The sequence below is a fragment of the Mustela lutreola genome, chromosome 3 (assembly GCF_030435805.1).
Source record: "Mustela lutreola isolate mMusLut2 chromosome 3, mMusLut2.pri, whole genome shotgun sequence".
Taxonomy (NCBI): Eukaryota; Metazoa; Chordata; class Mammalia; order Carnivora; family Mustelidae; genus Mustela; species Mustela lutreola.
This window is the reverse complement of record NC_081292.1, coordinates 185,453,050-185,577,955: the sequence shown is the minus strand read 5'-3', so window position 1 is coordinate 185,577,955 and position 124,906 is coordinate 185,453,050. Positions and strand designations below refer to the sequence as shown.

The 124,906-nt window shown below is 39.9% G+C and overlaps 1 protein-coding gene across 12 annotated transcripts; it reads right to left on the bottom strand.

Annotated features, from left to right (window-relative positions):
* Positions 1-5,161: 5,161 nt before the first annotated feature.
* On the bottom strand, positions 5,162-71,377 carry FN1 (fibronectin 1). Of its 12 annotated transcripts, none has more exons than XM_059168112.1 (46): positions 70,953-71,377; positions 69,837-69,965; positions 68,792-68,929; positions 67,287-67,418; positions 65,986-66,123; positions 63,680-63,838; positions 61,366-61,557; positions 60,395-60,574; positions 59,613-59,789; positions 58,357-58,509; positions 56,551-56,679; positions 55,393-55,536; positions 50,338-50,459; positions 47,607-47,787; positions 47,264-47,440; positions 46,324-46,452; positions 46,127-46,216; positions 44,923-45,117; positions 43,944-44,216; positions 42,369-42,635; positions 38,147-38,241; positions 36,563-36,731; positions 35,936-36,022; positions 35,499-35,690; positions 33,926-34,198; positions 32,605-32,787; positions 30,465-30,554; positions 28,955-29,224; positions 27,503-27,619; positions 26,683-26,847; positions 25,386-25,541; positions 24,599-24,712; positions 23,504-23,773; positions 22,112-22,299; positions 20,579-20,666; positions 19,529-19,705; positions 18,231-18,320; positions 17,847-18,026; positions 16,590-16,679; positions 15,193-15,662; positions 13,868-14,006; positions 11,522-11,686; positions 9,550-9,675; positions 8,931-9,037; positions 6,271-6,378; positions 5,162-5,906 (listed from the first exon to the last, which is right to left on the bottom strand). In XM_059168112.1, exons 1-46 carry the CDS (start codon positions 71,098-71,100, stop codon positions 5,835-5,837), a joined length of 7,434 nt encoding a protein of 2,477 aa, XP_059024095.1. In that variant the 5' UTR covers positions 71,101-71,377; the 3' UTR covers positions 5,162-5,834. The 12 variants fall into 12 exon arrangements, with proteins under 12 accessions (XP_059024095.1, XP_059024094.1, XP_059024100.1 ...); XM_059168111.1 differs by having other exon boundaries at positions 15,193-15,587; positions 70,953-71,247; XM_059168117.1 differs by having other exon boundaries at positions 15,193-15,299; positions 70,953-71,247.
* Positions 71,378-124,906: the final 53,529 nt, after the last annotated feature.

Below are 124,906 nucleotides of genomic sequence, written 5' to 3'. Positions count from 1 at the left end.
CACTGTACGGTGGCTATGAAGAGTAGAGTGTGTAAGAACACACTTAAATGTGTAAGAGTGTGTAAGAACAGCACCATCCGGGACACAAGAAATACCATGTGTAAAAAACGCTAGGGTCACCTGGCTGACATAGGGGAGGCATCTGAGTCTTGGTTTTGGCTCAGGTTGCGATCTTAAGGGTGTGAGATCGAGCCCCATGTCAGGCTTCATGTTCTGCCAAGAGTCCGCTTGAGATACTCTCTCCCTGTCCCTGCCCATTCTGCTTGTGCTCTCTTTCAAATAAAAAATACATCTTTTAAAAAAGAAATGCTAGTTATTATTCATAATGCCTGTGTATATGGAAGCATGGAAGGTATTGGGGGATGATATTAATGCATGGAAATTGCTTTAAAAATAGTGTATATTTATGGAAGATCTTTTTCAGTTTCTAAATAGGTAGCCAAAAGATTTCTGAGTGCTTTCAACCTTTCAATCTACTTTGTTTCCCTACACCTCACTTCTTACCATTAAACCAAAGGATATTACAGAGACTTTCTGTAAGTAAAGCGACATTTTCTTTTTTAATTGAAATAAGATTCATGTAACATAAAATTGACCATTTTAACAATTTCCAAGTGTACAGGTCAATGATTTTAAGTGCTGTATATTCACAGATTTATATCATCATCACCACTGTCTAATTCTGGAACATTTTCCTCAATCCAAAACAGAGCCCATCCCCAGTAGCAGTCATTCCTTATCCTCTCCCCCGCCCCTAGGAACCATTAATCTACTTTCTTTATTGGTTTGCCTATTCTGGACACTTCATATAAATGGATTCGTATGATATGTGGCCTTTTGTGCCTGACTGCTTTCACTTAACATAGTGTTTTCAAGGTTCATGTTGTAGCGTGTTTCAGAACTTCATTTCCTTTTAACAAATAGTATTCCATTGTATGGCTAGATCACATTTTATTTACCTAGTCATCGGTTAATGAACATTTGGGTTGCTTCCACTTTTTAGCTATTATGGGTAATAGTGTAATGAACGTGTTTGTACAAGTTTTTTTGTTTGTTTGTTTTTTGTTTTTAAGATTTTATTTTATTTATTTGACAGAGATCACAAGTAGGCAGCAGCAGGCAGAGAGAGACGGGGAGGCAGGCTCCCCACCGAGCAGAGAGCCTGACGTGGGGCTCCATCCCAGGACCCTGAGACCATGACCCAAGCCAAAGGCAGGGCCTTACCCCACTGAGCCACCCAGGTACCCCTGTGTACAACTTTCTATGTGAACATATGTTTTCAGTTCTCCAGGAGTGGAATTGCTGGGTCCTATGGTAATTCTGGGGTTAACTTTTTGGAGAACCACCAAACTGTTTTCCATAGCAGCTGGACCATTTGACTTTTCCATGTATGAGGGTTTCAATTTCTCCACAAAAGCGGCATGTTTTTGAGTCAAATACAGCTTTCCAGCGCTTGGCTCAGCATCTTACAACTAATGCTGAATTATACAGATCAGTAGATTTCATTGTAAAGTCCTGTCCAGTGGTTTGCTGGCAGAGGCCATATTTCCTTCTGGAAGAAAATGGCAATTTCCAAAGTACCGTAATGGAAAGAGAGAAAAGAGAAGGCCAAGGGAGAATCCTTGGCCTTCGCTGTGCTTGATGTGAGAGGAGCCTACTTTGGTGGGCAACATGCAGGACGCGGGATTCCAGCATGAATCCCAGTGAGCCCAGGATGCCATGGATCGCCCACGCCGACTGCCTCCCACCGCCTCCAAGCAGTGCAAATTGTGAGTCTCGGGGGCTCCACACCAGAGCTATTTTAGGAGAAATTTGGCTGCTAAGATTGTTGAAACCCACATGTCTCTAAAGAGTAAGTAAAAAGGAATTCAAGGAAATGTAAAACATGCTTTAATATCTCATACCTGACTCTACCGAGGAACGTTAAAAAAGGAATTTCTGTTTTCGGCTTTCTGCTGAAGCACCATTTCTCTGCTCTTTTATTGCAGCATTTTCTTTCCTTCCTTTGTAATTTTTATAGATTTTTGTTTGCAATTCAAATTTCTCTTCTATTTTAATGAAGATACAGAGCGGGACAATGTGGCAATGACAATAACTCTCATTTCAAATATGAGCACCATATACTCTTTAGAAAGAAAGTCTGAAAAACCCAGGGCAGTGCATGGTCAACTTTGGGCTGCTTCTGCTTTATCAGCCTTTATGGTTATCTTTAAATGTTCCCAACGTGAGAGGTCCCAAGAGTGGTCTTCCCCCCCACCCCCTGCCTTTTTGTAAGGGTTGAAATGTATCTCCTGAAAATGGGATTTTTTAATTGTAGCCTGCCACTTTCCCTACCACAGTAATGGGAATTTACTGAATAGGAAGCAATTTCAGCATTTAAATGTGCTGATGGGATGTTTCTTAATCACTTTAATGAGTTTCATGCAACTAGAAATGGAATAGAATTTTCAATGGAAATATAATTAAATAGAAAAGTCATTTCCTATACTTACAATTTCTACCTGATCATTTCTTTATTCACCGCCTTAGAGAAAGTGTGCCTCACAGAATTATAGTGATATTATTATACACACCAATTTGCATCACTCACTTAGGTCATTAGAGCTGAAAACAATATAAATACACAATAAATTTTGTTACAAATCAAATTCAGCAAGGCAAAGTAAAGCTTCAAATCTGCAATTTTTCTTTTTAAAATCTGATATATTTGTTTTACCTGATTTTTTCTTGAATTGGCAATTTCTTGCCTGAATCGAGATTGGTCTTTTAATTACGCCTTTTCAATCTGGACTGTTGCAAAATTTTCAGGGGAAGAAGTATCATGAGTCAGTAAAAACTATAAAGTACTTTGGAAAACCTCTGGGGTTAGAGTTTGGATGATTTTACTGAGAAATAGAAAAAAGAAACTTTTACCACTCTTGCATTTTGATGCCAAAACATGAAAGGCCATTTAAATTTGTTTAATTCGTTATTATTATTTAAATATAGTTACTGGTTCACTATTGAAAGTTTAATTTGTACGATTAATAAACTGCTTTTGAGAATCTAGAAGATATTTTGGAAAAAATGATATTTTAAAATCTAAAATGTGGAGCCTGTGTCTTTATTTCATTTATAAATTGTCAGGAAGGCTTGCTCTTCATTTAATTAATACAGTCCAAGTGGATTTATTTAAGCTCACATTTGGGAAGAGAGTTTCAGGTTTGCAGATAGGCAAGTGGCTTGAAGCACATTCTCAGCCGATAGCTGTTCTTTCCTTATGTTTTATAATACAAAGACTTGTAAGCAAGATGGAGCTGATGTGTAGACCTTCACCCACATGTTACCTGGGCCTCTTCACATATGGAGCCTGCCTTCTCTCAGGCCCCCATCTTCAGTGGTCCCCATTGCCCTGCAGTGTGTAGGGTATTTTTGTTGTTGTTTTTTTTAAAGATCTTATTCATTTGACAAAAGGAGATCAGAAGTAGGCAGAGCAGCAGGAAGAGAGGGAGGGGGAAGCACGCTGAGCAGAGAGCCCGAAGTGGAACTCTATCTCACGACCCTGAGATCATGACCGAAGCCGAAGTCAGAGGCTTAACCCACTGAGCCACCCAGGTGCCCCAGTGTGTAGGTTTATATTGAAGAATCACATTGTCTCTTCAGTGATCAGTGATGACACATGTGAGACAGTCACATCAGCACAATGTGTTTCTTCTGTGATTTATCTTTTTTTTTTTTTTTTTAAACATATATGAGCTGCTGCTGTCTTGGTCATTAGTAGCCTAATAAAGCAGAATGGGAACATAAAGTAGAAATCTGGGGTTTGGGTCTGTGTCTTGCTAAGGAAAACTAATCTGAGCTGCATTCTTTATCAAATTAGACTGCAATATCTCCCAATGACATACTAAATGTCAGGGCATTTTGTAAACTGTAAATAATTCAAATGTAAAATTTCTTTTTTTTTTAAACAAATGAATCCTGAGGAAATCTCTTTCTATAGTTAGTCTAAATATTCACTGGCAGGTATTTACTGAAATATTTTTTCCATTATACAACAATGTCTAAAAGTATTGTATATTATGAATTATTAATTTTTTACTAATTAAAAATCGACTATTCCCAGTGCCATTATTTACTCTTCTAGATGCCAGATTTAATCTCAGAGTTTGTTGTTTCCCCAAAGTCAAATTGAAAAGGAGATGTCCTTTGTAGAGGAGGAGTTTTGCAAACTCCGTTCTGCTGGGGTACCCTGAAAGTGTCAGTGGCAGGTTATCAAGACGAGTGGGGTTCAGGTTCTTTGTAGCACAGCTTTTCCCTAAGACAAAGCTCCTCTAGGATGTGCTATTCAAGTACTTTTTTTTTTTAATTTTTTATTTTTTATAAACATATATTTTTATCCCCAGGGGTACAGGTCTGTGAATCATCAGGTTTACACACTTCACAGCACTCACCAAAGCACATACCCTCCCCAATGTCCATAATCCCACCCCCTTCTCCCAAACCCCCTCCCCCCAGCAACCCTCAGTTTGTTTTGTGAGATTAAGAGTCACTTATGGTTTGTCTCCCTCCCAATCCCATCTTGTTTCATTTATTCTTCTCGTACCCACTTAACCCCCCATATTGCATCACCACTTCCTCATATCAGGGAGATCATATGATAGTTGTCTTTCTCCGATTGACTTATTTCGCTAAGCATAATACTCTCTACTTCCATCCACATTGTCGCAAATGGCAAGATTTCATTTCCTTTGATGGCTGCATAGTACTTTTAACATATCTGCCATCTTTTCTTCTTCCTCCAAAGGTAAGCTCTTTGAGTAGGTGTTTATTCACTGAAAGGAAGAAGGGAGGGAGGGGGGAATGATGTTTGGAAAAAACAACAGAAGTTCCTTTCAATCCCACTCTTGAAGAGCTGGCTAGTGAGTTTAACAAATGTTTCAGTCCACTAAAATCTGGGAAAGCAGAAATATGAAACCAGCTTCATTACTGAAGAGATAAACTATCAAGAATGAATCTGTTTTTGTAGTGACAGACTGGGGAAAATTCTGTACTTAAATCTCCAAGGAGAGAGCTATTCACATTATAGGTTTTCAAGTGTTTGCTGAACTGAAAAGGAACATTCATGGGGATTCTTCTTCTCCCCCAAATTTCTTTATGCAAGAAAGAAGCCATGACCTTCAAGTGGTGGAATGTAAATCTTTTATTAAACGGTTGTCTTTCCACAGTAGTAAAGCTCTGGCACATACAGTATAAAAAATAATCACCAACCATAATTATACCAAATTCCTCTTATCAACTGCATACTAAATGTCTTCAATACAATTTTTTCCGTATAAAAATACTGGGAAAAATTGATAAATAACAGATAAGAGAAAGATATTACTAGACTCATTTGGAAAAGGTGGATACTGTGAATATTTTAAATACCACAGTAACAAGGACATGCCGTTCGTACAACATTGCAGGCCAGTTAAGTGGAAGCAGAAGTGTTTGGGTAACTTTCCTACTTAAAATTCTGAGGATATCATTTCAACGCATTTTTACGCTGGTTGGTGTCTGTGCTTCCCTAGTCATCTCAAACCAAATCACAAGTGAGAATCATTTCATTTAAAATACTGAGCGGTACTGAATACTTCAGAGCAGAACAGGCAATATACTGCCCCCATTTATGAAAAAAGTCTCAAAACACTCCCCGGGGGATGCTTGGAGAAGCTGTGAGTTGAGCTGAAGCTGGAGAAGTTACTCCAGAGCAAAGGGCTTAAGAAAGAAACACTCTAAGATGGGGGTCTGCTAACATCACTCCGGTTTGGATGGACCTTGACAGAGATCCATGCTCATTCCTCTGGGTGGAAATATTACTCTCGGGAATCGTCTCTGTCAGCCTGAACGTCTAAAGGCATGAAGCACTCAATCGGGCAGTTGACATTCTGTGAAAACAGAAAAAGAAAAAAAAAGAAGCATTCTGTTAAAACAGAAGAAAAATTTACCAAAAAATCCTGTGACATGTACGGAACAAAAGTGGAGAGGCTTTTTATGATAAGCCCTTACAGACAGGACAGTATTTCCAGCTTCAAGACCTTAGCAATGTACTGGGCAATAGATATCCTAGAGTTTTGATAAATTTGAACCTAAATTATGTTCCAGGGTATAGTCTTCTGCTCAAGGCATTTAAAAGATTTTTTAACAATAAAGAACATTTGGTTCATTCAGAAGAAAGGTGCCTACAGGTATCCCTACTAGGTATCTAATGGCATTTGGGGGGACAAACACTCAAGGTACAGGTGCACGTACAGTGTTAGTTCTCTGGTGGTATCTTTGCGAGTACTGGTTGTAGTGGCCGGTGGAGCCTTCGTGACCGGGTTCAGCCCCTGGTCTGCGGCAGTTGTCACAGCGCCAGCCCTGAGAGGACACAGGCATGAAGTCAAACGGGGTTTACAATCACCTGAGAGCATCACCATTAGTGCTTGCGTTAAAGAATTTCAGGTCTTACCCATTGGCAACGTATGAGCAGTTAATCATGAAGGAAGCTCTGATGATTTTATGCATTTATAACTTGCAGAATACGCTCTGGTTTATTACTCATACCTTCTGATCACTCCTGTCTATTTATGTTTTTCTTGAAACATCCTCCTTTCTGTTCCCATTCAAACCCCACACATCTGCTAAGGCTCCTTCCAGTTCCAACTTCTGAAATCTGCTTTCTGTACCAGAAGACACAGAGAAGTTTTCCCAGAATCCTAGAGCTTTCTGCAAGGGAGCTGAGATCACAGAGACAAACACCCTTGTTTTATAGGACTCAGCCCCACAGACTGCCCTGCCTGAAGCGAGAGGGAAAGGAACCTAGTGAAGTGCTGGTGGATTTGGGACTGTCACCTGCTAAATGACGCCTGGCCACATTCCTCCTAATGTGGGTAGGAAGGTAGCAAGGCTGTCCCTTCCGACCCACATGGCCACGGCCCGTGAAAATTGTAGCCTTTTGTCTGGCCAGACTTGTGATAAGAAACAGGTTCTTCTTCTGAGATTTTTGCTAGAAATGTGAGGAACCATGTTCTCCTTCATGGTTGTCCTAAGCCTATAGAGGTTAAACATGGAGCAGACAGAAGTCATTTTTCTCACTATCAGCAGAAACTTCTGTTAAACAAAGCCAATATACAGGAACAAAGCGTATAAGAGAGTGAAAGACTCAGAATGCCACTGTTGGAGCAGCCCTGACTCTTCTGTTATGAAACCCTGGACTCTTCACTCTTCAGTTATGTGAGGTGGTTTTTTTGTTTGTTTGTTTGTTTTTGCCTTAATCAACCGGAGTTGAGCTTTCCTGTTATACCTGCAAGAACCTTAAATAATACAATCACTTTCTTTCTTATACTGTCACTTACATATTCCAGACATATTTCTCCATTTTAAAAAGTATTCCTCAGAACACCTCATACAATACAGGTACATACTACTTACAGAGTCACTGAATCTTGCTTTCACATAAAAATGTCACAGTTTCCACTGCTGTCTTAAGTGTTTCATTTAGCACTTTCTTTAGAACAGAATAGGTGTCACAAATGAAAGGTCTCATGTGCATAAATACTGAGGAGATGCTGAAGTGAGACCACATTCTACAAATTCACTTTCCATCACATATTTCTATACCAACCACTTACCAGAAATGTTCCACCTTCAGGGTCTTTACAAGTGTTAATGAGAGACAGAGAGAGGGCCTCCATAGCTTCTCTCCCTCCCCACTTAACCACTAGGGGTGGAAGAGATCAGGGTAGTTTCCATGGGCTGCCCCAAGTCCTCAGGTGGGGGCAGAGCCGGACCCCTGAAGACCCTTTCCTGCTGCAGGACTAATTTTCCTAAAAACCACCTTCCATCATGTTCTTTCTTCTTGGGTACCTACAATTGGCCAGTGCAAAAGGCACTGGCCAGTGTATCTTCCCCTAGGGCGGGGAGTGTGGTCTTCATGTATCAGAATGTGAAGAGCTGTTGGGGAGGGTATGTTTTCATTAAAAATGAAGGAATGTTATGTTCTGTTGCTCTTGAGTTGCATGAGTCATTTATTTTGAAATTTCAAATAACATTAGAGGAAAGCACAGCATTTTTTATTATAGTGAAGGGGGGCACAGATTAGAAACCGTTGAGAACTTCTGGCTTAAATAACGGACTTCCAGGCCCTTCCGTAAATGGCCCCCACTTCTTCTCATCTGATTTGTTACAAGACACCAGGCAGAGGGTTGGCTCACTGGAACCCACATAGGCCAGCTGCTTCCCATCCGGGGTGATAGACTTACTCTGCTCTCTCCGCTTCCTTCTCTTCCCGCAATCTATTTCAAACATCCGAACCTCCCCCGCCAGGGTATGTTTCTCTTTTCCATGGAAACTTTCTTGCGGATTCCAGCCTACCTGGGAACTATTTGTCAGACCCACTAAGAAACTCACCTAATTAGCTTGACTTTCCATGTATGCTAACTTAATGTCGCCAATTATATCCTTAACAGCCAGAACCGTTTCTCATTCCCTCTGTTTGTCCCATATTCCTTAAGCCCAGTGCTAGATCTGTATCAGGAATCTATTATTGGGTTGAGAGAGGGTTTTTCTAGACCCTTTCTTGGATCTTAACAACAATGCCATGTGGGCACCTATCAGTCACTGTGCACCTCAAGGCACCTCAAGGCCTAATGCTACTCAGCATGTAAGCCTTCAGTTGTTGAAGAGTAGCAACAGCCTGAGAATAAGAGGTATAAGAGTGGCTTAGGCTGCCTTGGAAGGGGAGAACTGAGAAGGGGTGTAGGGTAGCCTCTTGTGGGCAGCTCTGTGCCAACAGGAAATGAGGTATTTCAACTTTCATAAGGAGCGTTACCACACTTCGTGTACAGCACACACACAAGAAGCTGACTTCTCAATCACCAGGGTAGGGGGCCCCCTTCGTCTTAGCTCAATTACAGGGAGGCTGGCCTTACCCGCTGGCCTCCGAAGCAGGTGCAGGAGCAAATGGCACCAAGATATTCCTTCTGCCACTGTTCCCCCACATGGTATGTCTTCCCATCATCATAACACGTGGCCTCGTCTGCATGGAGACACAAGTCAGAAGGCTCATGGAAGATTGAGAACAATACGGACTTCACCTTTCTATATAGGGTACGTTCTGATTCTCTCCAAAATGTGCATCCTCACAACCAAAATCCCACAGGTTTATGGGAACCATTGGTGATAGAAGTACTGCTGCATGGATCTTAGGGCAGCACGTCCAAAAACTAAATCTGATAAACTGGGAAAGGATCATATTTTAAAAAGTTGGATCCAAAGACCCATAAAGCTTTCTGGTAATATTTCACTGACGATTATGGTCAAAATACTCAGGTCGGAAAAGAGCTAACGTGTCTTGTAATAACGTTAAATCATGGCTCATTTTGGACGCCTGTCTCCACTTTCCCAAATCAAAAGATTAACAAACCCACTGTTCACTCCTCAAGGAGACCTAAAGTCTCCAATCATCTCTGTGAATGAGAGTTACAGCTCAGTAATAAAAGCGGGAGTGCTTAATAAGGCACTAAAAATGATCTGTGGCAACGGACGTACGAGGATCACACTTGAATTCTCCTTTTCCATTTCCAAGACATGTGCAGCTCATCATCTGGCCATTTTCCCCCTGACGATCCCACTTCTCTCCAATCTTGTAGTTCACACCATTATCATGGCACCATTCTGTGGGGGAGAGAAAACCGGAGGCCAAGAGTTACCAGTGGGTTCTGACTCACAAGACGGTGCTCTGGGAACACAGCCATTTTAAGGGCTGGCTACCTAGAGGGAGTGGCAAGAAAAGTTGAGGATCATGATCTCCATGACAGATCACGTTTCGATTGGATTTTAAAATATTATCTTTATCATTTAACGCTTTCTAGGATATTTTAAGATGCAAGTCATCCCGCCATAACCATGTCACAAGAATAGTCGGGGACCTTCATTTGCATTCTATTAAGGCTTAATATTATTGAAAACCAAAGTAGGATTTAAATAGTCTTTTGGGAATGGATCATAGATGAAAAGTCACTTTTCGGATTTACAGAGAACTTGGATACAAAGTAGTTCTATTAACCGAAAAACAAACCTCCGCTGGCTTCTACATGCCCTAACCTGTTTCTTGTAAATGGAAAGAGTGAAAGAATAGATCTGTGTATCAAAACAAACCAAAAACCACAAAATGATAAATCACTGGTTATTATCCCAACAGAAAAGACCGATTCTGAGGAATATTAAAAGTCACAGTTCTATATCTTTTAACTGCGATCCATAAAAGAGGACTTTTTAATCTCCGAGGTTTTTACTGAAACAGAACACACTTCAGAAGTTTGTGTAACAGGGCAGCTATTCCTTAAACTTTTTTTCCCATTCTTCAACTTTAAACATTATTTGACAATTATGTCATCTAAGCAAAGAAAATGTCAGTTGAGCCAAAGAATCACATAAATCACCTTATAGCTCTGTTCCCACAAATCGTGCCTAAGTACTTACCTCGGTAATAAATATGCAAACTTAAAATAGTTCAGTTTCAGAAATGAAAAACTACCTAACTGATGCCAAATGTTAAAACTTCCAACTCCTAAATGTCATAGGACACATCTGTTCCATCTTTCCATTTTCAGATGGTCAAGTACAGTAGTCTGCATTGAAAAAAATGAGTTGTCTCCATATTTTAGTCTGAATTAAACCATTTCATATTTTAGTGTGAAAGTCTTTAAAAAATCTGTTATGTTGGATTTCCCCAAATATAATGTCAAGAAGTATCTGTAGGAGGCTTGATCATAAGCCAAAATGGGTAACACCTATAAAAATAGACCAATTGTCAGTAATAATCACATCCCCTAAGAACAAAGCATAAATGAAAGTTTTACAAATTCTAATGTTAAATATCAAAGCATAATAAATTATTCCTAGGATAATTTTAAATTGAAAATACCATTAAAAATGTTAAAATCTTTTTATAGTTTGAAAATCAAATATTTTTCTACTGAAGTTGATTCTTAATCATCTGTCGATGATTATCGGTGCTCTCTACATTACTTGGCAGGATTCAAGCTACCTGATGTGTGCATATGTGCGTGCGATAGGACACTGTGGATATATTAAGTTATGTGCATGACTGGTTTGTGTTGAAGGAGAGTGTGAGTATAAATGTTCACCTCTGAGCTCACTCAACATTAAAGATTAAAAGTCACTGGGGATTCCTTTGTGTTTCTGATACTTACTCTTCATTAAACTGGGCTCCAGAGAGTTTGACTTTATTATCTTGACAGAAAATGTTAAAAAATCATTACCGTCACAAATGTATTTTTAATTACTGGTTGTATTGACACAGAACCCTTGAAATGAAGCAAATATTCAACAAGTAAAATTTCCCATCATTCTTTATGATGCAAAATGTTACTTTGAGTCAAGCAGTCTCCCCTCGTTTGCTTCATGTTTGGAAGAGCCTGTGCCTGCCAAACATGCTTCCTTGGCACATTGTGCGAATGCATGGAACCAGAGGAGATGGACAAAGCAAGCTACTCACTAGATGAGTCACATCTGAAATGACCACTGCCAAAACCTAAGCACTGGCACGAGAGCTTAAAGCCGGACTCAGACAACCGCTCCCACTCCTCTCCAACCGCATAGTGGGAAACCGTGTAGGGGTCGAAGCATGAGTCATCTGTAGGTTGGTTTAGGCCTTGGTCAACTACACGAAGAAAAGGAGGAAAAAAAAAAAAAAAAAAGACAGCTTAGTGGTGATTTGGAACCATAAGAAGAAAACTGAATTATTGTTACAATGAGTCTAGTCTAAAACAGAAATCCCAGCAGCATGAAGAACCATTCATCTGTTTTACCAAAGCATCAATGGCTCTGATAAACAATACTTAGATGTTGCCAGGGCACATTTGCCACAAGCACCTGAAAAGGAGCCCCTCTTCCATTTTTGCCATTAGTACTAAAAAAAAAAAAAAAATCATCATTTCTGGCAAAACTAGTCTATAGCATATGGAACATATCTTGAGGCATTTTAGGCTAGTTAAGAACTCGAGTGGGATGCAGAAGCTGGAATGTCTCTCCATCAGTATCTGAGTGACCTTAACCTAGTTATTTTCTATCTCTGTGCCTTAATTCCCTCATCTGAAATATAATATAAAATATAATATAATAAAATATGTCTTGTAAAGATTACATAGATATCATGAATTCAAAGCACTGGTCCATTGTCGGCACTTAAAAAGTGCCCACCAAATAAAGAATAATTATTAGAGAGCATCCTTTGTTTTTAATGCAAGAGACTTAGTCATTTTTATATACCATTGTAATGCAACTTTCACTTTTATTATTCCTTTTTTTGCATCAGAGCTAGATTCTGTACATTAGTATGACAGCAGTAGGACAGCTTTACTTTACCAATAAAATCAACTGTTTCAAATAAGAGAAAACAAGGGATACGAATGACTTAAGAATAATGGAGTCTCTTCGTGTTGCCTAATACACTGGATCTTTATGTTGTGAGAAAGCTTAAAGCAATCTGTGCAAAGCATCCTTCCAATGAGTCTCTAAAAATTATATAAACTAATTTCTGTGACTTTGAATCCCACCATGTATATTTCTTTTTACAGTGCAAAAATCAAAGGCTCAAAACAATAGATATTTGAAAGTGTTTAATAGTTTAAAAGGCATCACCCTGGAAGAAAATAGAGTTTGGGAGAAACGAACAAGTCTGACATGTCTGAAAGCCCAGAGAACGGGGCTGGAATGCAGAATATTGCTGCAGGGGATATGGGGTCAGAAACGAAGTGAAAGGAACCTGTAGTGTTACTAGGGGTTTCAGTAACCCTCCCCAAATAGCCACCAGTTAAAATTCCACCTGGTTTAAGTTATGGAGATGGAATTTAAAAAAAAAAAAATGATGTGGAAAAGTACAAAGACTTTTGTACTCTGAAAATTCCTTTCACATGGCCTTCTACTAGTAAAACCACGCAAGGCAGAAGGCATGCATTACCATGGAAACCTAACACAACAAGCACAAAACGATCCCCACATCAAATAAGCAACTGCTTAAATTCACAGGCATGTATACGTGCAAAATAGCACGGTCACCTGTGACCCTATGTTCAGTAACCGGCCCTAGGAATAAAGCCGGTCACTCGACAGACAGAATATAGCACTCCGTGCTGCTGTGGGATAGAGAACCCTCTGTTGGGAAGACTGAAGATTCGTGGTTTTGATGATTCCCTGTCTCTCGTGATCCTTGGTGAATCTTCAACTGATGCAGGCTGAAAAGTCAGGCGATTTACTACTGCTTTACTTTGCAGGTGCTGCAAAGAGGAGTCAGTGACCCTTTCACTGCTATTTTGGCCTTGGGGTTGTATAATTAGAAAAAAGAAATTGAAATAATATTGGAAGAAGGTCGCTCTTTGAGTGGAAATGGGCGATGTTGGCTGCATTTTGCATGAGGAACGAAAACCAGCAGTCGCTCCTGTCTGCAGATAGGGAATTTCCTTTATAGGTCATTGTTTTGGGGGACTTAAAGGATCGCTCAAGAGGACAGCAACGTGGTGAGCAGAGGGTCTGGCAAAAGAGATCAGGAGATCCGTGCCCGGGGTGACCTCAGACGCTCGCTAGCAGGGAGTCAGAATGTGGGACTAAATCATGCTTCGGGCCCCTTCCAGGTCAATTACCGCATCACTGACTGAGACTACTTTACACAGGAACTAGGGTACTAGGAGCGAAAAATAACTGAATTTAAAGTTGCTCCTTGACTTCATGCCATCACTTCCCGAAGTTCAAAGACAACAGCAACAAAGGAACAGTCGAGAGAAAAGGTGTCTTTGGGGTTAGTCCAGAGGGGAGCCTGCACCTGCGGACCCAGGCTTTCACATACCAGAGTTGCCCACGGTAACAACCTCCTCCCGAACCTTGTGCCTCTTCTGGTCTTTCAGGGCCTCCACTATGATGTTGTACGTGGCCCCTCTGGTGAGGCCTGTCAGGGTGGCACTAGCGGAGGTTCCAGGAACTCGGAACTGCAGTCATCGGCACATCCAAAGTGAGGGAGAAAGCGTTATGGGGGAAATTGATGTGACTTTCCCTACTGTCTTACCAACAGCCTGCACTATGTAAATAAAGCCAAGGGGGACGAAGAAGGAGGGTGGAACGATCCCAAACCAGCCGTGGACAGACACGGAACTCTGGGCGGGGGGGGGGAGGGGCCATCTTTTCAGTTGGCCCAATTTTCCTGCCCCAGATCTGTGTGTTCCACAGTTCTCAGGAGCCCTCAGTAATTCAACAGACAATGCCGTCCATCCCGCTGTGGTTGCAGGTCTGTGCCAGCCCACTGGGATCCCTGAGCCAAGCCCCTTTCCCATAAATTACGGACACTGCGCTACGTGGCGGATATCCTCATCCTCGGCAAGGTGCCCTGTGACCCCAACATGGGGTCCTTAAAGCCTTTGGGCAAATCCCCAAACTCATGTTTTTAAGCTCATAAATCTTTCACAGGGTTTTTTGTTGTTGTTGTTGTTTTTGTTTTTTTAATTCTGATGCTTTCTAAAAAAATAAGAATAAGAATCTTATTCTTATAAATAAGAACCCACTAAAAATTGGTATCAGCAAAACAAATGAAAGAATAAAGGTTTTAAAGAGTCAGTCATTTTTAACAGCTGATGTGGGCACAGTTTCACGTACGTTCCTTTTCCTCAGATATATTGTAGATAATAGGATTCTTCAAGGACAAACTATAGGATGGCATTTCATTTCTTTATTTTTAAAGATTTTATTTTTAAGCAACCTCTATAACCAACGTGAAGCTCGAACTCACAACCGTGAGATCAAGAGCCACGTGCCCTTCCAACTGAACCAGCCAGGAGCCCCAAGGATGGCATCCAAGATCTTCCTGAACAAATGCAAGTTCGGGCAGAATTTCTCTTTTTTTCAGATCTTTTTTCAGATCATTTCTTTGTCCATATTACTAAGGAGCCTCAAATGTGGGCGACTAATAGAAATGATTTTATTCTCTCTACTAAACAAAACCTGATGCTACTCTTTGGTATACCCCCAAAGTACAGCCATATTGAGATTTAAAAAAGAAAAACCAGGGCTTACGTGTACTACCTTTCGACCCTATAATATTTATATTAGAGCTCTGGTCACTTCCGTTACCTCGCTTACTCATTTCTAGGCTGCCCAGAAGTAAAGAGAAAAATCAATTACCTGTAAAGGTTCTTCATCAGTGCCAACCGGATGACATGAAATGATATACTCAGAGCTTTCTTGGAATGGGGTCCAAGAGATGGTTGTCTGAGAGAGAGCTTCTTGTCCTGTAGAGGCATTTGGATTGAGTCCCATACCATGAGGGTAGTAGAGGTGATGGTCAACGTCTCCCCTGGGGACGTGACCAACTTGGATCTCCTCATTTACATTCGGCGGATATGGTCTTGGCCTATGCCTTACAGGGGTGGCCGTTGTGGGCGGAGTGGTGCGCCTAAAACCATGCTCCTCAAAGATCATTTGTTGCCCGACACTGGGCTGCTGACCAGAAGTGCCAGGAAGCTGAATACCGTTTCCAGTGTCATACCCAGGATTGGTGATGAAAGGGGTCTTTTGAACTGTGGAGGGAACATCCAAGATCTCTGGTCCGTGAAGATTTGGGTGTGGAAGGGTTACCAGTTGGGGAAGCTCATCTAGCCAAGAGAGGTTAGAGCCAAAAAAGCAAAGCGTGTTAAGCTCCCAAAAGTAGCAGCAGTAGTCATTACCAATTCAGGCAACAATGACTGTTTATCAATCTGATCAAAGCCCCTAGAACATTAGCAGTTCTTAGATCACAAGACATTTTTTTTTTCCAAAAAAGAAACCTTTAAGATTTTTCTCAAAGGTTTCTTTATAGTTTAGAACGAAAAAAGCGTTAGTATGAATTTATCATACACACAAAGCTTTGAACCACTAAGCCCCATACAAGCTACTTCTGCTCAAATTAAGCTTAATGGAACTGAAATGTGCAGGCTCTTTTCTTCTTTTCTTCATTTGAGACTCATGTTACAAGGACTAGAATCCAGATTAATTATTTCAGCATCTGAAGTATGAGAATTCCAGTTTTTCAGTAATTCAAACAGTAAGAATAGATAAAAATACATCCATGTTTGTTTCTAAACTTCTTCTATTAATATAAATATAGAATTTTCTTCAAATTAAACTGAAATCGGGTGAAAAAAAATTAGATTCTTTAGTTCAAGTTTCAGAAACCAAATAATAAATAAAGATAATGGGAAGGATTAATTCCCCCCCTCCTTTTTTTTAAACATTAACTTCAACAGAAGATATAGAAGAATAGTAAAAATAGCAACCTGGTTTCTACATTTTAATATCTGGCTTAGATTTTTTAAAGGTGAATAAAAGTCTTTATATTGATTGGCTAAGAAAAAAGTAAAACGAACTCGGCCGATTATGTTACATTAGACTATCCAAGAGCGCAACATGTATATGCTAAGCTGATAAGAAAAATTTCCATGAGAGAGGAATCAAAACCTGGAGAACCTTTTCACTGCAAAATTAATCACTTCTAGTTAGTTTTGTTTTGATTATCTTCCTAGTACCCAGAAGGTGCCTTTTACCTGTCTTTTTCCTTCCAATCAGAGGCTCACTCTTCTGGTTGTTCTTGAGGGCAATGACTTGGATGGTGTACTCGATGCCCGGTTCCAGACCTGATGGAAGGACAGATATCACGTTACGTCTGTGGGCTCAGCTAGTCAAATGGGAGTTGATCTTACCAGGAAATGCTACTGAGAAGCAAGCACCCTTTCTCTAGCTGGCCTTTTTGGCCTCCTGAAAGGTAAAATCTACTTCACTTTTCTTCCACAAAACCCAAATAGTCCACACATGATGGCCACTTGGTAAATTAGTAACTTCTCTACCAAATCTGGCACCTGAGAAAGTACTTTTAGTCTAACATTTTGTGGGTTTTCTTTTAACGTGTGGCCTTATCTGTCCTTTTGAACTCAAGAAAATCTATCAGCATCGTATACCACCAGTGGGATATACATTTGGGAGAGATCATTGCAGATTAAACGAATCTACTTAGGGCCTAATAACCAGATGGTCCTCAGTGGCAGGATCAATGAAAAGTTAGACTATAGGTAAGTACTCTGTAGGAAAAAGTGGCCAGTCTTTGTGTGGTCCCTATAGGAAGTAACCAATTCAACTCCTTCCGTAAGTGATTCTATTTTTCTGTCTCCAAATTTTCTAAAAAAAGCAGAGTCTCTCTCTGGTTATCTCTGTGTTCTCTAGGATCTTTCAAGTCTAGATGATATCCTGTACAAAGTCTAGAAATTCAATCTCCTGGACAAAAAATAATACCAAAGGCTTATGATCTTTCCCAATGAAATGGAAAATCCTTCTTTCACATTCCAGGCATGCTCTCCAGTATGAGTGGCTGGGAATCACTTGGCCTCAAGACCCATTCTGTGAACCTGGGTAATGAGAGCGGAGGCAGGTCGCCCTCTGGCAAGGCCCATATGATACCAGATCTTTAGAGAGCTAGTGGGAGGACAGGACCACAATTAGCTAGTTTGTTTTGAAAAAATGTCTTCTTCTAGGACAGGACTTACAGGTATCCGGCAAACACACAGCCAATAAAAAGATTCTATTTATACCATGATGACAGTATTAAAATTACTGTGTTTTCATGAATTCTTGTCTTTTGAGATATACTGAGCTATGTGACTCCTCAACAGAAGATGCTTTTTGAAGTTCTCAGAAATGGGGCCTCTTGTTCTCATGATACAGCATCAAAGACACAGCTGGAAATCTGCTAAGCACTTGGTGTGTCCTAGGGAGTCCCATGGAAAATGGTGACAGCGAAGCAGCAATACCGGTGATAGTAGCCTCTGTGACACCAGGGCGGGGACGAGGGACCACTTCTCTGGGAGGGGACCCAGGCTTCTCATACTTGATGATGTAACCAGTAATCTTGGCGCGGGGCGGCTGCCAGGATACCAGCAAGGAGTTGGGTGTCGTGGCCAGGAAACGCAGGTTGGATGGCGCATCGATGGCTAAAAGAAACCAGGATTAAGTCTCGAAGAAAGGAAATAAGCAGGGATCCCACACTCTTTTCCCACCCTGAGAAACAGAACCTGAGAGATTCTGAGAGTTCTCATATCAGTAAAAATGATTCACTGCCAGCCTCTTTGTTTCTCAAGTTCGTACAACCCATCACATATAAGTCAGTGGCATTTCTTCAGTAAAAAAGTAGTTACCAGTGGAGGCATCGATGACCACGGGGGAGCTCCGGGCGTTGTCATTCAGAGTGTACAAGTAGATCTTGTAGTCAGTGCCGGGTTGTAAACCTATGATTTGTGGAGAAATGCTTTTTATCTGATTTTCATTTACTAGGAAAATTTTTAAACTCATCGGTTAATTCGTGGTTCCTTTCTCATCCCATACACATACAGACCACAGAAGTGGTCCACATTTGAGCAATAAATTAGAGCCTGGCATGGGTGTTAACTGTTAACGAGAAACATTATCACAAAAAGAAATCACTGATGCATACAAAGATACTGGCTAGAGTAACTTTTAAAATTAAAAAATGCTATGTTAAATGTAAAAGAAGAGAAAAAAAGAAGTCGTTGACTTCTTGGTTTTGGCTGACTCTTGGTTTTGGCTCAGGTCATGATCTCACAGGGTTGTGAGATGGAGCCCCCCATCGGGCTCTCAGCTCAGCGTGGAGTATGCTTGGGATTCTCTCTCTCTTCTTCTGCCCCTCCCCCTGTCCCTCTCCCTTTCTCTCTAAAATAAGTAAATAAATCATTAAAAAAAAAAAAAGAGCTAGCCATCTTGGAGAATAAGGGGCAAGCACCTACTTGTGTTTTCCTTTTATTATCATCAGTCACTGTAACTGGAATCAGAATTTTAAATCTTGGGGTGCCTGGGTGGCTCAGTGGTTTAGCCTCTGCCTTCGGCTCAGGTCATAATCTCAGGGTCCTAGGATCGAGCCCCCTTCAGGCTCTCTGCTCAGCAGAGAGTCTGCTATCCCCTCTCTCTCTGCCTGCCTCTCTGCCTGCCTGTGATCTCTGTCTGCCAAATAGTAAATAAAATCTTTTTTTAAAAAAAGAATTTTAAATCTCAAAAAGACCTAAATTGAGCTGGCTATTGAATATTCTCTGACTACAACTTAGATCTTCATTTTATTTTAAAATTTAATTATGTTTTATCATCGAGCTTAACATTAAGAACAGTATGCCAATATTCAGTTTCTTTTGGTTTTAAGCATTATGTTACTTTTTTTTTTGATACGAAGGGTACATCGATAAAAGATTAAATTTAATAAATGGAAATTATGCCATCTCTCTGGCAAACATTAGACAAAATCAGGCATTCACAGAATACAACTATTTCTAATTATAGTATGAAAGTAGGTTTTTAAAAATTATAGCTGCATTATTGTAAAATATTGACAATAAATTCAATCAGTATAAGTAGTAGAGTAACTGATAAGGAATTTATGTTGGGAATAGCCATCAGCAAACATGGTCAGTACAGTGAGTTCCCTGACCTGTGATGGTGTAGCTACGGACGTCTGGCCTGATGGTTCTCTGAACTGGAGTCTGGCCATTTGCTGGGATGGCATCAACTTGGAAGCCAGTGATCGTCTCCGTCTTGGTTCTCCAGCTAATGGTGATGGTGGTCTCGGTAGCATCTGTCACACGGGCCCTTCTTGGAGGGCTGACATCTGCACAAATCACAACCAGAGATCAGTGCCTGGCTGATTCATTGAGGGAAGATTTTAATGTTTTAAAATCTGTCTTTATTATACACCAAACACATCCATTCCTGCGCATTACTAGTAACGTACAGATTTTCTCCTGTGGCATCCAGAAAGAAAGGTTGACAGTAATTAAAAAATATGAAAAGACTCAGCTCACATACTTTAAAATTTTTTTTTGTTAACTAAAACCCTTTACAGATACTACCAGTGGTTCCCAAGCCTGGCTTAGACTATCTACCAATACCCCAATTAATATTAAAATTATTAATTTATTATAACATAAAATAAGTGTAGTAGAGGAGTTACAATGATATGGCAATAATATATATACATATTATTAGTACTCTGGCTTTTTTTTATATGGCTTCATTTATTTCCTTTCAGCATAGGCAATGGCATCCCTATTTTGTAGATGAGAAAACTTAAATATTACCTGTGATTTCTGAAAGAGCATACATAAATTATTGATATAGCACCAAACTGGAATCTGGGCCTAATTTTGTCCAATACTTACTCTACTGTTAAGGTACAGCAGAAGCCAGTGTGTCCTCCCCAAACATCATGAAACCAAACTACACCAAGTAGAGCAAGTAGTAGATAACCTAGGTGTCAGTTCTAGCCCCTGACACTAACATGGTAACATTTGGAAGTGACTCCATTTATGTGGCTGTATACCACTCTCCAGAGGGTCATAAAAGGTGACAATAGTAAGTCAACGAGAGATGGGCAAGCAAATCAGTTTCCAAGCTGGGAATCCTTCGATCAACATGGTGATCTAGAAAATCATTTACCACTTATGGAGAACGTTTGTTGATACTAAAAGGCTTGATTACTCACTCTCCAGAGTAGTGACGACTCCCTGAGCTGGTCTGCTTGTCAAAGTGTCCTTAAGTGCATAGACGCTCACTTCGTATTTGGTGGCCACCTACAAAGAAGGACACAGTAAACTTTAGCAACGGGATCTTTTAAATGCACAGGGTATTTTACTACAGCATTAGAAAGACACAATGGCTATAAAAGAAAAAAATACACCAGCAAAACCCACAGCACTATAAATTCCTACATGAATTTCATTTCAACACTGCAGATGATCAACAGCACATGTAAATTATGTGAATTTAAAAATGTGCTTAGGGGTTAACGCCAAGTATGCTGTAACTTACATACTTACAAAGAATCGATCCAAAATGGGGAAAATGGGTATTAGCCTGTTTTTCTCCTTTATGATTTGGCAGGTGCCGAGCATTTCTTTGTCTGATCATGGAGAAGCAGAGAGAATGCTCTGTTCTATCTCTCAACCCTCTCTCTGTGATTTCTCTTGGAATTGGCCTTATGTTAAGAAGTACATCAATTTCCTAGATTCCTGGCTGGTTTTCCATATGCATGTCTAAAGGATTAAAAATGTTTCAATGGAGGGAGGATCAGGTAGGTTGGGTACAAACTGGAAAATATTCCTTGCCAAGGCAACAGAGCTCAGAAAATGCATAATCAAAAAGAAGCTATGTATTCAGTCTTTGGACATATGAATTGCCTCCTCCACATATGCACATAAAATCTTTCTAAAATAAACAAAATGCATATATAAAGAGATGTACAAAAGCCAACACTATTTATACAAGTCCATCCAGACAGTCATCTGGAAGAGCTAGGTCAATATAGAGAATTCTATTTGGCACAAAATTACAATAAAATTATTTGACGACAGAGGCAAAGAACACTAATTAGATTATTATGGTATTTTTATCTCCACCACCTTAAATTGTGAAAGAGATAACTACAGTTGATCCTTGAACAGATCAAGGGTTAGCAGTCCCGAACCCCTGCACAGCTGAAAATCTGCTTCTAACTTTTGAATCCCCCAAAAGTTAACTAGTAAAAGTTGTACTGTTGACCATAAGCCTTATTGATAAATTGCTGATTACCACATACTTCGTATGCTATTTGTTATTATATAATGTATTCTTATAATAAAATAAGCTGGAGAAGGGAAAATGTTATTAATAAAATCTAAAGAAGGGAAAATACATTTATATTCCTGTACTATTAAAAAAAAATCAGTGTCTAGAAATGAACCCACACAGTTCAAAACCACGTTGTTCAGGGGCACCTGGGTGGCTCAGTGGGTTAGAGCCTCTGCCTTTGGCTCAGGTCATGATCTCAGGGTCCTGGGATCGAGTCCCACATCGGGCTCTCTGCTCAGCAAGGAGCCTGCTTCTCCCCCTGAACCCTGCCTGCTTCTCTGCCTACTTGTGATCTCTGTCTCTCAGGTAAATGGATAAAATCTTTAAAACAAACAAACAAACAAACAAAAAAACCATGTTGTTCAAGGGCCAACTGTACTTTTTTCCAATGAAAGAGGGCACTTCTCACCATGAGTCCTGACACAACCACAGATGAGCTGTCAGGAGCGAGGTTGATCTCCTTCATTGGTCCGGTCTTCTCCTTGGGGGTCACCCGCACTCGATATCCTGTGAGCTGAACATTCGGTGCCGTCCACTGGGCGGTCAGGCTTGTTGGTGTGACCTGAGTGAACTTCAGGTCGGCTGGTGCAGGAATGGCTGTCGGGATGGCCATTGGTTAGAGGTTATCTTAGAGGAATTGGGGAAGAGGGACAGTACAGTGGATTCCAAGAAGCAGAACAGATGTGCTTGGGTTGGGTTGGGTTGGGTTAGATGGGTTCCCTCGGGCAAAGATTCAGTATGAGGAAGTACAAGAAGGGATACAAAATAAAGAAAACATTTGCTGAAAAAATGTGTTTTATATCCACCAATCTCAGAATCACTGGAGGCACTTGGGTAAATGCAAGAAGTCTGAGACACTTGAGGTTTTAGAAGTCATTTTTGTTTTGTTTTTTTGCTTTCCCTTAAAAAATAAAAACAACAACAAAAAAATCAAAATATCTTCTTGACCATTAGGATTGATTTTCCATTTGTATGGAAAGAGGAGCAATAGCTGTTTTCCTCGATAAGCGATCTTTGCATGGAAACCATTTCAGGGGTATTCCACCCCCCAAAAGACAGAAGCATGTTTTTATCCTGTTTATTTGAACCCCACAGCAGACAGTGCTGCTAAATTTGAAGTATTCTCTGTGGTGCAGCGTAAGAAGAAAATTGGCTCACAACAGAAGCAGAAAAGAGAAGCGAAAAGCAATAATACAGATAGCCACCCCCAGGGTTTATGCTGTCACAAGGACACAAATTTAGCATTCCACTCTGCTTCAGAAACAAAGCACAAGCAGATAAAGTATTGTGGAAAGCATTTGCCCTAAACTGCCTCCTATGTGTCTGATTCTCAATCCTTTAAGCAAATCACACACTCAGCGCACGATCTCCACCCAGAGAAGGAAGGTCTTACCTACTGTTCTCAGAATCGTGCCGCTAGGAAATGGCCCAGTTTGGATTCCTTTTTTAGAGTAAGTTCTAGGATGCCAAACTTCTTTCCTTTATGCACAGTGAGCATAACCACAGGGAGTCAGAGTTTAAGGAATAATCCACAATTTTAGGATGTCTCACTCTATGGCCTTATCTATAAGCCAAGCCACTCTAAAAGGTCCTTTATTAAACTATATCTGAATATCACGTAAACTTTACTGTTTATGACGATTCCCTTCTAAAGAGGGTCTGTCCTAATAGAGAGGCTGTTTTGTTTGGGTTTGTTTGACCCCCTTACAGGGACTCCAGAGCCCAAAAGAATGTCTAAGTCACTCAGCGGGGCTTGGAGCCGCAGCGCCCGCGAGCACCCGTGCTGCGGTGGACGGTATACCTGTGGACTGGGTTCCAATCAGGGGCTGGCTCTCCATATCATCGTGCAAGGCAACCACACTGACTGTGTACTCAGAACCCGGCCTGAGGCCTTGCAGCTCTGCAGTGTCCTCTTCACCATCAGGTGCGGGGAAGAGCTCACGGATTCCATCCTCAGGGCTCGAGTAGGTCACCCTGTACCTGGAAACTTGCCCCTGTGGGCTTTCCCAAGCAATTTTGATGGAATCGACATCCACATCAGTGAATGCCAGTCCTTTAGGGCGGTCAATGTCTGTTAGGCAAATTAATGGTAAGAGGTTATGTGAAAAGCAAGTTGTGAAATGAGCATTTTTATAACGTGCAAAGCAGTTCCGCAGATATCATTTTCTCTGATGGATTCAATTCCAATTAACCCACTAGCAAATGGGAAATTACTTGACACTTGATTACGTTTCTTTCGGTTTTAAAAAAGATTTAAGGTTACATCACTTATTAAGACGTAGGTGTGCGTGAGACACACAGGCACCCTGCAAAATAGCCACACAGAGAGGATTTTTTGCCATTAATTTTCCGGTATTCCACCAAGATTCGTTTTTGCAGTGTGATGTTAGTCTCACAGACCTGGATTTTCTATACCTTGGAAGTGGTAAGGTTGATTTTCAATGTTAGATTCAGAGGATTCGAATCCTTCTTTAACTCTTCTCTTCCCCTCCCCCCACTATTTACATTAAATGCTGCTCCAGGCAGTTTTCCAAATGCTCCAAACGCAATAGCTCCGTGAAGCCCACTGCTATCAACTTTACCATCCAGTCATAGAAAAGAAGGTCCAGGCAAAATATTTTGTAGATTTGGCTATAGGCAAACAGGGTTCTGCTGAGGCCATTTGAGCAAATGAAATTCAAAGCACAGCAGCTATGAGAGCTCCCTAACTTCCTTTCCCTTGATGTTCACTGCTTGGCACCAAGAAGGAAAAATGTCTGTAAAGGACTCAGCTCAAGATAACCAACTAACCAAGCGGGCTGTCTCTACGTGTACTTGCAAAAGACACATGGAGGGCGTTCAGAGGCCTAAGAACGAAGCTGACTTTGAAAATGGGGAAGAAGCATGGCTTACGTACTTGTTACTGCAGTTTGAACCAAAGGCGGACTCTCTCCGTCTTGATTCTGAGCATAGACACTAACCACATACTCCACTGTGGGCTGCAAACCTTCAATGGTCATTTCTGTTTGATCTGCAAAGGGAGGGAAAAGTAAATGTGGCACCTGTGTCATCCGCTGTTAAGGCCACGGATGTGACCACCTGCGTTCAGGAATAAAAGCCTGGTGGCCTGGATTTTTCATTTGTAGAATTATCACGAAAACATGGATAAGTCAGATATGATTTCTCTTGGACGGATATACTCATGGCTAATACAAATTGTCATATTGGATGAAGGTCAAACTAAAGGATACACTCTAATAAGATGCCTCCAACAATGAAGGATGCCGCTCTCGGAAAACATGAAAATTAGTTTAACTTTAAGATATTCCCTTAGGATCCTAATTTTACCAGGATTTTATATAAAAACAAAAACAAGAGCTAAGAAAATCTTAAAAAGTTGGGGGCCGTCTCTCTACTTTATGTGCATGACTAAATAAAACCACAAAGAGATATCTAATAATGCAAGATGTCCACACCATCAAATGGAACTTTGCATGTAAAAGGAGAAGTGCACTTCTCCAAAAAATTCTGCGGTGGAGGAAGTCTGTAACAATCTCAAGCCCTGAATTCACAAATGGGGAAATGTTTACATAGGACATAAAAATGTATGGTACTCAGACCTGGGTGGTCATGTATTTTAAAAAGCATATTGTGGGGCCCTCTTCTGTTAATCCTGATGAATGGGAGATGCTGGTTATTCTCACCTGGGCCTGTGGTTTTCGTTTTTGATGGTCCTGGGCCATTTTTGGGAGTAGTGGTCACTCTATAACCGGTAACAGGGGAACTTGAAGGCAGCCACCTGACGCTAATGCTGTTGTCCTGAACATCAGTCACTTGCATCTGGGATGGTTTGTCAATTTCTACAAAAAAAAACAAGGAGAAACCAGTGAAGCCCCAGTTGGTGGGGACAAGAATGGACAAGGAATGATTCCAGTCCTGGTAGGCACAGAAAGATCTCTTATTACCCTTAGTGACTCCCAGGTAGTCCTTTGGCAGAAACACGCAGATGGCCTTTGGGAGGTGGGACCTGTATCTAGATACAGGATGGCTGCCTCATACACAAAGAAACTATATGCCAAGTAGGTGTTTGTCTTCTTACTTTATCAGCTCATTCATTCATTCATTAACAGATATTTTCTGAACACCCTTTATGCCCGTCTCTACTGCAGGCCCATGGAATATATCCATTAACAAAATAGACACAATCTCTAACCTTTGCGGTGCTTCTTTAAATATCTGGCTTGAAGCTCTGTCAGACTCATCTTGTTAAAAAAGAAAAGCAAGTTGGTGCAGCCACCGTGGAAACCAGTGTGCAGATTCCTTAAGAAATTAAAAATAGGGCTATCCTATGACCCTGTAATTGCACTACTGGGTATTTACCCCAAGGATACAGATGTAGTGAACAGAAGGGCCATCTGTACCCCAATGTTCATAGCAGCAATGGCCACAGTCGCCAAACTGTGGAAAGAACCAAGATGCCCTTCAACAGACAAATGGATGAAGAAGATGTGGTCCATATACACTATGGAGTATTATGTCTCCATCAGAAAGGGTGAATACCCAACTTCTGCATCAACATGGACTGGACTGGAGGAGATTATGCTGAGTGAAATAAGTCAAGCGGAGACAATTATCATATGGTTTCACTTAATGTGGAGCATAAGGAAAAACAGAGGACATTGGGAGATGGAGAGGAGAAGTGAGTTGGGGGAAATCGAAGGGGGAGACAAACCATGAGAGACTGTGGACTCTGAGAAACAAACTGAGGGTTGTGGGGTTGGGTGAGCCTGGTGGTGGGTATTAAGGAGGGCACAGATTGCATCGAGCACTGGGTGTGGTGCATAAACAATGAATCTTGGAATGCTGAAAAAAATAAAATTAAATTAAAAAAAAAAAAGAAAAAAAGAAAAGCAATTCTGCAATGAGGAAAATACCATGGGAGAACATCACAAACCTATCTGAGTAAATATTCCCCTGTCTCTCCAAAGGAGGAGTCAGTACCTGTTCGATAATCAATGGAAATCGGCTTGCTGCTTGCGGGGCTGTCTCCACGGCCAGTGACAGCATACACGGTGATGGTGTAGTCTGCTCCAGGTTTAAGGCCACTGATGGTAGCTGTGGACTTGCTCCCAGGCACAGTGAACTCCTGCACAGGGCTATTTCCTCCTGTGTGAAAAGGGGTTAGTTCAGAGCGTGAAGGGCTGAGAAATAGTTGGGGACTGCTGAGCAATGACATTAACATCCTGAGAAAACATTTAGTCACACCCTTGATTATTCCCTTTAAAAGAGAATTATTAGTAGGGTCCACCTGGAAACGTATTTATTTATGCATGTAGTGAACCTTATAGTAAGTGTGTAAAAATTGGGAGAAAATTGCAGTTGATGCTTTTTTAACATTCCAGTATTCAAATGTCACTGAGTTGTAGATTAACATTAGAAGGAGAAAGAAGGTAAGTCCTCAACCCAGGATGGAGTATACTGGGTTCCTTTTTCAAGACATTAATGTCTTGTCTGAAAATATAGGAAAATAAAAAAATACAAATCACTTATTATTTCATCAATGATAATGTATTTGTGAATTTGTAATTCTTTCTTCCTCAGCTCTCCTGTTCCTCCTTTAGAAGGATACAAACAACTCTGTATCTTGGTTTTGCCACCAATTAGAGCATATATATATTTTTTCACATATTCTTGGAAGAGACAAGGCTCCATTGAATGGACTTGCCAAAGTCTCTTTAAATATGCATCTGCCCTTGGGTTTTGAGATTACCCACAAAAGAATCTGGCTCGATGGGAGTGAAAGAGCATTTCGCTAAGGCACCTGTTTCTCCGTAGGTGATCCTGTAATATCTCACTGTGACAGCGGGAGCTTCCCAGCTGATCAGCACACTGGTAGGAGTTGCAGCAATGACTTCCAGGTCCCTTGGAACATCAGAAACTAGAAAAACAAGGCAAAGTTTCCATATCTATAACTTTCAAATGATGCCCAGATTCATTCTGTTTGTTTGTTTTTTTTTTTAAGATAACTACCTTTGTAATTCCTGCATTTAATAATGCAGGTATTATGCAAAATTAGCAGAAGTAAAAATAACAAACAATTCAAGGTAAGGGGTTAAGGAGGCAATTCAGATTACGATAAAATGACTATTACAAATTTATTGAAGAATTTTTTTCCTTCAACTTTTTATTCTGAAAAATTCTAAAACAGTGGCGCCTGGGGTGTCTCAGTCGGTTAACTGTCTGACTCAGTCTCAGCTCAGGTCTTGACCTCAGGGTCATGAGTCTGAGCTCCACACCGGGCATGGAAACTACTCAAAAATATTAAAACAACAGAGAAGTTACAAGAAATAATTTAATGAACACCTACATTCCCTTCTCTTGGGCATTTGTTAATTAGTAAAAATTGCCACAGTTGTTTATCTCTCTTTCTGTGTCTTTCTCTTTTTGTTAAACCCTTTGAGCCTGAGGAACAGGTATCATGATGCTACTTGTCTCCTAAGTACCTCAGCATGTCTCCTAAAAATACCAACACCGTCTGATTTAACAATTCTGGGTTTATTTTTATTTTTTTTAATTAATTTATTTATTTGACACAGAGAGAGAGACATCGAGAGAGGGAACACAAACAGAGGGAGCAGGAGAGGGAGAAGTAGGCTTCCCACTGAGCAGGGAGCCCGATTTGGGGCTCGAGCCCAGAACCCTGGGATCATGACCTGAGCTGAAGGGGGCAGACACTTAATGACCGAACCACTCAGGTGCCCAATAATTCTGTGGGTTTTTTTTTTTTTAACTTTTATTTATTTATTCATGAGAGAATGAGTAAGAGAGAGCATGAAAGAGGAGAAGGTCAGAGGGAGAAGCAGACTCCCCAAAGAGCCGGGAGCCGGATGCAGGACTCGATCCTGGAAGTCCGGGATCATGAGCTGAGCCGAAGGCAGTCGTTCAACCAACTGAGCCACCCAGGAGCCCCCAATAATTCTGTTTTTAAAGGAACTCTGAAACAGAGATTTCTTAATATTTTGAATAAAATTTCAGGTATTAGAAATGTAAAAATAAATTAATCCAGTGAGAAATTTTCTGCAATAAAGTTATCTTCAATAGAGCTAAAGAGGAGATTTCCTCCACGCATTGTCTCACTTCTCTCTCCATGCCTCATAAGCACAATCCATTTTTCTAAGAGATGATGATTCAGACAACACAAAGCCGCTTTCCAGAAGATCCCACCTGCCCAGGAAGTCCTCTGAGTGCCTTTGCAGACCAGAAAACAAGTTACCTGTTGACTGTTGACCAATCAAGGGAGGACTTTCTTCTCTGCCATTCAGAGCAACGATGCTGACCACATATTCTGTGCCCGGATTGAGATTGGTGAGGGTGATGGAATTCCGAGAGGGGGGCACTCGGTCTTCCCGAGGTCTTCCACCAGTGTGCTCGGGGTGATGGCGAATCCGGTAGCCAGTGATGGTGGCTCGAGGGGCAATCCAGTGGACGGTGAAAGAGTTGGCAGTGATATCAGAGAAGTCAATGCCAGTTGGGGAATCAAGACCTGTTGTTTCGACCCAGGCGGAAAAAAAAAAGACATCACCAGTTTAGGAGGTGAGGAAGAATGTAGGGAAGGTAACCCAGGGAAGCCAGTGTTTCTGTCCTTTCTCCTCAGCACAGCAAAATGCTGTGCTTGCTGTGCTGATTCTAAGCCACACATAAATTTCAAAATCATAAACTGCCCCAGTTCCAAATGGCCAACTCAAGCTTTTTCTTTTTTCTTTTGCTAAGTAATCCAAGTTATTTTTACATGTTGTTACCAAAGGTTTCTGCCTCGCTTTTGAAGACAGCTATTTAAGATATCTGGGAATAATTTTTCAAATGCTTCAGTGTTCAAGTATTCTGGGTTTCTATCCTGTAAGTGTGTCTCTCGAAATAAGGCAAGATATGCCCACTTTCAGGTTAAGTGTTTGGTTCGTAAAGAAGCTTTCTGCGCTCAAGAGGAAATTGTTAGGTCAACAGGGTAGTAATAATGCCAAACATAAAACTCTCAAAAATGAAAATAAGACATCATCCTGGACAGAGTACATGCAAGTAAATCCTCATGAATTGAAAATTTAGTGTACTGCAGAAAAATGAGTAAAAATTTTAGAGTATATCTCAAATTCAAATCAATTAATCTCTCTGGGCCTGTCCAAAATTTTTATTTTAGTATTAATAAATTGAGATATCACAATAGAACCAAGGGTACTATAATAAATAAATTAATGGGTATACCACATCACACTGTTTTAAAAGGGAAAAATTAACAGAAGCCCTCATATTAAAGAAGAAATGTAATATTACAGGATTCAGTTAAACTTCTTCGCATAGCAAATGGCTATTTCGCCAAGCAGAAAAAAACTTGTTGGCTTAGCAAAGGAAAGAAAAGACTTCCATGACAATGACAGCGTTGGATCAGCCTTAGACAGAGCCACCTAATGAGAGGGAATGGTCACCATCTCTAAACAACAGAGATGATATTATTCTTGGGAGATTTTTTAAAAGGACAGACAATAACGTTTCTGGACTATTTTAGTCCTCTCTGGAAGCCAAGAGTATAATCTTAGTGACTGAAAGTCAGGGTAATACTTGCAGAAGTGTCATTTAATTTTTAAGGCCAGTGATCAGAAAGTAATGACAAGGCTACAAGCACCACTACCACCCCAGAAATGGAGGTGCGTTTTTAGAAGCAGCATTCCATTCTGCTATTTAAAATTGGTAGCTCAAAGCTATTTGATCCGCATACTGCCAACACAACTCACCTGTTTTCTGCCTTCCTCTAAGGGGTATGCTCTCGTGCTGTTCGTATACACTGGAGACACTGACCAAATATTCTGTGCCAGGCAGGAGATCTGAAGAGCCAAGGAGGACTTATTTTTAAATTGTGCTCAGAAGCATGAAAAAAGCAAAGCACTCTTAGGACTATTTCAATAGATAAAATAACATACACAAAAGTTGAGTCCCCTGACCTACTCATACTGATGTGTGAGTGTCACTACCTACAGGTAGGTTGTAATGGGTTGCTAAGGAAAGGTCACCTTGCCTTCCAATGTCTCTAAGCTGTGCCCTCAGACGTACTTCTGAGAGTATGATTCACCCTGACCCGCAATAAGATGGTAGCTGCCACATAGCATTCTCTCTGTCAGCCACTCAATATTACACCTGTTGAGGGCATGTGATAATAATTACTGTGGCTTGTCATTGACTTGTCACCAACAACCCTAGGAAGAAGTTTGCTACTATTTAAAGCAGGCTTGTGGCCATCCAATAAACTGCAAATATTTCAAATGTACAGTTCAGACAGGTTTTGGACTATGTATGAACTTGTGAAATCATCACCACATCCAAAACTCTGGTTTAAAACTATCCCCATTTTACACATGAGAAAACGGAAGCACAGAGAAGTTGTCTTCTTTGACATCCTTGCCTGAAATCATAAACAGTTTGACCCAGGCCAAGACGGGTGGTCTTAATTAACCTTTACTGGAAAAGAGTTAACAGTCCATGGGGAAACGGATTGGTTTTGCCATAACAAAGTAAGAACAAAATACTTAACAAAATTATATACACTTTCCTGAGTATCCTCTTCTCTCATTTTGAGGTCTCCGAAAAAGGACAGAGTGAGGGTTCTAATCTTTGGATTCTTCCTCATTAGACCCCATTCCCCCCCATACCATTTCTATAGAGGCCCCTGCAAGGCTTAGATGCTCAGACTCCCCTTTCCTTGTTCCTCGTTGCCCAGGGGTAATTTATTTAACCACTACAGACCCTAGTTGTTTCATCTATAAAAGTGGGTAATAATGGTTTCTCTGGGGGGGAGATGGCTACTTTGCAATCTAGAGCAAAGATCTAGAAGAAGATCTGAGAACACATGATGAACATGTGACCAGTCTGTGGGGCAGACCTGGTCCTAAGGCAGGGGTTGCATACTGAGCGATGCTGTTAACTGCTGATCCCAGAGTGCTCCAGAAGACAAATAAGAGCCCTGTTGATGTACAGATATAAGGGTGTTCTCACAGTCGTGAAATGAGAAGGCAGGACTGTGGTCATGTGGCCTTCCCTGCTCTAAAGCATGGTCACGATATGGAGGATATTTTCAGACTATCCTTTGGTACTGTACTATATGTGAGCGCTTTCCTTCCTTGTGTGGAAACCTATGCCGTTCTCCTGTGTTTATTCTACTACTCCAGTGAGAGGATGACACTGGCAGGAAACACAGCACCATGTCTCAGTCTCCTTCTATTTTCTTTAATGAACGATGCCTATTTCAAAAAGATAATATCTAGAAACACACAATTTTCGTAAATGGTTGCTGTTTTTCCAGGTCCTCAGCCTTCAGAGAAACCCTGCCAAAAGATTCTTCCTGAAGTACCAGTTACCCTTTGGCTCTTTCTTCAAAACAGCATCCTGAGCTATCCTGAATTGCTGTTTCTATGCCTTCAAACACCAGAGATTACCTGCTCAATGCTTTTTTTTTTTAAAAAAATGAGAGTAAAACAGATATGGTGACACTATTTTCAATCCTCATCACTTCCCTCTCCAAACATTTAGATTTAGTCATACGGTTTCTCCTGACATTCGTTTATTTTTATGTGTTCATCTGGAAGCAGAATTTGTTTGAAGTCTTCGAACTTCGCTGCTGGTGTTTTTCTCCGATGATCTTTAAAAAGTTGTAGATCTCAGAGATATAGACATGAAAATCGCAATAAACACGACAGCTTTCAAAATGTACAGGGCTGCATATCCGATGTGGAGTTCAGTTTCTAGTCTTGTTGTAGCTGTCTTCATCTTAGTTACTCCTACCTGAGAACTTGGAACTCTTTCCTGGGGCTCTAGCTTAGTAGATACAGTTACAGTAGATACAGATACAGTTAGTAGATACAGATACAGATGACTGCTTACTTGTCAAGACCACTGCATTGTCTGAAGGAGAGATCGACAACTCTGCAACATCTTCCTCATTTTTCACCGGTGAGTAGCGCACCAAGAGGTTGGTCAATTCAATGGATGGAGGTGGGGCCCAGGTGACACGCATCGTGTCTGGACCAACATTGGTGAATCGCAGGTCAGTGGGAGGAGGAACAGCTGGTTTCAAAGAAGGAGGAACACCAGGTCAAGATAGTTTGAAAATGAAAGTTAACCCAAAGAGCTGGGAAGCTAAAAAACAATAACTCATGCATAAAGGAAATGAGTCACCATCATGCAAACGATCTAATCTAAATCTAATCTAAATCATAGTGAACTACTGTTAAAAATAAAACACTACACACAGTACTGTTAGGCCCCTTTAACCTTTCTGCCATCGGTACATATCAAAGAATAATTAGCATCTGCTTCCAAATACGTGGATTTGAAGTGCATTATAAATACCACTGACAGTTATTTTATCCCAGGCTGAAGAGGCTTAAGTTGCCACACAGCAGAGAGAAATACAGCGGTGCTTTCTGAAGAAACACATGCACACAGACAAAAAGACAAGAGAACCTAAGTTTCCCCTGACCCGAGGTGACTACAGCTACCGGCATTGCTACAATCCCGCTCCGTGAACTCTACCTATAAGTGAAGAGGTTCATGCAGATTGGTTCTCGGCATGTTTCTTACCATGCAGGGCAGAGAACCTTTGTAATGTTGCATGCTCAGCCCCAGACTGGTTAAAGAGGAGTTTTTTGTTTTGTTTTTACCTAGCCATGGCAAGGCAATCCACCATGCTCCAAAGTTTCTTTTTCTCCTCTGTCAAAACACCCCTCTTCCAATTCACCCTACATTTTACTGGGATTTTAGTCAACTACAGAAAAAGAAGACGGTGGGCTTTCTCGAAGAGTAGAAGGAAGGGCATCCTGGTACGTTTGGAAGTACCTTTAGTATTAACTGGTGCTCACAACACAATTTGGTACTCATGCAAGATACGTTAAAAAAATAAAACAACTCCAGGTGGGCAAATTCATTTAACCTTTGCCATTTTGCATCGAACAGATCAGCTCTCTCTAGCTTTATGCACATTTGTGGTTTAAATGAAAGTGTATTTAAGACCACGTGCACATGCCTTCGACCCATCGGCTTAGCCTATACGTCCGATTCCTCACCCGCCCCCAACCCATCCTCCCTCTCCTAACGGCTGGCAAATTGCTGGCTTTCCCCGTGAAACGTCCGTCTTTAACCAGAGTGACTGTTGGCAGCATGCAACACCATCCATGTCTCAAACACAGAAGTTTTCAAAATTCACCCGTTTGCTGTGTCAGTGTAGTAGGGGCACTCTCTCCGCCATTAATGAGAGTGATAACGCTGATGTCATAGTCAATGCCCGGCTCCAGCCCTGTAACTGTGTAGTATCCTACTGAGGAGTCCACAAAATCTTCAAAAATAGGGATACCTTCTCCTGCCGCAACTACTGTGATGCGGTACCCAATAATGGTGGAAGAGTTTAGCGGGGTCCACCTCAGGCCGATGCTTGAATCGGTTATGTCAACAAAGCTTAGGTCAGTGAGTTGGGGCACCTCTATTGAGTTACAAAGCAAAGGGGGAGGGGCAAAAGGAAGATGGAGGCAAAAAGAGGAAAAAATAAAGCAGTGTACATCAGGTTACTAGTGGCAAACTTGACAGAATGTTAAAGCAATGATGGTAATATGCGATCTTTTCCCAATGTTCTGAAAAGACGTTCTAAGCACCATGAATATAGTTTGCTTCCCTGGGAGAGTAGAACAGGTTACAATATTCTTAGGGATCTTCTTGTATTTGAAAAGGATCTCTAAACAGTAGAGTTGAAACTCTCAGGTTCTTATAAGTCACAGGGCTGTTTAGGATGTCAAAACCATTCTTAGAATCTAGACATGATAACTGTAGTAAGTATCAGCAATGCTTTAAAAAAAAAAATGAAAACTTTTTTAGTAGGAAAACAGAGCTTACATGAAGGAGGTTTAAAAAAAAAAATCGGTCAGCGAGTTTTTCTTTCTTTTTCCGTAGAAAAACTCAAGACAATATTATGGCCATAATGCTGGTGCATTATGAATGTATGGTGTGAAACATTCAGGAGGAAGACAGGTATACTGGAGTCCAAGACCACTGCCAATATTTTGCTTAACTCATAATCGAAGTTATTTAATCAGCATTACGAAAAGCATTCTCCCAAATAGTGCAAAGGAGAATATAATCTGTTCAATGCTTTCACTGGGTCACAATCCAATTTTGGACAAAGAACAAACCTATCCCCAGATAGGTCTTTTCAATGTTGTCTTTCAGTCCACCAAGAAAGAACACCCAAAGGCGTGGCCTTTATGTCATTTCTTTTTTCAATTTTATAAAGGTAGGATTTGAAACTTTAAGATGAAGAATTGAACGTATTAGCCAAATGCTACGTCCATGCTCATGTACGGACACAGGTATGATTTTATAGATGTTGGAAATTGACATGGACTGTACAATCAGGGACAAATGTGCCGATGGGATGCATTTACCATATTACTTTTAGCCTGTCAGTACTGAGGACAGACACATGACATCATTTTAGTAATATTTCCACGTGAGCGGACAGTACAGAGTTCAAGCCGTCATGGCACTCAGTTACATCCCCATCGCCACAAACAGCATCCTGGTGAAGCGGACAGGAAAGCAGTGTAAATAGCAAGCATGTGTCCAAACAGTTGCTCTGACCTCATGGTTTTGGAGAGTGTAGTTGGGGGGGGAGGTCAGAAGTAAACCCCAAATGTACTCGACACCCTCAACCACCTGGGGATTAAGATCTTAAGCCCTACTCTAATCGAAACTGCCACTCTTAGGATAGTAGCTTATTCTTCCATTACCTGGGATGATGGTATCAGAGATAGGGACACTTTCCTTGTCATCTTTGACAGCGTAAACACTGACATTGTACTCCAGGCCGGGACTCAGGTTCTCGAAGGTGCAAGAGCTCTGATCTGCATGGACCACTTCTTCCAGAGAGTAGCCCTGTTGGCCATTTAGAGGGGTGGTGGTGATTCTATAACCAGTAATGTCTAGAGAAAACAGGAAGGAGGAAATCACTGCACAGAGCATCTGTGACCCAGGTCACCTTAAACCCGACTCCAGTGATGGACCCGCGAAGGGGAGAGGAGGAAGACTTGGCATTTATTGAGGACTCCCTGTGATTCAATGTCACAATGACCCTTTGAGGCAGGTATTAATATCCTCGGTTTAAAGAAGTTCTTGGACCAGGGGAGCAATGACCAAAGGTTTGCCCTCTGATACATCCCAGGCTTACCTGGAGTGGTGCTCCTTTCCCAGGAGACGGTAAGCACTCCAGTGTCAGGGTTTGCTTCCAGGTGCAAGTTCGTGGGTGGAGACAATGCTATGCAGAAAAAAATTTTTGAATTAAAAGTTAAAGCTAACACCAAGCACATGACCTGTGGAAAGTACTTTTTTCTTTCTCTCTCTCTTTCTTTCTCTTTCTCCCTTCCCCATTCCCTTCCTTCTTTTCAAGAGTCAGTAAAAATAAAGACGTTACACTATGAAACATGGGTGGATGGTGATTCCCTGAGAACATTTCTTTTTACAGTTAACGATTTTGCAATACTATTGAAATTCTTCCTGTCCTGCCAGTTCATAAATATTTTTGACGTGGAAAGAACAGTTCTGATAGCATAGAATAGATGACATGAGATGACCTTGCTGCTCCAAACCCAGCAATAGCTAATAAGGTAAGTGGGAATGGGAGCTTCCCCCTCATGCCATTATCAGAAGCAAAGAAGCTCTGGGACCAGGGGATCAATGACCAACGGTTTACCCTCTGATACATCCCAGGCTTACCTGGAGTGGTGCTCCTAATAGCAGCTATGTTCAAGAATAGGACCAGTTTTAAAAACTAAGAGAGGCAAAGAATTCCTCTTACGTGTCACCACTTTCTTTACAATCGGAGCATCTCTCTCTTTCCCATCCCTCAAGACGGAGATGGTGTACACATATTCCACGCCGGGAGTCAGGCCAGACACCACGATACTTCCTGACTCTGACGTCACTTCTCGTGGTGCTTCCCCTCCTTGGCTTGGTCGTACACCCAGCTAGAAGGAGGAAAGCAAAATAAACACCAAGGTCAAGTATTTCCAGAGCTGGATTACTGCAGAGAGGTTGCAGCTATGCTGTATAGAACGGGATCTCTTGCGCACACTGCTTATTGTGCTTTGTTAGGCGATGAGTTGGAGCCTGCTTGTAGCTCTACTAGACACTTTAGTGGGACGTTCCTTGGGCTGGGGGGCTAAGGTGGGAGAGGCATCTTCCAGAACCGCAGGACATTGGCTTATCATGGAAGTTTATGGAAAAATGGCATTATGTGCTGTTTTGCTTGATCAATAATCTCCAGATATAAACCAGAAGTACACAGGGGTTTTGGGCCACGTGGCAAGTTCAGTTCTACTTTCTTTGCCGCTGGAAGAAATCCTCCAGCGTTCTCTTTAATGAGTTATGAACATTCAACTTAAAGGTAGCAGCCCTTTTAACATTTTCTACTTCAGAAACATTCCTTTTGAAGAAGTATGTTCATAGCTTAAACTGCAGGACAATATATTACAAAAGAAGAATGAAAATGAAGGTGCCCATAATTTTCAATTTTTTAATATTTTGTTTCAAAACCTAGGTAATATCGTCTCATCAAACAGTGTTCAACTCCAGAGATGTCCTTTGTAGGTTATAAGGCTTCTGAAAGTCAGAATGACACGATTAAGGGAAATTTAAAACAGCAGTCTTCAAAAAGGGCTTCTCTATATTTAAGTAGCATAATCATCAACATGGCCATTTGCGTATTTCAAAAAAGAAGTGACCTTTGGTGTATTTTTCTACACAAGTAATCATGGAGATTTAGTCTTGATTTCCAATTATAGTAAATATTTCTCTCCCTACACTCTAAATGCCAAGGAAAGGAATTCTTTTAAACATATTCATTTGTATTCATCACTTCCCTAATATCATTACTTTAAAGAACATGAATTCAGATATCTACAGGGAAGACCTTAATCTTAGCTTCTATTAAGAGATTCACCCAAGGGGCTTTGAACAAGTAGAGATGAAAATGATTGGATGGAAATGTGATTTTTAAGTGACTCTGAGTCTAACTGGTCTCCCTAACTTGGTTTTCGTGAACTTGTTGACACCCATTTACAACAACACAACAAAAGGCATTTCCCTGTGTATTTTAAAATGCCATTCCCTGGGGGAAAGGACAAGAGAAAATGAGACGACAACAACCGTTCTAGATGAATATTTTGTCCTTTACAAAGCACTTCCCAGCCTCGGTCCATCCTTCTGTCCGTTTAGTGAGGGGACGGTCATGTTATCCCTCCATAGTGGGCGTCACAGAGACGCAGATGAAGACAGGTCACAGACCCCCGGTCTCCTCTGACTCCCAAACACCCTGTTTCTATCACAACCAGAAAAAAGCACTTCGGGACCTATCAAGAGATTAGGAACCCCCACAACTTACCTTAAAACCAATCCTTGGAGCAGGTGTCCATGTGATCACAATGGTGGTCTCAGTGACCTCCGTGTTGTAAGGTGGAACGGAGCTGAGGGGCTGCACTGTGAGACAGAACCAATGCACGTGTTCACACCTTGGAGTCACAGACGATGGCAGAGAACGCACAGAACGAGCATTTTTACGGAGAACCTCGGTTTACCCAGCTAGTGGATCCTACACGGAATAGCCTTTACTGGGTGGCAATTTGGAGGAGGTCAGTGCTTCCCGATCTTTCATGTGCCACACAGATGATCTGGCAGCTGGCTGAAATGCAGGGTCTGATTCTGTGGGACCAGCGTGGGGTTAAGACTTTGCATTTCCGTGATGCCCATGCTGCCAGTCCATGAGTCATACGTCAGGAACAATGGCCTCAATGACCTCAAAAGACACTTTTGAGACCTCGGATTCTTTGATTTGTGTCTTTTTATCAAGTTTGGGATTTGAGTTTTATGATAGTAAATTTCCCTCTACGGTCCGTATAAAATCCCAGTTGAAACGTAAAACTGGTCTCCACAAACTGGTTATCCTTCTGCTTTTTAGATCATTAGTCGGAGAACAACTGTTAAATCATAGATGTGATCTGAAAATAGCTCTGTGCTGAATTATTCCATAACGATGGTCAATTACTTTTGGTTGCAATGAGAAATACCATATGAAAATTCAACAAAATCTGCCACTATGGGCTTACTTAGAAATCCTAAAGATTCCTTAAATACGTGATTATTCATTGAGGATAATCACATTACAAAAATTTGGTACTCTGCCACTGGAATTAGGAATTAGAACAAGTTAATTTGGCATCTCTAGCGTCCTGACCTCACTGTTGTTATTCCTCTCAGTGAAAATACTACTTTAAAAAACAAAACAAAACAAACAAGAGAAGAAGTATGTGTACACACACTTAAGACAGACATTTTCAACAGTCTACAAATCTTATTACAGATTTAGAACCTCTAAAATATAATAAGCTGAACAACTAAATCTTGGAATAAAGGGAATAAGCATTGCCAAGACATTTGAACAGGGTGAGTCAAACTCAAGGGTTATGAATGTGTTGCCAGCCCGGGTCACGTATTTGGTGCCTTCATAATTCCTTCCTTTTTATGTCCCAACCAAATTCTGCATCCACTGGGGGGGAGGGGAACCTATTGAATGCATTTATGCTAAACTATGAATGGCCAGGGAGACAGTTATCCTCTGGAGGTACACGATGGAGATTCAAAGTCTTAAGACCCCGCTCACTCCTCAAATCCAGTCCCAGGTTTTCCCTTCGACCATGCGGGGATATGGGCACCAACGCAATTCTCCCAGTTTCCAGGCTGGCCTTGAATGTGTGACTTTTTAAAAAATTGCTTTGAAAATACTATGTGGAAAAAAATAAAATAAAATATGTGTGTGGGCTACTCTGTAATGACTCCTCTAACGGTTGACCTGATATTCTACTGTTTAGTGAGCCGATTCCTAACTACACTATTATTTCGATGGTGTCTTCGGGGGAACCAGGATGGGTGACCCATGATGCCTTCCCAGAGTCTCTGAAAACATACACCACTTGGCAGCTGCTGACTTTGCCAACATGCCATGGCTTGCCCCATGGGACCATGTTAATAGCCACAAAAATAAATAAATAAATAACTAAATAAAAATTCCGAGAGCAAGGAGCTTCTCGCACAGAACATCTGTGAAAGCCACAGATTTTCCACAAATTACATTCTCTTCAACTGTCTTGGGCTTTAAGACTGGGTGTTTTCTATTGCTTCAGCCAGCCAACCAGCATCTTCCCAAGTTTAAGACGATGCTCTCTGCCTGGGAAGACCATTACAGGAAAATCTCCAAACCACAAAGCCACAAACTGATGTCAAACAAAGGATGTGACTGTAAGTATGAGTTATGGGTTCTGGCAGGTCTTGTCAGGTGAAGAACAGCCTGGCTGTTAAAGAAATAAAATTTGCCCTATTTATGAAGAAGCAAGCTGTATTTTCCCCAGAAACAGCAAACTAGCCCTCCTCCCCATGCCACTCCCCCCCCCAATTTTCCCCCACATTTGCTTTTAAGAATTTAGCATAAGTATAAAATCCAGAAAAGTTATTTCCACAATTAAGCCTGGTGAGACGGTTAAAAAGCTACAGAAACTTACAGCAATGGCAAAAATATGCAAGCCGTACTAATGTTTACAGCCTCAGAAAGTACTTTAAGTTCAAATGAAGTTGTGGAACTGCCTACTTAAGTAGGTTTATTTAAATTGAAGCTTTGCTTGGTTGAACTGTTTTCATTCTCATTCTTTCCTCAATCATCTATTCAGTGAACAGTTTTTGAAGGTAGACTGCATGCTGGCACTATGTTAGCCTTTATCTGGTAAAAATCAGTTTTGAAAATCAGTACTTTAACTCAAATAGAATTGTATTTTATAGAAATATGCTGTGCAATGCATCAATGTAACGTGGCCAATATATCAAAGTCTGCAAAAGGATTTGGAATAGTCTATATTGACTCATTATACTTAGTTGTTGCTACTTACTTAATGATACTTAATTATTGTTAGTATCATTAGAAGTGTTTTTTCTTTTATGGGCACTCTACCCAACAGGTCTCATGTTAAGGAGTGAAAAAGTAAAAAGTATAATTTGTGGAATTAGATGTGGTCAGTATAATGCTTAATCTACTGAAATCTCTATTCTAATTCATGAAAGGCATCTATAAAATAGATATTTACAAGAAATACATTGACCCTGATTTCATATTAATAGATTCTAGAGTATCTTAGTAACACATAACATAAAACAGCAAAATTAAGAGGTTAACTTATGAATGAAAAGCAGATTTTACTTGCTCATAATTAGCAATTACTTAAGAAAAGGACTTCACTTGCCCAAAATCCTACACCCAGTTTAAGTAGAAATACATTTTTGGTAAGTTATGAATTCTTACTGGAAAAGTTTGTGGAGAATTTTCTTTGGGAAGTAAATTCCTTAGTTACTTACAATCAAACCTACATTCACTTTTTGAAGGCTTCTTTAACATCTTTATTTTTAAACACTTCTGGAAAAGTGCAAACTAGTTCGCATTCGTAGTATATGTTGAAAAGGGTTAGGTGCTTCTATAATTCAAAATGTCGAGTTAAAAATAACAACTGAAGCTCAGGTAGAAATTGGGGGTCTCCTAATTCTTTGTAATATAAATGAGAATGTTTTTAATAGAACTCAATTTATGAGTTCTTTATACATGTCTTTATTGTGATGTAGATATGTAGGAGCTTTAAGGCCACTTTCCATAAAGTGTGCAGCAGAAAAGGACAGACGTGACCAAAAATTGTCAGTCTTCCCTCTGGGGAACTTCAAGAGTCATTTAAGGAAGATGAAAAGAAAAAAAAAAATGTATTCTTTTCTGCAGAAATACTTTAATCTGCTACAGTGTCATAAAGAAATCCTTTCCTTAGCTTCTTGCTCTGTTGGTTTCCATTCAGTTGGTAACTCTTCATTCTACACTTAACTGCTGTCCTAGGGCACCCAAAGTGGGAGGGTGTAGACATCCATGCTGGTTTGGTTTCCTCCCCCAACTGGTGTTTGCTGTAAATTCCTTCAATACAACATTCGACTTTCAAATAACTGGGTACTTCAGACTGCGTTACTCACAGTGGTCCCAGAGGAAATAAGTTCGGCCACATTTGTAATTTAACTTTCACCAAGATTTTCTTTCTGGGGGCGCCTGGGTGGCTCAGGGTGTTAAAGCCTCTGCCTTCAGCTCAGGTCATGATCCCAGGGTCCTGGGATCGAGCCCCGCATCAGGCTCTCTGCTCTGCAGGGAGCCTGCTTCCTCCTCTCTCTCTGTCTGCATCTCTGCCTACTTGTGATATCTGTCAAATAAATAAATAAAATCTTTGGGGAAAAAAAAAAAAAAGAAAGAAAGAAAATCTTGCTTCTGAAAACGATCAACTGAACCGAATCGCGTGCTTCGTGATTTCTATCCTGGCACAAGCTCCTCAGTGTCTGATAACCACCCACGGATTGAGGGGCTGGTCCCTGACCACACTTTGAGTAGTGGCACTGCTTTAAATCTTCCTTTTTACTTAAACCTCGTACTAAGGTATTTTAAGTTAAATTTTTTTAAAAATTGGATGAAGCACGGAGGATGTAAATTCAGGTAAGAACCTATGAAATCACAAAGACAAGACATTCAAACATTGGCTTACGAGTGGTGAAGACCCCGGTGACTTTAGGGCTCTGCTGGTTGCCTTTGACTGCGACGAGGGATGCGGTATACTCAGAAGCGGGCTGCAGATTCCTCAGTGGGTACTGTGAGGCCGAGGGACCCACATTGTACTGCTTGGGCTGGCCTCCCCGGGTCGGGCCCACAGTCAGTCGGTACCCCGCTATCCGGGCCCGAGGAGGAGTCCAGGTCACTAAGACAGTGGTGTCCGTTTCATTGGTAAACTGGAGGTTAGTGGGAGCATCCAATTCTAGAAAAAAGATGAAACACACCAAGAAATATTTGACCCTCAGTCATGATCATCCCGAAACTCAAAAGCTTCACTGGATTTTCTAAACCTTCCTTAAAGCTGAAACTCAGTAAAACTCAAAACCTTGGAAACGTGGAGCCAGTATGAGATAGAGGGCTACATGGAACTTTGCAAAATGGTTTTAATCATGAGAAATTGCTTTTTTTTTTTTTTCCCACTTGACTTTGGTCCTGAGGAAAGTCCAATTTTCTAGCATTTCTTTCCCATCACCCTCTGATCTTATACTAACATTGTAGAGATCACATCATCAAAACAGAAAAAATAACCAAAAAAATAAACCTCTCATGAATGTCACAATGCACTCTGAACCGAACAGGTTAAGACATGGGAGAGAAGCCCCAAAATACGAGGGCAAGATGAAACTCTACACGGGACAGAAAGAATATCGTGTGCATGTATTGAATGAATAGTCCTTTGCTAAAGAAATAAAAGTAATTTTCGCATGATCCGTGTTAGCTAATAATTATAGCATATCCGTCAGAATCACAGCAGGACGCTGGTGAGTGCGCACTATCAGACTATCAGAAAGAATCACACAAACCGTGAGTGTTCTTCAGTGTGATAGCTAGAACTTTCTCTGCAGTGAATTAAAACACTTTCCAGATGAAGGAAATGCTTACAAGGTAATCCAGTGTAATAAGTGAAAAAACTGGACATGGGTCACAATGACAGCAGTCTACATGGCCAGCCCCATTGCTTCCTAGCTCTGGGACTTTACAGACTGCAGAATTTTCTATCAGCTTCAATTTCTTCACAAACCCAATGCGGATGAGAAGACCTTCTTCATTAGGTCAAGGAGAGTATTAAATATAAGGACCATGCTCGTAAAGAACCAAGCAGAGGCCCTGGGACTTCAGATGCAGTGACTGTTTCAGCAATGACTATTTATAAATAATTCTATAAAAGGTTAAGAGCATACATTTGCATTTTGATCTAGGTATTTTTAGTTACAGAAAATATCCTCAAATTTACAATCCATGTCTCTGTCAGCAAAGAAAATCAGGTTCTCTTAAGTTGCCTCTCTTGGTGCCATCACCCGCTACGTGGGTAGGCGTATTCGGGAAATGGGTCACTGTTGAGCATCCGTGGAGCTGGTCTCAGAGTAACGACGTGCTTCACGTCCACGATGCATTCCCTCACCCACCGGGTATCTCCTTATCTCTAACCCGACCCCCAGGACTTAACGTTTTGCTGTGCCTTCACCACAGATTGGGAGTCAAGGTGGAGAGAGTCGGGAGCAGGACATACTGGTTGTTTGTTCCGCCGTCAGAGGCTTGCTCTCCCTCCCCTGGTTCACAGCGAAGACCTTGAAGTGATAGGTGACCCCAGGGGACAGTCCGGTGACTTCCGCAAAGGCATTCCTGCTGATGGGCAGCCTCTGGCCGTGTTCCCCAGGCAGGTTGACAGGGATCACGTCCACGCGGTAGCCGGTCACCGCGCTCTCGGGGGGGCTCCACATGATGGTGATCTTCACGTCCGTCACTTCCACAAACTGCAGGTCCCGAGGAGGGGGAACTTTATCTAACAGACAAGAGCCAACTGGTCATTCACAATTCCTGCTGAGGTGTATTTATTTTAAGCCAATTTCCTGGATGTAAGGAAATTCGTGGCGCCTCTCATTTCAAAGCAATGCTAAGTTTTGTCTCTCCACCAGAGAATGTGTGTTTCTGTTTATATTTCCATAGTTCAGTCATCCTGCTTACACAGGACATCTGAAGCTTTTTATTTCACTTAACCTAAAATGTGTAGGTAAGCAGATGAGTTTCCAATGTATTAAGTGTCCTGTTAAGGAGTTTAAAATACACACACACACACACACAACCAAAAAACAAAACCAAAAAATACCCTAATTGTGACAACAGAAAAAATTTGGCTTGCATTTTACTGAGCCATTTTGTAAAACTTTAAAGTAACAGAGGAACGAACACCAAAGTTTCTGGGGAAAAGAGCCAGCTTTGATAAATTAGTTTATAGCATGGACATTTCAGCCAAATTTCTTAAGTTGAAGGATAAGCTCATCTGTAAGATTACTTGCACACAGGAACTGTTGACAGAGATAAAACAGCCCTCCCAGAGAAATAATAATTCTTGGGTCTCCCACTTCTGGTCCACCCCAGCAGGCTAATGGAATGAGCCTGGTTGTATTCCTCCGATAAAAGGGAGGTTAAGCGTCTTGTCTTGCTAAGCCCTGAAAGGTAGGCTAGCACAGGAGGGGGCTCTCAGTTACCTGAACGCGGGACACCTGTGGTTTCCTGTTGGATGAAAACAGGAGTACTTTCTTGGTTTTCTTCCACCGCATAGATGGTGATGTTATACTGGACACCAGGTTGCAAGTCACTAAGGGTGACGGAGTTGGCAGTTTCAGGAAGGTTGAGCTCCGTGCTGCTGCCTTCTACTGAGGGCGAATACACTATTCTATATCCTGCAGATTCAAGGGGGTGAAGTTAGCCACACAGTTTTATGAAACAGAGGTTTAACGAGTCCTAAATCTCTCTTCTCTGAAAAGCCCTTAGACTCTTGCTGGATTAGTCTAGAACTAGAGATGCTTTCTGACTCTTTACATGTTCCTACTTCCTATCAGGACTGTTCAGTACAAAGATAAAATAAGAGCAGTCTTGCAATCCTTTTTAATAATAAATATCATCCTCGAAGATCCAAGATCCTTAATAAATGTCTATTAGAGATGCTATGAGGTGAAAATATTCATGTGAAAACGACTTCTTCTCTTTGAGCTCTAGGCAATGAAAGCAATTAATGAACAACCTTGAGCACAGATCGTCTAGCGCTGTCTGCATCTTTCCCAAACTTCAGAGGCAGTGGAGTAGCTTAATGAGCTAAGACGGCAACTGGGTTACCTCTTTAAGAGTAAGTCCTAGGGGCACCTGGGTGGCTCAGTGGGTTAGGCCGCTGCCTTCAGCTCAGGTCATGATCCCAGGCTCCTGGGATCGAGTCCCACATCAGGCTCTCTGCTCAGCAGGGAGCCTGCTTCCTCCTCTCTCTCTGCTTGCCTCTCTGCCTACATGTAATCTCTCTCTGTCAAATAAATAAATAAAATCTTTAAAAAAAAAAAAAGAGTAAGTCCTAGAGTGAGGTTTTCAGAAAAATTACCCCTCTTCGACCTCAGAAATGCCTGGTTTAGTAAGTCAGGGAGCTGGCTTTCGAGGTTTTGTGTGTAAGTGTGTATGTGTGTAGGGGGGTCAATAAAATGGACATGATGGGAAATAATCTGTAAGAAGCAGAGCTGTAAGACTTGAAAATAATCACATTCTGAATTACTATTACACACACACGTACACACACACACCCCTCTACCCTAGTCTAGAGTTATGTAGGAGAGTTAAGTGGTATCCCTGTCCACAGGTCAGAACTGGCTCCCTCACCACCCGTGGTGTCAAGATCAACATGGCAGCCAAAAGGGAGGCCAGCATCACCTGTGATGGGCGCCTGGGGTCTGCTCCAGCGAACAACAATCGAGGTGTCGTCAACTCGGTCCACAGCAGGGTCAGGAGGCGCATCCGGAGCTAACAGAAAATGAAAGGAGCACACGATGATAACAGTCAGGAAATACTGCTCGAGGCCTATTCTGCAGAAAAAAAGCTTCTCTTTACAGAGTGTACGACACACGTACCTGTAGTCTGCGAAGTAGACAGGATCAGGCTCTGTTCTCCTTCCTCAGATATCTGATAGACATTGACAATGTATTTCCGGCCAGGAAGCAGGTCAGGGATGTTCACAGAAGTGGCCGTGCTTGGAAGATCTTTAAAATAGAAAGGAAAGGTTACCAGTCAGAGCAAACCAATCCCCGAACTCGCTCCACAGCCTGGAAGAGAAATATTGTTAAAACTACATATTCATGAGGGAAGAGGGCGAGTCTAGAAGGAAGTGTTCTAATGGAGAATCAATAATATCAATGCATTATGGGATAACTTTTCTTTTGTTCCCCATTTTTTCGAAATTTTTTTTCTCTAAAGAGATGTAATTTGTACAATCCACCCCCAATTTGTAAAAGTAGCTCTCTGTAGTTAAAAAAGTCAGGGTGATGGTTATGGGCAGGAGACGACGGGAAAGGAGGTATGTTCTTTTCTTATACTGTGCACCTCCAAAGGCTAACATTTTCATCTGTGGTCTTCAAACTGGCAATCACTTCCCTAAAGAAAACCCTGGGAGCTCCTGGGTGGCTTAGCTGGTTGAGCGTCTGATGCGATTTCAGCTCAGTTCATGATCTCAGGGTCTTGAGATCAAGTCCCATGTAGGGCTCTGCACTCGGTGCGGAGTCTGCTTATCCCTCTCCCTCTGCTCCTCTCCCTGTTCTCTTGCTCACATAAATAAATAGTAAAATCTATTTTTAAAAAAATTATGAAAAAGAAAACACTATGGTTTTATAGACCTGTACCCAGGCAAATGGGTAATGTTGCTCATATTGGGAACCAGGAAAATGTGAGCATGGCTCAGGAAAATCCCAGCTTCGTTCTAGAAATGCCAGCTCTGTCCCTTCCTCACACTGGAAGTTTGTTCAGTCCAAGCTGTCAACCGGTTCCAAAGCCATCATGACGGCACTTGTAGCTTACCGAGATACTGTGGTTCATCTCCCTCCTCACTCAGCTCGTATTCCACACGGAATCCTGACACAGTGTCTGAAGCCGAGACCCACGAGACCACAAAGCTGCTGGCTGTGATTTCAGTCACAGATTCAGATGTGGCCACAACGGGAGAAAGGGGTGTCGTCTCTCCTGTCACGGTGTTGCCTAGAGGGTCACAGAAAGGGGAGAGGGGACCTTCAGCCGTGGAGAGCATTTACTACTGTCACCTACAGAACACCATTAAAAGAAAAGGTTGGAAGAATAGGACTTGGGAAGCAAACCACTTCCTGAGGAACGCAGGCACAGCCATGAGGACGGGTGGCATACGTACTGGTCACAGGGGGGCTGGTGCTGGTGGTAGTGAAGTCAAAGCGTGTCACCTCTCGGTGCCCATAGTGCTGGACACTGATGAGCTGTCCCTCATATACCACACCTGGCGTCAGGCCTTTGATAGTGTATGAATTCAAGTGGCCAGGAATGGTAGCTTCCTTCCAACGGCCTGGAGAATTTTTCTAAAGATTTAAAAGAAGTCACGTAAGTATTCACAAGGATGAACATTCAGAGATGATATTGATTAGTCTTCAAAGAACGAGGCACCTAGGCAGCTCCATTGTGGAGGAAAAATCATGGAAAACAGGAATCAGAACAGGGACCTATAGCAGAGTTTAATATTAATAATAATTATTATCATAGCTAATATGTACTGGTAGCTCACCATGTGCCATCAACTGGGCTGTTTTACTTGCATTTGCTCATTTAAACTTCCTATCTCTCTTCCTTCCAAGTTAACGGTATAGTTGCCTTCATGTTACAGGAGAAGAAATAGTATTATATGACATGCCCAAGGCCACCCTGTCACAGGTGCTGGACACCTTCCTTTTTGCCAGACTGATGAAGAATCCAAGTTTTGGCTCTCTCATTTTTTAAATTTCTACAATGAACAGAGCTATATTCTTCTCTGAAGTGGCAAAGGCCATGTATTCTATCTTTCACTAAGTAGGATACAAATTTCTTGCCTTGCAGAAATAGTAAAAAGTATAATCCTTCTTTGTGACTCAGTTCCTGAGACCATCACATATAAGGTTCCCCTGGTCTGGCTGTATGACTCACTCTTGGGTATGAATTACCCCATCAGAAGTAGTTCCCAACTTTGGGCAAGACTGCAGAAGAATGTGATTTCGGTTTATTTAATCTTTGATTCCAGTTTACATTTTCATATCCTGTCCAACTTCATTAACATGTCATGGATCATAAATCTCATTGCAATAAAATGTGTGGAAAAGAAACAGCCTTACTTCAAACAAGACGAGATCCTTTTAAGTGTAAATATTCTAAACTAAGTCAAAATAAATTTTTAATGCCCAGTAACATCTTTAAATTATCCAATCAACCACTTCCTCGATAATTCAAATATTCAAGTGTCCGTTTATATTTTTGAAATCAACGAAACGGATCCTCAAATACCCTGAAAAAAGCCCTGCAATTAGTCATGGCAATTAGCTCAGATTTAATGATAAATCTTTTGTTCAATGTGAACTTTTCTAGATAGTTAGCTATCAAAAGAAAATACTCAAACACAAAATCTCAGGTAACATCCATTGAGAAAAAAACCTGAAAATTCTTTGTTTTTTTTTTTAAAGACTTTATTTATTTATTTATTTGTCAGAGAGAGAGAGAGAGAGAAAGAGAGAGAGAGCACAAGCAGGCAGAGGCAGAGGGAGAAGCAGGCTCCCTACTGAGCAAGGAGCCCAATGTGGGACTCGATTCCAGGATCCTGGGAACATGACCCAAACCAAAGGCAGCAGCCCAACCGACTGAGCCACCCAGGCATCCCTGAAAATTCTTAATTGTTAAAAATCTCAAATTCATCACTGCAGTTTTTTTGAAGACTTTCCAATTCAAAGTATATTTTATACCTCTCTGTAAATGTTCCTTATTACAGAGATCTTCTGTAACAACTCAGAGTTAGCTTTAAAGTAAATAAAATTGGTGATGAAACAAAAAGATGAGAAACAAGGTTTTTAGGGGAAAATATAGTGATCTCACTGACTAAAATCTACTACATACAAAGTTCTGGAAGTGGCTGATTCATATACCATGGATAAGAGTACAGAGTATACTACAAAAAGAAAATGATTTTACAGCTTGAATTTTTTTCTCCAGGAGTTTAAATACAACTGCACAGGGCAGTCAAAGGTTTCATTTTGTTATTTATTTGTTTGTTTTTTTATTTAAAGAGACAAAGAGAGTATATGGCAGGGGGAGGGGCCGGGGGAGAGGGAGAAGCAGGCTCCTTGCTGATTAGGGCACTGACAGACCCTGGGATCCAGACACAGCTGAAGGCAGACGCTCAACCAACTAAGCCACCCAGGCACCCCCCCCAACCACCCATTTTGTTTCTAATTGCTAGAATTTGATAGCTATGACTAAAAGTGGGGATTTTTCTCCTGTGTTTAAAACAGTGTTTCTCAAGTTACAAGTCATGAATTTTGGAAGTATAGCAGGCAGGTCTAAAGGATAAGAAAAACTAAAGCTTACTAGACCAATACCTTCCTCTGTAGGATTTCTTCAATTTCTAGATGGTTCTTATTAGAAAATCATAAGGTTCACTTTTTAAACAAACCGTCATTCCTCATGTATTCTTCCCTCCAACCCTCTCTTCCCTTCTATCTAAATAACTTCAGAGGATCAAAAATAATGTTTTAAGAAGTGCTCTCTTATGAAAATGAATCCAAAGAGCTAAATACTGATTTTTCAAATCATGGAAATGATGCCCATCATTGTTTTCCTCTGACAGAGTTCCAAGACATGAAACCTTCAGATTCTCTTCCCATATTGGGGAAGAATCGTTTCTGGCATTATCATTTCTAAGTCCTTGTTAAGAAGATCGTTCTAAATACCAAATCTTTCTAAATCCTTCCAAATACCAAAAAAGCTAAATCTTTATGTCAAGCCACAGATAGTCAGTCAGATCTGTGGGCTCAAAAGTTGGAAAAAAGAATGTTTAGGACGTGTTAATTTCGGTAGCCTCAGTGTGCGCAGTTTCTGAGTGGGATACTCACAGGCTTCCATCTGAGAATGTACTTGGAAATGTGAGATGGTTCTGGGGCATTCCACTGGATAGGGTGAGAATTGGGTTGACTGGGGGTCTCGGTGATGATTACTTGGACGGGACCAGTTGTGCCTGAAAATGAAAATGTGAGATTTGGTGATCTTGGGTATTCACTTACTTTAGCTTAAAAGTTACTGCAAATGGATGGTCATCATTAAAAGACGGTTTTATTTATCAGTAAATGTGAGTAAAAAAAATAAAAAATTCTGGGATTATTTTTTTACATCTTGACCTTGGAAATCAATGCCACAAAATCCTTTCTTAGTCGATAGATCATCGTCTATCACATGAGAAATGCAAATAGAACTTGTTTATAGCAAATAAAATTTGAAAAATGCCACTGTTTGTTTTCCTCTCAATTTTCAAAGAATTTTGAGAAAATTGCGAAACTATTCAAACCCAAATAAAGCGACACAGAACCCAAACTCTATTTATCATACTGAGCTGCTTTAAAGCAAATTCTCATTTGTAAAGGCTTTCATCAAGAATGTATCTACCCACGAAGAAGAAAACATTCCAAAGGCCATGGGACATGATGTAAAACACACATATTTCTAAATGAGATAGAATCCTTAATGAATAAATTACAGACTCAGTTTTCTTTCTTTTTTTTTTTAAGTAAGTCTTATTTAAGTAATCTCTATACCCAATCTGGGGCCCGAACTCATTACCCCCAGATCAAGAGTTGCGTGCTCTTTTGACTGAGCCAGACAGAAGCCCTAAGACTCAGTTTTATTTCTTATCAGCCAAAGCATCCTATTGGGGGAAAGGTTAAGTTTTAGTTTTACTCAGTAAGTATACTCTAAAATCCTACCACTGAGTGCTCAAATTATTAAGAGATCAAACTTCTTTTTTTTCAAAGGCAGTTACCAACTGAAATGGCATTTTGAAGTATATACTAAATTCAGTATTTCCATATCTCAATATACATGACTGTTTCCAACAAAATTTAAAGTCTGATTTTGGTTCTTCTTCTTCTTCTTTTTAAAAAAACCATATAAGAGAAGTAGAATTAATTTCTTAGTAGTGTAGACTCCATTTAGGATAATAATGAAATAGCTAGAGAATTTAAGCTTACAGCATAGAACACCATCTTCTTCCTAAAGACTGTCTTTTTTTATGATGTCAATCAATGTTCTACTTATTGGATATAAAAATAAAGTTCCTTGCCATAACCTTTCCAAGAATTTCTAACTGCTACTCTATCAAAAGAAAGCAACATTTTGCAAGTCTCATAAAGCATTTCACCTGTATGTTAACAGATTTAAGTTTTCTGAAAGCTCTTAGGGAAAAAAAAAATAGTCATCTTTGAACTTAATTGTTATGCTGTTCAATCCTCTCTGCAGACAAGATATTCTATGGCAAAATAAGTACAAAGCTTGAATATCTGTGTAGATTCAAAAGTTTTAGGACAATATACTCACTTCTGCACTGGGAATAATTCAAAGTGGTTGGAAGACTAACAAATATTCTCTGAGTCTTAATTTCATTTAATGCACATATTTCTAAACCAAAATACCAAAATTCATGCATAAGATTATCCATTTTCCATTCTAAAGGAGGGTATATTTCACAGAACATGGAAGGATGTGTGTTCTCATCAACTGGCAGAAGTTAATTACACGTCATTTTTTAAATTACCCCTTCTGTTCATGAAGATCCTTGCAAATACAAGTGTACTTAAATTTATTTAATTTAATAAATTTTAAAAAATAAGACATATAATAAAGTAAAATGTCAGAGACGTGACTTCTGGGAACATCAGTAAATACAGGAATATCACGTCCTTAAATTCTTTACAATAATTGGCCTAAGGTTGTTTAAATATCGATGCAGATTTCTCCACTGTAAGCAATGCACACGCCAGAGGGGACTATCTGTAATAGGTGCCTGGGCGTGTGTGAGGGCAGGGGTTACACGGGAAAGCTCTGTACCTTCTTTTCAATTTTGCTGGGAACTGCTCCAAAAAAACCCCAGCCTTTAATTAAAACCAAAAGTTTTGATGGTAAAATGTCTATTAAGTTTCCGAAAGACATTATGAATGTCTTTTACTGCTCACCTTTAACCCTGATCATGTTCCTGGGTCCATGAGGAGGAGGTGGTGGGGAGGAAAAGATGACTCAGTGGTTTTTACCTCCGTGATGGAGCAAAACTACAGAAGTTTCTTTTCTTTCTAAAACTTAAAGCATTGGTTCGAAATTGTTTTGAAATTCACGCTTGTACCGCAGCCCACCCTTAAGGGGGTTGCACTGAACAGCTGTGTGGGTTCATGCATTTAGTATATTTTTGTTCAGAAAGAAAAGAGACTGTGTCCATCATCTGTAAGGTCAACTCAATTCTGATTACCACTCTACCTTAATCTACATATGATCTGAAGACAGGAAGTCTGAAAATTCCGACATCATTTACATCAGTTAGATTCAATAAAACTAAAATTAATCTAGTGGTGTATACTAGCAATTACCATTGTAAAAACTTGACTTCCTCTCTTACTCAGTCTGACCAAGCTTAACCAGAAAACCGTTAAGTAAAAATATGACACGACGTGTATACTTTTAAAATCGGTTTAAAGTAAGGCTGAAAGGAATCATTTCCAGTAACGATGACCCTGAGGAAGTTAAATATTTATGCGTTTGTGACTCAGTCCTTTTTTCTCTCTTTTATTTGCTGAGATCTGTGCTTTTCCTAGCTGTTTATTGACAAACCAAATGCCTCTTATCTTCTGTTCCTTTGAACAACTCCATCAAATCCTCCCTGGGCGGAGCCTATGGGGCAAGGCTCAGAGACAGTCTCCTGGTCATCTGTGACTCCCTTACTCTTCTCACACTCAGAAAGCCCCGTGTACTAGGCGTGAACCATTGAGTAAACCAGACACAGAGATAAGCACCCAGCCTCGTACCGAGGGCAAATATCAACCCCCTCTCTAAATCTCCTCCTCCATGTTCACTGGGCATTCCTCTGAGCCTTTTTTAAAAAGCAGGAGCAAACTCAACCTGTAAAACTCCAAAGCAGAAGGCTTCTTTCCTTTCCACCTAGATTTTACCCTGGTCGTGTTCACCAAAATGCTTCCAGTGGAAAATGCTTCTGGCTTTGAGAAACAGGCTAGTTTTAAAGTGAGGAAAAAACATTTCTCTCTTAAATCATTGAGGACGATTTTCAACAAACCGTCACACCAGTAACAATCTGAAACACAGAAACTAGAGAGCATTTCTTTAAACGTTTCTATTCTTTAGTTGCCTCATTAAAGAAGAAAACCAATGCACTTAAGGTTTTTCTATAGATTTAAAAAAAAAATATTAAACAAAAAAATTATTTTAAGTGATTCCTACACCCAAATCTGTCATAAAATACAACTTAAGGGGGCACGTGGGTGGCTCAGTGGGTTAAAGCCTCTGCCTTTGGCTCAGGTCATGATCTCAGGGTCCTGGGATTGAGCCCCGCATCGGGCTCTCTGCTCAGCGGGGAGCCTGCTTCTCCTCTGTCTCTGCCTGCCTCTCTGCCTACTTGTGATCTCTCTCTCTGTGTCAAATAAATAAATAAAATCTTAAAAAAAAAAAATACAACTTAAGAGCCAAGTTCATTTATGCTGTGGGCTTAAGACAAAGGTCACCTTCGACAACTCTGACAGTGACTGAGGGATTGAGGAGAAGCGAGTTTCTTCCAAGTCTGTGGAAAGGGTGTATCTGGGTGGTTAGTATTTAGGATCAGAGGTCTGTTAGATAGTTAGTGCTGGAAGGACCTTTAAAGGCAATCAGCTTTAACCTCCCCGTTTTACAAATGAGAAGCTGACGAGTAGAGCCTGACATGGATCTCTTTCATAGCACCTGTACAGCTGGGACCCATGACTTCAGCAAACTCTAACTTCGATCAAATTGTTCCATACCTGGTTCTCGAGATAGTGAATCTCTTACTACACTATGAAGGGATTGAGATTACTTAATCTTAATTTCTGTCAGAGGCAGGTTCTATGCTAGGAAAACCTGTTTTTGTTTCTGAATGTGGGCCATGTTTCTAGTCTAAAGTCAACAGAGTTCTAGGAGGCTTTGCACCTCGGTAGTTATTCAAATAACTGGCACCTAAAGATGAAAGCTTCCTAATTATTATTAAATTTTAAAAATCTGATTTCTTTTCTCTCTTTTTTTTTTAAGATTTTATTTTTTTATTTGACAAAGAGATCACAAGTAGGCAGAGAGGCAGGCAGAAAAAAGAAAGGCAGAAGCAGGCTCCAAGCCAAGCAGAGAGTCCAATGCAGGACTTGATCCCAAGTCCCTGAGACTATGACCCAAGCCGAAGGCAGAGGCTTAACCCACTGAGCCACCCAGACGCTCCATAAATCTGTTTTTTTTTTCTAAATGAGTTAATCACACCTATAGCTAGGCATTATGTCCTATGACCTTAAAAACAACAACAACAACAACAAAATACCAGCAATAACCATTTGGGAGTATTTGAACTGCGTGGGCAGAAAATTGACCGAATTACTCAACTCTTGACCCAGAATACTTTGTTCTAGACTCCAGTTGATCAAACAAATGAAAATTTTGACACAAAGAGGCCCTGGTTGAAATGCTGACTGAACACACATACCCTGCATTATATTCCATGTCATCTCTGTATCCAATCTCTCCCTCAAGAGTCATAACATAAAATGCCAACACTTCGCTCCCAGGGTAGCTCACTGCACGGTTTTTATTTACATGTGCCGACGGGAGATCCAATTAGCTGGAGGTTTTAAACTTATGGGATGTTCTAGAGTGTTCAGAAACAAACTGACACACAGGCATATTTTCTCAGCCTCGCACATCTTTTACTTGACTGGGAGGAAGGAAAATCATTTGAGTCAAAAATCCAATTGTTAGATAGTGATTGGCGAGAAAGAGGAGAGGCTGATTCAGATACCAGAGTATTAAAAATAAGTATTAAAAATAAGGATCCTGCCCAGTTTTTACAACTGAGTTTACAACTGAGTTGGAAGCTGTCAGTTTGCACGAATCTAGCTACTTACCTGGATAGGTCTGCAAAGGCTGGCAATGCCACTCCCCAATGCCACGGCCATAGCAATAGCACTGGTACCTGACACCGTGCACATACTTCTCCCACGAATCTCCAATTTGATAAAATGTTCGGGTTTCTGAATCCTGGCATTGGTCTAAAATATATACAAAGTGAAAGAAGCGTCATCGAAGCGTCATCGAAGATGGAGAGCTACAAATCAAATTTCAGTGTGCTCCAGCAAGTGGGCAAGGGAGCATACATTCTTAGTTTCAATGGGAACTTGCAGGTGTCCTCACAAATATATGTGGTTACAAAATATTTTGTTCCTGTCTTTTACCTTACAGGATAGCTAGCAGTAAATAAGTACCCACTGGAAAAAATGTTTGGTCTTCTAAAAAGATAGTAGTTCTAAATAAAAATTTTGTAATTTAGATTTCAGGATATCCTGACATTCTGAATACCAATTTGAGAAAACTAACTTAGATATATTTTGCCAACATGAATGAAACTGACTTACCATTTGAATAGTAAGGACAAAATATCACTTTATATACCTCTTTAAATTTTGGAGTGCTTAGTTTTACATGTAAATGAATGAACTAGATTTTCACTATGAATACTTGCTGAGCAGCTTCTGAAAAGACCTCTCAGGACTCTGTCTCAGCTTTGATAATCTCAGGTCAAACAAACTCATCTGATTAGTTTGTTTTCTTAGTGAGCAACAGGTCTCTCTTAGTAAAGGAATATTAATGGGTTACCTTAAAGCTGGCCCACAGCTCTATTAGGGCTCAACCTTCACTATTTGCTTAGATCTATTATAGAGGGCAGCCAAGAAAAATACAGTCTTTGGAAGGAGGTATTTCCTGGCACGAGAATCTACACAGTCAGCAAAGGAAGGTTCTCCTTCATAACATGGATTCTCTTTATGATCCAGAGCCAAAGAACTGATTCTATTCTATTAAAATAAACCTGCATGTTACTAGACTCATAACAATAGATGACTACCAATATCAAGTTGATATACTGCGTCATGATTAGAGAAAAGATTTTACAAAGCTCTCGGCAACACACTGATCAAAGTCTGAAGTCATGAACTAGCTCTCCTTATCTGAAACTTGTTAACTAGTCCCAGCATCCAAAACCATCTAGAGACACGAAGGCTAATTACCAACGGGATCACACTTCCATCTTCCCCGGCCCTGACCAAAGCAGGTACAATTCAGCATGTGTCCCTCCTCATGACGTTTGTGGAATGTGTCATTCACGTTGTAAGTGATGTCATCAACAATGCACTGATCTGTTTAGGAAACAGTGGGGAGGTGAAGAGCTTTTTTAAGTTTCATGATGAAATTAAAAAATGTCATGCTTTTTTAAAAAAAAGATTGATCTATTTATTTTAGACAGAGAGCGCGCGCACGTGCTTGCATGCAAAAGTTGGGGGAGGGGCAGAGGGAGAGAGAGAGAGAGAATCTCAAGCAGATGCCACGCTGAGTGTGGAGCCTGATGCGGGGCTCAAATATACAACCCTGTGATCATGATCTGAGTTCAAATTAAGAGCGGGATGCTTAACCAACTAAGCCACCCAGGTGCCCCCAAAATACCATGCTATTCAAAGCACACAGTTGTTTCCACTAATTTATAACACCTCCCACTAAACTTACTATTCTCCTAGCATAGAACGAACACTTTATTAAAGCTTAGTCAGAAATACAATTTTTGGAAAAAATAATTCTTTCATAAACTCTTTCTTATAAACTTAAGTATCAGAGGTCAAAGTGCATACAGCTACAGAATGCGGTAAAAATGCCCTCCTGTGGAAAGGCAATTTTTGAACAAATGCATATTTCACTTCTGGAGAAGTTTTTGCTCCATTGATAATGTCCGTCAGATCTCTGCTTGCTCTGAGAAATTGGGAGGAAGATCAAACATACTTATGGAACACCCAACATGGTGTGATGGTCTGATCTTTGGAATAGCAGGGGTGGGGAGATACTTGGATATGGGAAATAGAATAACATCTATGGCGTTTGTGAAAGTAAAAAGAAAATTAGGGCAACTCTGTTCCTAACTCTCTGAGAAATCCTGAAAAAATTACTTTCCCCTTGAGGTCTCTCAGCTTCTTCATCTGGTAAGTGAAAAGTTAGTCTATATGTCTTTCTAGGGTTCCTTTCAGTTCGGCAACCTCATATGGAATTATTATTACTGGAGTGTGTTACTCACAAAAGGAGAACAAGTTCAGGCCAATGTCAACATACCAGTTACATGAACTATTTATTAGCTCAGAGTTCTACCTAAATCTTAGTTTTCAAGTCAAAGAAACAGAAGTACTAAAATGGCTTTAATAAATCATCATCTCTATTATATACTAGGATCCAAAGGGGAAAAAAATGCTCTGAGCAAAAGAAGTAAGTTTCTGTCACCTTCAGTTTGGACTCACAAAGGTCTCATGTCAGAACAGCAGAGTCTCAGGGCACCTGGGTGACCCAGTCCGTTAAGCATCTGCCTTCAGCTCAAGTCATGATCTCAGGGTCCTGGGATCGAGCCCTGCATCTTCTTCCTTTACTTCTGCCCCTCCCTCCACTTGTGCACGTACTCTTTCTCTCTCTCTCTCTCAAATAAATAAATAAAATCTTTTCAAAAAAATAGCAAAGTCTCTTTTCTTTAGAGAAATTATCCAATCTTTTCTAGATGTGACTCCAATAGCCTAATGAAAAGCTAAAAGGATCAGATGATTGTGTTCCAGCCTTTGGAGTCATCTTCTCAGCTCAGTGTAAGTACTCACCTCCTGGGAATGCCTCTGAATTTTAGAATTGCTTTGCCAGCTTTTCTCCACTGGCTATTGACATGAGAAGCTCAAGGTGTCCAGGAGACTCATGGCATGGCAATGCCTACTTCCTCTCCTACTTTGGTAAAGTACAAGTTTTCCCCTACAAACTTGGTCCTCTCAAAAGTTCTCATCAATGAGCTAGCATACCTCGGAGCTGGGAGTAGGCAACACAAGTCCATTCTCCACGACCATTCCCGACGCATGTGCACCTCATCATGTGACCCATATCGTGCTGTTTGTCCCACTGATCTCCAATGCGATACATGACCCCTTCATTGGTTGTGCAGATTTCCTCGTGCGCTGTGTGGAAATGGATGGAGAAATGATCACAAGACCTAAAAACATACACACTATTATCCGTCTAGCTTGGTTATCCTAACAACTCTCACTTGGAAAGCAGTCTGGTGTGCCTTAAAGAAGTCTCAGTGCTGCTGTGGGCATGTATGTGTAGAGTTTTGAGTCCTAAAGAGAGCAAACCTAGTCCAAAGGTGAAGTATGTTTTGGGGAATAATTGCAGGAAAGGTGAGGGCATGTTAAACCATGATAATACCTACACATGCACACAACGGGTCTGCAATGTTCTAGAAGACTGATGTTGACTTACTGCATCATAACTTTTTCTAGTTCTGCTTTATTCGATCCCAAAGGGAAACTATGTATTTGGGTAGAGAATTGCAAGGGAAAGCATGGTTTTCTTCTTAATCCAACAATCTATTTGTTGAAAAAATAAAAGTGAGTGTAAGTAGCGTTCTTGAGTTTCAGTGCCTTATACAGACACTTGATAACAGTGCAAGTGGGGTTCTCGATCAAATGTAACTTGTGGGGTTCTTGAGATTTGAAAACAAGAGGTTTTGGTATTGGCTTCCCTTTCACCATTCATACCAACTATATCCCTCTTGAAACCAGAAAAGATCCCATACTTTTCAGAAAACATAGAGTTTGGGCCATTTTGGTATTTCATAAGTGAGAGAATGTATTCTAGTTGAGCCACGGTTAGGTGTAAATATAGTAGGACTGTGACTACAGCAGTTACACATGAAATGTGTTAAGATACTCAGCTATGTGTTCCTTACAAATGACAAACTTGTGAAAAATGTGCATTTCCAGATGTCTTAAAAAGTGTATTTAATTATTTATATATTTTGGATATTAAATTATATCAAAAGGATTTTATGATTACATAAATAAATATATACTAAATAAAATATATATTATATATACTATACATATATAATATACATACCATTTATGTAATAATATATACACTTACACAGATATATAAGTATACCTCATGAAGTTTTGTGCTGTCTGAAAATTAAGACTGAATGGGCGAACTGGGAGTAAACTGGACACTCTTCTTCTGTCTTACAACGTAAGTGGATGCCTAAAGGGCTTCATCTTACCAGCCATGGGGCAGAATCCAAACTTCTGGTCAGCGTCGTAGTTGGGCGTGGTTCCACACCACTTCATGTTGTCCCTCCTGCCCTCGGAAGTACAGTCCGTGTAGTTGTGGTTGTTGTACAAGAAGGGGAAGTGGCACAAGGCACCATTGGAGTTCCCACCTCGAGTCTGAACCAAAACTGCCCAGAAGAGGACACAAATAGGAAGACGAGCATTACAGCGGAGCACAGCGGGGTGCAAGGACAGGAAGGCTCCGAGCAAGCCGGGGTTCTGGAGCTAATTCACAGGGAATCCACCCCCCGAATCAAGAAGGCCTGATCACAGAGCTGTAGGCTGCCTTAGCGATTCCTCCTTCTTCCTTCAAAACAGACTTGAATCCCTTCTCATTTTCCCAGCCCAAAGAGAAAAGATCAAATGGTTGCTGGGAATAAAACAGTTTTAACCAGAAGAGCAGCAGAGGCTCCAAGGCGTCCATCCTGTATATTCTTGAGCCCTGTGGGATCGCCTATGGATTTTAATATACTGTATCTTTAATCACATCAGAATCCCAACTGGGTCAAATAGAATTGACCTGGAGGGCTTTCCACTGGGTGTCATTTCCCAGGAGGACTGGAGAACCAGGAAGGGTCTTCAGCGGCTAAGTTAGCTTCACGTCTCTTGGGTTCAAATGGAACAAAAGTACTACTTCTTCGGCAGCCTCAAGATGAACGGCTGGAAGCCTGGCCAATGGAAATAGGAGAAATGGCTTTTTCTCACTGCTCTGTTTCCCCCTGGGGAGACTCACCGGTGTGGTCTGTACAGAAGGAGTATTTCTGGTCTTGCTCATAATTGGAGGTGGTGCTGCACCACAGGTGGCCGTCCTGCCGCCCTTCCGTGGTGCAGGAGTAGAATGTTCTGCCGTTGTAGGTGAACGGTAGGACACAAGGCTCCCCATTGGAATTGCCACCGTAAGTCTGGGTGACGGCTACAAGCATAACCAAAAGGCTCTCGGTAAATAAGTCTGCATTTATGTCTCACCAGGAGCTGCTTCTTCCTAGCTTAATTGAGACGGAGCGTGTGCCCTCAAGCTACTAGTAGAGATCACCACCTAGTTAATGTCAGCCAAAACATGTTACTCAGGAACCCTGACCTTTGTGCCTAGAGGGATGCCTGAGTTCTTTTGCCCATGTCCTTTGTTGCCACCTTGGCTGTTATGCCTCAGTTTCCCCATTTGTAAAGGTATATTAATACAGGTTCATTAAGAATGCTGCTTAAGGTATACTGGAGGGATACAGACGACACTGTTGGTGCCTTAATAAACACATGAGGTTCTTCTAGGGAAAAGTCAAGTGTCCTGAACGTTCCTATTATCATTGCTACCACGTTCTAGCCCAGAGACAATGCATTAGGTTGTTGAGGGAAGTTTACACTTGCGAAGCTCCAGAAATTGGCGATTTAGAGTTTACAATATGGTTGATTTGCTATTCAGAAGGCAACCCTCTTGTTACAACATTTTAGACAAATAAAGATAATACATAGCAGCTGAATTCCCACTACAGGAAAGAAACTACATAGATTAAAAACATTAGAAGAAAATATATGAAATGCCAACCCTGGTTGTTATCACAGGGTGGAAAGATTATAAGCTTTTCTGGTTTGTTTTTACTGTTTCTCTCTTTCTCTCTTTCTTTCTTTTTTGGTAGATGAATGTATTGCCTTTCAAAAATTAAGTAATAAGAAGTTATCAGTACTATTTTTTGAAAAGTCAATGCAGACCTGTCTCTTGGCAGCTGACTCCATTGCCCAGGCAAGTGCAAAGCATTTGCTTATTTCCTTGTGTCTTCAGCCACTGCATCCCCACAGAGTAAACCACACCACTGTCTGTGACACAGTGGCCGTACGGAGCAGGTTGGGGGTGAGGCTGGGGCTGGTAAATGGCCGTTCGGACATCTGTGAAGGGGCCAGATCCTAGGAGCATGAGAAAAGGCAGTTAAAAACCCGGATAAGAGAAAACAAATAAACTCTTCTGGACTTGGGATCCTCAGGGTCCCACACAGATCACTCTGAAATCCATGGTGTTACTGACCTGGAACTGGAAAGAAATGCCCCTCCCTTTCTGCATTAGCTTCTACACTCAGCCTAGGAAATAATCTGTAGGAGTCCACCAAATGGTCTCCATCTTCCAGCTCATCTGGAGCTATTGGGATTTCTAAATCCCAGACATTATCCTGTCAGTCAACAGAGCAGATGCCCTCAACAATTCCGCACTCGCTCCGGGAAGCTCATGGTGCTCTCCTTCATAATCCTCCACCACAAGTTCCTTCCACTTCCTTCTTTGCTCTATGCCTCATCTCCCCAAGCCCTCATGTACTCTGTGCTGTCTTCATGCCTCAACCTTCTTCTCACCCTTGCTCTCTTAGCAGCTCCCATAAGTTCAATATCACTGAACATTTCTCTTCCCAGTATTGTTTGTGAGAAGTGCCTACCACTCTGTATGAGACCTATGGTCATCTGTTTAATTCTGAGCTCATCAGAGAATACCCCAGAATTCTCTAGAAGTTGCCCCTCCTTCCACATTTTGTTCCTCCCAAGATTATTTGGGAATTTGCTTGTTGTGTTTCTAAAACCAATCAATCCTCTTAACATAGCTTTCCTTTCAGAGTAAGACAACAGAATATGTTGATTTTTTTAAGATTTTGGAAATCTGTTCTTCCAAAGACCAGGCCTGCAGAAGAGTCAGAACTGACACCAGGATAATGGGTAGATTGAATTCACCATCTACCTAAGTGTTGCTCAACATGAGAACCCAAAGACACTGCACAGATGACTGGTCCCAACGCCACACCCATGGGGGAGATGGCATTTGTATTAATATACTCCACTGAAGAGGTACAATGCAAGGCAACGTAAAGATCCTACAGGAGGATGTTCCACATTTTTTTAATCCCAGTGTTTATCAACCTTTTTGAATAACAGAAACTTTTCCGTACACTATTCATAATATTAATAGAAATAGACAACATTTATTGAATCTTTACCCCTTCAAACCCCAACTACCCTCTCAAACTATTTCAGGAGATTGATATTTGTATTTGTTTGTTTCTTTGGATGACAGTAATTTCACTGATAATAATCAAATAACTCAAAGAGACTATCAAATCTAATCTTGTTCACCTTCAGAAGTGCTCAGAACAAGATGAAAACTCATCAAAAGGAGAAAAATCTAAATAAATAATAAATATTTTTAGCTAAATGACTGACTGATAAAGGGCTAAGCAACAAGGCTAGTATATTATGTAGTGAAAACCTGATGAGAACATATTAGGAATGGTAGCAAGTACACACCCTCGAGTGTCCTATTTCTGTCTTCAGACTCTTACAAAACAAGCTACAATGCAAAGATCTCATTCTTGCACTAGAAGTAATAAAAACTTCTTTTTTTGTTGTTTTAAATGCTTAGACATTGTGTCATTCATTCTCATCTCTAGGCATCCTCTGAATTTCTCAAATTGTGAATGCCAATACATGAAGAAAATGATTGTGCATTATTTTATGGAATGCAACAAAGTCTGCTGGAGCATGGAAACCACACATAAAGGATTGTTTCCACTGCAAAGAGAGCTGAATGTCAGGACAAGGAAATATATTCCATTTTGCAAAAGAAGAAATGTACTTCTTTCCCTTGTCCTAGCAGAAGAATCATGTAGTCATGTAACTCACCATAACTCCTTCATTCCCATTAAAATCCCTTTTAGGTATTAAAAATGCATCTGCATGGGAATGTGTATGGGTGAGTATATATCTCCATAGAAATTGTGTAGGTTTTATAATATTAGCATTTCCTTAAAGGTCCGTTTACACTCTTAGGGCTAAAACTGCTTCCACCTTCCCAAGATGTTTATTCTAATTTTTATTTAAATTTAAAAACTGATACTAAACAAAGTCTTAACCAACATCTGTAAATGAACTCAGATGTTTAGCAGAAACCCAGCAACTCATCCTCAAATGGCAGGTCAAAGGAATGATGGATTCGCAGAAATACGTTTTGAAATGACTTCCTGTTTCCGGCCCCGCTAGCTCTGCGCCTCACCAGTGGATGTCGTCTGCACAGACGCGTGGCGTTCGCACTTCCACTCCCCTCGGCCGTTGCCCGTGCAGATGCACTGGAGAAGGTTCCCCCGATTATCCTTCTTGCTCCAAGAATCTCCAATTCGGTAGGATGTCCTGGTGTCCTGATCATTGCAGCGGTCTGTTTCAGAAAGGAAGCATTTAAATATGCAAGTCAGGTCAAGTGGAGGCAGAGGTGGGGGGGGTAGGCGGGGAGGCAGGAGGGTAGACCCCAAAAGAAGGTCATGGTTTAAAGTTTGGTGAGTTCTATTTTGGTGATATGTTTATACATAATCCTGGTGTCACAGGATTCCATTTGTTCCTGCAGAAAGGGAGATGTGTGATTTTGGATGATTTAGTCTTGTTTCACTTCTCTGTCTGCCAAAATACTTTTTCGTCGTCTTTCATTTGTTAATTTAAAAAAAAATTGTTTTCACATTGGTCCTTTGATCAAATTCATTCTTTGGCTCTCTTTTTTCCCCTCTCTTTCCTTCCCAGGCTCTCCCTGTTTTCTCCTGGTGATTACTACATGACTGTCCTTTCGAAAGGGGTCCCTCATTAGAAATTAAGAAACAATAGAGGCAATTAGGTTTCGAAAGGTATCCCCCAATTCCCTAAAGAAGCTATAAAAAGATAACAGCATCTCTTTCTTCATTTGCTTTGTAAGAAAATTCAGGAGACTACCACTCCTTTGACTAAAATTTCTCTTCTCTCCTTTCTCAAAACACACCTACTTAAAATCATCAATAAAATGTTTTTTTTTTTTAATTGCTCAGTGGAATGGTAAAAGCTAAACTGCCATCAGTCTATGTGTTCAATTATCTGGCAAATAGATGGTTTCAGTCATAATCCAGTTTTGCCCATATGCTACAGTGAAAGAAGGAAGGATCTGATTTGTGTATGAATCAGAAAGTCATTGCCCTGGATGAGAGAAAATAATTAGATGGTTGAAGTAAGTCTACACAAATACACACCCACATTGATCTATCACCAGAAGGGAGGTCTGGATGAAAATATTATGGCTGCTTACAGCTTTTCCCCAAATCCCCAACTAGAAGGATGGTCTTCACTGAACCCCCATAGCACATTTTCAATATTCGTCTTGAAGCCCTTAATACTGGACCTTGTGGGAGAGGAATACATCTAAGCCTTTCTCATCTCCCTGACCGACTTACTAAGTACTCTTTGGAGGCTGGGCTAATGTCCAGTTCAGTTTTGTGGTCCTATACAGTCTCATACACAGTAGGGACTCACAAAATTTTATGGAATGAATGAATTTGCTTTGAGGAACTTTTCTCAAACTTGTTATTAGAAGAGCTTTGAATAATAGATGAGGGTTTGAGTAATTGCCACCAAGGTCTTGAAAGTCTGATGATCATAATAACATTTTAAATGCAAAAGATCTAATGAGCCAGCAAGTTTCTGGGAAAGACTCTGTCAGAATTATTATCACTTTCTGTGAAAGACTTACTTTTTTTATTAGCAAAGAACTCAAATTTGGATGATGAACTTTTTAAGATAAATACTTTAAACTCAATAAAGAAAATAGGTTCAATGTATTTAGATTTGATTTAGGATTTATTTGCAACACCAATTGTTAATGGCTGTTTTGCTTCAGTAAATTCTATAGTTGCTACTGGTTTGAAAGTTCAAAAAAGGAGCCTTGGGTCTCCAAAGCAACATGGGCCCAGAGGCAAACTTGGCAGGAACAGAAGAGGTACCAGAAGCCAGCTTCTTTATGGCACTAATAAGCCTATATCGAAGTTTTGGGTAAGAGACACTGTCTTGAACCCCAGGTAGTCACATAATTTTAACCTGTAAGTACTTTTTATTTTTATCAGTTTTGTCAATGAATATGCCTTATTTAAGTTTCAAACAGAGAAGGAGACCTAAGACTTCAGAGCTTTGCCCCATTCTGTCAAAAGTATCAACATACCCAAAGAGGTCTTTGCATGTTATTTTAATTATTTCTTTGGTCTTAATACTTGGAAAAGAGCTCAGTGATACTTTAGATCAAACATTTGCAACTAATCTTCAAGTCCACAACACATTTGGCCTTTGAATGAATGTTTGGGTTCTTTCTTAGCAGCGGATAGCCTAAGACCTTATTAAAGGTCTTTTCTTTGAAGAAGCAGAATAAATTGATGGTGGATTTTTCTTGACGTCCAAATGTTACAAAAACCTGCTGGTGTATCAGGTGTGTGCCAAGTGACAGCACATTACAAGTCTCTCTAGGAATCCAGAAAACAATACCTGGCCTCATCTTGAGCATAAAGAGCTAAAACATACTTCTAGAAGTACAGGTGATACGTCCACTGCCTTCTCCCAGACAAGTACAATCCACCATCATCCAGCCTTGATATGGCTTTTCCCAGGTCTCTCCAACGACGTAGGAAGTCCCAGCAGCGTGATCAAAACATTTCTCAGCTGTAGGGAAATTTGGATGAAAAACAGGAAAAAAAAAAAGTTATTTTGAACTGTGCAGTTTCCTTGTAATTTAAAGTGTATCGTGTAAGCAAAAATCCAGCCGCATTTTTTTTTTAAGTGGTACTCTGTTCAAAAAGAAAGGCACGCCCTGTAACTAAGCACACAGTAAGTAACCAAAGTGAAAGAAAGATCAAGCCAACTCGGCAGGCAGAATTCCTGTTCTCCTAATAAGTACATGGACTGGGTACATTCAGCTAGGACCACTGTTCACACCATTACTGGGGCGCAAACGATGCATGTATATGTTCGTCTGAGGGAGACTGCACAATTCTAATCTTAATTATAAATGCGTAAAAAAACAAGACAAAGCTGTCGAAACTTTGATTTCTGGAAAAACAGCTACAACATAAAGCAAAATAAAAGCCTTTGAATTCACGAACAAGAAGTAAACACAGTACAAGTTATAGACAGAAACTCAGATTTGTGTTTATAGAATCCAACTGAACACTGAGGTTAAAGCAGCTCAAAAATTTTCATTGTGAAGAAAAAAATCCCTAAGGTGTGACAGAGAACACACAGCACTGTTTCGGTCCAGCATGTTCCAAGAGAGCAATATGTCAAAAGCACCACTGCGGGCTCTTGGGTGGCTCAGTCGATTAAGCATCTGCCTTGAGCTTAGATCATGATCCCAGGGTCCTGGGATCAAGTCCTACAACAGGCTTCCTGCTCAGTGGGGAGTTTGCCTCTCCCTCTGCCCTTTTTCCCAACACCAGTTCTCACACATACTCTCTCTCTCAGATAAATATATATATATATATTGTTTTTCCTTTCAAATAATTTACATCTTGACCAAGGGGAAATCTGAGACCAGGTATCAGACAAAAGAAATGACTTTTTCCTAAATCTTTCAATTCTATCTTGTGCTTTTGAAACAAAATTAAGACTTCCATCAATGCTTAGTACTTTCTGATCTGATTCCTCCAGGACTTCAGGACTATGAAGAATCCTAATCCTTTAGGATTATAAACTATTTCAGTATTTGAAAATTTCCATTTCATTCTTTTTTGAATTGGAATCCGGATCTTGTGGCCACGTGGCTTTGGGTTGACCCAGCACCGTGACTGTGCCTCCCCACGTCTCACTCATCTCTCAGAGACACACACCTATGGGCTTGCAGGTCCATTCTCCCTTCCCGTTGCCAAGACACACACACTCCAGCATGTAACCACCAGTCTCATGCGGTCTTCTCCAGGTGTCCCCAATCTTGTAGGACTGACCCCCTTCGTGGCAACGGTCTGTTCAAAACAAAAAGCAAATGTTAGAAACAGAGACAGAGAATATTAAAAAAAAAAAAAAAGAAAGAAAGAAAGAAAGGAAAGATCTCATGTTCCACCCCATGTGCTAAGCAGGTACTTGGGTTAGACAAAGTGAGCACACAGAGGACAGCCTTCCCATCAGAGGCAGGGGAAAAGTTAATAGGGCTGGTCATTTTGGGTCATTCAATTAAATGTCTTGTTTAAGCACGATGGGAAATCACACAGAAAACTGAATGGCAAAGCAAGAGGTTATACATCCTGGTTCCTCAGAGAGATCACAGAAAATTGGGTCCTAAAGCAGCAGGAAAGAAAAGCTGGCAGGGACCCCCTCTCCACAGTCACAGCAGGGTGAGCCTGACTGAATGAAAAGGCCACCTCACATTGGGCATAGCTTTCCAGCCTTCTGGAGTGGGAGAGCCCATATTTTACCAGAGGTTAAAAATGTCATATTGGAGGATATCAAACAGATGTCTACCTCCCAGGTAAGGACATCTGGGTACTCTTCTAAGCTGTTTAACACAGTGGCACATCCAAAGGCTGAATGCCCACAAGACTACAAACACTATGGACCACGGACTCTTCAGCCTGCCAACACACTTGAATAAACCCTAATGTTAAATATGGGAAAAGCTGATTGGGTCTGTTCACAAGGGACTGCTTTGTTCTTTTGGACAGAAGCCTTTCAAGTAACTTACACTTAAAGGCTGGATTAAACAAACGAAATGCTTTGTTCATAGGGTCACTGGTAATACAGTGAATCACAGTGGAAAGTTGCCTTGACTAAACTAGAATTGATGAGAGTCAGCACAGTGCCCAAAGGTCCTTGGAAACACTAGTAGGCTAATCATTCCATATTTCCCCTGAGGACAGAGAGATTAGCTTCCTGGGTAAAAACTATAGGTTTCAAAGAAACCAGACTATATCCATGAGACGGCAACAGGTCTCTCACTCACAAGCAAGAGACGACCACGGAATGGCTAATTCACTCTTCCAGACCATCTTCCTAATCACTGCACATAATCACTTAATCAGTCTGGCTTGATTATAAATAATGTAATATAAATATAAATTTATATTTAAACGAGGTAATATAAAACGGACAACTCCTCGGAACATTTCTTACTGAAATGGAACTCCAGAGATTCCCTTGGTACTCCTAACTCCATACAGACTGCTTCCCCCTGTGCACAGAACCATCCTCCAGAAGCACAGGGACCAGGTGGGTGACCACAGAAGAGCAACTGGTCCCCTGGGCATAAACCAGTCATGCATAACAGAAAGTGACAGCAAAGGCGATGGAGAAAGTCACATATACGCTATCTTGGCATCAGCTCACACGATGTCTTTCTTACTTGCAATGGTGCAGCTTATTCGCCCTCGCCCGGCTCCAATACAGGTACAGTCCCAGATCATGGAGTCCTTAGGTCGCTCGTAAGTGTCCCCCACTCGGTAGGTGTTCCCTGTGTACTTGTCAAAGCAAGTCTCTTCAGCTGAGGAGACAAGGGAAGTCCATGAGAGCCTCAAGTCCGGAAAAGCTTTTCTATCCCACTAATCCCTTCAAAGAAACACTCACAGTCTTCCGTTCTGGGTAGCATGGTACAACCAAGTATGTAACAAACTTAAACGGGAGATCTGGATTCTACCCCAGGCTTTAGCAAAGCTCAGCTTTCGAATTTTGACCAGTTTTCCACTTTTTTGGTAAGTGAATTTCTATTGTAAAGGATTCTCAGGACCTTAGGAAAAAAACCTACTTTAGGACTGGCTAGACTGTGAAGGAAGGTTTCAGATTCTGATCTCTGACTCAGATGGTCAAACCGAGGTCCACATGAAAAGCAAACAATCTGAAGAGCCCCACCGTCCACCAGGTACTGTCATTTCTTAATGCTACTATTTCCATTCTAGCCTCATCAGGGCTTCTCTGGAGGAGGTGCTGTCATTACAAGAGAAACAGAACAATGGTCCTAAAAGAACAGGCACTTTGAAGTAAGTGGTTAGTGGTTTTCTTTGCAGCTGACAAATCACTTCACAGTTTAGTGCCCAAAGAGTTTTCCTGGCCCATAATCTTACAGTTTAAGCTCTGAAATTCCTTTCTAATAAATTAAAATTTTATAAGCAATTTTTTTGGAGGAGAACACAAAATTTGTCCTTTTCTCTTCAATGGTTTTAGGACAATAAAACAAAAAGAAGACTCGGAACTACTTTGGGACACACTGGTTCTTTTGATGTAAAGGTAGAAGCGACATGCAGAAGGCAAATAGGAGAACTTACTAACAGTTTTTAAAGAGGAAACGACAGATAATTCTATTGGGAAAATTTATAACCAATGCTAAGTTTAATTATCAGGCACCAGTTCTCCATATATTCAAAGATACTAACTGCCAGGCTCCCACCACTTACGTTCAGGTTTGCTCTCGCAGTTAAAGCCTCGGCTCCCTCCATAACAGGTACAAACCAAGGCATTTCCCAGGTAGGTCCGCTCCCACTGTTGATTTATCTGATAGTGTTTTCCATTGTCGTAACAACCAGCTATAAATGATTGAAGAAAAAAAATAATTACATCTGCATCTTCTTTTTCCAAAGTATGGAATTTTCGTGCACAACTAAACTGATGAGATTAAGCAACAACCCTAGAAAAATAACTTAATCATGAGAACATCAGAATTAAAAAGAGTACTCCACGAAAATATATAGAAATTAGCTATCTAAAGAGTTAACCATAATTTGTACACACAGATATTTAGGTATTCCTTTCTTTATTTTCTTTTAACTTAGATAAATGTTATTTACAATGATATCATTTCCATCGGGCCAAGGGTCTCCATCAAAGGAACAGAAACATTTTGAAAAGCAGATACCTGGATTACTTTTAAAAATATGCAAGGACCTTCAATGCTTTGGGCGGGGGGAGGGGGGGGCGCAATAAATCAAAACGGACTTTAAGCAGTTTCCTTTAGCCAAGGCTAAGGGAGGGTGTGTCTTTGCAAAACTGGAAGAGGAATTCCGATCTCAGTTCTTGGAGAAGTATCCCGAAGGGCCCCAAGGCACTGTGAACCAATTACAACTCTTCAAGTTAGTTAGGAACCACAGAGCTATGGAGCCACCCTCCTCCCACCCCCATTTAAAAAAAAAAAAAAAATAGCCAATGGTTTAGTAACAAAGAAAAGCCGAGACTTAAGAGCCGCACTAATCCCAAATGGAAAGTCTGAAGGCATACATCACTTCCCTCTTTAAAGTAAGCTTGGATGAATGCATAGGAGGACGACTTGAATAAGCGGAGTTGACAAGGGCGCCGCGGGACATCGCAAAACCCCTGTCCTCCAATGCCTGCGTTTATTCTAAGGCTCTCCAAACTAGCCTGCTCCAGCCACGAGCCTTTTGTGTCCTGAGCCGGTCGCCCTCATTAAGGCGTGCACACGCGCCGCACACGCGCGCGCTCAGAACTTCAGCCCAACTTTGGGTGGCCTCGGGTCCCATCCCCGCGACAGCCGGTTTCAGCCCGCGGTCAGTACTCACGCTTGCTCTGGCTGACAGCCACGGGGCTCTGGGGCTGAACGATTTGCTGAGCCTGCCTCTTGCTCTTCGAGGCTCCGGTGGGGGGCACCGCTGTCCCCAGGGACAGGACGGCCAGCAGCAGCAGCCGGGGCCCCGGACCCCTGAGCATCTTGAGACGCGGTGCGGGAAGAGACACCCTCACCAGAAGGCAAGTTGCCACCAAGTTTGGCTCCCTTTGCAACCTGCGGGAAGACGCGAGTGGATGCCCCCAAGAAAGCGGGGGCCAGGGGACGGGGAAGGGGACGACTGGAGGGACAGAGGGGAAGAGGACGAGGGAAGTTCTGGTGCCGGTCCCCTCTCCCGCGCTCGCGCCTGGGGCTCCCTCTCTTCCCCCTGCAGAGCGCAGCCGGCGCGGGCGGCGCAGTCCCGAGCGCCGGGGTTTATATGGGACGGTCCCCTCCCGCCCCCCGCGAGGCCCCGGGCGCCGCGGAGGAGGGACGGCCCGGCTCCCCCCACCCTCGGGCCGCCGCCGCCGCCGCCGACCGCGCGCGGATTGGCCCGGGCTCCGGGTGACGTCAGGGGGACTGTGGGTTCGCTGCGAACAAAAGAGATGCTGATCGCCCGCCAGGATTGGGGCTGGAGAACTTTTTTTCGGTTTCCTTTGCGGTCGTCAAACTTTCTTGGGGCTGAGGGGGAGGGATGGGAAGCGGCTGCAAAGGGGTGGACTGGGAGGAAAGGGAGGGGCTGGAGTTGTGCGACGCGAAGGGGTTTGCAGGACCCCCGCACACCCCCCCCCACCCCGGTTTTCCTTTCCTTTCCTTTTTTACTGGGGACTAGGGCAGTTGAGGAATTGCGTCACCTCTGGGGGTGGGGGGAAAGTCTGCACACTGGAGTGGTTTTTGGGGGGGAGGAAAAACCATAAAGTAGCCACCACCTTGCAGCTGTAGGAATGTAGACTTCGCAGTCCCAGGGCGGGGCTGGCTCTCCTCCGGCTCCCTTTCTTTGGTCTAATGTGCACGGACTTGGGACTCACTTTCTTTGCCTTCACAGCTTCCCGTTCCAGACCTCTCCCCTGCTGAACACTGTACCTCCCCGGCTCTGAGGAAGGGCTAGTTGGGGAACAGGGAAGAAAGCGATTTTTTTTTTTTTCATGAGCTTCTACTAAGTCTCTTTAATGAGCTTCTACTAAGTTCTGCTTGGAGGATCTGGGGGGAAATTCAAAGAACTGGTTTTCTTTTTGGAGGGACAAAGCAGCAGTTTGCTTTTTAAAATGTGCAGGAGACTGTCCTCGGGATGGGCTGCCTGTTGCCACTCAAAGCGCGATCAGTCGTGGACGATCTGAAACCTGGGAAGTTGGGCCGGCCGTAGAGAGAGAAAGGTCTTCATGTCGTTGCCCACGGTCACCATTCCCGTGACACACAAAGCAGAGATCTTGGTGACTCACTAAAAGCTAAGAAAAGACCATGTACAGCCTTCCTTCCCATAGTCTCTTCCAATTTAAGTATATGTGCTGCCGAAGCGAGCACCCCATAGTCCCTTCCTTGCTTTTATGTGGCATTTTCATTTGGTAGACATCAGTTTCATCACAATGCCCTTCCTCAGCCTCTGCTGCCAATTTTCTTTTTCTTTCTTTCTTTTTTTTTTTTTTTTTTTTAAATACTTCCATTGTTTTGTATTCCAAGAATGTGGAAAGTTCCCATTTAAGGTTTCTCCCTCTTTCTCTCTAAATGCAGGGGGTTGAAAGGGAATCTGAGCAGACTCAGAACATTTTAGCAACTCATCACATCAGTCTGTTTTCAGACAAACACAAGTCACACTTTAAAAAGATCTTCAAGATGAGGACTCCACAATTTTCTTCCGCAACTCCCACGAGACCCCAACTCAAAGCTCTGCCTTCCAGTTATGTTAGTGGTACAGACCTCTTGTTTCCTTTGAGAACCTATGAAAGCTGCTGGCAAAATGTTTATTTTTCTGCATGTACTTGTTTTCTCCAAAAGTTCCACCTCCAGTAACTGCCACAGGGTAAAGAACTCTATGGTCTACAAAATGGCCAACACATCAAAGACACAAAATAACATTTGTTTTTATCAATGCACGGAGGGGAAAAAAAAACCCACAGCAAATATAAGTTTCTAACAAATAGTATAAAATAACTTCATGAGTAATCTGTGACCAACATTTCAAGTTGAGAGAGTGCCATGGATTTCCCCAAATTTAGAGTCCTGTCTGGGTTAGAGGTTTTTTGTTGTTGTTGTTGTTGTTTTTAATTAAAAAAAAAAAAATTCTCACCATCATTTGACAAAGCAGTTTTCTTTTTCAAATATAAAAGGGCCCCTTGTAAAATTTCCTAGTAAATTTCTGGGAAGCCAGAGGGAAGGACACCTGGAAATTAGGATGTAAGCAAGATAAACCTGAAGCTAAAGCCTTCTTTAAATACATATTCTAGGGGAAGGAAATAAGTGGTTAGAAAAATATTTTGTCAACAAAAAGCATGATAGTTTGATATATTTACTGTACTCAAAATACATTAGAATAATATACATATGAAAGTTTGGAGGAAAAAGGAACACCTTACATTTCAAAAGAAATTTTTCTATTTCAATCCTGTTGAAAAATAATTTGTTTAAGGAAATAGGATTTCTCTTATAAATTATAAGCAAAAATATAAAAACATTTGACTGAGCTTTATAGGACTGTGTGGAAGTTTATCCTTTTCCTTGAAATTTTTTGTTGTTCTATTTCTTAAACTTTGCAGACAGAGATATTTCCTTAGTTAAGGTAACAAGGCTTACTTTGGTATTCTTTCATTATCAAAATCCCTTGTAACTATGTAAGTCTATGATCTCTAACTGGAGAGATAACTAAATATTGAATACCTCACTGACTGTTCAAATTCAACTGATATGCCTGGGGTTCAAGATGCCCTTGCATTTCTTGGGGTGCCTGGGTGGCTCAGTGGGTTAAAGCCTCTGCCTTTGGCTCAGGTCATGGTTTCAGGGTCCTGGGATTGAGCCCCCGCATCAGGCTCTCTGCTCAATGGGGAGCCTGCTCCCCACCCCCCACTTTGCCTGCCTCTGTGCTACTTGTGATTTCTCTGTCAAAATAAATAAATAAAATCTTGCATTTCTTAAGAATGCTGGAGACTATTTTGACAGGTGGGCTCTTTAGTAAGTAGTGTTCTTCTACTTGTGTGTTATATCCTTGAGTCAGTTTCTTTTTCTCCTCTTGGTTTGGAGACGGAAGTGTGACAAAAGAGAAAGTAAATTCATAGGTGTCTGGGGCTCGAGGTAGGCCCAGGAATTAACTGTAAATGGGCACAAGAAATCTTCCTGGAGTGATGTTCTAAAACTAGATTATGATGGTAGTGCCCAACTTGGTAAAGTCACTAAAAATCTTTTTAGTGAGGTTGTACATTTCAAATGGGTGAAATTTTATGGTATGTAAATTATACCTCGACATAGTTGTGTTTTTAAAAAAAAGATTAAAAAGTAGTATTTCTTGGGGCGCCTGGGTGGCTCAGTGGGTTAAAGCCTCTCCCTTTGGCTCAGGTCATGATCCCAGGGTCCTGGGATCGAGCCCTGCATCGGGCTCTCTGCTCAGCGGGGAGCCTGCTTCCCTTCCCCTCTCTCTGTCTGCCTCTCTGCCTACTGTGATCTCTGTCAAATAAATAAAATAAAAAATCTTTTTTTAAAAAAAAGTAGTATTTCTTCATTCTTTTTATTTGCACCTCTTCTGATTTTGTTTCAAGGACACACTGCCAAAAGGCTGCAGCACACACAAAGCAACTTCATTTCTTCGCTTTTTTAAGAGTAAGTTGACCTTTAATAAGTAGTGGATCCTTTCCTCTACACTTGAAACTCCTTATGAAACCCAGTATTTGTGTGATAACATGTATGTTTTGAGACAGAACAAATCCTCACTTAGAAGAATGTCTTGTTTCTCCACAGAAATGCCATGGTGATAGTATTTCCCTAGAATTTAGAAGAATTTAAAATTTCAGTATTGCAAAGGCGCACGTGTATTTGTGTGTTTTGGGGGGAGGGTGGAGTTGTTATTTGGATGTTTTGTTAATAGAGGAGGTTATTGGGGATTATGAGCAATTATGGAACTCTGAACTGAATCGACTTCATTAGTTGGAAGGTTACGGTGAAGCACAAAAAGAATTTCTCAGACCTAGTCATTTAACAAGAATTGAAATTAAGGCAATTTAAGAAATACATTTTAACAGGCAATTTTTCTGCAAGTGAAAATGAGTTTTCTTTCTGAGTAATACACACATTGCAGACAATATTCTTCCTAGTCAAAACCCTTGCCTACTGGGGGAAAAAAAAGAATCTTACCCCTAAGAAGAAATAACTCCTTGACCCAAAGTTTACTTAAAAGGAAGGCAGGCTGTTTTTTTCTGAAAACCATCAGCTTTTTTATCCTGTTCTTAATCTCTTTGGGTCTGGTTAGAAGGGAGGCCATTGACCAGTGACCTTTGGAATGTTCTGCCTTCAGAGCAGGTAGTGTCTTTTTCTAACTCATGGCTTTCTATAGGAAGGCTGGATGGAGATAAATTGCATTAGTTTTGTTTCTTATCTTGATTGCATTTTTTCAGTAAGAAATCCTTCCCATCTTCTTCCCTTAAAAATGCCCTAGCTTGCAAAACTGCTACTCATTAAACACAGATATGAGAAGGAAAAAAGTAAACTGCCCCATGGGCAGCCCTCATGGGTAGAATGTCTGAGTAGTTTGTCTGCAATTGACAGGGCGCCTAAAAACAGGGGAAAATACCTGATAAGGGCTTTAATTTGTACCTTGAAAGCTAGACAGTTTCTACTTAATAAGCATTTTGTTTAAATTTTAAGTTACTTTGTTATTTAATCGGTACTTTTAAAAGCCTTCATCTATGCCCTTTTGTTTTTTAACAGGAGGACTCTTTCTCATCAGAGTAACTCCATAAAGGCTTTGCAAAGGAGTCTAATTCATCCAGTAAAATGGAACTAACTAACCACTGTGCAACTGGAACATTTCACTGAAACTAGGATAGAGAACATTTCAGCTTCCCAAGACAGGTGACAGTTTCTGGGAAAATTTTTATTTTTGTAGATTGTTACTTTTTCCAGTTTTATTTTGTTTTAGTTTGGTGGCTTTTTTTTTTTTTTTAAGATTTTGTTTATTTATTTGACACAGAGAGATCACAGTAGACAGAGAGGCAGGCAGAGAGAGAGAGGAGGAAGCAGGCTCCCTGCTGAGCAGAGAGCCCGACGCGGGACTCGATTCCGGGAACTCGAGATCATGACCTGAGCCGAAGGCAGCGGCTTAATCCACTGAGCCACGCAGGCGCCCTAGTTGGTGGCTTTAAAGTTTGTGGGTATTTTTTTCTTCTTCTTCAAGATTTTATTTATTTATTTGAGAGGGAGAGGGAGGAAGCAAGAGCAGAAGAGCAGGGTGAGGGAGAGGCAGACTCCCCACTGAGCAGGGAGCCTGATTCTGGTTGGATCCCAGGACATCAGGATCATAACCTGAGCCTAAGGCAGCATCTTAACAGGCTGAGCCACCCAGGCTCCCCTAAAGGTTTGTTTTGAAAGGTTGAAATTTTTTTTTACTAACTTAAAATATTTTTCAAATACCTGAAGGATTTCCACTATTTAAATTATTTTTTAACCTTATACATTCATGTACTTTCAGTATCTCATATGCAGCTAATCACAAAGGTTGTGTCATATATTTTAAAATAACTGTACACATTACCTCTGAAATAAACTTGCACGCCAACAACAGAATACTATGATACAGTTAGTCAATTGATGTTCTTTCTATTTTTTATTGCTTAATAAAAACTTTTTTAAAAAAGTTAAAAAAAGAATAAAAACAACTTTTTAATTGCTTAATTAGCTATATGCATTAAAGAGATGCAACTGAATTATCAAAGTGAAAGTATAAATATATTTCTAAATCTCTGCTGAATCATTTTCTAGATAAATTTAAGATACTCTCTCATTAACTATAAAAATTTTACTGAGATGTAATAAATATTTAAAATCATTACTACATTGGGCCGCTTGGCTGGCTCAGTCAGAAGAGTGTGTGATTCTTGATTTCGGGGTCGTGAGTTCGAGACTCATGTTGGCTATGGAGATTACTTAAAAGTAAAATCTTTAAAAAAAGAAAATTCTAAAATTATTACTGTGTCAAACGTGGAAAACAAAGGCAAGCTGAAGTGCCTGCATCAGGTCATAAAGATTCTAGCACCTGAAGAGAAATACGTTTAATTAGCTAGATTTCATTAAGAACTTACTTTGAGCTAGACCCTATACTAAGTGGTTTTTGTACGTGGTTTTTAGGGTTGTTGTTTTTTTTCATTTTTCCCCCCCCATTTAACCATCGACAACCCTCTGAGGTAAATACTGTCCTCCACTCACTCACTCTTAGATACAAGGGTCTGAGGCTTAGAGTGATGTGTTCTATATCTCCAGCCTTGTTGAAATTGTGGTATCACTGAATGATCCCCTTCTGGAACAAAGGTATGGGTCAAGCAAGTGGCTCAAGAATTGAGTAGATGATTTCTTCAGCACGACAGTCATTTCTTCAGAAGATGTCACACACAATGCTGCTACCTGATACGTCACCTGTGGCATCCAGGGGCATTCTTTCATGAACCGATTTCCTGTCAAAAGTCTGATTATGTTTTGATATTCCGAATCACACATGGAGGACCGTTACCTCAGACTCCACTGGACTCCAAGCACGGTGGGACGGAAGCTCTGTTGTGTTTACCGTGTGGCCAGCACAGAGCACAAGGCATCGTAGGGTAAGTACTTGGCACGTATGAATGAAAGGAGAGAAGGAACAGATGAGAAGGGCTCTCGCATTCACATTGAGGGATTGTTTATCCAGCCAGTCACATTACTAAGTTCTCTGCCCTTGTTATTTTAGCTTACTGTCAAAGCAACTGCCAGAAATAGATATAAATAGCCCCATTTTTCTCTCTGAGGCTTTGAGAGGTTGAAGATGGTCCTCAACCCTTGTGCAGTAAAAGAGGAACAAGGCTGGAACCTCAGTCAAGGTCTTCCTGACACAAAATCCATGTTCTTGGCCAGGACGCACTGGGCTTCCCCCAAAGACATTTGCCTCATACAAGTTTTAAGAGATTTGGAAACATTCTTGGATAGTGACTTTTTTTAGTCCCACCAGATCTCCATGCTGTGCCCTTCACTGCCCTGCTCTGCAGCTGGGGGCTGACCCTTGTACAGCAGAATCCTCTGCTTCTTTTGAAGCCCACTCCACAGTTCAGGGCCACACTTCAGGCGGCAGTTGCCTCTCTCTAGAACATTCTCAGAGAGGGCAATAGTGCCCCCAAGAGAGTGAAAACTGGTTCTTGAGGTGTGGGTAGGAGTTAAAAAACCAATCAACCAACCAAACAAAAGACAACTCAACCCTACCTAATAAAAGCTCATTCTTCGCTGTTAATTTATTTCTTTAGGTAGAATTTGAATTAGATTTAACTTTTGGAGGGAGAGGGGAGGTTATGGTAGAGCTAATAACTAAAAAGAAATGGGGAGGAACACTCGTCCGGAACCATATCTCCTGCCAGACTGTTTTCTGAGGCTCCAGCTCTCGTTGGCATCCTCCTATGATGGCAGCTCTAGAAGTGACAAAACTTCACTCTTTGCCAGTCCCTTAGAGTCTCTGATAGCCCTTCATTCCTTGGCCATGCCCACACCTCTTTACCAGGTCCTTTGCCAAAGGGATTTTCTCCTGAAAGACTTCAGGGCAAATAATTTGAATTCTGTTTCCTCATGAATTCTGACAATACAGTTTCTAATGATGTCTAATGATGACATGAATAGTTCAAGCTATGGTTTAAGTTGCAAATTATAGCCAAATAGATTTAGGGCACATGAATTCTTTTCCAAACTTAGCAAATAATATGACTCAGTGCTTTCTCCTTGCATTTCCCATGTCTTGGCCTTTTTTTTTTTTGTTTTCTACTTTTTTTTTTTTTTTTTTTTTTTTTTTTTTTTTTTTGGTCTCTCTCTGCTGAATATGTAGCCCTCAACTACTCTGTCTTTCCCAGAGCAAAATGCTCTCATGATTGGAACAAATGATCTAATGATTATACGATTATAAAGAAAAGAAAACGGGATTTTATTTTTAAGTATACATGTGGTAACTTCCTGACTCTCTTGGAAATAATTTGATTTATCCACCAAGAAATTTTTTCATACAAAGAAGACTCAAGAAAGAGCCTTACTACATTAGAAACAGAAATTTATCTTTAGAAGTCCCTCGTGAATCTACAAATGTCATATATGTGAAAGCTAAAGATTTTTACACATTTTTCATATATGTAAAGATGAGCTTTGTTTTTGAATTCATTTTAGATACTGAAATAATTTAGCCGAGAGCTTGCAAAGTCAAGGAAAGCTTATTTGGATTTCTCTGCTTCGTTGAGCAGTAAACTTCAAGGTCTTATCAATAATTAGTGTACAGAAATTCCTTAGCAGAAACAAAACTTTCTTGGGCAAACTTGATGGATCAGCAATCATTTAAGTTTTTCAGAGACTCTCCATCAAAAACAAGCAATTGTCTGTCATATCTTTAATTTTAGAATACAACATGATATTTAGAAACACATTTTTTAATAAAATGGTTTGAATTTCCTATAGAGTTTTGTTGATTTTTCAATTTCCTCATCTTTTAAAAACTAGAAAATCATTTATTTTTAGGTTAATTTGGAAATTAAAAGTAATTATAATGTGTTCATCAGCTCTGTGATCCGTTACAGCTCATTTGAAAGATCCTTGATAGTTTATCCTCTATTTTTTACAGCTTAGTGGTCACATTTTTGTCAGTTGTACACAATTCTAGAAAGACTCTCGATAGCTTACCCACTTAACACATTCATTTAATCTTCCCATTTCCTTTGTCCAATTAAATTTTGAAGAAAAATAATATGCTTACAGACCCAAATTATAAATTCATTTCAGTTTGGAAGGGAGCAGTACTAACTATGAATTATTAGAACATCAAGTTGTTCTGGTACTTTCTAACCTCTCTGAGGAAGTGTTTTTCAGTTTAGGCACACAATGTATCAAATTAGAAGGTGTTCTCCTTTACTTATAAAAGTCTTTGTCCTTCCATTGTGTGTTTCTTCTTCTTCTTCTTTTTTTAAAGATTTATTTATTTATTTGAGAGAGCAGAGAGTGCGTGAGCCCACAAGCACAGGGTGGGACAGGGGGAGAGAATATCCAAGCCGACTCTGAGCATGGAGATCTAGGCAGGCAGGGGAGGGGGGGAGGCGGGGAAGGAGGGGGAGGAGGGTGAAGGGGTGGGGGTGTGTTCAATCCTCACAGACCATGAGGGCAGGACCTGGTTTGAAATCAAGAGCTAGCGGCTCAACCAGCTGAGCCACCCAAGCACCCCCATTGTCTCTTCATTATCAAATTTATTATTTAATTGTGGGTTAATTAAAATTGCCTAAAGTTACAACCTAGACTTCCAGCAAATTGCAATTTTGATTATTCCCAAATAATAACAGATTATCTAGAGAGAGCTACAGTGAGAAAATTTTTTAAAAAAATTTTTAAAGATTTTATTTGTTTATTTGATAGACAGAGATCACAAGTAGGCAGAGAGGCCTGCAGAGAGACAGAGAGGAGGAAGCAGCCTCCCTGCTGAGCAGAGAGGCCGACGTGGGGCTCGATCCCAGGACCTGAGATCATGACCTGAGCCAAAGGCAGAGGCTTAACCCACTGAGCCACCCAGGTGCCCCAAGAATTTTTAAAAATTTGAAAAACATGGACATGTTTTCTTTACCCTTAAGATTTTTTGACAGTTTAATGGTATAATTAACATATAATCCGTTGCATTTACTTAAAATGTACAATTTGGTAAGTGTTGGGGTATGTGCACATCCAAGAAATGATCACCACAATTAAGATAGTGAACATATCCATCACCTTCAAAGGTTTCCCTCGGACAATCCCATCCCTCCTGCCTTGTCTGTCCCCCTAATCTGCTTTCTGTCACTATGAATTAGTTTGCATATTCTGGAGTTTTATATAACCAGAACCATACAATATATAAACATATATATTAATTTATACCAGACTTCTTCAATTAGTGTGATTATTTTGGGATTCATCTATCCTGTTGCTTGTAGTGATACTTCATTCTTTCTATTACTAAATAGTATCCAATTAAATAGATAAACCATGATAGATTCATCTATTCATCTGTTGACGGACATTTGAGTGGTTTTTAATGACTAGAAATAAAAACAGCCAAAAATACTTGCATGCAACAAGTTGGACATATACTTTCATTTCTTTAGAAGTGAAATGGCTGCATCATATCATAAGTGTATTTTTTAACATTTTAAGAAAATGCCAAATGCTTTTCCAAACTAGTTGCACCATTTTATATACCCACCAGCAATGAATGAAGATTACATTTTCTTTTTTTTTTTTTAAGATTACATTTTCTTAACATCCTTGTCAAGACTTACAATGATCCATCTTTTACATTTTATCTATTCTAATTAGTATATAGTGGCTTCTTTATGATTTTAATTTGCATTTTCTTCATTACTAGTGATGTCAAGCACCTTTCAATGTGCTCACTTGCCATTTATATATCTTCTTTTGGGGCTCTTCAAATCTTTTTCTTATTTTTAGTTTTTTCTTTTTTTATTGAGTTTTGAGAACTTTTTATGTATTCTCAATACAAGTTATCAGATATATGCTTTGAAAATACTTTCTCCTGGTGTGTAACTTGTCTTTTTTTCTATACTGGTGTCTTTTGAATTGCAAAATTTTCAAATTTGTTTAAGTACAGTTTACAGTTTGTTTTTTCCTCACTTCAATTGTTTTGGGTCTCTTAAGAATCACAGTCCTTTGTTGCCTGATGCCCAGTGTCTTGAAGACTATGGTTTCATATACCTTTCCCTCCTCTCTCTCAATTTCCCTCTCTCTCTACTTTTTTTGTTTGTTTGTTTCAGGTGAGGTTGTAAATTTGTTTCCTCTGATCTTATGTTAGCTGAAAGTGGGAGGCCTTTTCAGTTTTCAGAGATTTGAAATATATTAATCAATAAGTTGAAAAAAAATACTATGCCTTCCTTCAAATATAGCTTGAAGTTCTATTACTCATTTTTAGTTTTGTGTCTCTTTTATTTTGTGCCCAATAATGGTATTACTTTATTTTTAAGATTTATTTGTTTATTTGACAGAGAGAGTGAGCACAAGAGAATATTACATATTATATATTCTCTTTCACTATTGTCTTAATATTTCCTTTTAGTTTATAAGACATTTTTTCCTTTTCTACCAGTTTGCTCTTTGAAAACAAATTTTTTTCTCTTGGAACATGATATCAAAGACTGAAATCAGAAGAAAATCTAAGCTCAAATCCAGGGAAAAGACACCACAGGAAACAAACGCTATAACCATGGCTTCTCTAGGTGTTGAATTAAATGGTTATTAGGCTAATTGACAGATCATCTCAGCATCTATTATCCCTTAATATAATTAGTGTGTAAGTAAGGTGATATAAATTGTGTTCTGTGTGAAGTTGTTACTGATGATTATTGTCTCTATGTGCAAGTGAGAAAACCAATGAGAAAATTATGATTATTAGTTGCAGTGATAATAATTATAGACCTTCTCTGATTACTCTAGACCAATCTGATTTTTCCTTCTCATGTTGGTTATGCTTACATTCTTTTCCAAATAGACTGACTCCTTAAAAAATAAGTTTCTTTTCTTCCCAATAGCACTGTGAAGTCCTTGATGGTAGGCATTGAATTCACTCCCACTAAAAAGACTTTTTAAATTTGGGGGCACCTGGGTGGCTCTGATGGTTGAACATCTACCTTCGATTCGGGTCATGAGTTCCAGGTGCTGGGATCAGGCCCCATGTTGGGCTCTCTGCTCAGCAGGGGGTCTGCTTCTCTCTTTCCCTCTGCCTCTCTCCCAGCTGGTGCTTACTTGCGCTCTCTCTCATTCTCTCTCTCTCTCTCAAGTGGATAAATAAAATCTTTAAAAATAAATAAATAAATTTCTCTTATTTGAAGTTCTCTAAGGAATATGATGGAGATCATCCATCCAGATCCATTTTCTTTGTGCACAACCAGACCACGGTTTATAGCTTCCGCTGCAGTTAGGAATTGCAACGGAAATAATTCTCACCCGTGGAATGTGAGACATGACGTGTCGCTACTGTGGGGGTCTGGGACTTAGTTCGAGGGGCATACCTCCTCCAGCTTACTTTATTCCTTCCCACCAGCTGAAATGCAAGCATGGGAGAACATCCAGCTTTCATCATGTAGAGGAAAAAAATCTCTTGGGAAACAGTTGGGGCCTGAATCATCATGAGGAATACAGCCTGGTCACTGACCATTCATGGTCCGAGACCACTGCATGAAAAAGAAATGCATTCCTTTCTTTAAGCCTCAGTGTGGTTGATCATCTTTTTCTAGTAGCCCAGTTCCACGTTAACCGATATGGTGGGGCCTGCCTCAGTCTTCCTCACACGGCCAGTAGTTGAGTTGTCCTGTTGCTGGTAACTTCATGGGCTTGGTTGACCAGCTTTGCACTGCTGTTTTCAGTTTGGCTTGTTTCTTCTATTTTTCTGGCTATCCATATGTACATGGAGAATGTTCACTTTTATGATAAACTCATCTGATATTTTACCATTTATTTATAAATAAGAGATTCAGGTCATCCATCAAATATTTTTGAGCCTCTGCCTAGTGCACTGTTATGTATTGAATTGTTTCCCTCTAACTAAATTCAAATATTGAAATCTTAACCCCTAGTCCTCCAGAATGTGACCTTATTTGGAAATATGATCTTTACAGAGGTAATCAAGTTAAAACGAGGTCATTAGGGTAAGCCCTAGTCCAATACTATGGGTGTCCTTGCAAAAAGGGGAAATTTAAGATGGACATATACAGGGAGAACACCATGGGAAAATGAAGATAGAGATTGAGGTGATGCATTTATAAGCAGGAAATGCCAAAGATTGCTGTCAACCCACCAGAAGCTAGAGGAGAGGCCTGGAACAGATTTTTCCCTCTCAGCCCTCAAAAGGAACCAATCCTATGGTAACTTTATCTTGGACTTCTAGAACTGGGGGTCAATAAATATCTGTTGTTTGAGCCACTCAGTTTTGTGTGTGTGTGTGCTTTGTGAGAGCAGCCCTAGCAAACCAACACACACACCTAGAATAATAACACTAAGAAGAATGTAACATTGAATTCAGATTAATAGCCAGAGCTCTAGAGGAATGACATAACATGGCCAAAGGCAAATTCTTAGTCACTGAAGAGCTGGGGTGGTTGACTTTTTATGCTCTTTCCTGCAAATGGTTCTGTGCAGGAAACAACATTTGCATTTTGTGTGCAAAAGCAGGCAAGACATAGGTCTAACTCTTAAGGAACATAAAGTTTAGTAAAAAGTTGGCAGGGATGAAAAAAGTAAGATTCACAAGCTATTGGCAAATGTGTTCATTTAAAAAAGCTATGCATGTGTACAGATTTAGGAAGTATAAATTGGAGCATTCTTTTCAAAGGGCATTTTGGTAACACTCAAAATGCACGTAACTAAAACATGGTAGACAGAGCATGTGTATTTCTTCTACACACTCCTGAAACCACACTAGCACCATATTTCAGAGAGAAAAACAGTAAAAAAAACTGCAATAATAAAGAGACTAAAAAGACAGCAGATAAAAGAAATCAACATTTTGAAAGAAGGAAAGCAGATGGAAAAGTGATAATTAAAGTCACGGAACTAAAGGCTGCGGGCCAATAAGAAGAAAACTGAGTTATGTTCAAGAAACATTTAAGAACACTTGTCAATAAGTAGAGGCACCAGATACCTCTGAAGGTGGGGAAGAAAAGGACTGAAAAGTATTTGAATGTCTCTCTATAAGCAGGAACTTGACACCCTCTTCAATCTCTCCCCTACTCCACCCAGCCAAGGACCCAAACACCCCTCCTTCACGTCATCCAGGCAGGAGCCAGGAATTTGACGGACTGTATGGATAGAGCCAGAAACACCAAACACAGTGGCAGGAAGAGTGGTAGAGGCGAAATCCTGGGCTGAAGCAAGAGGATTGACTGAAATTCTGCATGCTTACTTTCCATGTGGCAAGTGGGAGACTGACTTTCTGGACTGAGTCTCTTTGGAAAGGGTGATCTGTAGATGCAATGAAATAGCCAGATGCCAACCTGTCACCTACAGTGATGCCAGTCCATCGATAAGCTCCATCATGGACAGAGAGCCTTCAATTACATTTTTGGTGCCTCGACTGTAAATCTAAATGAACAGCCAAAGGTCACCAGACATTGAAGGAAAATCTCTGACATGAAGAACAATCAGAATGGACTTACAAAAGACAAAGCAAAAAGATTTAGATGAGTGACAGTGCAAAAAGTAGAAGAAAATGAAAAAATAAATGAAAACCTGAAAATCAGTGGCTGTAGAGAGAGAAGAGATGTATTATATGAATAAAAAAAGTATTTATAGGTGTATGGGCATTCAGAGAGCAAAAAGTAACACTCAAATTAAAAAAACTAGGGTAGCAGAAACTCTGAATATTGATTTTATTAGAAATTATGGTGGAATTGGAACGATGAGAGAAAAGGAATTATGTTTGAGGGAGTGGGTAGCGTGATGGAGGAAGGAAAGATGAGGAGTGAAGGGGTAAGAGAAGAGCTGCTTTTCATTCTTAACTTTGACCTAATTACATCTTGATACAGAATAAAGTTGAAAAAAAGCAAAATAATAAGGAAAAGAACTGTCAAGACACTTGATTTAAACTGCATGTTCTTAATTATTCTAGTAATTGGAGATAGATGTTGTACTTTTCTCTAATTCAGTAGCTTTCAGAGTTAGAAGGACAATGAGAGGGCAGGACAAGCGAGAGAATTCCACTACCAAACTGGCAAACTCTCTTTGGCAAGCAAGGTTTATTTCAGCTCCTTGGGAAGGAAACAAAAGTCTTATCCTAGAGCTCAGATATCTCAACATGTCCTGACCAAGAGGACGTTTGGACAACGAGGGCATGGTAGACACTACGTCAGAAATCCAAAGGGAGGACTTGTGATTATTTCTAGAATGTGCTGATGATCTAATGTATACTTGGGAAAAATATTCAAAACGATACCATAGCTATACTGCATTAAATGAAATTAAATAAACACTAAAACCAAAATGCATATGCCTTTTAATGCAGCAATCCCAAATTCCTGTCTTTTTTTTTTTTTTAAATCAACAAACGTAGGGGCCAAATCTAGCTCATGTTTTGTTTTAGTGCAGTGTGTAAGCTAAGAACAGATTTTAGATTTTTAAATGGTTGAGAAAACCAAAAGAATAATATTTTATGACATGAGACAATCATATGAAATTCAAATTTCAGTGTTCCTCAGTGAAATTTTACTGGAATACTGCCATGCCCATTTTTTTTTTTTTTTTTTTAAGATTATTTATTTATCAGAGAGAGAGAGGAGCGAGAGCAAGCACAGGCAGACAGAGTGGCAGGTAGAGGCAGAGGGAGAAGCAGGCTCCCTGCCAAGCAAGGAGCCCGATGTGGGACTCGATCCCAGGACGCTGGGATCATGACCTGGGCTGAAGGCAGCTGCTTAACCAACTGAGCCACCCAGGCGTCCCATCATGCCCATTTTTTAACATATTGTCTATGGCTGCCTTCTTGGTACAGTGACAATGTTATGCAGAGAGAGAGACCATATGAACCACAAAACTGAAATAATTTATTATTTGTCACTTTAGGAAAAAGTTTGTTGACCTGTGATGTAGACCATCTGAGTGAAGTATCTTTCCAGATTACTATACTATTTCTTCTAATTTTTTTTTAGTTGTCTTGCTCACACCCAATTCAAAAACACTATTTTATATTCTCCATTTTATTATGTTTTCCCAAAGGAATTCACATTAATTTTCAAGTGCTCTTCTTCACACTTTGATTTCAAAGGTTCAAAAATATTTAGGGGCGCCTGGGTGGCTTGGTGGGTTGAGCCTCTGCCTTGGCCTTGGGTAGTGATCTCGGGGGTCGCGGAATTGAATCCCGCGTTGGGCTCTCTGCTCAGTGGGGAGCCTGCTTCTCCCCACCCCCCACCCGTCTCTCTCTGCCTCTTTGCCTGCTTGTGATCTCTCTCTCTCTATCAAATAAATAAATAAAATAAATAATAAATAAAAACAAAAGTCTAAAATTTCTAAACTTTTTTTTTTAAATTAAATTGCATGATTATAAGGACAAGTACAAATGGAATAAACAGTTCGGTACCCGGCAACTGACCCCTGGTAAATACACAGCCCGTCTGATGGGAGCAGAAGAGGATCCGTGGCTGGCCAGGACCATGGCTTCTAGCGTGCGTGGCATCACCGTTATGTTCTATGGAGAGGAAGTGGAGCGCAAGTTAATGCGGTGCCTGGCTTGGGTGGAAGTTGTTTAAGAGATTTTACATTGAAATTGTGGTTTGCTTATTTCAGCTGTTTAGTTTTCCTCGCCCCACCCAAAGTATAAACCCCAAAAGGGCAGGGGGTCCTTGCATTCCATTGTATCCTTCCCGCAAGCATGGAGCGCAGAAGGGAGCTCAGCGCCAGCGTTGAGGCGGAGCCCCCGGACGGGAGGTTAGACATCGACGCTCCCGCGAGCCAGAGGTGAGACTCCTGGAGTAAGTCAGTTCTCATAGCGGTATGGAAAGGCCCCTCACCCTCTGATTTTAGGCCCTCAGTCTGTTTTGACTTGCGATGCTGTATTTCTTTTTTGCCATTCTCCCAAACGACACTGCAGCGCTCCTGATTCATTTTTATGCTTTTGCGTCTGCCGCTTCAATATTGGATTCTTGCCTAAGCAGCAAAATTCGAAGAAAAGTCTCTTGTCAGAATTGCTGATGTGAAAGAAGACCGTAAGGTTCAAATGACTTCATAGCGCATAAAACAATCTGAGTGAAAATGGGCGCATATTTATTACTGTTCACGACCAGGATGGCGATGCGGCGGAAAGCTCGCTCCGTTGTGGTGAGATGGGAGAGCTTGCGGCACGCTACCTAAAGCTTGAGTCACAAGATGTCATTAATATGGACAACAACAACTGCGACAAACTGTGTTGAAGGTCCATTGTTATATATAATTTGCATAATTCTTGCCTTAACTGTGTTGATTTTTAGGTCCTGGGGCATGGCATTAAGAATCATAGTTGCGCAGCGTGGTCTAAAGGTCCTTGTTACCCAAACAGAAAATGTTTTTGTGTTGGGATTTTTTTTAAAAGATTTTATTTATTGATTTGATAGACAGAGATCACAAGTAGGCAAAGAGGCAGGCAGAGAGAGAGGAGGGAAGCAGGCTCCCCGCTGAGCAGAGAGCCCAATGAGGGGCTCCATCCCAGGATCCTGAGATCATGACCCAAGCCTAAGGCCACCCAGGTGCCCCATTGTGTTGGAACTTAATGGAATGTTTTGTATATATACAAGGTATATATCTCAATGTATAATTACTCAATAAGTGACGCACAATCAAATATTAAGTATGTGGAATCTGGTATAGGAAGGACTGATAAAATTTAGATTATTAATTTTAGTCTTCATTTGCCTTATGAGTTCAGGAGAAGTACTGATTTTTATTACTGAATCACCCTCTTTTGTAAAAACTGGATAAAATTATATCTGTCTACGTCATTAGTATTTTGCAAAGGTCTGTAACGGTGTTCCTTAGGGTGGTATGTAAGGTAGCTTTTGGTTTCATATTTATCAATTAGCTGCTTTATATAATTGGCACTCTGGTCCTTGATTTATCAGTACACATATCTGTGTCACCCTGATTACACTTAAGGAAAAAAAAAATCTCTGGTCCTCAGTTTCCTTCTATGTAAAATGAGGTTTTTTGTTTTTTGTTTTGTTTTTTTGTTTTTTAAAATTTTATTTATTTATTGACAGACAGCGATCACAAGTAGGCAGAGAGGCAGGCAGAGAAAGAGAGAGAGAGAGCAGGAAGCAGGCTCCCTACTGAGCAGATAGCCCGATGCAGGACTCAATCCCAGGACTCTGGGATCATAACCTGAGCCATCCAGGCGCCCCATATGTAAAAGGAGTTTGTTGAATTAGATTATTTCTTATTCCTGGGCTAAACAATTACGTTGTTACAAAGCAGCTCTTGTCAATTACAATTTTTTAACTTCACTTTCAACAATGGCTGAATATAAGTTCACATTTATACTTGCTAAATATTCATGTACATATTTTACATATATCCAGAATATTGGGGATATGGGCTTGTATCTCAACTTGCTTTGTTTCTAAGAGAAAAGGTGAGGAAATAAAGCTTTATCTCTAGCAAGAGTAAAAACTTCGTTTTTCCTCTCTGTTTAAGTCATCAGAAAATCTTTGTTATTCTACTTTGTGATTTCCTCTCCTTGGGCTCCCTGGAGATGGGCAGTGCAGGTCATAAAACAGCCATCTTGGGGCACCTGGGTGGCTCAATGGGTTAAGCCTCTGCCTTTAGTTCAGGTCACAATCTCAGGGTCCTGGGATTGAGCCCCTCATCAGGCTCTCTGTTCAGCGGGGACCCTGCTTCCTTTTCTCTGCCTGCCTCTCTGTCTACTTGTGATCTCTGTCTGTTAAATAAATAAATAAATAAAATCTTAAAAAACAAAAACAAAAACAGCCATCTCTTCCAGCCTGCATCCTAAAGAGATGGCCAATGAGGGCTAAAACAGGAGAAATGATTCACAGAGGGATTGACATAGGCTTGCTAACTGTGCCTGGAATTAGGGAGACTCATCTGCCCATTGAAGGCCCCACTGGACTGGAGTGATCCACAGAGGGCATGTGACTGTCCCAGCAAGACCAGATGCATGGAGGAACGAGAAGCAGTAAAGCTCTCAATGACCAGGCTCCATCCCTAGGCGTTCAGAGTTCAGTAGGCTTATCTGATTATTCTTTCCAAAATTTACCAATTCAATAAGCCGCTCCACTTCTCCAGAGGAGAGACAAAATGAGAAAAATGTCAACCAGAGTTACCAGAAAACCATCAGGAATAGGGTAAAGATGCTTCTTTACTTAATCTACCCACATAGTCATTACTAAATAAATCTTAGAGAATGCCAAGATATGGCATGTGATAAAATTTAATGTAACTTTCCAGGTAGATTCGTCTCTAACGAAACCACTCTTGGTTCTACATTTGTTGATGCTCTTTGCAAAGAAATGTGTGCACATGTTTAACATTTATCTTCAGTATTCACTGTATTAGCATTACTATTACTCATTCTGACATTTTAGTTTTAACGTTTCTATTTGGAGGAATTAAAACACCCTTGACTTCAAAGGCCCTATATAACTCATTTTCACAGGCTGGGTTCATGTGAGCATTCCAGGAGAAATTTGAGAAATGGCTTTGCATGAATTTCAAGAATGAAACGGCTCTGGAGACAATGTTTAAGACTATACCACTTGGAAATTAAAATCCTACTTATGGGAATTGCTTCTGTGGAAATACATGTCAGTTTACAATGCAGAATGTAATTTGATAGAATGAGTATGTTGGCCAGAATTTTCAGTGACTAAAGACCCATAATGAAATTATAACTAACAAGTTAAGAACAAAATAGCTACAACTTTAAGTACAGTTTGACTTTCATGACAATGTATAGAAATTATAGGGAGGTAAAGCATTTTATTTCAATATAAGGATGAACTTTTCGATGGTGAGAGCTATCCAAGACTGAAATGGGCTGTCGTAGTCACAAAAGGGCTGTACAATCACTTGGTGAGGGTACTTGAAGGAGAATCATTCATGCTTGTATTGTGTTGGGTGACTTCCAAATTCTTTTCCGATTCTAATATTCTGTAAGAGCTACGGAAATACGTAGTGTTGTCAACTCTTTCAAAGTTTTTTTTTTTTTTTTTCTTTTATGTTAGTTAATAGAATATATGAAAACTATCATGCCTCTGCTTACAGTAGTAGAAAAGAATCAGGAATGTTTAAAATAGATTAGGGGAAGAAAAAGACCATTGGAAATGAATTTTTACAAGTTAAAGTGTTGAGAATCATATCCATTTTCTAATGGGATTTAAAAAGGGTCTTGCAAATAGAAGTATCTTATTCTATTAGTATACCTTTTTACTTCTGAAAATAGTTTCTATGTATCATACTTAAATAATACTTGAAATGATCAAAATTTTGTTGGTAAAATTACCTGGGAGATTCTAAAATTTATAAGAGGAAACTCATGTATGAAACCTGCCCAAAAAATGGACACTTCTATTTGGAAGTATGGTCCTGAGGATTTGGTAAGTTGATGGAGTCTACTGTATTGGCCATAAGTTTTATAAATTAGCCACAGCCCCTTTTTTGTCTAAATGGGTGGAGCAACACTGATTTAGAGTCATCAAGGCAACAATGGTGAGAACACATGACTACTGTCTTCACAGCTTCTGGGAGTTAGGCTTCACTAGAAACACGTTCCCTCGTTCCATAATAAATGCCACACCCTCAATGACAACTAGGAGGAGCTGTTTGGTCTTCACTCTTCTCAAAATCCTCACTGCACAGAACATTCTACTTGCCCTGAGTTCTCCTTTTGAGTCTTTTGGTCTGCATATGTAAAGAGTAAAGAAAAATACATGTTTTGTAAAGAAAACAATTGCTGTGATTCTTTCTGCCAATGAAGATTCTTCTGCCCCTTTTTGTTCTTAAATGCTTTCATGAGCTGTTGTGAAAGGATGATCTGCTCTGCTGAATTTTCAGCTCAATCAACAGTTCTTTGGAGTCCTGTTTCTGTGCATGGGAACTTACTACATTCCTCAATTGCTCTTTTATTTCCTAGAATAAAAAAAATTAATTTTCAATCTATGAACATGCCATGCCCAGCCAAGGTCACACTAAAAATTCCCCATCTCATTCTGCATAACTGAGTTATATACCTTTTGACTTACAAAGGGTCATCATTGGAAACCTAAAGATTGAAATGTTCATTTATTAAGAGAGTATTATGTAAAAAAAATTATATTGGAAATGAACATACAGTTTCTGACCTCAAATACTTGAAGATTACATTTGAGAACAGACAAAAGCTTAACCATATCTCAACATTGGTAATGAGTTCAAAATAGAGGTAGGAGACCTTTTCTCTGGTTTTAAGACTGGTGTAAGACTGACGAAATGATCAAATATATACATGTTTTGATGTGTGCATTTTGGAGATTAAAGGATAGGAAGTGAGATAAATATGTATGTGTGTTTATTTGTTTGTTTATTTATTTATTTATTTATGGTCGTCTTCCTAGGATGTCAAGGTTTTAAGAATCCATCAACCAAATAATATCAGATTGAATACATCCAAATAGTATTAGTATGAATCAAATGAAATTATTATTTATGTGGATAAAAACCAGTGAATACTGGCAATTTTATATAGGTCATTCAATTAAAAAAAAGAAAAAGCCTGCCTTAGTTTTTTATTGCTGTATACAAAATTGTCAAAAATTAAAAACAAAACAAAAAAAACAACAAATTGTCACAAAATTTAGCAGCCTAAAATAACATTATCTCACAGTTCAGTAGATCAGAAGTCTGGGTGTACTTGATTGGATTCTCTGACTCGGATCTTACAAGCCCCAAATCAAGGTGGCACATGGTTCTTTTTTGGAGGCTCTAGAGAAGATTCTGCTTCCAGGGTCGGTCAGGTTATTGGTAGAATCCAGTTCCTGTGGTTGTTGCTGGTTCTGGCCTCAGAAACTAGAAGCTGTTCTTTGGTCCCTGGATGTGGCCCCCTCCATCCTAAAGCCAGCAGAGTGTATTGAATCCTTGTGCTTCAAATCTCTGACGTCTTCAGCCACTAGACTGAGAAAGCATTGTCTTTTAAAGGGTTCATGTGATTGATTAGGCCTGCCCAGATAATCATTTCGATTAACCCAAAGTCAATTGATTAGTGATCTTAACAATACCTGCAAAATCCCTTTTGCCATGTAACATAAGTAATCAGGGCTCATCATATTAGAGTGGGAAATCTTAAGGAATCATTTTAGACTTTTGCCTACCACATATATTAAAAATGACCCCCAAATGTCTTAGAAGTAAAGTCCTCAGTTGCCGTAACTGTGTAATCTGTAACCTGGGGTCTTTCTTGGTGTACAAGATGTCCACAAGAAGATGGGATATATTTTCAAAAATGACAAAACTTGAAAGATTTTTCTAGTGCATTAAATGTAGTCAGTGTTCTCCTAACACACTTCAATTTTAATCTTAGTTCTACTTTAAATTATAGAATAATACTCATTATTTTGTAAGTCAGCATTAAAAATAGTTGGAAAATGTTATGATAAAAAATAAAATTAATCTCAATAAAATAAAAAGGTCTCATTTTGCAATATATATGTGTATTGAATCATTACATTGTACCCCTTAGACTTACACAATGTTGTATGCCAATTATATCTTGATATAGCTGGAAATAAAATAAAATGAAATGACAATAAATCTGATGAGAATCTGAGAATGTGTTCTAGAGAATCCATCTTATATTTGTAACCTGGAAATCGGAAGGGGAGACAAACCATGAGAGACTATGGACTCTGAGAAACAAACTGAGGGTTTTGGAGGGGAGGGGGTGGGGGTTGGTTGAACCTGATGGTGGGTATTAAGGAGGGCACGTATTGCATGAAGCACTGGGTGTGGTGCATAAACAATGAATTTTGGAACACTGAAAATAAAATTAAGCTAAATTAAAAAAAAAAAGCCAAGTATATTACCCATATAAAGAAGAATGAAATCTTGCCTTTTGCAATGACATGAACAGAGCTAGAAAGGATTATGCTAAGCAAAAAAGTTGGTTAGAGAGGCAAATAACATATGATTACACTCATATGTGGAATTTAAGAAACAAAACAAGCAAGCAAAGGGGAAAAAAGAGAGAGAGACACACACACACACACACACACACACAAACCAAGAAACAGTCTCTTAACTCTAAAGAACAAACTGATGGTTACCAGAAGGGGCAGTGGGAGGGGGGATGGGTGAAACAGGTGATGGGGATTAAAGAGCACACTTGCAGTGATGAGCACCAGGTGTTGTATGGAAGTGTTGAGTCACTATAATGTACACATGAAGTGAATATTATATGTATGTTCACTAACTGGAATTTAAATGAAAACTTAAAAAGAACTGGAAGAGTTGAGCAAGGGAAGAAACATGTATGTAATAATTAATAACAGCAATTCTAACAGTAAAAAAAAATAAGTAGCCAAGAGTTGAAATAATTAGTACATTTATGAAATTGAAGAAATTACAGAAGATCTCTGTTTCTTAAATTTGAAAAGAGTGTGCATTACTCCTACTGGTAGACCAAATGATAATTAGCAGATTTCCACTTCTGGTCTGTCTGAGAGATTAAATTCAATAACACATGAAGCGTTATGCATGCCTCCAAAGTTGTAGGGGGCTGTGCTATGAGAGGAAGAAAATACAGGACATTTTTTTGAGAGCCTAACATTGTAATGTAATAATAAAGAAAACAATGACAATCATTGATTGAGTGCTTACTACATGCTGGGCATTGGGCTATAGATAAGGGGCACAAACTAAAGTGCTGTGAGAGGTTGTATAGGGAAGTAGCTGAAGGTGTGGGCTCAGGAATCAACTGTTTGGGTTCAAAGCTAGGCTTGATCACTAGCTATGTGATAGTGGACAAGGTTTTTGGCCTCTCTGTTTTTGGGAAATAAGCATCATCTTCAACAACCTACCTGTGGGGTGGGATAAATTAGATCATCTATCAATGAAAAATATTTAACACAGTGCCTGGTACATAACAATTGTTCATTGAATGACACATTTAATAATATTTTTGGAGGAAAAGAAGATGGAAGAAAAAGTGGAAGGAAATTGATAGAGTAGAGTACAGTAGAGTGATCAAGAAAGGATTTATGAAGGAGATGAAGCTTGACTTGAATGGAATTAAATTTTTATACAGTTGACCCTTGAACACAAAAATCTTGAGTTTGAACTGTATGAGTCCACCTATATGTGGATTTTCCTCCCACAAATACAGTACAGTACTGTTAATATATTTTCTCCTCCTTACAATTTTCTTAAAAACATTTCTTAAAATTTTTTTTCTTTTCTCTAGCTTACTTTATTGTAAGAATATAGTATATAATATATGTAACATACAAGATATGTTTTAATTGGTTGTTTATGTTATCAGTAAGGTTTCTGGTCAACAGTAGGATATTAATAAAATTTGGGGTGAGTCAAAATTATATGTGGTGGGTGCTACCCCCTAAACCCCCATATTGTTCAGGAGGTTGTATTCTAAACTATTTCAAGTTAACCAAAAAGAGTTTTTATTTTTATTTTTATTTTTTTTAAGATTTTATTTATTTATTTGACAGAGAGAAATCACAAGTAGATGGAGAGGCAGGCAGAGAGAGAGGGAAGCAGGCTCCCTGCTGAGCAGAGAGCCCGATGCGGGACTCGATCCCAGGACCCTGAGATCATGACCTGAGCTGAAGGCAGCGGCTTAACCCACTGAGCCACCCAGGCGCCCCTAAAAAGAGTTTTTATTTTGTAGAAATAAGAAACTGAGTATATCTGCTTCTTTAGACATTGAATGGTACTAGAGGTAATCCACACATTATACTACGTCTGTATAATTTCATTTTCTTCAAAGATAAGTAAACAATTATTTAGTTCATTCAGGCTGTTATAACAAAATATCACAGACTGGATGACTCATAAACAAAATAATTTATTTTTCATAATAGGCTGAAAGTCGAAAATCAGGGTGCCAGTGTGGTTGGATTCTGGTGAAAGCTCTCTTCTCCATTGCAAACTGCAAGCTTCTTATTTTGTCCTCACTTGGTGGAAGGGACTAGGAATCTCTCTGTGGTCTCTAATCTCATTCACGAGGGTGGGGCCTAATCACCTCCCAAAGGTCTCATCTCCTAATACCATTACACTGGGCGTTAGGATTTAAGCATATGAATTTCGGGAAGACACAAACATTCAGACCATAACAACAAGCAAACAAACCAGTAAGGCCCACTGGATCAGTAGGCTACCATATTATATTGGATAAGCAGACTTGTTCCCAGTACACGAGACTTAAGCCAGGAAATTGATAAACCAAGTTTTGATATTTATCTAGACTATGAAGGAATGTTATATATGTTTTTCTTCATCATTTTATTGGCCCTAATGCCTTAGTCATTCCCTTCCAACAAAATCTAAGTCAAGATAAACAATGACCAATCAGTAAGGCTCAACCGCCAGTCAGAAGATGGGGAAAACATCACAGCCATTTAGATCACAAAAAGCCCAAGTTTATATCCATCCAATGCATCCATTCTGCTAAGAACCTTTTGTTTGTATATTTCCTATTCAAGAACTGACTAATCCAAGACTGGCCCTAATGGGGCCACTTAACCAATAGTTAATTAACCAATTAACAATCATCTCTTTTTCTAATATATAGCCCTATGATGAGACAAAGCACCTTGACTTTCCTCTGTAGAACCATTCCTTCTCCACTTTCCATCCATAATTTTCAGGTGTAGCTGACCTCAAGTGTGGGATTTTGATTTGGACGGGGTAATCAGAGCATTGAAATACCTTAGCCTTTGCTCTTGGTTTGTGGACTCACAATCCAAACTAGGTCCATGAAATCTTTCCAGACAATTTTAAAAGAATTAATTAACAATTGGGCTTTCTTTTAGGATTGCTAAAATGGTAGAATATTGGAATGAAGCTCCCGGTGGGTAACTTCCTCTATAGGGGAAGAGGTTGTCTGGGAATGAAGACAACACAAAGAAAACAAACTCAGAAATGGAGAAACCCAGTCCTGAAGATGTCATTTGAACACCTGTATCCAGCCATGCAGTAAACATCATTCCTCTGGACTTCTAAGTTTCTGAGCCAGTAAGTTATTTTCATGTTGTTTAAGCACATCTGAATTTTCATTTCTTTTACTATCAACCAAACATGTTCTAATTCAGATTTAATATGGCTGCATCACCCATCCAGATTGATTAATTTCAGTCCCAATTATAGAATCCTGGTGGACAGAATCTTTATCTCCTGATCCAATCAGTGATGTTTAATATCAGACAAGCTCTCAGAGCACAGACTTGCCTGTTGTTAGTGCTTACCCCAGTGGGTGGGTAAGGAGAGGTACTTTTCATCAAATAGGAACAGAGATATATATCAAAAGTCATTTGGCTCATTGTCCAAGAACATTTCAGAAAAGAGTAATCATTAAAGGGAATTTTCTCTAATTATCATGAAGCTATAACAAGCAAAATGTGTGTGACTTTTATAATCAGAGGATAAGAAGATAAATGAAATCTTGCCATTTGCGACTACATGGATGGAACTAGAGCATATCATGCTTAGCGAAATAAGTCAAGCAGAGAAAGACAACTATCATATGATCTCCCTGATATGAGGAAGTGGTGATGCAACATGGGGGCTTAAGTGGGTAGGAGAAAAATAAATGAAACAAGATGGAATTGGGAGGGAGACAAACCATAAGTGACTCTTAATCTCACAAAACAAACTGAGGGTTGCTGGGGGGAGGGGGTTTGGGAGAAGGGGGTAGGATTATGGACATTGGGGAGGGTATGTGCTTTGGTGAGTGCTGTGAAGTGTGTAAACCTGGTGATTCACAGACCTGTACCCCTGGGGATAAAAATACATGTTTATAAAAAATAAAAAATTAAAAAAAAAAAAGAAAAAAAACCTTGCTTTTTCTTTTTTTTTTTTAAGACTTCATTTATTTATTTACAGACAGAGATCACAAGTAGGCAGAGAGGCAGCCAGAGAGAGAGGAGGCAGGCTCCCTGCTGAGCAGAGAGCCCGATGTGGGGCTCGATCCCAGGACCCTGGGACCAGAGGCTTTAACCCACTGAGCCACCCAGGCACCCCCCAAAATCTTGCTCTTTTGTTAAATCCAGTGGTGGTTAGGAGTTTTTATTTCTCAAATAATTTTAGTTAATGTTTAATAATGGAAATCCATGCAGCAAAAGCGTTTAAGTCATTTGAAAAAAGGGGAATAGTCCTGAGATTGTATGAGGAGAGCCAAAGTCAGGTTAGTCATTCTTCCCTTCTGTGGAAGTCTCTTGAGTCTCATGCTCTTAGACCAAATTCCAGTAGCCAGTCCCTAGGATCTGTCTCTAACTATTTCTCTCCCTAAGGCACACTCATTCTATGAATTCATCTGATATACTGATAAGTAGACTTTAGAGACTATTTAAAACAGACTTCATATGTTTCTAAGAAGTTTATAAGTATGAAATATAAGAAAGGGAGGAAACCTAATTTGATTTAAAAAACTGCCAAACAACTGGGTATGGCAAGTGTTTATCAGTCCTACTACAGACTATGGCTGGTTGGGTCCTCAGCCCTTTATTCCTTTTTTTTTTTTTTTTTTTTAAATTTTATTTATTTACTTGACAGACATAGATCACAAATAGGCAGGGAGGCAAGTAGAGAGAGAGGAGGAAGCAGGCTCTCCGCGGAGCAGAGAACCCAATGCGGGGCTTGATCCCAGGACCCTGGGATCATGACCCCAGCTGAAGACAGAGGCTTTAACCCACTGAGCCACCCAGGCACCCCATCAGCCCTTTATTCCTAAATCGTTCTTCTTTCTGTGGGAGTGAGTTGTCAACCAAGCTGAGTCATCACAGAGTGGAAGAGCTGTTGGGAGTTTTTCTAACACCATCATTTTACAGATGAGGGGACCCAACCTCAGAAAATGAAGCCTAAAAAGTGAAGTTAAAAGAGAAGAGCTTTCCAGGAAGGAAAAACTACTTGAACGAAGGCACCAACTTGAGAAAAGTTTACACTCAGGGACAACATTTTTGACAATGAATTTGAATGTGGCTTCTGAGGCTTGAGAAGTGGACTATAAACTTAGAAATGATAAATTATTAGGCCCAAGTTATAGAAAAGTTTCCAAGTCAATGTAAAGTATTTTTCTTTCTTTTTTGAAAAAAAGACTTTACTGGGGGCATCTGTCTCAGTCAGATGAGACACATGGTGTCTCAGTCAGTTAAGCCTCTGCCTCTGGCTCAGGTCATGATCCCAGGATTTGGGATCTAGCCCTGCGTGCCGCTCCCTGCTCAGTGGGGACACTGCTTCTCCCTCTGCCTCTCCCCCTGCTCATGCTTACTTTCTCTCAAATAAATCAATAAATATTAAAAAATCTTTACAAAACATACAAAAGTGGGTAAGATCTGATAACGAACCCCACGTAGTTATCACCTATCTTCCATGACGATCAACTCTTGGCCAATTTTATTCAGTCTGTCTCTCCACATCCTCCCTCCTTTCCATGCCCCCAGGTTATTTTGAAGCACAGCTCGGCCATAACATCAATTTATCTGTAAATATTTCAGTATATATCTCCAAAGGGGAAAAAAAGATTTTAAACTATCCTATAGGTAGGAGGAAGCCTTTGAATATTTGTAACCTGGGAAGCAACATGTTCAGGACTGTGCTTTTTAGAAAGGCGATTCTAAAAATTTATGTGTGGGACGGCTAGGAAGGAACAGGGCATGGTAAATACTTCATATTCCCCATTGCTATCATCACATATGCTACTTTAAAATTAGTTCCTATTTTCCAAGTTTTAAATATGCTATATGGTTCTCTATGCTGGTATTGAAAGTGGAAATAATTTATACATTCTTGGCCAATGGAGCTATTTCCCTTTTGGAGGTTTTGTCATCTTGACATTTCAGTTTCACGGTTTGTAATTCTTTTATTCATTGAGGTGTATGGCAATAATGTAAGTGTGAATTTTTCTATTTCTACTTATATATTAAATATTCATCTTTTATTTTATTATATTGCTCATAAGGACATTCTGAGTACTAGCTTGATGTTTATGGGAGGAAAAAAAAAAGCTTTTTTAGCTTTAAAAAATTGCCTTTGAGTTCCTTGTCTCTATAAGTAGCAAAATAGATGACATAAATAATTCAGGTGATATGAAAATAAATAAATACATTTCAAATGGCCATATAAGAGATAGTTTCTCTGTGTATCGAGTCCTCTTTCATACAAACACGGCAAAACCATGAAAGATTGAAATATTTTCTGAATGAGAAAACTTTCAGTATGCGGCACCTCATAGGGCATTGTGAACAGAAATTAAAATAAACTTTGTTGGGCCCCAGGGTTCATGGCGAATATTTAGAAGTTGGAAATCCTCACGGCAGGGTACGTTTTTCTTAAACCCCATCCTCTTAACATGCAACAACAGTACTAGAGAATAGAATAGTCTGTCTGGTCAGCTGAAGATGCTGTCCTTTCACATTGCTGAACGATTTCCAGAGAACAGTAGAGGCTTTTATTTTTTTTTTATTTAATTTTTTTTTTTTTAGATTTTATTTATTTATTTGACAGAGAGAGATCACAAGTAGGCAGAGAGGCAGGCAGAGAGAGAGAGGAGGAAGCAGGCTCCCCGCTGAGCAGAGAGCCCCATGCGGGACTCGATCCCACGACCCTGAGATCATGACCTGAGCCGAAGGCAGCGGCACAACCCACTGAGCCACCCAGGCGCCCCAGTAGAGGCTTTTAGATCCTAAATCCATACAGTACCTCTTCTGCTTTTAATTTATCCTTTGAAGATAAACACAAATAGAAAGACCAGATAATTCACTTTCCAGGCAAAGTGCTCACACTTTCTATCTGGTGTATTACGTTTTACATAATAGCACAGTTTTCATACCAGTGCTCATGTACCATATGTTAATCATCTGAAATGTCACATGATGCATTAAGAAGAAATCAGAATTACACTGGTTGCTATATTTGCCTCCTCATATTTCCTACTAGAAACTTTTCCCAACTGGTTATTTCTACCAATCGCGAGGAATCATTAGAGAAAACCCAAGGGGAGAGCCAGCAAGTTCATAAAATTGTAAAAAAAAAAAAAAAATTCTTTGTTGAACCATCACAATAGCTTATTTTTGAAACTCTCACCCTTGTCAACGTATTTTTTCCCATTTTTAATCAGTTAAGTAATTAAATTTTTAGAAGAACTTTGCTGAGTGCACTTATTTATTTATTTTTAAATTTCAGCTTTATTGAATTACAATTGACAAAGGAAAGGGTAAGATGTTTAACCGTACGTCATGGCAATTTGATATACAAATTCATTATGAAAAGATGCCCCCATCTAGTTAATTGACACATTTTGAGAAGTATTTTTAAATCAAAACACAAGACTGATAGATGACACATAATCAAGAATCTTCATCACCAACTCTCTCCTAAGTGTTTGAAATTTCAGACAGACCAACAGCAAGTGATAAGAGCATGTGGTGATCGGTATAATTTGTCAGGCCAATATGTACATCATGATACCAAAAAGTCTGTCTTTGACTGTGGAAGGCACGCATGTCTTCTGAAAAAAGAATTCAAGTTGCCTTACAGGATTTCAGGCTTAAAATCTCAGAGATGTGCTCCAAGATTTCCCTAACTTCTAATTAACACCAAGGAAAGGCAGGAAACCCAAGTTCTCAGTACTTATCCCCCCCGGTGAGTTGCACTTGGCCATGTTGCTGATTTTTATGTTTTCAGTGCCTCACTTTTTGAAATTTTCAAATAAGGTAGGACTTTAATCATAAAAACAATTTTAAAAGAGCACACACATAGAAGACGATAATTGCTGTTCTTTTTATTTGCCTAAATCTGGGAAATCAAGATTGCCAACAATCATTAAGCCACAAAATTTATTGACTGTCCATTCAATACATTATTCTTGCTGCTGGGGATCTAGTGTGCTGCTGGGGATCTGCTGTACTGGGTAGAGAGGGGAAAGTCAGGCACGGAGGAAAGTAATTTCATCTTCAGAGCACAAATATTTCAAAAAGCGGAGGAAAAGGGTCTGCGGGACTAAATGATAGGGTGTGCTAAGTCAGAGAAAGCCTCCTAGAAGAACTGAGAGTTAAAGAATTGTGGAATAGTAGAAGCTTGGAGGTGGAGGAAAGGCTGATGCATTAGGCAATTGAAAGGGGGAGATCAGCAGAGCTGGGGTAGAGCAGGGTTGACTGGTATTTTTTTTTTTTTTACACCGTTGCAAGTGTAAATGGGCCCAGTTTGTGCCTCTGGCAAATCCATTTTGGCATATCTGCAATCCATTTGCAGAAGTGCTTTGGACTTTGGCAAATCAGTTGGGAAGTTTTAGCTTGGCATTCAACAGAGGACTTGGCATGAAAGGATGCTGACAAAGTCAAGACGAGGACCACAGGAGAGGGCTGGGTGGCAAATGGGAGGTGGGAAGGGGAAGTCCTGGTGCAGGCGACACATTCAAGGTCAGCCAAGGTCACAGACATCTTGTTGAGGATACCTGACTATACTAGGGGCAATGGAGAGCCATGGAAGAGTTTTAAGCAGGAGAGAAGTTTGTCTGGAAAAGGAAGGAAGTGATCAGAGATAACTTTAAGAAATCCGCTTGTAAGTGTTACAGGTCTGGAGCTCAAAGATAAGTCTGACCCCGAACCCAGTTCTTCAGCTTCATGCCTATGCTAGGAAACCCCGATATTCTTTCAATACTTTCCTTTTTGCCTACAATAGCCCAAGTTGGTTTCTACTGCTTGCAATGGAAGAAACCGAACTCATGTGATATAGTATACAAGAACAGTGAGGATGGAGTCAATTCACACAAGACAGATATCCAGTTTAGTTTACTGAATAAAGAAATAGGGCAAAATGGTGAGAGTTTACTAACACTGCACCCCTGTTGTGAGCGTGTTGAACCGCCTGGCCGGCAAGGCCTCAATGCCCAGTTGAAAGATTATATCTGCATGTTCTTCAGGGGAAGAAGAAATGTAACTATTCTCTCCAAAATGGATCATACTCATCGTCATTAAGAATAAAAGTTGCAAAAGATACAGATTCTGTAGGAAAAAATTAGTGTTAACACTATGCATGAACTTTATTAAAGAAATAACTATTGTGAAATATCAAGTCACATATATTAGACATACAGTTAAAAAGCCATCAAAATTTTTGTCTCATTTTTATAGTCATTAGGGTTTTTTTCCCCTGAGTATCTGGGAATCTAATTTTTAAAGTTAATTTTGAAAGTTTTCCGTCAGTTAATATTTGATAGGTATGGATAGAACCCAAATTAGCCAGGCTATCTCCCCAGGGTACATAATGTCATTTTACTTGGCTTCTTTTCTTTTATGGCTTACATCATTTTATTTTTTTAATTTTTAAATTAAAACCCTTTTATTATGGGAGTATAGTTGACATGCAGTGTTATGTCCATTTCAGGTGTATAACATCATGCTTCATTTTTATTCTACCTGAGTTTTCCCACTTCCTGTGATAAGGAATACAAAAAATCAATTTCTTATCAACTTGTCTTACTCCAGTAGATTAATTTTCCATTTTATCTACTTCATGACCGAAATGGCAGCATCCCTATGAAAAATCTCTTACTACGCACATTCATGAAAAGGTTTGACTAAAATTAATGAAGTGAAGTCATTCAATTTTGACAGTGACTTTCAGAGGCAGGATCAACAATGTGTAAATAGCCTTAAGAATCCATCGAATTTAAAAGAAAGAAAGAAAATCTATAAAAGCACATAAAAATTTATGAACTCTAGGGGTTATCTGATTTACACATGATTTCTTCCCATAAATTCGGGCATAAGGGTAGCCTATTTCTCATCCCCATCTTCTGTTTATTCGTCCTGTTCCTATGCCTGATTACGTGTGGATTCAGTCTAGACACACCAACCATTAAGCAACCAATTTCACAGTTAAGTGAGTTGTCTGTCTTTAGATTTCCTGGTCTCTTAAGCCCTATTGTCTTCTTCCCTTGTGATCACCAAATCACGTCCCATGGTGGGTATGCCATCTCAGAGATATGACTCAGTGGCTCTGATGCTGGTGGAGCACATTTCTAGTAGAATCCCCATCCTCTGCTGCGCCATTCAATTTTCTTTTGCCCAGAGCAAAATTCTCGGTTTTACAATTGAGTCTTGATAAGGCAGTCATTAGGAACCTTTCCTATGATGACAGGCACAGTGGTACTCCCCAAATGTTAAGGAGACAGACACGAAATCAGTTTTACACTCTTGAAGCTGTTAATTTCTAATTAACGTGCCTTTTCTTCAGACACCTTCTTGAAGGACGCATATTTAATTTTTCTATCACATTGCTTTCAGTTCCCATTAACCTCTTAAGCTTGTGCTAATGGTTTGCAACTTTGTAATTTACATTTTGTCTAATTTGGAAACAAATTAAAAAGCCGATGTTTTCATGTCCCTGATTCAAGAAAAACAGCCCATCCCTAAACAATATTGGTCTTGTCTTTTTCTTTTTCTTTTTTTTTCCCCCTATGTCTTTTTGATGCAAGCGTCCAAAATCTATCTAGCCTGAGCAAAAGAGGGAATGTGTTGGCTCCTCTAACTGAAAAATACACAGGCCTCAGATCCAGCTGGATACAGATGTTTAATATGTGGCATCAGGATCCCTCTCTTTCCAACACTCCTGACTCTGCCTTCTTCAAATCGGCTTATTTTCAGAAAGGACTTTCCCTATCTCCAAATACGGTGATGAGAGATCTATCAGCAACTCCAGGTTTCTCCTCTGCTAATTTAGTAACTCCAGCAGAAAGAACATTTCTTTTCCCATTGATGATCTCCTTTAGGGGCTCAGTAAACAGCAGTGTTCTTTCACGCCTAGGTTCTGAGTCAATTGAGAAATAAGATGAACACTAAGAGGCCCAAATATCACCTTTATTACTGGCAAAGGCTATCCGTTGGCATTAAAGCCCCATGGACTTTCTAATAGGAACCATAGGATTGGGTACATTTGGGGCTGGTCCTCCCAAAGGGACCTCGGGGAGCAGGCTAGTTTGGTGAATATGTCAATTAATTTTTCTCAAGTTTACCAGGTTAGTCACTCTTCCTTTGAAAACTTGGGTGGGGTTTGGGGAGAAGGAAGAGAGACCAGCCCGTGGAGCAACTTCAATGTGAAAGGAAATGTCATGGATGTGGAGCAAGTTCCTTCCTAGTCTTTCCTGGGTCTTAGTTCTCTCAACCCACTGAATTCATCATTGAACCCACTGGCAACCAAGAGTATGGCTGTCCCCCTCCAAGACAGTCCTGCGTCCTCCTTTATGGAGATGCTCCCAATACCAAGCACCCCTCCATTGAGGATCCTTCTGAGACCTCCGGTGGGCTGGTAGTGTTGATGCCAGAAAGCCTGAAGTGGCTCAGAGAAATAGAGTAATTCAACTAAGGCCAGAGCCAATTTGCATCCAAGGCTGAATTAGTTTAATGCTAAATCCCTCACTTTCTAAGGAACCCAAAGGGTTAATAGGACATACAAGATTTTCTATAACAGTGACCTCACATGTATCATTTGTAGGAAACAAGATAATATGCCAAACCCTACATCAGTCATCCCCGGCAAAATGATGTACCCAAAGTACTTAGTGTCGCCAAAGAGCATTACAGAGACTTAGAGATGTCTGAAGAAAACAGAGTAGAAGAAAATCTTGGTTTTAGCCTTGCCAATACACGGCAGTCAATACTGGAGTTGATACTGGAGTCGATACCTGGAGTCCATAGCCCAATAAGCATTTTATGATGGAGAGATGATCCTGGATTATCTTTGTGAGTCCAATGTAGCCACAAAGATTATTCCTAGAAGAGGGCAAGTAGGTGAGAACAGAGAAGAATAAATGATAGAAACAGAATTGGAGCGATGCCATTGCTGGCAGGCAGCCAAGAGTGAAGGAATGTGGGCGGCCTCCAGATGCTGGAGAAAGCCAGGAAAAGATTCTCCCCTGGAGCCTTCAGAAGGAGCACGATCCTGCCAACAATTTAACTTTAGCCTGGTGAAACCCTTTTTGGACTTCTGACCTCCAGAACTGGAAGATCATAAATGTATGTTATTTTCAGCCACCTGGTCATTTGTTGTGGCAGCAACAGGAAGCTAATACAGTCCCCCACGTCTGTGTGCTTTCCCCTCACCTGGGCCTATCACCCTATGACACAGGAAATGTGTTATTCACTTATTTTATTTACTTTCTGTCTCTATCTACCAGAAGGTTATTCCATGAGGGTGGGGAACCTTTTTGTTATTAAGCTCCAACATCGAGAACAGTCCCTATCATTTACCAGATCCCCAGTAATGATTTGCCAAAGGGAAGGATTAATCTTTAATTAATCTTTAAAAATCCTATCACATCATATGAGTCTTAGTTGTGGTGGTGGTTGTTGTTTTTCTAAACAGCTTTATTATTTTTTTTAATTTTTGGTAAGAATGTTATTTTCTTCTTTATAATAAAGAATTCTTTTCTGCATTTTCAGCTCTTTCAAATGAAAGACAATTGGCGGCAATCTACTACTGATTTTTTTACAGTTACTTTAGATGAATATTAACGGTTTCCTTTACAAAGATTACCCTCACATTTTAAATGTTTTGAAATAGAATTTTTTCCCCCCACATTTTAGATTTTTAAAAAAGGACTCATGTTCCAAAAGCATTAGTAAATTCAGAAATTATGTTCTTACCTAATAAAGAAAGCAGTCTTTAAATTCCTGGCCAAGCATCAATTTCCTGAACTCAAACAGCTTTAAATCTAAGGATCTCAGTCTTCTAGTGAAAATTCCAAAATATGTTTCTCATGGATTTAGGGGAAGCAAATCATCTTAGAATAAGGACATTCCTCCCACCTTCCTTCCGTACTATTACCTTAGTCTTTTTGAGACTTCAGGTAGAGGGAAATGACAAAGTGTGCTATATTTTGATTTTTATGAAATCAGCCATTATGTATTTTTATCATTATGACCCCGAGTCCCAGGTTGGGTCTATGGTATTACACTTTCTGCCTCTGCAATTGAAGAATATCACTTTTTCCTCTACCTTTGGAAAGGACATAAGTAGCACTGCAGGTGATTATTAGCTCTGATGTTTCTTGGAGTTGTCAGTGACTCTGCATGCCATCCAGCGTTAAAGAAGCAGTTATCTGCATGGCTATTCCTTCCAGTAATTTAAGAATATTTATTAAGCACCCATTCTTATGGGAGATGACAGCAGTACGAAGACCACAGTCTCCGATCACCCTGAGTTTTCAGTCTAGTGAGTATCTTCCATCCTGTTTTCCGGGAACCAAAGTGTGAGAACTTGTTGGTGTATAATGAATTCCAAGAGATAAGGATAGAAATGTAGGAGAAAGCTGAAGAAAACAACTGCTTGCTAGGAAATTTATTTCTCAGATAATAATTTTTGAGTATTTTATTTAAGACTGTTTCACAGAAAAAAAAAATACAGTGCTTCTATTTCAAGATGGCAATTGGAGCACATATGTTTAGATCCTCTCTTTCCCCAAATTCCCGTGAAAATGCAGAGAAAACTCGAGCATTGCTGAGGCCAGGAAAGGGCACTGTTGCTTGTTCAAATTAAATGGAATTTATGAGAGATACTATGCTGCTGAATTGGGTTGAGTGATGGGCTGAACAACCAATGGTTGGTTTACTGCAGAAGAAGGCAGATGTAGGTGGAAATACTCCCACCTCAGAGGGACAGGAACTGGAGGAAAGGTCATGGGGGGTGGGGGTTGTGCTTTGAAAGGTCTTTGAAGTACAAATATATGTGACAGTGAGCTTAGCTCATATGAAACATGATACCTGTCATGACTCTTTTTCTTTTCCTTTCCTTTCTTTCTTTCTTTTTTTTTTTTTTTTAATTTAAGATTTTATTTATTTATTTCAGAGAGAGAGAGAGCAGGAGAGCACAAGCTGGAGAAGGAGCACAAGTAGAGGGAGAAGCAGGCTTTCTGCTGAGCAAGGAGCCCTACTCAGGACTGAATCCCAGGACCCTGAGATTATGATCTGAGCCAAAGGAAGACGCTCAACCATCTGAGCCACCCAGGGGTCCACCTGCCATGACTCTTAAATTACTTGAATTCCTACTTGCTGTAGATGGCCATTTCTAGGCAAAAAGCCAGGGCTCCCTGAGTAAGCTCCTAACGAGGGCTCTTGTGCCAGTTGGAAAATGGGAAGACTGCTCGGATAGCTGCTACTACTCCAAGGAGGAAGGAAGTTCTCCCCAAATGAAGGGAGCTTTTGGGGATAACAGCTTTTGCCTTGGTGTTCCCTTCTTAGTCCACAAGCTAATGGGTCACCAATCAGAGAAAGAGCAAAATTTTCTGGGTTTTTTTTTTGTTTTTTTTTTTTTAAATCAATGATTTGGGCAGGTACATTTGCAATTTCTGATGAAAGTGTTTAAACCCACAGCATGGATAAACCTCTAAGTGCTCTTATAAGGATGGGTGAACAGGTGGAATGCCCAGCTGTCAAAAGGAGGGGACCATTCTGAGAAGGATCTGTTCTTGTGAGATGGTGATCATAAAAGATAAGGTCAAAATGTCTAAAAGCTGATTCTCCACAATTGATGGAATAAATTACAGTGTCCATTACCATAAAAATGGTAGCCATTAAAAAAGATATTATTAGAAACTTTCATTAGCATGGAAAGAGTTTCACAATATACTACTATGTTTAAAGAGAGAGAGAGAGACAAACCAGGTAACAAAACAGAAAAGTAGGGGTGCCTGGGTGTCTCAGTCATTAAGCCTCTGCCTTTAGCTCAAGTCATGATCCCAGGGTCCTGGGATCGAGCCTCACATTGGACTCCCTGCTCCATGGGGAGACCTATTTCTCCCTCTCCCATTCCCCCTGCTTGTGTTCCCTCTCTCACGGTGTCTCTCTCTGTCAAATAAATAAATAAAATCTTTAAAAAAAGACAAAACAGTAAAGTAAAAGCATCGTGTTTATGTGCATGGATGGGAGGCAGGAGTGGGCATTGTTAGTGATAAGAAGAAATACTGGAAAATTATAAACCAAACATATAAACCAAAATAATCAATAGGCAAAAAGTTAATACACATGCTAGAATGTGATATTAAGATGATTTTATAATCTTCTTTTTGATGATTTGTAGTTTAAAATTTTTTTGATAAAATCATAAATAGTCACATTTTTCTTTGTGACAAAGTAGTATTGCTCATTGGAAAGCTTACTTCCAAAAAAAGTGTTGGACTGAGACTGTTTTATAGATGAGTTCTTAACACTTAACAGAGATGAGTAGTTTTCATTTTATTTAAAAAACTCTATAGTGCAGGAAAAGATAAAAAGTGTATGGATTCATCATATGCAGTTATCGTATCCCTATGTATCAAAATGTAACAAAGAACTGAAAAAAAATCAACCATGAGCCAATTTAACTTGAGAATATGAAGGAAATTTTCAAAAATGCTAAAAAATTCAAAATAATGATCTCAATTTGTTTCCAGTATTATGCTAAGAGAATTATAAGCCATAGCCAAGTGAGGTTTATTCTAAAAATGCAAACATGGGGGTGCCTGGGTGTCTCAGTCGTTAAGCGTCTGCTTTGGCTCAGGTCATGATCCTGGAGTCCTTGGATCGAGCCCGGCATCAGGCTCTCTGCTCTGCAGGGCGCATGCTTCTCCCTCTCCCACACCCCTTGCTTGTATTCCTTCTCTCGCGGTGTATCTCTTGTAAATAAATAAATAAAATCTTTAAAACAATAAAATAAAAATGCAAACATGTTTCAATACTAGCAAGTTTGTTAATAACGTGTTTGAACAACAAATAAGCTATTTGACATTGTGGTATCAGTAAAGTTTGAAATGCATCTGGAAACACTTAATGTCCAAATTGTTAAAAACAAACAAAAACAAAAACAAAATACTAAACTCTTAGCTTGGACAAGAAGAACAATTATTAAACATGATACAGAATATTTATCTTAAGTGAACATCCAACATTACATAAAACAATGAAATAGTAAAAAGACATTTCTGTTAAGAGAATAGTATCATCAATTGTAGAGATAATATATAAAAGCCAAAAGATAGCCACTGAAAAAGTTTCATCAGTAAGGTTTAGGGCATTGGCCAGTAACAAAGTGGAATAAATAGAATAGAACTATAAGTTTGGATAGAACAGTAGGTTGGACCTGAATTAATAGAGTAACTCAACTCCCCTCTCTATGGTAATTTGACTTGTTGTTCCTCGTAGACAAGTAACTTTCCTCCTACTATTTCTTTTATTAAATCACACTGAGGTAATTGGCTTTCCCAAGGCTGTAGGGGCAGCAGTTGGAAGCAAAGGTAAGCACTGAAGTGCTTAAAGACATGCATTGTGCAAGTTTAAGCTAAGACCCCAGAGATGGGGGCGTCTGGATGGCTCAGTGGGTTAAGCCTCTGCCTTCCGCTCAGGTCATGATCACAGGGTTCTGGGATCAAGCCCCTCATGGGGGGGGGGGGTTCTCTGCTCAGCGGTGTGCCTGTTTCCTCCTCTCTCTCTGCCTGCCTCTCTGCCTACTTGTGACCTCTCTCTCTCTCCGCCCATCAAATAAATAAATAAAATCTTTAACTAAAAAAAAAAAAAGATCCCAGAGATGAATGATCTCATGATACATAGAACAATAGAAAATGGCTTTGGCTCCAATGTTGCACTTTTCTTGCAAGGTATGTTGTTAGGTTTTTTTTCCTTCTGGCCCTAACTAACTCTGACACCATCTGGGGTCCTAGAGTTAGATTCTGTTTTGACACAAAATACCCATAGTTAGTGTCAGACTCCATGGGTTTCAAGGCTCAGTCCTGCAATGCTGCTCTTCCTTCAGATGTCAGTCAAGCGTACTGGGTCTCTGGGCTCCTTGCAGTTCCGTCTGACACGGCTACAAATTGGAGATTCTCCTCCCACCCCGGTTAGGTTTGATGATTTGCTAGAATAGTTCACAAAACATGGGACCGTAGTTAAGCTAAGTTGACCAGTTTAATACCGTGTATATGTATATGTGTATGGGATATATGTGGACAAGGGATATAAAGGGACAAGGGATATAAATGCCAGATGAAGAGGTACACAGGTGAGATCTGGAAGGATCCTGAACGCAGAACTGGAGTGGGGTGCACCGCCTTCCTGGTAGGTGAGTGTTTTGGATAGCTTGGAAGCTCCCCGAAAACCCATTGTTTAGGATTTTTAAAGAAGTTTCATTACATAGGTGTAATTGATTAAGTCATTGGCCATTAGTGATTTCATGCTTCCTACAACCCCCTTTTTCCTTCCTGAAAGTCAGAGGGTGGGGCTGAGATTTCTGACCCTCTGATCACACATTGGCCTTTCTGGTAATCTGAAGGCACCTGCTCCCCTCAACTCCCATCACCGGTGATCTCATTAGTATATAAAAGACACTTTTATCACTGGAGATTAAGGACTGATGAATAAATAAACAAATAAAATAAATATTTATTTTGTATTATACTACATAATTTAAAGAAGAAGGAGGACTCTGTCACAGCTAACCCCAAACACGGGTTGTGTTGCCAGTCAGGCAATGGAGCAAGCGTGGGGAGCCACAGTTACCAATGAGAAGAGACTCCAGCTCAAGGAAGATGCCTTCCAATGCGTGCATACTTTCTATTTCCCTCAGAAAGTCAGTCCTCCAAAACAACTAAATAAACCAACAGTAAGAGCAAAAGTCTGAGTTGTACCCTGCTATCCTCTCCTGACTCTGAAAGACTCATGCAGGGATTTCCACAGTCTCTGAGAAAATCCCCTATAAAACAGACAAGGGAGAAACAAAATTTTAGAAAATATCTAATTAATTTTCTTACTAGAAATCGTGAGGGCATTTGATTTCTAGCAAGGCGAGAGGTCAGGAATCTTGTCCTAGAGGTGAGGGAAGCAGTAATGGCTGATTTAAATGGCAGATATAAAAGCCAGTGAATTGTAAGACAACTCAGGAATTCCCCCATTACTGAAAGAAGATCAAAGAAATAAATATGAAGAGAGAAGAAGTAATAGACTTGGAAGGGAGATTTGAGTGGTTCAGGATATGCACGAGGACTTTCAAGAGTTGATGACAGAACCCACAGATCTCAGTCAATAAAGAATTGATTTCTGTAACAAAAGGGCTAAAAAAAATACCAGGCACATTAATTAGCAAACTCCACATACAGTCCTAAACATAGAATTTCTGAATTTCAAAGACAAAGGAAATTCTTTAAGCGTTTAGTTAAAGCGTGTAGTATCTGATGTCAAGATGCAGAGGCAGAAATTGTATCTCCATGGGAAGGACCCTAATGCTGGAGGGGAGTGGGTGGTGGAGGAGAAACAGTCTGATATGTATAAAGCTGAAATGAGTCACGTGCGCCACCCCATATGAAAGAAACTAGACAGTGATTTTCGCAGATATGACAAGGAGTGAAGAGAATTATGTCACATTACCAATAACAAGTTGTGAAATTAAAAGTAATTTTCGAAGCTATCAGTAGTAAGAAACAAATTTATTTTTTAATTTATTTATTATTTTAAAGGATTTATTTCTCTCTTACCCAAATTCCTTTGAGGGTTGAACTTTTCCTTTTTTAAAGATTTTAATTACTTATTTGCCAGAGAGAGAGAGAGAGCGAGCGAGTGCACAAGCAGGGAGAGCAGCAGGCAGGGGGAGAAGCAGGCTCCCCACTAAGAAGCACTAATAATGAGCCCGTTGCGGGACTCAACCCCAGGATGCTGAGATCATGACCTGAGTTGCAGGCAGACGACGCTTAACCGACTGAGCTACCAGGCATCCCAAGAAACAAATTTAGATCGACTATGCTATAGGGATTCTCTTATGCTTCTCTGTATAGAAAATATTATTATAAAGTTGTCATGAAGAGAAGATGTAATAAAATGGAGAAAAATGGGTACATTTAGATGTATACCAAGCAATTAATTAATATAAGCGCTGTGTAATTTTCTGGATTTTGTGACATTTGTAGTATTTGTTCATATTTTAAGATTTTGCAATTTGTTATTTCTCATCCTGAATAAAAATTTGTTTTTATGCCTAATTTTTATGATATTACATACCATAAAATGTGTATTCTTTTTCACAATAACGTATTCTTTTTAAAAATAATTTTATTTATTTATTTGAAAGAGAGAGAGAAAGCAAGAGCACAAGCAGGGGAGGGGCAGGCAGAAGAAGAGGCTGCCTGCTGAGCAAGGAGCCTGAGCAAGGACTCAGTCTCAGGACCCGGGATCATGACCTAAGCCGAAGGCAGATGCTTAATCACTGAACCATCCAAGTGTCCCCACAATTGTGTATTCTTTTTCTTGAATAGAACTCCTAAAATTATATGTTTCATTCCCCCCCCACCCCGATCTAGATGCCTCCCTTGTATATTTCTCAGGTAACCTGCCTGTATTTCTCTATCCAGTCAAGGACTGAATCACTGTGAAGAAATAAAACAGTACTTTAAAAGAGGAGAAGATAGAGAATTAAAAACATTTCAGGTACTATCAAGACCAGAAAATATATTTATTATCTAAATAATTGTTAATATACTTATCAAACCTAGTATAAATGTTCAAAAAATGATGCTTGAAAGAAAAAATAATGTATAAAAAAGTTATCATAGTCATAAATATCGGATCATTTCCACAAAATGTAGTACAGAGTGGGAGGAGAGATGAAGAGAGGGCAAGCTATATTTTTTAACCTTCCATAAATTTTGTATTTATGTATTTATGTACGTATGTATTTATGATGGCATGTGGTTTTGTTTGCTATGACATGGGCATAATATTCTAAGTATGAAGTAACTGGTGTATTATGAGAATTTACCAATCAGATTAGACACAAGTTTTAACAACTCATACGCTTACCTGGTGCATACGTAAGTAATAGTATCTTGGCTATAAATGGTCATTGCCTTAGAAAAGGTAGGAATTTGCAATTGCTAAATCATGAGATTTTTTACAAAGGTGAATTTCTTTGCCTTCAGTGAATATCCAGTCATTCTTCAGTGAGAACATTGGCTTTGGGGAAGTAGTCAGTAGTCAGTGGATTAAAAATTTCCTGTCTTTGATTTGCTATCTTTAGGCTCAGCAAATGTACAGATAGGGACTCATTATCAGCTCTGCTAGATTGTTAGAATACCAGTGCTCAAAACAGAGTAAATACAAAGCCTCTGGTACCTTCAGCACTGGCTTCAAAGAGCGGGGTTGCAGTAAATTTCTGTGAACAGTTGAAGGGCTATAGTCACTTTCTTTTCTTCTAGGAATGAAAGCAAAGCTTTTTTGAAAAAAAAAAATCATACCTCTATCACAGGCTTGACTTTGTTCTTTTTATTACAAGTTCATTGGTTAAGAAAAAAAGTTATTTGCTAAAATAGACAAAACCCAGTAAACAAAATTCCCCAAACCTCAAACAACACTATTTCCTGGTTACTCTGAACTAATTTATGCATTTTTTATAGAAAATATTGGAATTGTAATTGGAAAAGTAGTGAACCTCAGACATGGAGTTTGGAAAACAGTGGTTCTTTCCTATGCAAGGTATAAATTTTAATATTTGAGACCTCGAAGTTCTGTATTATATTTCTTTGTTTGTTAATGGTTATAGAAAACAGAACTCTAGAAATACGTCCTGCCTTCCACTTGGAATCTCATTTCAGTGCTTTATCACTTGGACGTTGTTGGCATAGAACTGACATCCCAAGAATTCATTTTTTCTGAGCTTGACAACGGTATATTTTCCCCTTCTTTTTCACTTAATTATGAACTGGGTAACTACTGGATATCAATTAGCTTGCTGGCTATAAGGGTGTATATATGTGCTTGTGTACCTAATATCTGTCTCTGTGTACAAATTCTTCAAGTAACTTAAGAGTGTGATAACCAAGACAAATGTTTCCAGCTTCCAAAATAATTTTTTCATGGGCCTGTCATTTTTTTTGGCTTTTGCTTAGAATAGTTTAGTTCAGTTGCTTGGGTACAGTTGATTGAATACAGTTGCAACAACTAATAAAAATCTGTTATAAGTTAGGGGCATTTTATATTTGTACTCCATTGTCTCCAATATGATGCATTGTTTTCAACACAGAATTTAGTGTCTGTACAAATCTTCTCTCCGTCTGAAGCCTTGACTAAAGATGGAGAAGATGAGGAAAGCATTAACTCAATTTGAACTGAAGAGTAATTTATTAAAAATATCATAGCTTATAAAAAGTTGACAAAAACAGATTCTTTCTCTTGCCATGTTTAAAAGAGGTTAGGCTCCCTTGCTCTAAAGGGAACTTTAATGGGACTTCCTGTTAATGGTGGGATTTGATCAATGGAGGGCCCAGCAGGAAGCTGGGTGTGAGGAGGAGTGTGAGGTCAGGGCATTTATGTCTCCTGTCTGCCACATTGCTGAAAAGTAGCTTTGTTCCTCTACCGAAGGCCACAGCTCCTGTGAGGAAACCTCTCCATCCCAGTTCTGTGTCTGGGCTCTAATACCCTCCCCTCTCTTTGTGTTTTCAGACATAGGACAGGTAACCATTCTCTTCTTTTGCTGATCTCCAGGTACTATACCCATGTCTTCTTGCTTCTCTGAAACCCTGCACACGTCTTTGTGAAAAGTGGTATTAATTAAACTATCTGCCATTTTTCCAGGGTAAGTGTACCTTTGGTTTTCGCCAGGTCCTTGGGTAAGGCAGTAATTAAAAAAAAAAAAAAAAAAAAAAGAGTCCCTCTGACCAATATTGAGAATAAGCAAGAGGGAATAGAGAGAATGGAGGAGCCATGGAATACTAACTGAAGTTTCCACACAGCTTCTTCCTATCTCCCATCTCCATTGGCTCTTTTTTTTTTTTTTTTAAATATTTATTTATTTATTTATTTATTTAGAGATTTTATTTATTTATTTGACAGAGAGAGATGACAAGCAGGCAGAGAGGCAGGCAGAGAGAGAGGAGGAAGCAGGCCCCCCGCTGAGCAGAGAGTCCGACGTGGGGCTTGATCCCAGGACCCTGAGATCATGACCCGAGCCGAAGGCAGTGGCTTAACCCACTGAGCCACCCAGGCGCCCCTCCATTTGCTCTTTTTGATCTTCTCTCTCTTCTCCCAGTTTCCGGTTCCTCATGACTGACTTCCATGACTGACTTTCCATTCTGTAGAAATTCTCTCTACACTGAATTAAGTCCAGTACTCTAAAGCTGGTACTTTCCTGTTTCCTGAGCTCTTCAACAATTTTCATTTCCTCTGCCTTATTTTCTCAGCACACCAAGGTTGATTGATTTTGATTAAATAAGGAAACAATTTGATACACTAATTTATGCTAAGATACAATGTCTAATGATGCCTTAGTCATGTATAGCACTCCATGGAGTTCTGACTCTCAACAAAGTCTTCTAAAGATAAAAAGTCTTATCTCAGATTATATAACATAAACAAATGAGTGAATCTCTAACAGTGAGTATATAACCCACAAAGGCAGAGTGTTCTTTTGGAGAACTATTAAGAGGCAACCAATGCAACTCCTGGGTCACATAAAAGGAGTTGTCAGCTCTACTTTCACGTAAGGTTTGCCCTGAGGAGCTGAGCAGCAGGTTTAATGAAAAGACTACGCCAAAATGAGGCCATTTCTCTTCCTCATGAAATGGAAAAAAAGGAAAGTGAAATGGATATTAGCAACTGGTATAAAAAATGAGCAGATACTATAATAATTCTTTCTGTACATAAGGAATCTCCATTTAGATATGGTTTGGGCATGATTTAATGTATTAAAACTTAGGCAGAAATCGAAAGAGTATGGAATTTGATGTGCTTTGGATGAAGTCAAGAACTTCTGGGTGATTTGGACCATTTTCAAAGCCATATTTCTTTTTATTCCCCCGATATGAAAAGTTTGGGGTGTCATTGATACCTGTAGCCCAATTTCTGTGATTCACGCTATTATATATTTGATGTCATTATTCATCACCCAGAGTGCTTTGTATACCATTTCTTTTTTCCTTTTTTTCCTTGAAGTATTGTTGACCCACGATGTTACAAATGTTTCAGGTATACAAGTCTGCATGTTATGCTCTGCTCCCTACAAGTGTAGCTCCCATCTGTCACCAGACAACACTATTACAATAGCATTGACTATATTCCCTGTGCTATACATTTCATCTCTGTGACTCTCTCATTCCATGAGTCTGAACCTCCCATGCCCCTTCACCCATTTTTCCATCTCCCCACTCCTCTCCCCTCTGGCAACCATCAGTTTGGTCTCTGTATTTATGGGTCTGTTTCTGCTTTTTGTTTGTTTTATATACCATTTGTTAAGAGCTTCTGCTGATCATGACTTTCAATTCATACCCAGAGATTAATGGATAGATCTTACTTGGTCTTACTTTAATCCAGTTAGATTAAGGCATGGGTGCAAACTGTATTTCAGAAAGATTTTGTTAAGATAGTGCACAATTCCCTTGCATGGTGGAGGTTTGGGAAGACCATTCCAGTGTCAATATCTGATCTCTTGTACCCCAAATCCTGAATCTCTCAGCTGGCCTAGGAACAGGGTGTAGAGAATAAATATCCAGGTCTTAACATGGGGGTGTGAAATCTGGTGGATAGATCTGAGTGTGAGTTGGAGCTTGCCAGGAGAGAAGCTTAAAGAAAGCCCCGTCCTTTGACAACCTTCCCTAAGGGCTTCAAAGACTTGCCATTGATCTTTCAGTACAATATTTTGCAGTGTTTCTTTTAACATTTCCTATTCATTTATTCAGCAGATGTATGTATTTTTTGAATTTCCCACCAAGTACCAGGAATTATTCTCTGTGCTAGGGATGCAGTAGTGAGGGGAAACAGAGACAATAGTTCTGACTCCTGGAGGGCAGAACATGGAGAAAACCCACAAACAATAAGCAAAATCATTAAGTAAGCTATGCAGTAAGCTAGATGACAATGAATGCTAACTGAAAATAAAGAGAACTGGGGAAGAAGGTTGAGAATTTGGGGAGTTATAATTTACACCGAGGAATTGTTGGGTAAGTGACATTTGAACCAAGACTTGGAGAACGTGAGGGAAGGGGCCAAGAGGTCATCCCTTTAACACAGACCTAACAACTATAAAGTCCACATGTTAAAGCAGCTCTGTCCATTTGAAACAGAATGCAAACCACATAGGAGATTTTAGATTTTGTACTATTCACATTTTATAATTTTTTTAAAAAGATTTTATTGATTTATTTGTCAGAGAGATAGAGAGTACAGGCAGGCAGAGTGGCAGACATAGGCAGAGGGAGAAGTAGGCTCCCTGCGGAGCAAGGAGCCTGATGTGGGACTCAATCCCAGGACGCTGGGATCGTGACCCGAGCCAAAGGCAGCCGCTTAACCAACTGAGCCACCCAGGCATCCCTGCTATTCACATTTTAAAAAGTAAAAGGAAATAGATGAAATTAATAAAAACAAAGCAGTTTATCTAACTAAATATATCCCAAATATCATTAAAGCATGTAGCTGAGGGCTAGAAACAGCATTAGTTATTTTGCATTTCTTTCTTTCTTTCTTTCTTTCTTTTTTTTTTTTGTAGTAAGTGTTTAACATGGGGTGTGTATTTTATAATTAGAGCACATCTTGATTCGGACTGCACACATTCAAGTGCTCCGTAGCCATGCTTGGTTAGCAGTCATTGTATCAGACAGTGGAGCCTTAAAGAGTACGAAAAATTGCCACTCAAAAAAAAAAAAAACACTTGAGTGAGTGGTTTCTGCTTTCCTGTCTCTTCAGGTCAGGCCCATGGGCAATGGGGAAGATGCAAGGTTAATTTGGGGCGGGGGAGAAATTTATTGCAAACAGAACACTGGGCAGTTTTATTACCATTTTAGAACAATAAGGATAACCTATTCTGTCCCCTTTGGGTTGGCAACTTAACATAAAAGGTCCCATTTATCCTGCAAATGTATACAATTGTATACATCTTCTGCCAAAAACCTTTCTTTTAGAAACTGTCTCCCTGAGACACTGGTTTTGCTGGATTATCTATTCAAGGTCAAGCCTTTGTGGTCTTTTGTGTTTGTTGGTTAGGTGGATGATCACCTTACACTAGACGTTAAGGGTATAAATAGGAATTTTAAGAATGCCAATGTATTCTGAATGCCTGAGTTCTACATATAAGGCATCCAGTTCAGCAAGAGCAAGGAAGAAATAACCCATACATTAATGCCATTTTTGTAGTTACTAGTAAGATGAAGAACAGCTGTGACTAGTTTCCGCCTCTGCCATCAGATTGTAGGGCCCAAAGGATTAGGAGCCCATCTTCTCGATTTTCTCTTTTCTTTTGTGTTCTCTGTAGAGGGTGGTGCTGAGCACATAGATGATATTTCATAAATATTTATAATTACTCCAGGGGTTGGCAAACTTTTGCTCTAAGGGCCAGATCATAAATATTCTAGTCTTTGAGGGCCATCCAGTCTCTCTCACAGCTACTCCACTCTGTTGTAGCAAAAAGCACCCCCAAAATAACATGTAACAAGGGGACATAAGTGTGTTTCAGTAAAATTTTGTTTACGGACACAAGTTTTTATATAAGTAATAAATTTTATTTATGGACATACAACTTTATATGTCACAGAATATCATTCTTCTTTTTATTTTTTCTAACCAGTTAAAAGTGTAAAAACCCTTCTTCACTGGGGTTGTGCACCAACAGACAACGGGCTGGATATAGTCGATGAACCATACTGGGCCAGCACCCGGCTTACAGAGTCCTCATTTTTGGCTTCTGCCTTTTTCCTTGCTTTTATTTCCTTTCTTCCTTATTTCCTAATTCATTTTCTTTTCTCTTGCTTTGCCTTTCCTTCATCTCACTGTTGGTTCTCCTATATCCACCCTTCTTCCTGATCTTTCTTTTCTCCCTTTCTTCAAACATCACAGCTACTTTCATCTCTTAGTTTACCTAAGCCCTGTCATCTGAGGAGGAAGGATTTCCTGAAACACTAATTCAGTAAGGGGGAAAAAAAAAAAAAAGATGGATGAGATTGAAATAATATTTAAAACATAGAGCTCTGAAATTATTATATTATGACCTCCCCTTCTCCTTCTCCTCATTTTTATGCTTCTCCATACACTGAGTACAAATGTGAAGAAGGAATAAAAGTGACTTATATGTAGGTATTGACAGAAGAGTCATTACTAATATGTGCAGGTATGTGGGTGGGTAATGGTTATTCCAGTTGTGCTATTTACTTTGCATTAACCTGTAATAATTGGGCCTCTCAGCTATTTATTCTTTCACCCCTTCCTGCAAATTCAGACACCTATTTGAGAAAATTATCTTGACTCACTAACAATTTTGCCATTGCCGAAAGTAAGGGATTTTTTTTTCTTTTTTATTTCCAACCACTCCAATTCATAGCTTCTAATTTTAAAGATGCTCTTATTCAAGTTTTTTTTTTAATTTTTTTACAACACTTTCATAAACAATTTGTCTCAAATCTACCAGGTTTGAGCAATAGCCTTAAAATTCAGTTACCAGGGCAATTTTAGAAAGTACAGACACTACAAAGACAAAAACAAACAAAATAACCTCCACAAAAAGCCTTCCTTTGCTTCTTGTCCACAAATGTTCAGAGCATTTGTAAACAACACTGTTGAAAACAACACCATTTCAGCACTTTTCTCCTAAAACAAAAGCAGCAGATTTTCCTTTCTTGCCTTTTCTCTCTCTCTCTCTCTCTCTCTCTCTCTCTTTTTTTTTTTTTTTAACAAAATTACCAACTTAACAGATATGATCGAATTTTACTCTTCTCAGATGTTAGGCAGAATTTTGCCCATAAATCGAAGATGCTTTTGCCTTTCTTCACTTTTTCCAGCTGCCCCAATTAGGTGTTAAAATCAACAACCCTCCTTCTTTGATAGAATTCTTTTCTTCCACTAAGGAATATCCTCTGAATCAAGGGTAGGGCAATCAGTGTCTTCAGCTGTATTTACCATTGTGTTAGTCACAGAAATCCAACTTTTTAAGATAGTCCATGATTTTTCTCCCTTAATTCAGAATATTTAATAGAATGTGATACACCACTATTAGCAAAATCTAGACCAGAGCAAAATATTTACAGGTGGTATGAAAGCTTCATCAGCATCTGATCCTTAAATGTACACACAGTATGTTTGAAATATTATTATAGCTCTTATCCTCTTTGGAAGATATTGTCAATTCACTAAATCTCACCAAACCATCTCATCACGTGGATTGCCAATAAATGTTGGCTATGATCAAATCTGATTGATTGAAATTCAAATTCAAAGATAGAATGATTAGCCTTTGGTTGCATAGCTTTATTATTATTACTTTTTGGCATTACAAACAAATCATACTCATTAACTTGATAATATTTATAATATCCTAAAGGTATGAGGAAAATACTAACATTAGTATTTTCAAATAAGAAAGCATAGGCATCCAGTCATAGCGTTATGTAATATAATTTACACAGTAACTAAAAAGCTAGTCATAATTGTTAACATTTGGTCCATATACTTTTTATATTTCCCCCTTAGTTCATTATAAAAATATTCCTAAAAACTATGCATATACAATAAGATACTGTCTCTAATACACATAACTTTGCCAATCATGGGTCCTGCAATTTTCCACATACTTTGTATGGTATGGCCAATGTTAGAGCAAAGAGAAAAAGACTTAATCTTCTCTTTGAATCCAGAAAGGAGAAAGACAAGTACTTTGATGGGCATCCTCCAAGAAACAAATGCCGAAAGGCAAGCTCTCTGGGCAAATTAAAAACAATTTTCAAAGAAACTAGTAGACCTTTGTGGCAGATTGTGTTTTCTAAAGACTGCTGCACCAGTATGTATGCCATTTCACAAGTTCTTCCCACAAAGTCACACCGACCTTGCCTCCATTTAGAGGGGAGTTCTTGGATATGTCTTGAACTTGGATATGTCTTTCTAAATGTTTCAACCAATAGAATGTGATAGGTATGACACTGCACGATTTCCAAGTCTGGACATAGAAGGAAATCCAACTTCTGCCTGGTTCTGTCTTCCTTTCTCAGGGGACCTGCTTTTTGGAATTAGCCATCATGTCTTAAGGAAGTCCAGGTTATATGAAGAGGCCACATGCAGGCATTCTGGCTTAAAGTCCTAGCTAATAACTTGGCTGACAGTCAGCCTCATCCACAATTTATATAAATAAATGAGTGTTCAGATAATTCCAGCCCCCAGCCTTTGAGCTACGTTGACTGATAGTGAGTGGAATAGAGATGAACTATCCTTCAAGCTATCCTAAATTTCAGATTTATGACCAAAATAGGTGTTGTCATTGTTTTAAGTCTCAAAATTTTGGAGTAATTTGAAGATTTTATTTCTTTACTTTAGAGAAATAGAAAGCAGGGTGGGGTGGCAGAAAGGGAGAAGGAGAATCTCTGGCAGACTCCCCACTAAGAGTGGAGTCAATGTGGGTCTCAATCCTATGAACCTAAGAGCATGATCTGAGCTGAAACCAAGAGTCAAACACCTAAACGACTGAGCCACCCAGGCTCCCTAGACTAATTTAATATGTAGCTATAGAAAACTGTAACACCTTCAGCAAGGTAGTTCTCTGACGTAAAAATTATATCGCTTGTGTAATTTGAATTCCATTCCATCGCAGAACTAATGCTGAACCACACCAACCCCTGGCATACTTCCTATATCTCCCCTTTGAAGGGATATAGAATTCCCTTCTGGTGATTTCTTTGGAAACAGAAACAAGTGAGACCACTTCAGAACAGGAAGTGGCCAGAGAATTATTGCTTCTGGTTTTCAGTAAAATGCTTCCCTTAGTTCAGCTCTTGGAGGAAAACCTTCACAGCTAGCAATGTTACGACACCATCCTCATGTACCTATCAGTAAGCAAGAAAAATTCAATCATACTTGATCTATCTCTGTAAATCTCGCAAAAATAATTTTGGGGGTGCAGATAAGTAAGCAATGTGAAGAGAGAGCAGTAACTGTTATATTCTTATATATTGTGCAAGTCCTCAGGTAGGCTGGAAGCATATGGCAGTAGCAAGTTTAAAGTCATTTCCCCATTTGTAACTCAGTGGGGTGGCTCCTGTGGTTAACCTTAGAGTCACAGAATGAGCTAGAGAAATCTGTCAAGATATGTTGGCCAGCTCCTCAGATAAACACTTCAGTAAACTTAGAGGTCAACATCACCATTTCAGCCCGACTCTCCAATTTTGGCAGCTTGGATACGAGTCTTGTTCACAAAACTCCTAAACTTGATTGACGTAGATTGTTTACAGCACTCTACAACAACTAGATGGTATGGCTGAAGAGTCATTTCTAGGTGTTCTAATGATTCTGTGGTTGATAACATAGTTATTCCTATGACAGGGTCCTGAAAATTCTGTGAACTACGGAGCAGACTTACTATTCATAGAATAAAATGTGATCTACCATTGTAACATCTAATTCAATTTCAGTTCACTAGGCAAAGCTTCAAGCTGAAGCTTTTACACAAGGTACTCTCTGAAAGTGCCACAGAATGAAAGATGGCCAAGACGATGAGATAACCATCTAGAAGGAAAAGTCAGGGAACAGAGTATTTAATACTATGGACTCTGGAGCCCATCTGTCTGGGTTCACGTTCTGTCTCTGACCCTGATTTTGTGATTCTAGGGGCAAGTTCTTATTTTCTAGCATTAGAAAATTACTTTCTTTGCTTCTGTTCCTTCATTTCCAAAATGAAAATAACATTGTAATGTTTAAAGGATTAGTCGATGTGCAATGCATAAAACAGTGCTTGGTATACAGTAAGTCCTAAGTAAATGCTAACTATTTACTATTATGTCATGAGTGAACAACTGAATGTCTTGAATTATTCAGGAGTCACTCTTTCAACATTATAAAGGATTTTAGGGTTCTGGGCAGTTAATCAGATTATTCAGATGGAAGATATGTTTCAAGCACATTTTTAAAAAATCAACACTTTTTCTGGAAGTGTCACAATCTCTTCAGGAATTTCTGTGACAGTCAGCTCTGGACGTCAAGATTATGTACAATTCTCTCCATTACACTCCAGGCCAGCAGAAAACACACGGTTGACCACCAAGTTTGTGGCTTTGTGTTGAGTAGATCGTGATCATGATAATTAAGGTAAAAGCCTGCAGTTAGAGTTTCCAATAATGTTTGTATTATGTTGGTGAAAATTGAGGAGTGGGAGATTTTTGACTTCCAAAAGAACTCATAATGTAGATAAACATTCTCTGAAGCCCTTCTTGGAGGCAGCCACCATTAGTGTTTGGACTAAGTGGAAGAATCGTTGGTGGGGAATTCTGGCTTATTCTCCACATAAGAAACTGATTCTGACTGGGAAATGAATGATGATATAACATCCCAGAAGGTAACATTTTTCTGAGGTTGGCTCCACGGAGTGTTATTTCCAGTAAGTAGTGAAGTGGCCCGGCAATGGCAGACTTTTGAGAAACAAACATAATAGAAAGTGCGGAGCCCTAGGAAACTTCAGTCTTGCTTAGCTTTAAATTACATCTGATACTGTGTGTAGTTGTCTCAGTTGGCTAAATGCTGAGAGCAGGGATAGAGTAATCCAAGAAGGTGTCTGTGGAAGTTCTTGTTCCAAAATTTCCCTCATTATGTGGATGCCCACTATGTCCTCCTTTTATGACATTATCTACACTTTTTCCATTCTTGAAAAAACATTCATATTTTACCATTATCAGTACTTATGGGAAACTTTTTGTGAAGCCAAGATTATTTTTCTCAATATATTTTTAGGTTTTTCTGTGGAATTCATCTTTCTTATTGTGCTCATGATTAACATATTGTTTTTATTTTTATTTTTTCTTTTTATTAACCTGTAATGTATTATTTGCCCCAGGGGTACAGGTCTGTGAATCTTCAGGCTTACACATTTAACATATTATTTAAGTATTAGCACCTTTGTTAACCATGTGTTCATTTTGCTCTCAGATACATTCCTTGTATGTTGAGGGAGCACCATTTCCCAGGTTCCCTTGCACTCTGGCATTTGGGTAGGTTTGCCAGTAGGAGGCACAGGTGAGAATCTGGGGATCAGGAGGATGGGAGAAAGTAAGATATTTCTCCTCTCTCTTTCCTCTGAGCAGTATCTCTAACAAGGTATGTC

What these genes read in the sequence shown, in the direction of transcription:
- FN1 (XM_059168112.1), bottom strand. Translation starts at nt 71,100, where the DNA reads ATGCTCAGGGGTCCGGGGCCCCGGCTGCTGCTGCTGGCCGTCCTGTCC. An exon ending in AGTCAGCTGCCAAGAGACAG is followed by an intron (nt 60,575 to 61,365) that starts GTCTGCATTGAC and finishes TTATGCTTGTAG; the next exon opens with CCGTCACCCAGACTTACGGT. An exon ending in GGTTCAAACTGCAGTAACAA is followed by an intron (nt 23,774 to 24,598) that starts GTACGTAAGCCA and finishes TTTGCCTAACAG; the next exon opens with ACATTGACCGCCCTAAAGGA.